This window comes from Paramisgurnus dabryanus, chromosome 17, assembly GCF_030506205.2.
Source record: "Paramisgurnus dabryanus chromosome 17, PD_genome_1.1, whole genome shotgun sequence".
NCBI classification, from domain to species: domain Eukaryota; kingdom Metazoa; phylum Chordata; class Actinopteri; order Cypriniformes; family Cobitidae; genus Paramisgurnus; species Paramisgurnus dabryanus.
The window spans coordinates 21901006-22045184 of NC_133353.1; the positions used below are offsets into that span (position 1 = coordinate 21901006).

General features: G+C 37.2%; 3 protein-coding genes and 2 long non-coding RNA genes across 6 annotated transcripts in view; 2 read left to right on the forward strand and 3 right to left on the reverse strand.

Moving 5' to 3' along the window:
• The window catches only part of tmem179ab (transmembrane protein 179a, genome duplicate B), a 4538-nt gene extending 2342 nt beyond the window's left edge, over positions 1-2196 (forward strand). The window contains exons 3-4 of the mRNA XM_065288674.2: positions 735-813; positions 952-2196. Of these exons, the coding sequence (XP_065144746.1) occupies positions 735-813; positions 952-1134 (262 nt within the window). The 3' untranslated portion in view covers positions 1135-2196. The remainder of the gene's footprint in view (positions 1-734; positions 814-951) is intronic.
• Positions 2197-6726: 4530 nt separating this feature from the next.
• On the reverse strand, positions 6727-49473 carry c17h14orf180 (chromosome 17 C14orf180 homolog). 2 transcript variants are annotated; one of them, XM_065288672.2, is made up of 10 exons: positions 49024-49473; positions 45399-45429; positions 38332-38418; positions 22342-22462; positions 12952-12982; positions 12738-12846; positions 12002-12162; positions 11360-11489; positions 10173-10199; positions 6727-9497 (listed from the first exon to the last, which is right to left on the reverse strand). In XM_065288672.2, the coding sequence occupies exons 1-10, from the start codon at positions 49174-49176 to the stop codon at positions 9292-9294; spliced, it is 1056 nt and encodes a 351-aa protein (XP_065144744.1). In that variant the 5' UTR covers positions 49177-49473; the 3' UTR covers positions 6727-9291. The 2 variants fall into 2 exon arrangements, with proteins under 2 accessions (XP_065144744.1, XP_065144745.1); XM_065288673.2 differs by lacking the exon at positions 10173-10199 and having other exon boundaries at positions 49024-49471.
• On the reverse strand, positions 23601-28122 carry LOC135778200 (uncharacterized). The gene is made up of 4 exons (XM_073812339.1): positions 27101-28122; positions 26394-26561; positions 25268-25863; positions 23601-24534 (listed from the first exon to the last, which is right to left on the reverse strand). The coding sequence occupies exons 1-4, from the start codon at positions 27268-27270 to the stop codon at positions 24500-24502; spliced, it is 969 nt and encodes a 322-aa protein (XP_073668440.1). The 5' UTR covers positions 27271-28122; the 3' UTR covers positions 23601-24499.
• Positions 30612-33326, reverse strand: LOC135778370 (uncharacterized). The gene is made up of 4 exons (XR_010544551.2): positions 33187-33326; positions 32435-32524; positions 32257-32336; positions 30612-32078 (listed from the first exon to the last, which is right to left on the reverse strand). It is a non-coding gene; the product is annotated as an uncharacterized lncRNA (long non-coding RNA).
• A 22696-nt stretch (positions 49474-72169) lies between the features above and the next one.
• Positions 72170-73076, forward strand: LOC141280930 (uncharacterized). Its single transcript, XR_012335271.1, has 3 exons — positions 72170-72256; positions 72797-72895; positions 72993-73076. It is a non-coding gene; the product is annotated as an uncharacterized lncRNA (long non-coding RNA).
• Positions 73077-144179: the final 71103 nt, after the last annotated feature.

A 144179-nucleotide genomic window follows, 5' to 3' on the forward strand; every position in this document is an offset into this window, starting at 1 on the left:
ATTTAACTATTCAGGTAAAACAGTGTGCCAGCTGAAATACTCAATACTGACATATATGACAAAATCTTATATTCAAGTAATGCAAAAGTGTGTTGATACTCATAAAGAATATATATATATATATATATATATTATATATATATATATATATATATATATATATATATATATGGACCCATTCTCACCAAGATGCGTACAAATGACACTCAGGGTGATTATCGTGCAATAGATACAGCAAATTCCGCTTTTACGTGCATATGATACGCCTGTCCTTCCCATTCACTTATATGGCGAATCGTTTTGTGTCGTTTTATTTATTGGTTTCTTATTTGTTTTCTGTTTTTTAAACCATTTTCGCTTGGGTTTAGGGTTAAATTTCAGATTTGTTTAAGCAGGTTATTTAATATACAGGTTTCTCTATGTTTTTGTCTATTTTTAAGCCATGGTCGCTTTGAGTTGGGGTTAAAGTGGGGTTTGGGTTGTTATTTTTATATAACAAAAAGTTGTTCTAACCCTAAACCCAAGCGACAATGGTAAAAATATAATATAATATAAACACACACACACATACATATATATATATATTCTTTATGAGGATCAACACACTTTTGCATTACTGGAATATAACATTTTGTCATATATTGAGTATTTCAGCTGGCACACTGTTTTACCTGAATAGTTCTTTTGCTTGCATGAGTTTGTGAATCATCTAATGTTGACCATTGTTTTTTAAGCTGTGAGGATCTGCAGGACACTGATCTTGAACTAGGATTGGACAACTCTGCATTTTATGACCAGTTTGCTATAGCACAGGTTGGTCTTCAGCACACATATAATGCCCACAGTCCAATAAACTTGGCACAGTTCTTCGACCTGTTTCGGGATACTGTCAAAGCTTTGTCAAGCCAAAATTTACAGTTCGATGATAAACTTGATGTTGCTCTTTTTTAGTTTGGGTTGTGGGCAGCCTGGCTGACTTGGCTCAGTATCACCGTCATGGCATTTCTGAAGGTCTACCATAACTACCGTCAAGAGGATCTGGTTGACAGCTTGATCCATGAGAAAGAGTTTTTACTCGGACGTTCCTCGCGACGCTGCTCTGATGTGGTAGAAAGGAAAAGTGGCATGATATAAAAGACACAACATAGATTATGCTATTAATAACCTTGTAGTGTTACAGTGTGCTGCTCCTAGACAATTGAAGTGTTTCATTAGACATAAAAATCAGATCCACATGCACTGTAAAGTAAAATTCTTGACACATCAGATGAGCTCAACTCAAACCTGCTTCGAAATACATTTTTGAAATATCCTTTGTGACACACAATCAAAGTCAATTTTACTGTAATTTATTGCCAGCCATGTCTAACTAAATGACATGATACATTAGCTGAACAGTTAAGATTGTAGAGCTCAGGTACCACAGATACTAGTTTGAAACTATTTCAGTTACAGTTGAACTATAATGACATTCTGTCTGTATGTGATACATGTTTCTTTACATTTCCTTTCTGTTTTTGGGTTGAGTCTAATTCTTTCCATTTGATGTTTCTATTTATGAAATATAACCATGTATATGACTGTGATAGTATTTTTCTAAAGGAGCTGCTATTTTAAGCCATGCTTGCATGTACATTTGTGTTATATTAAAATTAACAAAATTAAAGTTCCTTTTCGCTTTACAGCTATTTCAGTGACATAAAGCTATCTTCATTATGACATCAAACTTCAATGAAACAGTATTATATAGAAAGTGCTGTATTGTATACGGACAGTGATCAAATATACCATAGTACTGAAATCCACCATAGCATTAATGAGGTACTATGGTAACTACCATGATACGTGTATAGAAAGCCATCAAATGTACCATGGTATATTTTTATAAGCGTTGTGAGACTTATAAGAGTTTTTAATGATAAAATTTTTTTTTTTTTTTTTTTTTGGGTTTACTTGCTTTTATGGATAGAAAGACCTCATGAACCTTAAAGGTGATTCTATTTAAAACGACTGTTGTGCATGCTGCAATAAAATATTATGTATGCCTTTTTGGTTTACGCATCTTCTGTTATGTAAAGTTTAATGCTTATGAAACAGTCATGAGTTAATGGTATAAGCACAAGTTATGAGAATATCTCTGTAACACTCAATCCCATATGTTTCTCACAATAAAACATTGTACATACAGTAATCAGGTTTTTTTGCATCTTTTTTGTGGTAGGAAAATAACAGAAACTTTCAGGTTTATATGGTATTTATTCATTTTTAATTTATTTCAAGCATTTTTACAGCAGCATAAACAGAACTAATAATGATAATAATACAAAACAAATGATAGAAAATGGTATTTTACTGAACATGTATTTAAGAAACGCCTAGAAATATGCATTGCTGAACAAAAAAGTGTAACATGTTTTCCCTTTTGCGTTGCTTTTATTGCTTTGACGATTTCAAATAAAACCATTGAGATTTTATATTATTACAATATAATATAAAACATATTACAATAATACAAAATATTTAGTTGATTTCTAAATTTTATCCGAATTCCCCTGAAGCAGTTCCAGTAAACATAAGTGTGCAATAAGATGAAGAATTATAATGAGATATAATCAACAAAAATAAAACAGTTAAATGGTGACTATAACAAGACATTTGTTATGTATCTCACATATTCCAATTTTACTGATTTTAATCACCAAGTATACTCACAGTATAATAATACTAATTATAATAATATAATATTATTTTATAACTCACAGTGATTTAATGCAAGTCACAGCATGTTTGTATAATAAATCTGCGCACTTATCCAAACATTAATGTTTAAAATTATGTTTTTAGGGTGAATGCCTTTTTATAGAGTCTGCCAGAATGAGAATACCGTATATTACTGGCTGAATTTTATATTAATATATGAATATTTGCTTTGATGTGAGCATCACACCAGTATGTGTTAACATTCAAGACCCCTGTCATGTCAGTTACTGAAACAAAAGGTATAGTTCTTCTTTATCACTCCCCTTTTAAATTGTATCTTTAAGTTGTATATATTTTTTTATAAATGATTGCAGGCATTCATGTGAGAGCTCCAATTAAAAGTATATGACAAACACAATACAGATTTAACTCATTCCCCGCCAGCCATTTTTTGAAAAGCTTGCCCACCAGCATTTTATGTGACTTTCACAAATGTTTCACAAAATGCCTTCCAGGAAAATGTTCTTCTAAATATATAAACATACAAAAATATCAAATGAAAGAACAGACCCTCTGCTTTCAAACAAACAATAAACAAACAAACAATAAACAAACAAACAAAACAGGGAAAAACTGTTTAATCCTATCTATATGTTTCTATATTCTCTGCTTATAAACTCTTAAATATGGATATGTTTCTTTAAAAATACGAATTCTTTAGCAAAAAGCTGAAATAAGTGCATTTTTGTGAAGGAATTTTGTTAGAGATCAGATTTAGAAAGATTATCAAAACATACATAGAGTTTAAAATTAGTAAATAACGTTCTGGCTTCAATTTTTTCTTAATTGACGAGATAACTTGTCAATGGCGAGGAAAGAGTTAAGAACTGGGGAAGTGTGACACAGAAAGTTTAGTGATTCTGGAAAATCATTGAAAACTTTAATGATAAGAATCAAAGCCTTTCTTGTTATTGTAAGTTAAATACATGCAACTATTGTATAGAATGAATGAAAGAATGCTATGTAAACAATAGTTCTGTGATCGACATAAAATATGGATGTAGTTTCATAGAAAATGCTTGCACAAAGACTAGAAAAATAGAGATAACAACTGCAGATATAAAGAAAGATTAAAAGTTTAAACGTGTGAAAGAGTAGTAAAAATAAAGATAGAAAAGAAAATTCTTATAAAACAATAAACGAAAAGAATGCACTGTTGGATTTCTGCAACAATGCTGTTAGTAACACGTAAAATTGAAACAAATATTGCGAGCATAATAAAGCAGTCAACAATTTTAAATGGCATTCTTTCTTTTGCCAGTTAATCTGGCAGTACATGACACAAAATATGGCCAACTCATCCTTTAAACAGTTTCTATCTCTTACAGAGATACTTTAAGATGGAAACATTTGTGCTTAAAGTAACAGCTTTGCCCTTAATTTAAACTTGTGTAGATAAATGTTAAAGGTGTAGTCATTGTGCCAGTTCCTCTCTTTTCACATACACATTTAAATATATTCATTAACAATGTTTAGCGTCCTTCTGTATATACTGTACAGTACATGTTTTATAAGTGCATTAAATGCATATTTGTACTCTAATACTATAGCTAATAATTTGTCAAATAAATATTATTGTCTTGCATTCCACTGAGACATTCAATATCAGTATATACAGCAAATGCATTAAATGCAAAATAGTAGAACAAACAAAATAATATAAAAACAAACAAACAAAAAAAGTGTACAGTGTGCACACTGATTTTACGGTCTAATAAAGTGCTGATATAACAAAAACACCTCACAGGTGTTTTTTTAAGTGAAGATAGGCATTATTTCTGCAAAATATTCGGCTGACTTGGCTCAGTATCACCGTCATGGCATTTCTGAAGGTCTACCATAACTACCGTCAAGAGGATCTGGTTGACAGCTTGATCCATGAGAAAGAGTTTTTACTCGGACGTTCCTCGCGACGCTGCTCTGATGTGGTAGAAAGGAAAAGTGGCATGATATAAAAGACACAACATAGATTATGCTATTAATAACCTTGTAGTGTTACAGTGTGCTGCTCCTAGACAATTGAAGTGTTTCATTAGACATAAAAATCAGATCCACATGCACTGTAAAGTAAAATTCTTGACACATCAGATGAGCTCAACTCAAACCTGCTTCGAAATACATTTTTGAAATATCCTTTGTGACACACAATCAAAGTCAATTTTACTGTAATTTATTGCCAGCCATGTCTAACTAAATGACATGATACATTAGCTGAACAGTTAAGATTGTAGAGCTCAGGTACCACAGATACTAGTTTGAAACTATTTCAGTTACAGTTGAACTATAATGACATTCTGTCTGTATGTGATACATGTTTCTTTACATTTCCTTTCTGTTTTTGGGTTGAGTCTAATTCTTTCCATTTGATGTTTCTATTTATGAAATATAACCATGTATATGACTGTGATAGTATTTTTCTAAAGGAGCTGCTATTTTAAGCCATGCTTGCATGTACATTTGTGTTATATTAAAATTAACAAAATTAAAGTTCCTTTTCGCTTTACAGCTATTTCAGTGACATAAAGCTATCTTCATTATGACATCAAACTTCAATGAAACAGTATTATATAGAAAGTGCTGTATTGTATACGGACAGTGATCAAATATACCATAGTACTGAAATCCACCATAGCATTAATGAGGTACTATGGTAACTACCATGATACGTGTATAGAAAGCCATCAAATGTACCATGGTATATTTTTATAAGCGTTGTGAGACTTATAAGAGTTTTTAATGATAAAATTTTTTTTTTTTTTTTTTTTTGGGTTTACTTGCTTTTATGGATAGAAAGACCTCATGAACCTTAAAGGTGATTCTATTTAAAACGACTGTTGTGCATGCTGCAATAAAATATTATGTATGCCTTTTTGGTTTACGCATCTTCTGTTATGTAAAGTTTAATGCTTATGAAACAGTCATGAGTTAATGGTATAAGCACAAGTTATGAGAATATCTCTGTAACACTCAATCCCATATGTTTCTCACAATAAAACATTGTACATACAGTAATCAGGTTTTTTTGCATCTTTTTTGTGGTAGGAAAATAACAGAAACTTTCAGGTTTATATGGTATTTATTCATTTTTAATTTATTTCAAGCATTTTTACAGCAGCATAAACAGAACTAATAATGATAATAATACAAAACAAATGATAGAAAATGGTATTTTACTGAACATGTATTTAAGAAACGCCTAGAAATATGCATTGCTGAACAAAAAAGTGTAACATGTTTTCCCTTTTGCGTTGCTTTTATTGCTTTGACGATTTCAAATAAAACCATTGAGATTTTATATTATTACAATATAATATAAAACATATTACAATAATACAAAATATTTAGTTGATTTCTAAATTTTATCCGAATTCCCCTGAAGCAGTTCCAGTAAACATAAGTGTGCAATAAGATGAAGAATTATAATGAGATATAATCAACAAAAATAAAACAGTTAAATGGTGACTATAACAAGACATTTGTTATGTATCTCACATATTCCAATTTTACTGATTTTAATCACCAAGTATACTCACAGTATAATAATACTAATTATAATAATATAATATTATTTTATAACTCACAGTGATTTAATGCAAGTCACAGCATGTTTGTATAATAAATCTGCGCACTTATCCAAACATTAATGTTTAAAATTATGTTTTTAGGGTGAATGCCTTTTTATAGAGTCTGCCAGAATGAGAATACCGTATATTACTGGCTGAATTTTATATTAATATATGAATATTTGCTTTGATGTGAGCATCACACCAGTATGTGTTAACATTCAAGACCCCTGTCATGTCAGTTACTGAAACAAAAGGTATAGTTCTTCTTTATCACTCCCCTTTTAAATTGTATCTTTAAGTTGTATATATTTTTTTATAAATGATTGCAGGCATTCATGTGAGAGCTCCAATTAAAAGTATATGACAAACACAATACAGATTTAACTCATTCCCCGCCAGCCATTTTTTGAAAAGCTTGCCCACCAGCATTTTATGTGACTTTCACAAATGTTTCACAAAATGCCTTCCAGGAAAATGTTCTTCTAAATATATAAACATACAAAAATATCAAATGAAAGAACAGACCCTCTGCTTTCAAACAAACAATAAACAAACAAACAATAAACAAACAAACAAAACAGGGAAAAACTGTTTAATCCTATCTATATGTTTCTATATTCTCTGCTTATAAACTCTTAAATATGGATATGTTTCTTTAAAAATACGAATTCTTTAGCAAAAAGCTGAAATAAGTGCATTTTTGTGAAGGAATTTTGTTAGAGATCAGATTTAGAAAGATTATCAAAACATACATAGAGTTTAAAATTAGTAAATAACGTTCTGGCTTCAATTTTTTCTTAATTGACGAGATAACTTGTCAATGGCGAGGAAAGAGTTAAGAACTGGGGAAGTGTGACACAGAAAGTTTAGTGATTCTGGAAAATCATTGAAAACTTTAATGATAAGAATCAAAGCCTTTCTTGTTATTGTAAGTTAAATACATGCAACTATTGTATAGAATGAATGAAAGAATGCTATGTAAACAATAGTTCTGTGATCGACATAAAATATGGATGTAGTTTCATAGAAAATGCTTGCACAAAGACTAGAAAAATAGAGATAACAACTGCAGATATAAAGAAAGATTAAAAGTTTAAACGTGTGAAAGAGTAGTAAAAATAAAGATAGAAAAGAAAATTCTTATAAAACAATAAACGAAAAGAATGCACTGTTGGATTTCTGCAACAATGCTGTTAGTAACACGTAAAATTGAAACAAATATTGCGAGCATAATAAAGCAGTCAACAATTTTAAATGGCATTCTTTCTTTTGCCAGTTAATCTGGCAGTACATGACACAAAATATGGCCAACTCATCCTTTAAACAGTTTCTATCTCTTACAGAGATACTTTAAGATGGAAACATTTGTGCTTAAAGTAACAGCTTTGCCCTTAATTTAAACTTGTGTAGATAAATGTTAAAGGTGTAGTCATTGTGCCAGTTCCTCTCTTTTCACATACACATTTAAATATATTCATTAACAATGTTTAGCGTCCTTCTGTATATACTGTACAGTACATGTTTTATAAGTGCATTAAATGCATATTTGTACTCTAATACTATAGCTAATAATTTGTCAAATAAATATTATTGTCTTGCATTCCACTGAGACATTCAATATCAGTATATACAGCAAATGCATTAAATGCAAAATAGTAGAACAAACAAAATAATATAAAAACAAACAAACAAAAAAAGTGTACAGTGTGCACACTGATTTTACGGTCTAATAAAGTGCTGATATAACAAAAACACCTCACAGGTGTTTTTTTAAGTGAAGATAGGCATTATTTCTGCAAAATATTCGGGTAAACAAATGTGGCCATATATCCAAACTTGTGGTCTTAAATAAAACACGTGCCAGTGGTTCTCAAACTGGGAGTGAAAAGGAATTTTTTATGAAATATAAAAATATTAAAAAAAAATACATGAATTCCTCATAATTATAGACAATAAGGCTACTAACCAACAGCAGTACATCTTAATATGTTTTGTTTCATTCAAATTATAAGTTTAAATTGTTTAAAAGGTCATGAATTTTCTTTGGGGGGCATAATGATGGGATGCACCCTACAGAGGGGCTGAGGCGCATTTTAAAAAGTTTGAGAACCACTGCCATAAGCATTTAATTCCCTCTCTATTTCCTCAAACAGGTAACGCTATAGTAGCTCTAAAACAATGATTTTAAAGCTAGTGTGGAAATCATTTTCTTATTGAGTAAATGAATTATAACTTTTTCCTGAAATTATTACTTGGATCTTACATCAGTGCGTCTGTAAGGAACCCAAGAAAGCCCTTTTTGGGAGAGCTGTTTATATCAATACAAACACATGTCTGAATCCTGCATACTTTGTTTGGTACACAGAAAGTGTGCCGTTGAAATCATCCACTTTAAATACACCAGATTATTTTAGTGGGGCAAATTATGGCTGGCATTCATTCACATTGAATTATTCAAGGATGATTGAACTTTCAATGGCAGTCTACCAATGTATTAGTCGGGCTCCAATTCTGGTGTACAGAAATCATTTGTACTCTGTTTCTATGGTTCTACAAAAATTCTGAAAGTGATAAAAGTTTTCATTAATATTCCTGCAAAGGTATTTTGGATGGAGATAAAGAAATGCATTCCAACAGATTGCCTATAATTGCTACAATGGTAAAGCACTACATACAGAGGTCATTTATATATGTTTTGGTATAATGAGGATGTGACATTAGCTATGCCACCATAAAGGGCAAAAAATGCACACCAGGTTAATGGTGCTGAAAAGCTCATGGCCTTTAAACAACTAAAAACAACAGAATTGGATGTTAAACATCCACATAGATATTGACTGGTGCCCAGTCTAAATATAACCTTAAAAATAAAGCAGTTTCTTAGTAATAAAATTTCCGTTTCTCTGTCATCCTAACCTTTCATGTTTTCTCTTAGCCACAGACAGCCCCCTGTGGTTTGTTACAGTTATTGCATGGTCAGCCATATCCAGCAGGCCCAGACTATCTGCTTAAATTGGAGCAGGTAGACAGCCAGCACCGTCTGCAGCTCCTCGCAGGAGCGCTGAGGTCTTCGGCGGTCTGTGCAGTACAGAACGAGACCAAGCACAGACAGCAGCAGGAAAAGGCAGGTCAGCAGGGCCAGATGCAAATTGTTCTGAGGCGTGTCATACACTGTGAAACACAAAACCCCAAAATAACTTGAAATAAAATTTCATAGCTAAGAATAATAAATGGAAAGTCACAAATAAATAGATAGAAGTACAAATAATGGCACAATAAATGTACATAATAATAGCACAATTCATGCTATAATTCATTTAAATAATTTGAAGAAAAATGACAAAAAAGGCTTGTTTTACATCAGGCTGCATGCAAAAAAGTATATCCAACCATGTGACCCTTATAAGTGACCCAATATTGCATTTCACCGATAACACTGATGTCAGTGAAAGCAATGGATTGAAATTTAAATTTAAAAATTTAAAAAAGGTCCTCAAGGTCCTAAAATCCCTCCTGTATTCCTATTTTTTTATTTATTTTTTTGTTGATAAAAGCATCTGCCAAATGCATAAATGTAATATTTACCACTTAGGTACAGAGGTCTATGAACTCATTAGGACCAGTGCAAGTTGTAGTTTTTGACAGGGTTTTTACATTTTTGACAGTATAAGGTAGATTTAGAAACGTTGAAAACAAGTGGATAACAAGTGTAGTATTATCTAGAAAAACTCTTAAAACTACAGCACAATGACACTCATAAACTCTTCTGTCTCACATGCAAATACATTTTTATTTGTGCTTTTCATGCATTTTAGGGAAACACCACTCGCATTCAATTTCACTTACCTCCTAAACAGTCATAGTATGGAATGTCTGGAAACCCACATAAACAAGTAATAATGAGGTTTAAGTTTAAGTTGGTTTCATAGTATTTGTGAACTATAAACATTTCTTCTTTGATATTTCTTGCAATATCTTTAGTGACAGTAAATTATTAAGCTTCATAAATGCATAGCCAACACCAGTGACTTCTTTTTCGAGGGCGCACGATGCAAAGCTCTTCAAAACATGTATTTAGTCTGTCATGTCAAAAAGGGATTTGGCGCATCATATGAACTTTTGTGCATCATGCATCATGTCAAAATACGTTCCTGCTGCAGACGCTTCGGGTTTATGATAAATAAAAAGATGCTCGCGTTTGCCAGAGTTTAGTGTTAAGTTAGTGTCTTGTATTTTGTAAATGTGTGCATCTCTTTTTCATAAACCCTTTCAACACGTGTGCAGCAGGCATGTATTTTGACATGACGCATGATGCACACAGGTTCACATGAAGAACAAAACATATTTTGACATGACGACCCACACACAACACTCCGAAACACATTTTAAATTTGTGCTCCTCGGAAGAGAAGTCACCGGCCGCCACTGGTCAACAAAACAATTTGTGTAAAAATTGAGAAAATTGGAAAGTAGTTGCATTTCATGCTATATTAATTTAAGGTCATCTAACATCTCTAATAGTTCTCTCTCATTGTTTTTAAATAAAGCAATAGGACACCAGTTTGCTCCCTATTGTTGGGAAAAAGCCAAAAAGATTCATCAAGCAATAGCATGAACTTTTATTTATATTAGGTTTTGTAAACCCATTGAATGCAAGACAACAGCTCTTCAGGGAAAGACAAAGTGTACTGATGCATATAAACAGAACTGAACAGACACTCTAAATTACCTTCCTTAAATTCATTAAATTTGTTGTTTTATTAACATAACAGTTTTGTTGGCACAGATTGCACACTGCCTTATTTGCATGTATAATTAATCTGGCAAGTAAATCACTTGGGCATGTTTGTGCATCCATGTTATGTTTTCCTTGTTTGCTTTATTGGGGATTCATTAAGCATAGCCCTTAATGGGAAATCTTTTACAAGCCATTACAGCATGTTTAAATTTACTTGACTTTTAAGGTCCCTGCTCTTAATAATGCAAAAATTCCCTTTAACAGTTAAAGGCACCCCAAATGACGCTTAACTCACCGTGAACTGTTATCTCCGGCTCTTTGAAGCGAACTCGCCTCTCGGTTTTTCGTCTGCGCAGTGATGCTGACTCTACATTGCTCACACTGGACCTTTTCAGGATGGAGGTGGGCAGCTTTTCACTTGTGATCTGAAAGAAAGAACATAATTAAAGATTTTGACTTTAAGAATGTGATAGATCCAGCTATGACTATGCCAAAAATGTGGAATCGATTAATTAAATCTCATTGGTTCTATCGGGTCTCATGACTACACTCTGAAAAACGCTGGGTTATTTTCAACTCAGTGTTTGGTCAAAAAGGGATGAACTCAGCCAATAATTTATCCTGTAGGTTGTTTCAACCCAAAATGCTTGGTTATTTAAGCAAACTATTTGGTAAAATATATACATGTTCTGGGTTAATTTAATCCAACAATTAACCCAATGCTGGGTTGAAAGTAACTGCTCACTTCTGCTCACTTAAATGCATCAGTCTGTGATAACATGAATTTTCTGCCTGATATCTAAATATGCAATCATCAGATTCAGAGGACAGAAAGGATGCTCATTCTGCATAGGCATTTACTTGGTGGGCTTCAGAAACAACAAAAGATTGTAAAAGATTTTACGCTAAGAACAAGAATTAAGCTCAAAGCTATTACCTTATTTGTAGGAGATTCATGTTGTGTGTATGTTTCTTTTCTGTGCCTCAGCTCAGAGTGTTTGTCCTTATGGCTTTGAGAAATGCCACTTAAAGCATCGCTAAATGATTCAGTGGCAGTGAACCTCTTCGAAAGAGTCGACACACACTCACCTAATGAATCTGTAAAACAAACATCACTTAACAAACTCCTAAACAACACAGCTTAACAGCAACAGACATTTCTGTGTTGAATTGTCTATAAAATAGCTCTGAAAGAATTTCTTTTAGAAAGTTAACTTAGCAGCTGCAGTTCGACATTCATGACACATTGTTGCCCCATACGCAATATCTTTCATCGTCCTCTATTATAAAAGAGATGATGTTGAGCAGCCTCGCCTTCAAAAAAACTAGCAAAGCAAGCTGTGCTCACTTAAATGCATCAGACTGTGATGACATGAATTTTCTGGCTGATATCTAAATATGCAATCATCAGAGGACAGAAAGGACGCTCATTCTGCAGTTTACCGCGAGTAGGCATTTTACTTATTGGGCAATAGTCTGCAAGCATTTTTTACAGATCTACATACAGTACAGTTATGCTTAGATGTGAAGCAATTAAAGTGATTTACTGTTGAGAGAGGGAAAAGGCTGTGTATGCCGGGAAGCCACTATGAATATTATGCTGTATACTCTATATACTGAGATTTCACTGTAAGTTCATTTGAAATAAAGTATCTGTCAAACATGTGTCTTACTAGTATATTCTGTTTTGCCAATCTCAGCATAGACGGTGGCAAGCAGCTCCAGACTCCGGGCCGTGATGGGGTGATCATTACCAAAAGCCCGCTGGTTGATTTTAGTGGCCTTAACAAAAGTTATTGGGAGAAAGTAATTAGAAACATATTTTCTCATGGTTTATTATTAACAATCATGTTAGTTAAATACTAAAAAGAAATTCACATACTGTACCTTGCCACTGTACTCCAATGCAAGATGGGGTCTGAAAGCAATGAGTGATTAAAAATCATTAGAACTCATAACAATTTTCTATTTACTTTCCACTGTTTGCTATCTTCCAGCTGTTTTTTTCTCTATACTAGCATTTTAAATACAAAATTACATGTTAAATCAATGGGTTGGATCCGGTTATTAATGCAAACAGTTCTTGTATTTTGCGCAAAAAAAACGTCTTTTGACTGTCTGACCAAATAAGATGTAAAAATCACTTGGTTGTGGCCCTGTTTTCACAATGGAAATGTCTAAATGTGGTACTGTAGAGTAATCCACATTCTGGAAAATTTTATTATAGTATATCACACATACAGAAAATAATTACACTGTGCATATTGCTTACATACGTCATACTGGAAAGATTTCATAGCTAGTATGCTATTGTTCTGTTGTGGATAGCCACTATCTCTCCAGCTGATTATTTACTGTACACGTGACATAAAAATAAATGTGTGTGTTGTACAGTATATTATTGATCTGCAAATCCATATCATTGATTGTGCCTTGGAGACTCAGTTGACCCATTCCCATACTCTAGAGCAGTGGTTCCCAAACTTTTTCAGCGTGTGGCCCCCCTTGTGTACGGTGCATTCCTTCATGGTCCGACAAAGAAAATTTGAGACAAAAAACTGTTCTAAAACTCAACATTTTAATAAAAAAAAACATTACATTATACAAAAAAGTAGTGCTTTTGGTTAGTAGACTTATTGTTTTACTTTAATTACACAGAATTCATGATAAATTAATGTATTTCATAAAATGTCATAAAACTGGGGCCCCCCTGGCACCATCTTGCGGCCCCCAGTTTGAAAACCACTGCTCTAGAGTAATGCAACTTTACCAGAGCACATCATGTTTAAGTTATCCTGGACCACTCACTCTGGTTCTTTTCATTCGGTACTTGGAGTGTAAATAAAAAGAGCAATTTTTTCAGTTCTGCAGGTGTTGTAATTATTTTGGCCACCACTATATACAGTCTTGTTCAAAATAATAGCGGTACAATGTGACTAACCAGAATAATCAAGGTTTTTAGTATATTTTGTATTGCTACGTGGCAAACAAGTTACCAGTAGGTTCAGTAGATTCTCAGAAAACAAATGAGACCCAGCATTCATGATATGCACGCTCTTAAGGCTGTGCAATTGGGCAAGTAGTTTAATTAGTTGAAAGGGGTGTGTTCAAAAAAATTGCAGTGTGGCATTCAATCACTGAGGTCATCAATTTTGTGAAGAAACAGGTGTGAATCAGGTGGCCCCTATTTAAGGATGAAGCCAACACTTGTTGAACATGCATTTGAAAGCTGAGGAAAATGGGTTGTTCAAGACATTGTTCAGAAGAACAGCGTACTTTGATTAAAAAGTTGATTGGAGAGGGGAAAACCTATAAAGAGGTGCAAAAAATGATAGGCTGTTCAGCTAAAATGATCTCCAATGCCTTAAAATGGAGAGCAAAACCAGAGAGACGTGGAAGAAAACGGAGGACAACCATCAAAATGGATAGAAGAATAACCAGAATGGCAAAGGCTCAGCCAATGATCACCTCCAGGATGATCAAAGACAGTCTGGAGTTACCTGTAAGTACTGTGACAGTTAGAAGACGTTTGTGTGAAGCTAATCTATTTTCAAGAATCCCCCGCAAAGTCCCTCTGTTAAAAAAAGGCATGTGCAGAAGAGGTTACAATTTGCCAAAGAACACATCAACTGGCCTAAAGAGAAATGGAGGAACATTTTGTGGACTGATGAGAGTAAAATTGTTCTTTTTGGGTCCAAGGGCCACAGGCAGTTTGTGAGACGACCCCCAAACTCTGAATTCAAGCCACAGTACACAGTGAAGCATGGAGGTGCAAGCATCATGATATGGGCATGTTTCTCCTACTATGGTGTTGGGCCTATTTATCGCATACCATGGATCATGGATCAGTTTGCATATGTTAAAATACTGGAACTTACCTATGCTGAATAGGACATGCCCTTGAAATGGTTGTTTCAACAAGACAATGACCCAAAACACACTAGTAAACGGGCAAAGTCTTGGTTCCAAACCAACAAAATTAATGTTATGGAGTGGCCAGCCCAATCTCCAGACCTTAATCCAATTGAGAACTTGTGGGGTGATATCAAAAATGCTGTTTCTGAAGCAAAACCAAGAAATGTGAATAAATTGTGGAATGTTGTTAAAGAATCATGGAGTGGAATAACAGCTGAGAGGTGCCACAAGTTGGTTGACTCCATGCCACACAGATGTCAAGCAGTTTTAAAAAACTGTGGTCATACAACTAAATATTAGTTTAGTGATTCACAGGATTGCTAAATCCCAGAAAAAAAAATGTTTGTACAAAATAGTTTTGAGTTTGTACAGTCAAAGGTAGACACTGCTATTTTTTTGAACACACCCCTTTCAACTAATTGCCCAATTGCACAGCCTTAAGAGCGTGCATATCATGAATGCTGGGTCTTGTTTGTTTTCTGAGAATCTACTGAACTGGTAACTTGTTTGCCACGTAGCAATAAAAAATATAATAAAAACCTTGATTATTCTGGTTAGTCACATTGTACTCAGTGCCGGTCCTAGATGCTGGGGGGCCCTAAGCAAAGCTTTGTTAGGGGCCCTCTGTCAGTGCATTCAGACCCTTATAGCATAGCACACATACATATCGGAGACGTCTATTTGATGTCTGCGTTTACATCTGCAAGATGTCTTATTTAAATTGTTTTCTCATCTGCAATACGTCTGTGAGACGTCTCCTAAAAGATGTCATATAGACATATTGAAGATGTCTGCAAGACGTTTTTGATTTAGAATGTATGTAAAGCAGCTCTTTTCCTTTATAAGATGTTTTTACACACCAGATGTATTCCAGATCTCCAGATCTTTACCAGACATCTCACAGACGTACCTGTGCTATCTGGGTAAAACCCAGTCAATGTTGCTGTTAGTTAGTTGTTAACTAACCACATAGTGTATTATCTTATAGCTGTATAATATTCCCATATGCACATTACTTTGAAACCCTGACTGATAAACTTGCTGATTATAACATGAAACATGTATTTGCTGATAAGTTGTTTTGATTTAAAATGTGTTGTGAGAAGCACTAAAAAATTTACCTGATCTAAATGAATGTAATGAATCAAATTAAATTACATATAAATACATACTGTTAATACACAGGGGTTAAATTGGGATTTGTTATGTGGGGGGGGGGGGCTCTGTGGGGAGGGGTACTTCGAGGGGTAACATGTTTAATACTGATGACAGCAAAGCCACTGGTGTGTTTCAATGACATTCTGGACCTCTGATAGGATTTGATAAGTTTCAGCTTTAAAAGAGCATTTCACCCGTAGAAACATTAATCTTTATTGAAAGTGTTATATTTGTAGTCGAAATGTAACATACATTTAGAATTTGGTGCCTATTTGACAGAGAAAAGGGGTGTTTGTAGTCTCATTCCCTCAACAAAGACATTGCACTTCCTTCTTTCAATGATGCAAAATGATGATTTTTACATCATTGAAAGAAGGAAGTGCAACACTGAAATCTGTATTTCTCCAGTCTCAGCGGCAACTGAGAAAATGATGCATGACCATTCAAAAACATGACTGGAGTTCTAACTATACAAAGCTTAATGCAAATGGGTGAAGTGTCCCTTTAAAGCTGTCACAGAGGTTGACCCCAAATATTTTAAAAATAGTGTCTGATTTTAAATATTGCAAATCTATGAGTTTGACACCCTATATCCATTTGTTGCACATGTCATTATGCACAACTGATCAAACTTTAAAGGAAGTTAAAAGAATCAATCTCCTTGAATAATTCTAGGCATAAGATGCCCAAAAAGACTCAATTAACAAGATAAGGTACAACACACAGTACTGTATCAGCAACATGTCTTAGAAATTAGCCATAGAGATTCCCTATGCTGGTCAGCAGCTACAATCACTATAGTTAGGTTTGATTTGTGTAATCAAAATACATTATTTTATTATCTATACAATGAGTTATATCCAGTGTTATCCAGTTAACATACTGTAATTAAACGAGTGACAAATACTTTAATCCTTTACAAATTTCAAGTCTTCTATTAAGTTTTCTCGACGTGGGCACCATTCTTATCTCTCTCTCTCTCTCTCTCTCTCTCTCTCTCTCTCTCTCTCTCTCTCTCTCTCGTCAAATTATCCTGCACGAGAGCGCGTTCTTGAAGTTCAAAGGAAAAAGCGCGTGTTTTCGCGGCAATTGTGTCACCCAATTCGCGTCATTTGAATCGCCCCATGCTAAGACGCGTGTCTTTACATTGACTTAATCTGCTCGCGCAAATCCTTTATCTTGTTCCCTTGCTTCACGTTTTTTTTCCCTTTATTCTGCTCCAGACGGATAGCTTTGTCTTTGTTTAAAATCAATGGTGGGCATATAATATGCGCATCGTTACCAAATCACTCTTCTGCGTCATGCACGCGGCCGTTTCTAAATTTGAAGGCTGCAACCTCCGGATCATGTCGCATATTCGCGCTGCATACGTCATCAAGCCTGATTTATTTAAGTTAAATAAGCATTTCATTTGCAAGTCATAAGCATAATATAACAATTAACCATTAACTAACAATAATAGTCAACATTATAATTGTTAATATTCTAAAATACGTTTTTATGACGCATATGCAGCCTACAAATGTGACCTCTGAAGGCTGCAGCCTTCGGATTGAGAAACTGCCTGCATGTTGTCCGAGTACATATCAGTGATTTAAGAAATCATTAAGTATTTTTAAAAACCCGCACAAATTCGGAAGTTTGCAAATTATTTAAATTATAGCGTCTTGTTTTCATTAAACATAATAATAATTTTTCTTTGATATAATGGTTTTAAATAATTCTGAGATCAAGGGGGCCCTCTAGTGGTGCGGGGCCCTATGCAAATTGCCTACTTTGCGTATAGGAAAGACCGGCACTGATTGTACTGCTATTATTTTGAACAAGACTGTATATATATATATATATATATATATATATATATATATATATATATATATATATATATATATATATATATATATATATATATATATATATATATATATATATATATATACACACAAGTATCTAGTATTGTATCTGGAGAGTATTAAAAAGTAAATTCTTAATTTTAGGCGAAATCTGATATCTGCCGTGTTATTGTCATCTTTTCTCCCTTTTTCCCAAAAACGCGATAAACGCCAGTCCTCCTTATATGCAGAATGCAATAAATCCGCTTAAAACAAGTCACAGCGCACCATTCCACGCATTGTAAACAACAATGGCGGCCCGCTGAATACACACGGAATCCTAGTTTTCCTCATCTACTTTGTATTTCGTGACCACAAACAAACAAAAACAAAATAATACTTTTATGGCATTGATAAACCTGTGGTGGTTTTCTGTGCATGGTGGGGAAGAAACGTAAGCCATCAAAATCGGGAGACAGAAAAATGCCGGCTGTTGCTTGTTCTCACACAACAGCATCAAGCTTCTGTTGTGTTAACACATTGACCTCAGAGGATCTAAAGCTTTCCATTATTTTACTTGAAGTAAACAAAAATTAAGAAGGACCAACACATTTTAAAGCTGATTGTTGTCAAAAAAGTTCAGCGACGACATCCCAAGATGACAGCAGCAATGACAGTGTTCTTAATATGACAAATTAAGTGTTTTGATTAATACCATTAATGTTTTGATTTTTAATCAATGTATATCACTAGTCAACTAAATGAATATAACATGGCAAAGATGAATGCACATTTATATATTAATTCAACAGATTTATAGCATTTCGAAAAAAATAAAAATAAATTTACTGTATAATCTTCATAAGAATCATAATCTTCATGTAACACACCCCCATTCCATCTTCTGGTGGTGGCGACACTGTTTGAATAGTATAATATAAGAACTGAGTATAATATAAGATTGGACTGGGCCTTATACCTGGAGGGTTGAATCTAGATGTATGAGATATGGGGTCAATTTAATAAAAAAACCTTATTTGTGTAAAAACAAATAATGTAAAAACGTCACCCTGATTTGCATAATTTATAATTAGTTAGTTAGATGTTCTATTCAGATCCATATGTTGTACGCATCAATAAAACATTTGGCACACAGTATACTGGTACATACTGCATAACATGTGTAATATGACAGTGTGCTAATTTGAACAAATCCGTCTCCCCCTAAGTCCTGGCACGTCCTGCCAACTTCCACAAAAGCCACAGGCCACCCATAAAAGCAAATCCTTATTTGAACAAGACTAAAGCAAGTGTGAGTAATCATGAGTCCAAAAATAATACATTCTATACCTAAATCCTGCGATTTAAAGTAAAGTAGATATCATAGTTTATCTAGTAAACTTTAATTTGATCTGCTGTAAAGATTATTTTTTTGCTTTGAGGCAGTTGTACAATGTAGAGCACTTGGCATAAAGTTACATTTGATGCCACAGGCCTGGCACCTTCACTTAATTTGAACAAAGAAATAGTTTGTGGAATGTCCCACAAATAGCCCAACTCTGCCTAGAGCAGTTAGGCATGCAGATTCATTACAGCACCCATCACAACAAATCCAGGCACACGTGTGTTGTAATTCCAACTGAGGTGCCTAATGAAGGTAATGGAAATGCATCACCCATGCCAAAGATATGGCTTTGTGATCTACTCTCTACTGTTTACTGTTTGGCTGAAGCTCCTGGCATGTGGGTAAAAATATTTGGCAGTGCTGTTTGTTTAATAAGAATTGTCATAGTCGTTTCAGATATAATTATAACGGTATTTATAAATAAACATAACGTTTTAAATATGGATATTTTCCCTCAGAAGGCCTTTATTAACCCCCTGCAGCTGTGTGGGTTACTTCTGTGAAGGATGGATGGACTTTTTTGGGCTTGAAAGTCATGGACCTTGTTTTCTACTGTTATAAAGATTGAAAGAGCCAAGACATTTTCTAAAATAATGAAAGATGATTGACATTTCGAATGGCTTGAGTAAATCATGGGATAATTTTCATTTTTTTGCTGAACTATCCCTTTAATGTGCACTTTCCTATTCTCTCTTATTAAATGCAGCACTTGTTGTTTTAGTCAAAACATATGTTGGTTTAGTTATAATGGTTATGTTTTAATTTATAATGACTAAGTGTTGGTTTGCAATGTTTAGGACTGTCCTCAGGAGACATCTGATCGGACACAACATGGCAAAGCTCTCGGCTACAAGCGCACTTCCTGTTTTAACACTGAAAGATTCAAGAGGCAAAACCACGTCTTACAGTGTTTTATTCCCTGAATTTCAGACATCCCAAACTAAATTTATTGCTGAATTCCATCTCTAGGATTTAAATCTAAATGGAATTTTAGTAAAATAACTATATTTAGTCCAATGTAAAAAAATTATTTAAGCAGAAATCTAAAACGTTTTTGGTTAAAACAAGAACAAAATCGAGCAAGCACATAACAATTAGAGAAGGATTTTTTTAGTTTTCATGTTACCGTAGTTCGACTTTATTAAGTAACTCACAGTGTTAGTATCAAAAAGAGATGCAAGTTATTAATTGCAGCTTTAAGTTAAAGTTTCAAATTTTGTGATGTTCATCAAACATCTCTACAAAGATAAAAAATATATTAATATTGGCCTCAAAAATGATCAAGGTGTTTTTGTGGTTCTGTGAGAGCAATGATATTGCTAAAAAAGCTGACCTCAATAAGATTAGCATGGCCATTGTCCTACTTGGCTGACTGTATCTTGAAGACCATTCCTCTTCAGGTTTCCAGAGTTACCTTACCCAAAGACTTTAAAGGATTACATGCAAATGGTGTGGCTACCATCAAAGTTCATTGTTCTCTGAAACAATATCTTATTGAGGCAGCAATAAAACAATCTCGTTCTCATTCAAGTTTAATGTCATACTCATTCCCGTTGCACTAACAAGCTGTCCCCTTCCCTAGGAAAATTAGGTTAAATGTGTTTAAGTTTCCAAACAGTGCCAATAGTGGAACATAAATGTCCTGGAGTGTATGCGGTAGTGGCCTAACAAAAGACTGCTTCATCATGTTAAGCCCCTAGAGGAAAGAGGACACCTGAGTCAGTGTGTCCCAGTAACATTTGAAACCTTGAAACTCACATACTGTAACAAAAGTCACCTTTCCCTTCCTCGTTCTCTCTATGAGTGTTGGATTGGCTCAGTATGAGGATTCAGATATCTGAAGTGAAGACATGCAAATAACTATTTCTAATTTAGCATGTTGTAATTGACTTGATTCATTACATAAGATAAAATAATATTATGATATAATTTTATTTTACAGTGCTTTTAGATGAAGGTTTCATTCCTGTCAGGTTTGTAGAAAAGCTAACCTCAGGCTGAAACAACACTTTTCGTTTAGTAAGTAAAAATTACTAAAATGTGTTTATTGGTGTAAATGATTTTGAAACATACTCAAATTTTAATTCATAATACTGAAATTAATGTTTTCAAATGCTAAAATGTATTAATGTATTACCACTAGACTTTTTATTTTGAATACATTTTTTTACTTTTATTGCATCACTGTGAATAATCTTTCAATTATGTATCAATATTCAATATATTAAGATATCAAGATTATATGTGTACAGAATTGCATTTTGCAGGATCATTTTATGTATAAAACAGTAAATCACACAAAAGCTGTCAGCAAAAATAAACAGACTCTGCTGTGTTCTGTGCCAAATAACATAACACTGATTGTATGCCAGACGCTGACACTCTTAAATAAATATCATTTTATTATCTTAACTGTATTAAGATGATAAATCATATATGACAGGAATCATTAAACACTCTTGATCAGTATACATGTTTGACTGGGGCTAGTTAAAACCACCAATCTATTTCTCAGGGTTGGTTTAGTTTTGAAAGTGAGTTTCTGTGAAGGCACATACCCTTAATGCAGATTACATACAGTATAGTAGATACTGTACAGAAACATCAAAACATTGTTTTGCTAGCTAAAATTGTGGAATGTCGACTGGATAAATAACACATGACAAATGGCCCAAATAAAAATCTGACATGTTGATCCTATCAAACATTTATGTAAAATAGCCTTGCCCTGAACGCAGAGTTCAATATGTGATTATTATAGTGATAATGAAAAAAGTAATTTTCCATAAAAAATGATGACAATTTAGAAATATGTTACTGTGCAATTTCTATACATTTTGACTCAATCCAGATATAGTACTTGTAACTTTTTTAACCCTTGTTAATTTTTTATGTCAAACTGTTACTTTACTGAAATAAAGCTGGTGAGAAACAACTGCACGTGTTTACAGTCATCATGACTCCTACCTTTTGCTCATGATGCAGAGCTGGGCCAGCCGCTCAAGATCCTGGGCCTGTGAAGTCTGTTCTGATAACTCCTCCTGGGACAAACATCCTGATGTTCCCAGAGATCCGTCTTCCTGAGACCCTGATTCAAGCAAAATCTGTCAGAAACCTCGCAGATGATGCAAACACAGCCAGAGACTCACATACAGAATGTCAACAAGACTATTACAAGACAATAACAAAAAGAGCGCACGGTTGGAAGAGAGACGACGGTAAAGAGAGAGAGAGAGAGAGAGAAAGTGAGAGAGGTAGGTTCTGTGAGGACAACGGACAGGTGATCATTGTGGCCACACCCATACATTCAAATACTCAAGATAATGCAAACGTATGAAAAACAAAAGCTAAATCCTTAACCACAACTAATAATTAACAAACCTTTAACTAGCAATTTACATTACAAGCAAAACCATTAACAATGACATTCAAATTACATTTCTGACGTGTTCCAAATAAAAAAGAGCTAAATGTTAACCTCTTAGACGTCGAGCCAGCCTCCCCCCCCCACTCTGGCAAATGGCATACCCAAAATAAAAAGGCTGTTGCTCATGCAACATACTATCTACAAACATAACCAATGTGTCTTTTGAAAGCTAACACTTCAAATTTTACTATTAGAAATGCAGAACTGTTCTAGCAATAACTATTTCATAGATATGGCAGCAGAAATACAGCTTTCAAGATATTTTCTCTTTTGAAAAATTTCCATTTTTACATTTCTATGGCAAAATAATTAACAAGCCAGTGGTAAATGAGCCTGAAAATATAATTGATCTACAACCACAGGTCTTGACAGTCTATTTTGAAAATTTGAAGTTGATACAAGCAAAAATGGGATTTTTACAAGCTTTTTTGTTAGTGTATGTCTGGGTGTCTTTCCAAAAAAAGCCACTTGGAGACTCCAAAGGGACACTTGGTACCACCTTCTACATTGCGGTATAACATGCTTATCTGACCATTTCCACACATTTTATTCCTGATTTAGTGTGTGACAGAACAATATACACTGTTTTTCTGGAAAATACTAACTTTCTGGATGTATTTTAAAAGGCATTTATGTGCATTTTCTCTGTGTGCTACTTGAAGCCTCCAAAAGGACACCCGATTACTTACTCATATAAAATGAAACAATGTCTTTATTCACTTACATGATTTTGCATGGTTTAGGAAAATGTACAACATTATAGCACAAATGAAATTGTATTTATAGGTTTTTATATGTTTACAATATAGTAGTCATCAACAACCTGTGATAAAAAATTATTGCACGTAGCTTGGCAGTGCTTTGAGATGACTCAAAAATACAAACTATTTACAATGTATTGCACGTAGCTTGGCAGTGCTGTGACATGAGTCAAAAATACAAATTTCACAAAGTATTGCACGTAGCTTGGCAGTGCTGTGACATGAGTCAAAAATACAATATATTTACAAAGTAGTGCACGTAGCTTGGCAGTGCTGTGACATGAGTCAAAAATACTAACTATTTACAAAGTATTGCACGTAGCTTGGCAGTGCAGTGACATGAGTCAAAAATACTAACTATTTACCAATTATTGCACATAGCTTGGCAGTGCTGTGACATGAGTCAAAAATACAATATATTTACAAAGTAGTGCACGTAGCTTGGCAGTGCTGTGACATGAGTCAAAAAATAGAACTATTTACAAAACAAACTATTTACAACATGTTGCACATGGCTAGGCAGTGTTGATACTTAGGTCCAACGGGAAAAGCTGATTATGAAACTCATAAAAGCAGTTTCTGTTAGGCTGGAAGCAAAAACCTACATCACAAACATGGCACTGTACGGGAGTGTTCCGCTGGCACACCTTGCACTTCCGCCTCCCTACAGTGCTGTCTGTGGTGATGTACACCGGCAAATGGCACACACCACAAGAAGGACGTGGTGGAGTTTCAACAGCCAAGCTTTTGGTGGGCAGTCCTGCAAGTTCCAAAATGAGTGTCTCTCGGAACGCTTTCTGGGATAATGGCTTCTGATTTGTAGTCTTGGCCAATTCCTTGTGTAAAATGAAAGCATTTACCACAGCGATGTCAACAAAGTGGTAAAAAAAGGTCCGGTACCACTTTCTCGTCTTGTGCAGGACATTGTAGTACCCAATTAGTGCATCCGAAAGATCCACTCCTCCCATGTTCCTAAAAAAATATATAATTGCAGAAAACAAAACATATATATGAATATGTGTGTATATATATGAATATTATTCTATACAAAACAATGTTATGTACTGTAATACAATGAAATAGGAAAAAAATACAAACCTATTGTAGTCTTTCACAGCAGCTGGAACAGGGACATCCATAAGTGACCAAGATCCATCCTTTCCTTTCACCCTTCTTTGCACAGTGTCACCATCAAAGGCTTTATGAAAAGTGGAGGCGACCAGAACCTCCCTAGTGTCTTTCCACTCCACAAACAAGAGCTTGTTGTCTCTTATCCAATGGATAGTGCCACGGGAAGCTTTCTTGGGCATCTTGTTCAGAGATGTTTTTGGAAAGCCTTTTCTGTTTGGTCGAATGGTGCCACATGCATATATCTTTTTGGAAAGGAGGTCTCGGAAGAGGGTTGGGCTGGTATAAAAGTTATCAACATAAAGCTTATAACCACTTCCCAATACCTTCTCATTTACAAGCTGCATAACTGCATTGTAGCTCAGTCCGTTTTCTGTGCACTGGTCAGTAGCAGACTTGCCCTCGTAAACAAAGAAGTCCCAGGTGTATCCAGTAATGGAATCAGCCAGAACAAACAGTTTGAAACCCCACTTGGTTGGTTTATTTTTCATATACTGTTTGAGTCCACTTCTGGCTTTTGATGAGACCATTCTTTCATCCACAGATATATTCTGAAAGGGATGGAAAAATGCCTTACTGTTTTCTCTGATCATGTCATAGAGAGGTTGTATCTTTTGGAGACGGTCAAAGGCTGGTGTTCCTTTTTTCTTCTCATTCTCTTCATCAGCCCTAGGGTCACTCAAATGTAGAGAGCTGGTAATTCGAAGGAACTTCCTAGACGACATAATTCTCGTAGGCAGAGGCAGACTGTAGAGAGTGGACTTCCTCCAGTAGTCTGAAAGTGAACACAGTTTCACAATTCCCATGTAAATCACCATCCCCAGGTAAGACATCATGTCAGGCACAGTAATGTCTTTCCATGGCTTGCCCTTTGCTACATGTTGCATGGATCCATATGAGTTGGAGTTTGCCACTAGTGTCTGCAGTACAGTTGATGAAAAAAACAACTGAAACAGCTGCAGGGGACTGTAGGAAGCTGTTGTGATGAGCTGTGCTCCAGTACTGCGTAGAGGCCTGAAGATGATTTCAGGAAGGTCACTGCAGTCTACAACATCACTGCACCATGTATTCGTGGATGTGGTTGGTGAGTCAGCAGGTGTCCGTCTCCCTTTTTTTCTTCCCTTGCCATTAGACTGATGTCCAGTTTCATGATGATCAACAGAGGTACCCTCACTATAGAGAGAACACATACAGGATTAGAAATATACTTACAATCATGTATACAATATATTGCTCATCATGCCTGCTCTATTCATACATGAAATTCACACTTTAGGATTATGGCTATCAGAGTAATGTACCATCAGGCCAGCTCTATTCATACACAAAATTCACACTTTAGGACTATGGCTATCAGAGTAATGGACCAGCAGGCCTGCTCTATTCATACACAAAATTCACCCTTTAGGATTATGGCTATCACAGTAATGGACCAGCAGGCCTGCTCTATTCATACACAAAATTCACACTTTGGGATTATGGCTATCACAGTAATGGACCATCAGGCCAGCTCTATTCAAACACAAAATTCACCCTTTAGGATTATGGCTATCACAGTAATGTACCAGCAGGCCTGTTTTAGTGATGCCATTTGCACAAATTCACAATACTACCTTACAATAATCTGTCAACAGTCTGCCTCGAAGTACAGTTTTTTTTTTTCTAAAAAAAACATGCACAAAACAGCATTATATTTCACCTACCATAAAGTACTGGGTGAGTCAGATGGAGTAGATTCTATCCGTGTCCTTTTCTTTCCTCTTCCCTTGGCACCGGTGAAGGCAGGTGAAGATGTTTTAGACGGGCAGGAATGCTTTGTCTGTGGTCCAGAGGCCTCTGGTAACCACTCTTCATCAGAAGTGTCAGCATCCCTATTGACATTTACAAATAGGTTTAGAAATGCGTCTTCTAATGCAACTGATAATATCACACAGTAAAACTATCACATATTCACTGCATTTTCCTCCCATTGATGCATAAGATATTTTTACTTGTACATAGAGTAAAACATGTGTCATATGCTTTATATAATAGTGTTTCTAAGTGATGACGCAATAAGATCTTTTTACTTTTACATACAGTAAAACATGTGTCATATGCTTTACATAATAGCGTTTCTAAATGATGCTAATGGCTACAACAAACTGTATTAGAAACTCACTTTGTACTATAAAAACAACTTAGAAAGAGCTTGTTACATATTGCGCATTTGCGCATATAAGTTACCAGTCTTCAAATACGTCATATCATTATATCGCTATATCAGCAATTGAATAACACCGTGATTACACGACGCATCAATGCACTCATAATGTATAATAGTCAAGGTAATAAAACGTCTTTCACTAAACAAATGTAATACGAAGTAAGAATAATACAGTACAGATCGCTGAAATAAATAAAAACTTACCGATCTAAAAAAGGATCAAGACCGTCTAAAAACATTTCCTCTTGTTCCGAGTCGATACTGGAAACACTTTCTTCTTCGGAATCCTCAACATTTTCTTCATCACTGCTTCGCATAAGTTCTTCCAACGCAGCAGTAGGAGAAAAAAACTTCTGTCCACGTCGCTGGTCCATTGTCAGTATAGTGCTAACAAGCAGGTGAATCTCAAAGCCGTATGTGTCACAAGCACGAGTGCGCAACTCTCTGGAGAGCTAATGTTTACGCACATATAACAACACTGTAATATGAAAGCCATTATGCAAATCTGCACATGGGCGTATCCGTCATATCATTAGCTACACGTCACAAGACACTACATGATTTCAATTGGTCATTTGTCCATTTTTTTTATAAAAAACTGTTGCATACGCACAAGCAAACGCTACCTGGAGCACACGCCCCCTTTCACTATTTTACAAGTTTGCGAGGGTAGTTTTTATCAGAAATGACTTGAACTACTCTAATTTTGTTTAGAACACTCTACTAGATGCGCTGACGAGTTTGGATTTATCGGAAAATGTGTTAGAAAGACATAATCGTCGAGTGAACGGGAGTATGACGTCATGTTTACTGGATATCAGGGATGTAAACAATGGACATATAAACCCTTTTTTTTACCGGTCAGTGTGTTTTGTGCAAATATTTACTATGGATATTGGATACTGGACTACTTTTCTTAGAAGAGCAATACATGTTACCATTATTTGACCAGACATCTCGATGCTATAACACAAAAGGTAAGGATTCGTCCGCTTTGTTATAGCTTTGCATTGTTTGACTATTCATACAGAATAACCAAAAACTCCTTCTAAGTTATTTATATTGTTGAATGCATAAACGCATATGAATCGGTGTACTTTTATCTTTCAAACGGTGTATTGGTTGACCACATTGTTGACTAAGTATTGTTTAAATGAGCAAGGAATGTAAACAGTTAGCGTTCGGCTGTAATGGCGAGGCCGCCCATGATCTTTGTCTGTTAACTTGTTAAGCCTGAAATCTGTATATGCATTGCTGTTTATTACTGACAGGATGATGGATTTTGATTTAAAAAGTTATCTTACAATTACAGTAGGATGCTATTAATTGTCATAGCATTAGATGGAAAAATATAAAACCACTTAAAGTAGATAATCATTTAATTTAATACTATATATATATATATATATATATATATATATATATATATATAGATAGATAGATAGATAGATAGATAGATAGATAGATAGATAGATAGATAGATAGATAGATAGATAGATAGATAGATAGAGATATATATTGGCATTTGTAGTTGTCACATGTAGGATGAATATATTAATGGGTGAGACATTGATTTCATGCACAATGCTCATAATAAATTAGGCCTGTGGTTATTCTTTATACAAAATTGCAAAAAAAGTCCCCAGCTGTCACTGGGACAGCACCCTTTAGGTCCTAATATGTACCATTTAGGTACAGATATGTATATAATATGTATACACTGTATACCTTTGAGGTATTAATATGCAATCTTTAGGAACAAAGTTGTACTTGTTGAAAGGGTACCATCCAACTAGGGACCTGCATAACTTCATTTATCCACTGAAAAGGCCATTTGGTTAAAAGTAATTTCATTTAAGAAGCCTACATTTCAGAGAAAGAGGTTCAGCATCATTTCTTTGCTGAGCCAAAGAAAAACTACTAAATTATAAAAAGGCTATACTGTAAATTCTTAGCTTGGTGTATATATAAGCCTTTAGGCTAGAGGGAAGAAATCATGCCAGGACTCAACCAAAGCGCTGAATCAGGCAGCGTTTCCATGGTACTCAAGAGCTCTTTATGAGGTAATGTATAGCTTGGTCATTTATCTCCCTGAGTTCTCTCTGGCCATGCAGAGCTCTGCGCTGCCTCAGCAGCATGCAGGCAGTCAGAGGAACGGCAGACTACTGCCAGGCAGCAGATTGATGTTTCTTATTCATCCATGAATACTGGTGCATCTCAGCGCAAATAAAGATGAAGTTCAGTTACTGTACAGTAAATAGATTCCTACTCTCTGACTTTATAGCATAGGGCAGATTCTGCCATTGGATCAATAACGTTTCTGTGTGTTGTCTACTGTATGTTCAAGAAATTTTTGTCAAATCAATATGAATATTTACGATTAAAAGATCTTTGTACATTGGGTCAAACATACTTTTTGCACGTTTAAAAAATAAATATGACCTCATGTTACATACCCCAATTACACTTACACAACTTCTGTCCATCATAAAATCAGATCAGGTTCGATTTTCTGTTAGTTCGTTTTTTTTTTTTTTTAAATCAGAGCCTCCCTACAAGCGAATGCCAAAATCAAGAATATCGTCTGATGAGTTGATCCAGATCATCTTGCAATACAAAATATGACAAACAAATTGAGGAATACAAGTAAAAAGGAATATAAAGACTGATAGAAAGGGCCATGATTGTCAAGTATGATAGCCCACACTCGAAAAATGACATCTGCATTTAACTCAACCCAGTGTAGTAGGGCTGAAACGATTCATCGAGTTACTCGATTAACTCGATTCAAAAAATTCCTCGAGGCAAAAATTCTGCCTCGAAGCCTCGTTAAATTCCTATGACGCGCCCTCACGCACCGAGATCTGATTCACACGGACCGCTGTTCAATGTTCAGGAAGTACATCATAGCGCGTGATACATTTTGAATTTAGTTGGCGCGATGGCGAGAATGTCTAAAGTTTGAGATCATTACATTCTTATCATTACTTACATTCAGTATCTGAACCGAAAACATCCACTGCTGTTTCACCAAGCGTCGATGAAACAAGGTAACGTAGCCGCTGATTTTAATCCCATACTGTATTTGTAGCGATGTATGTTATGCGTTTGACTAGATATGATGTTTAGCTTTGATGTTTTTAAGTAGTAAACATATTCACGTTCACTTGCAAGAGAGTATAGCTTAAAAAAGAACCCCTTCACACACACACACGCATGCATGCACCCTCGTCTCTCACGCGAGTCAGACCAATCACATATGCTTAAACTTTTATGTAGCCACGCAACAATAATTTCAGCATGCATTCACTGTATACACTGCATGAAAAGAGGTGTATCCGTACTAGGAAACTCCTGTAAACACCACTGATTTTCGGAAGTATCTACTAGTTCCACTGAGGGTAAACTTCTAATTCCACCAAGTTAGGAAACTCCCGTAATGATACCAATTCGGATGTATCTTGCTGAGGGGATATTCCTGTGGTACATGCAGCCATTTGTTGCCATGGCAAATAATCCCATTGAAGATTTTGTCAGGGGACATTTTCACACCTACAGAGGAACTGGGATTTCACACCTTTGCACAATTCTAGTGTCCCCATTGGTGTTTAATCCCAACACTGATTGGTTGCTTTTAAAACTCCCTCCCAAAACTCTGACAACTATTGGGACACAACTTTGAAACTTTCCAGTTGAGATGATTTGATTGGTTACACTTTGTATTTAGCCCAACCCAAGCCCTCATAGTTTAGTGACTTGATTGGTTATTTGCCTGCTATGCAGATGGACTACAATCCCCCCCCCACTATATCCTACTATACACCCCCAAAAACCTTAAAAAAATAAAAACTTGAATTGAGTTTGAAATGTTTATTTAATAAAAAAACTGAACAATCCACAATTGTCACAATCACAAAATAATATTACACATAAATATTAGAAGTTGCATACATAAACAATACTATTTAAACTTATAAATATACAGACAGAGAAAGCAATATTAGAGTAAAATAAAACAAAATAAAAGCAACAATGAAAACTAAATTCAAAAAAGTACAATGTAATGTAGCAGTGGCGGTTGCAAATTCAAAATAAGTGTTCGGAGTGTCATGTGTGTTGCTTGTGTTTTTAAAATGTGTTTGTTGCTTCATGTAAACCATGTGCATCACGTGTTTAGTCAAAACACGTGATGCACATACACGCACTCGACACGCAGAACACATATTTTGAAATTGGGAACCACACAAATGACGGGCTATATACATGTTGTGACAAACTTCGCATCGAGTGCTCACAAAAAACAAGTCACCAGCTGCCACTGTAATGTAGTAAATATCTAAATAAAATAAACAACAACTATATTGATCTTGCTTTAAGAAATCAGTCCTACACTGCAAAAAAATTACTCTCTTACATAGTATTATTTTCTTGTTTTTAGTAGAAATATTATTTAAATTAAAATGCTTTTTCTTGATGAACAAAATGACCTAAGAAAATAAGTCTAGTTTTAGACAAAATAAATAAACACACACACACATTAAGTGAATTTGTGCTTAAAACAAGCAAAAATATCTGCCAATGGTGTGAGAAAAAAATCTTACGTTTTCTTTTTTCATAAAAACTTAATTTAAGCACAATTTTCTCAATCCATTGTTAAGATATTTTTGCTTGTTTAGGCACAAATTTACTTAAATTGTATATTTTTGTCTAAAAACTACACATATTTTCTTAGGTAATTTTGCTCATCAAAAAAATACATCTTGATTTAAGAATTTTTAGTTTTTCTACTGAAAACAAGATAAAAATCCTAAGTTAGAAAGTGATTTTTTGCAGTGTAGATTCAATAGCAGAGCTCTGTCTTGGAATTATTCAAACATTTCTCACTGTAACACTGTAATTTCTCACATTTAAAACCATTCAAGTTTTAAAACACATAGATTTGAGTACTGTGAACTTAAAAAAATTGAGTCACATGCAGTTATGCACTTATATTTAAGTTCACACTACCTAAATATAAGTGCATAATTGCACAAGACTTAAGTTCACAGTACTCAAATGTATGTTTTTTAAAACTTAATGGTTTAAGGCAACCGATTTCCTTAAATGGTTTGAGTTAAGTTAACTGTTGTCAGCAAAGGTAAAGTTGATGCACCCTCATCTGGACAGACATCTCTTTGGAGCCCTTTGAAAATATAAAAGTACATATAAGTATTTGGCATAATACTAATACACATATACAGATACACACGACAAATCAAATGACATATAATTAAAGTTGTACATTTTAGAAAGTTTACATTAAACTGTACAAAGATACAACAATATATGATCAAAGAACTTCATAATATACATCTTCTTACTTCATTTTCTGTGTTGATGTCCTCAGAGTCTCTGTGTTGTTCTGCAGCTTCATTACAGTAGGCTACTTCAATATAGTTGTCTATCAAACACAGAATAAAAAAATAGAATCACATACATCATAACACATCTATTAACCATTTAACCTCTTTAATTTAATAATTTCATTATTAAACTTACATCATTTTGGCCAGATTGCAGTGACATCAATTTATTCAGTGTCTGGATCAGTCTGATGTTTTGCCCCCACTGTTACTTCATTATATTTCTCTGGCAAACACAGAATTAAAAATCAAAAATCACATACATCATAACATATCTGTTTACTATTTAACCTGTTTGATTTTTAAAATTGAACCACAAAGTTGACCACAGTGTACATGACCTCTGTAAACACAAACATGAATAGACTTCAAATTTAAAAAGATGAAGAACAGCAAACATATAACGTTAAAATATATTATGACTCCAAGCTTCGTTACAATTAGCATCTAGGTTCTCTCAAAGTCTTGAAAAATAAGCAGCATCTACCAGAACTAAAGCAATGAGCTTTTAACAACAAAAGATCATGTGCATCATTTAAAATAGCAGAGAGACACTTGCTAGCTGCTAACATTTCCAACACACAAGTTACTGTTGCTTTGTTTGTTTTAAGCAAAGAACGTCTCATCTTGGCTTCTTTAAAGTTTTGTTTTTAAAAATTTAAACATCAAATTGATTCTTCTAACAGCCCGGTTTGAATGTTACTTCGCGTATTTTTAACCTCATGTTTACCGCTGTGTACCACGTATACCCTTAAAGTTTTACTGTTTGTGCTTTAAATTCAAACAGTTGTAGTATAAAGACAAAAACGAATCATAGTAAATAACATAATATGAACAAATAGGCAACCGATCAGCGTGATGCAGGCAAATGAATTAAATCAAACTTACCGTAATGTCGATGAGCAAACAAAGAGACCAACTCCATGCAGTAACGGTTCGCGATTTTGAATCTTCCCGTCAAGCCCATAGGTAAAGCGGTCGCACCTGAAGGCAGATGAGTGGGTGCAGGTGCATCCTGGGAAATGAAGTCCTTTGGCGTTGTTTCTTCTTGATCCTCTGCTCGCACTTTATATACTTTTTATGATCCGCATTTTCACACTATGCATTGTTCTTTATACTTGATAATTAATAAAAAAATAAAAATAAATGTTTTTATAAAGTTTATTACGTTGATAAAGCATGTTTAGTTGAAAAACATGTTAACAGTTATTTTGAATGATGCTCAGATTTTCTTAAATATAAAATCTTTGTGAATCAGCACTTTCTTGATGAAATACAAAACTCTGTATAAACATGCCTCAGGAATTATGTCTGGGTTTAGTGGATTAGCTGCCATACTAATCATTGGAAACATTTAACGTATACCTAAATGAATTTTTACTTAAATATAAGTAAATATAAACTAATACTGAGTTAAGACATGTAGCCTAATTAATTTATTGTAAATGATTGCATTAACTAACAATGAAAAACATGTCATGTTGTAGTTAATGATGACTCTTCAATAGTTTATGATTAGTACATGCCTTAACTCAGCATAAGTTCATGTTAAAGTAAAAATGCATGTATGTCTTTTTTCACTGTGATATATTGACCCTTATTATATTATAAAGTCTACATCTCTTTTATTAAATTGATTGATTGAAGACAAACATTATAATATGTGGACTAACTTTGTACAAGAATGCATTATCATATGCTAAAAGTTACCTCCTCAGATAGACTAGAACATTGATTGGTGCCCAAACATTTTCCTTACAAGGGCCAAACCTGACTGAGGGCCGTGGGCCAAAAGTAAATGTTGTTGTGTTATATTAAAATTAAAGTTGCCCTGATAACCCCTAATTTATAATTTTAAAAATAAATAAGCAAACATTACTCTGTTTATGCATAACTTATGCAGTTTTATTTTCCAAGGCTTTTTGTAGAAAAAAGAAATCGTTTTGCCAATCATTTTAAATATCCTTTTCTCTGTGTGCCACTGCCGCAACCTCTTCATTTTTAGCCTATAGTACCCGAGTCCATTAATTTCCGTGATGCATTTTATACACCTTCAAGAATGCATGAAACATAAAAAAATTTACCTTAATCCCTTGCATTTAATTTTAATTTACATTTTGTAATGTAAAAATACAACAAAAAATGATACATTTTAGAAAATGTTTAATAAAAAATACGAACATCTGCGTCAATGACTTTTGTTTTCTTTTTCCTTATCTCACGTGGCATGATGGACCAAATTAAAGGTCTATTGTGGGCCAACTTTGGGCACCTCTGGATTAAAAGTACAGTAGCTGACAGGTATCTGCAGATATGTTTACCCGAGTTTGTCAGTCTGTATCACCCAACATGTTTTGCATTCATATGTGAAAGACTGTCTTTTAGATTATGGACCTGTCTATTGATATTTTTGTTTCCAATTTATCAACATCCTAGCTAGCAAAAATGAGTTACATGATGTCATTTGAACGGCTTCTTTTAAACGATGTATGCAGCATTGAGAGATACGTGCACAATATTCTGACCTAGGGCAGTTGGAGACATGTTTTCAAAGTGTTGTAAATATATATTCTGAAATAACATTTGTTGCATTTCTCTTGAGTCAGAGACATAATTTTCACACATTAAAATGGTAATTGTGTTCATTGAATTTTAGTTATTTTGAATTATGCTTAGTTTCTTAAATAGACTAATTAAATTATATTAATGGTAAACGTATTTAGAAAACACAGTTTTTATGTACCACAATACTGTATGTGCGGTCTTAAAGAGACATGGTTAACCCCCCACCCCACTCAGCTCTGAAAACAAAGAAGACACCTCTACCTGTGGGTCATTAACATATAAAAAGCCCTTCACACCTCACACCCACCCCTCCTCACAACCAGCTGTAAGGATTCCTGGAAACTTCCACCAGTTCCTACATACATCCACAAACGTAAGGTTTCTGGATGTTTAACGAGTTTACTATGGTGTATTACCTTTCCAAGCACTCTGCCTCGAAAATCTGGCAAACCTAAAGTTTAGCAGAGATTTCCCATCCCGTATTTGTCCGTATACAGCTCTTTTCATGCAGTGATACAGCGGGACGTGATGTTGTGAGTTTTCGAACGGATTCTTAACCTAAAATGCATCGCAAGTGATTCAAACCAAATGCAGCGTTCTATTGAATATGAAAATGAATGTATGTATTTCTGCCGAAACCAAATTGCAATGAAGCAACTGAACGTCTGACTGGGGTGTCACTCTTCCTCACGCACAGACACACAAACACAGGTGCACGTGTGCGCGCGCTCGCACACACACAGGTTGTTACCATAGCAAATAGGCTCACCCCAGAAATTATATATTATTTGTTAGTAGCCTAATGGTAAATGCTGCAGGTGTAGAAATGTACATAAGCCAGATATTTACTTTGATGTCAGGGCTAGATTACAGCATGAAACCTGTTGTGCATATTAATAAATTAAAGTGCACTGCTTAATTGTTGGCACTTATAAACACTAAATGGGTAAAAATTGAAATAATTAGGCTTATTTTTTGGAGCCGAATGTCAATACCTCTGTTTTTTAAAAATAAAAGCCAAATGCTTGAACATTTTTACAGCCACGTCATTTTCGTTATGCATTATTTGTTTTGGTTGTTTAAAAACACACACAAAATTTTATCCGATTACTCAATTAATCGATCGATTCAGTGCTAGATTACTCGATTACAAAATCAATAGCTGCAGCCCTACAGTGTAGTGAATGCGCGCACATGCTCCCTAAGCAGTGGACAGTAGCCCCTACCAGAAATAGTGCTAACGTTACGAAGACTTCTTTTTGTGTTGTATTTTCTAATTGTTTTGCAACGGATGAATTAATACACATTGGATACAGTTGCAAGGTTTTTGTGTGTGACGAATTTGTAAGATAACAAATAGGAAAGAAACGCATATGAAAATTACAGACTACAGCAGGGGTTCTCAAAGTTTACATTCAAAGGTCCAAATCTGAATTCTCATCATTTTCATAGGTCCGGAAAAACTGGTTATTACAAAAATTGTCAAGCATGGTAATAAGTTTACGTATGTAAATCATTTGTTTATATAACAAATCAACACCAACAGTTTGGGAAAAACATAACAAGTGTATTTTGCATTTAAAGTAAAAACATTTTTTAAACATAAACACAAGAAATATGCCAAAAGTAATCAGGTGCAAAATACAGAGCAACCTAATGAGAGAAATGGCAGAGTTTGTTTTCCATCAGATGCATAAACCATGGCAAAAAAAGTGTGGTTGGTAGGCAGAGACACTGACCAAAATTAGGGGTGCACCTATAAACGCACCTATGCTTCTCAATGAATTACGGTGAAATGCCGGTACATCCAAAAGCCAGGGGGCGCTCTCGTGCAGAAACTCAATATGCGCTGCAGTCGAAGAACCAGACACACGCAGCTCCGGGAAATGTCTTAAGGATATATTTATATTGCTGTTCTTCAAACCTTTTTAGGTATTTTCATGATAATAAAGAATATGTATAAAGATTATGTTTGACGAGTTCTTTTTCAAATGCATGTTTTAAACGACTCAAACCAACAGTGATTTCAGATTGATAAGGACTTACTGATCAAAAGCCGTAGTACATGAAGTAGCTGTGCATAATATCTGGGTGTGATGGCTACAGCGTGACACAGGAAATTTTTTAATAACTCGTTTTATTTTCGGACCAGGAATATTCTTAAATCTAAAAAGAAGAGAAAACTAAACGAATGGTTTACAAGTTTAATATGCATTTGTAAAGTAGCAAATGCACACATTTTACACAGAAATTAATGCACTTGTACTATGAAGTGGACACGTCGGGTCCGGATCAAGTTCCCGTCGGGTCCGGATCCGGACCGGAGTCCGGACTTTGAGAACCCCTGGACTACAGTGTACAAAGATCTTAAGTGGGGCAAGGCCAATTGGGTGTTCCAAGTGATTTTGCTACAGTATGTGCTTGCTGTACTCAGAGCCCAATCCCCCCTATAACCAGGCTACGCGAGCTGCTTAGGGCCCTGCACCATTAGGGGCCCAAGTACTAATGTAACAGATTAAGGGCTTTTTTAGAAAACACGTGTCAATGTCATAATTAAGAAGTATTCTGATGAGTGTCACAGTAATGTACATGTGGCAAAAATGGACAGCTATAAGATAATACGTGTTTTAGTTAACATTTAGTTTATAGCTTTATTTAAGCAGAGACAGTGAATGTTTTTTTAAGAACACATGACAGGTCCCCCTCACAAAGTTGCTTAAGGTCCCCAGAAGGCCAGGATCGGCTCTGGCTGCACTATTCTTGATTATTAACACAATGTTTACGCAGTAACTGCATACCTAAGATTGTAGTAAACAAATAAATGAGATTGTACAAAGTTATATGAATTAACCACTTCCATGCAGTAACTGTATAGCTAAGATTGAAGTTCAACAAATAAATCAGATTGTACAAAGATATATGAATTAGCCACAATTCAAGTCTGAATTTTAACAAACACAATTATTACCATGATACAATTTTTTTTACAACGCCTTAACATAAACTGCTTAGCATAAGCAAAAGCTTTAGCTAGCACTAAAGTCTCGCTTTATGTACATAAAATGTACATTCTGTAAAATATATCCTTGGTATTTTTAAAATTGAATGAGTAAGGGTATGTCAAATGTAATGTCAAATATTAAAATCAATGTGAAATCAATAATTAAAATCAAGCTTTAATGTTCCCAATTTTTATATTTAGATTATGAGACTTTAGTCTGGATTTCATAGACAGTGTCACAAATACGATCTATATATGTATATATTTAGCATATGTCTGAAGTATTTAAAAAAAGACCTTTGTGTGAGTCGAAAGTCAACTAACTTTGCTACCCAAGAGTTCAGTACAACTTATATATCCACAGACAGCTTTTAAATCTCTAGTACACTTTGATCAAAGAAACATGTATCCACCGAATAGCACCATAAAAAGAAGCGTTTAGGTAAAGCTATAAAATGTGGACCTGCCTGTGCTTCCCTGCAGCGAGGTGAGCTCGATCAATGCCACTTCGTAGAACATCTTCTCCGCCTGAATGAACTGCAGAGCTTTCCCATCTGATTTTATATGGGTGAAGGATTAGACATGCTTGTCACCAGAAATAGCCTTTTGTTATGATCACACACGGCACCAATAACTCAGAAATTCTATGAAATTCTGATTTGTTCTGCCGCTAATCATCACCAGATATAACAGAAAATAAGTTATTGAAAGTGTTTACTGGACACTTAAGGTTTTGCCTGAACAAAAAACAAGAGAAATGTTCAAATTTATATTCTAGCTGGAGGCCTGTGTGCTATTTTGATTCCTCTGTGTTTGTGTCACCCACTATTTATCTCTATAGAAAGACACACAGCTTGTGGTGATGCTATAAATAGACAGTGAAGAGTATTTCCAAAGGCCTGGAAGAGGGGGGGAATGTTTTGTAAGATAATATTTGCTCATAACATGTGTCATTACAAAGCCTTGGCCAGGAAGGAAATGTTCTTAAAATAGACATGAATAGCTTTTTATTTTTATGTGTAGGGACTCTATTTTTGTATCACAAAGTTCACCTGAAACCCTTCTTAGAATCTTAAAAGTTGTGATAAATTTACTTATTTATTTAAAAGGGATATTTCGTGTTTTTGGTAAAACATCTTCTTAAATAAATTTTCTTTAAAGGATTTAAACCTTTACAAAGGCCCAAATATGTACCATTTAGGTATAGATATGTACATCTGGTACCAATAATACTAATATGAACTCCTTAGGCGCAATATGAAAGTTACGTTGCTTTTAAACATAAGCAAAACAAAAAAAATGTTAACAGGAGCAAGATATTTCCAGGTGTCCCAGGCATATTTTTAGATCCCAGCTGGGTGATGAACATGTGAATTTGCTGACTAACATGATTATTTTCAAAGTGATTCATCTATTTGTGGTGCATGTGATGAGAACGGCTGAATAAATGGTGGCACAAATGTATTCCGCATTGATTTTGTAATAAATTTTGCTTTTTAATTCAGCATTTCCTTCCTCTCTGTACTCAGCTTGATTAAAAGTCTGTGTCCTTGTGCGTCATATTTTTGAAATATTTGTAAATGTATTCATGACACAAGCAATGCTCCCACTGTTTATCCAGATTAGCATTTTTAGAGCTTGAAACCGCTATTTTACATGTGTGAATGAGGCGTGGGCATAAAAAGCTTTCTGTATTGACAATGCATTTTATATTAGTTTACAGTATAAAATATGACCAAAGAGCTGGCAAGAACCCTGACTAACTACACTCTGGAATGCTGATGACTAAATAATCCTGTAATGTAGAACATTATTGTGTAATATGTGCCTGGTTATTTATCTGTAATATTTTTGTGATATGATTTGTTTTGCTTGATTTTCATCACAACAGTTGTCATGATAAGTTTTGTGACAACATCAACACTATCTCTGAGATTTCAGAAGACATTATAAAATTAGATTTTCAAACGTGTTAGAAGGGTTGGAATGGTTTAAATTAACATTTGAGACATACAAAAACGTGAAATGCATGTGACCTGTCAAAAATACATGTTAAATCTTCTATCCCTTAAAATAATTTTTCAGGCATAAATAAAAAATAAACAGGATTTAGAATTGAATCTTAAGCATTTTTCACTTAGCTTGCTTAATCCACTGCCTCTGTGATTAAGCTGTTACTGACCGCTGGTCTAGGATCAGTTTCACCAACCCAAATTCAAATCTCAAATCTAATCTGCCTACTTCATAAAAAGGCTCTCTATAATACAAAAAAAATCCATAAACTTTTTCATAAAGTTTATAATTTTCCATTCACATTGTTAGAATATAGAAGGTGTATTTGCATTTGGTTATTTGCATTTGGTTAAGAAAGTTTCTGTAAACTAAAACAAGACTTTCTTCACTTTCTTATGATAACCATGTTTTATTTCTTGTGTATTAGAACCAATGAGATAAATGATCGAATGAAAGACTTTACTGTGCTCAAATAAATAAAAGATTTTATCCACTTCTGGGATTGCATGAGGGTGCACATATAAAGATAATTTTAATTTATTCCTATAAAGAGTGAAATGCAATCCTAATGATCTACTGTGTTATTTAGGTAACTTAAGTAACATCACTTTTTAGTATTCTTTCATATTATAAGATTATATGGACAATATAGAAATAGGATCCTATGGACAGACAGTAGTCTGAGATGCAGCAAAGTGAATCTGACTTTTAATTTATGCATTACCAACCCCCATTTGGGGGGCATCCTTTCGGGGGTACTGTACAGCAGCTACATTGGTATCTAATTTTAATAAATTAAGCCCCGCACTTGGTAAGTTGGTTAGTTTTTTTATTGCACCAGTATTGAATCGTTCACATCAGAATCATGGTGCATCATAAAAATCTCTCAGAAAACATGGAAATATAGATAATTCTAGATAATTAATTTAACTCTTTGGAACACTGGGATCAATAGACAAGAGCTTAAAGGGGACATTTCACAAGACTTTTTTTTAAGATGTCAAATAAATTATTGGTGTCCCCGTAGTGCGTATGTAAATTTTTAGCTCAAATACAATATAGAAAATGTATTATAGCGTGTTAAAATTGCCACTTTGTATGTGTGAGCAAAAATTTGCCGTTTTGGGGTGTGTCCTTTAAAATGCAAATAAGCTGATCTCTACACTAAATTGCAGTGCTGTGGTCGGATAATGCAGACTAAATAGCGATTTATAGTCGTGCGTAGGTCCTACGGCGTAGCAGCGACGGTGTAGGTTCCGCGTCGGTTTTCCTTTAACACACGCGAAACCGCTGGTTGGCAGTAATCATGCGTGTAACCACAGTAGCAGCAGAAGTCGTCACAGAAGAAGAAGCTAAGCAAGTTAACCCACAAACGAAGAAGCAATAGCAACTTCTTGTGTATAATTTGAGAAGACCAGCAATGATGGAAGTAAATAAACAGCGACTTATGTTTCAGTTTGAGTTAAATCACTCCTCAACTTGGCTCATCTTTGTTTTCACCGTCTCAAACAGAAATACCTATGACGCAGTTTTTTTTACCTGACGGGAGGGGTTCTGGTGGACCAATCACAGCGCTTACGGTCCACGTAGAGCCGACGCGCTGTTAGAAATTTTGTGAGGTGCGCGTCAGGCTACGCAGAGCTACGCACAGGCTACGGATAGCCTACGCCGACCTACGCACGACTATAAATCGCCCTTAAGGCTTTGTCCACACGAAGCCGGTGCATTCCCTATCCCATCATTTTTTCCCTCATTCTAAAAAAATTATCCGTAAACACGGCGTCGTCTCAAGAAATATCTGCGCACACACAAAACCACTGAAACCGACTGAAAGCGGTGTAGTATATATGCCAGACCAGTATGGGGCGCTGTTATTCTGTTATTTACACTATACATGGAGAAGAAGACTTTGTGCATGCCGACACGTGATGTGATGACGTTTTTGCTTCACAAAATATACGGATTGGCTGTACACACGAAACCGCAAGGGTGTCGATTTCAGATTTATCCACTTTAGGACCCGGTTTCAAAAAATAGCGGTTTTAGTCTCCCAAAACGCCGGATCCGTGTGGACGAAACTCCAATACGCTAAAAAATTTATACGTATACAGTGATTCGAGTCTCCGTGTGGACAGCCTCTAAAGGGCTTCCCTTAGGGAGGGTATTATCCCATATAACAAGGGAAGCCAAATTTCAATTACCTACTTTTCACATGCTTGCAGAGAGTGGTTTACCAAAACTAAGTTAATGGGTTGATCTTTTCACATTTTCTTTTTCAAAAGAAAAAGCCATGCATGTTTTATACTAAAAAACAACAATATAGATTTAAAGGATTTATTTTCACTCATGTTTTAACAGGGAGACTGTGACAGCCGATGGGTTAATGTGACTAACCTTTGTTGGTGTCTTCTCAGGTGTTTAATAAAGTTCGAAGTTATTTTCCAATTATCCTTTATTGTTTTTCCACATTCTTTGCATGAGATTTCTTCCAGAAATACCCTCTGATATGTTTAAAAACGCAAACGATAAAATATATGTTATCTTTCGTGAGACTCTTATCACATGTCAGATTTTACGTGCCGCATACGGCCAATATACGTAATTGAATTCTATAACAAGGGTCCGGTCCGATCCTATTTACTGCGGTACAGCATACAGAAAAAACACACCTAATCCTTCTCAAAGGCGAAGTGCACGATATCGGAAAAACGTTATGGAAAAGAGAGTCGGGCCGACTACCAAAACACACTTGTCACCAGTCAGCAGTAATGTGCGTGTCTTCTAACTAAACAACATCTCTGCCTGGGTTGCGTATGTGTGGGGCAGGTCTATTAACAGAAGGTCCAAATTCTATTCGGGTAAGGGCGTTTTTGTTTAGGTGATTTCAAATATCAACATTGGCTTTCAGAGATCATGGACCCTAGCTTTAATGAAATTGGTAGTTAAGGATAAAAGACTTGGGTTGATTTTAAAACATTCAAGTCATTTCAGTTCGAGTCCGAAGTCGAGTCTGAAGTCCATAAAAATGCAACTCAAGTCCAAATCACTAACTCGAGTGCCCATCTCTGTATTGTAGTTTTTAACTATGGGATTAGTTATCACAAAGGCACTCATTGTTTATATTACGTTGCCTATGAAGTCTTCTCGGTGCTGCCTTTATGCCTCCAAAGTCATTGCCTCATGAGGCAGTGATGCAAAAAGTCAGCTGCCTAAGCTTTTAGACACACCCATAGTCTAGACCAGGACTCGTCAACTGTCAGCCCGCTGGCCAAATGCGGCCCTTCAATCATCTTTATCTGGCCTGCAGGTCATCTTTGTCTGAATTCAAATAAGCATGGTTACTTTTAACTATCAACTGTACATGACAAATGATGGACGATAAACCGGAAAGAGAGTCAAAAAGAGGCTGCGTAGGATGCCAACCATCTGCGGGTGCGTAGTTATTGGATCCAATTTGAGCTTTGGATGCAAAAAGAATAAAGTTGTGCGACTACACCGCATGTGACACGTCAACTGAAAGTGATGTATTTTAGTGTGTTCCAATCAAAACACTGTGCATTAAATTTTTTATCTTTTTGTGTTTAATTATATTATCAGTAACACGTGAATCCTTAAAAAAATTAGTGATTACTGATAAGTAAATTAATAAGAGATTAATATAAATACATAGATGAGAGATTAACGGCTCTTGCCTTGACACGAATTTACAAATTAAAAGAAATTTCATTACGACTGCCACTAGGGGGCGAACTCCGACCATCGTGGATGTATGGACAATTGAAAGGCGGTTTAACCTATATATCTTTAAAATATAACAAAGAAAACATGAAGTGCAATTTACTCATTAGATGAAGACTAAAAATGTAAAAACTTATAAAATCTAAACAGTAATAAACAAAAGAAGTTTAAAGCAACACTATGTAGTTTTTTTACCTTTAAATAATGTCTCTAAAATTATTTCAGATAGAACAACTTTTAACTGGACAAATTGTACTGTTGCTGCAATCTGAGCAGTCTCCTAGCTGCTACAAGCACACTCTGAAAGTGGTGGTGGAGGGTAGAGCACACATCCCCGCCCCTCCCCCTACCTGCAGAAGAGTGTCTGTTACCAGGCACTGTTGCGCTATTCAACCACCTGGGGGAGCTGTAAGTCATTTTTAAATGGAAACTACATAGTGTTGCTTTAAGAGCTCTACATGTGTTGATTATGTACAGTTCATCACTGAACTATTAAAATTTGGAATGTGCAATGTTAAACTGCAGTTGTTTTTAAAATGATAAATAAGATAATATGAGTTTTCAGTAAATAAAATGCAAAAAAATAAATAAATCTGGAAGCAAGAATGTGTATCTTTTTTGAAAGTGCATGGGCCTGCATCATGTTTACAATATTAAAATCTGCCCCTTGAAGAAGAGTAGTTGAAGACCCCTGGTCTAGACTTCAATTTCGAACCAAACTGCCAGGTTGGCCGCATACGTTCTTTTATATGCAACTGATAGGCTGGAAACCGAGAAAATTTAGATCATGACTTTGAATGTCAATGGATCAGTCAATGACCCCTCTGGCAGCTCTGGGCCATTGCTGCGGAATCAGAATGAACTAAAAAAGATGCAAAAAAATAAATGTGGACTAACAGGCGGGGCAAAGCCGGCTGTCATTTTCATATGAGATTTATAGAAGACTAAAGCAATCACAAATTTGTGTACAGATTGTGGAATAAATTAAAATTTTTAGGGGGGCCGGGAACCTTAAAAAGGGCCTAGTAATGCCAATGCTTGGCTGGAAAGGCAGACAAAGCCCTCAAGCCACTCCCCTTTATGCAGGGCATGTGCATCACCCACATTCAAATAGCCTTTATTTTAACCCACCATGCATTTATAATCCAGACTGTTTTGTATGCACTTAAATTACTTATTCAATTAAATGATAAAATCTACACCCATTATTTCTCTTTAATGCAATTACACAGTAATCACATTTTTCACCACTATTTACTAGCACATTGTCAGAGCACATATCAGAGCAAATATGTTAAAACCCTATTCACATGTAATTGGCTTTTAATTGAAAAAGAGATCAACAATGTTCTTTGTTAATGACTTAGGTCAAGCAAATGACCCATTTAACGCAAAACTAAAACCCTCTTGAACCCGAACTCTATGCCTTTGTAATTGAGAGGCTTGTGCTTTATGGTAGAATGTATGTCATGTAACACTTGCAGTTAATTGCAGTCTATAGATGAATAATGACAGTGGGGCATGTGCTGGGTTAATTAGATGTGATGCTCTTTCAGTCGACATGATAAATGCCTACAAATCCTCTTAGCAGAAAGACCACACTTGTAAAGCTGTAAGTCCCTGCAAACCTGCACAATTGTTTGCATGCAAAGTATCAAACCTAGCAAGTGTTTCACTACATGCATGCAGATAAATAAAAGTATATTACTTTATGTTCATTGCATTATGGGGTATGGCGGTGTTGGGGGTCTGGCAAGAGTTCACTCTTCATTGAAAAGGATACAATTTTTCTCATCAATGTACAGTTCAGCAATCTGTATGGAGAAAATCAAACAAAAACAAAAAAGATCAGACCAAACCAAACTTGAACTGCTAGAAAAGTGAACACAGTTGTATTTGCACAAAAGCATATATGCCAAATTCATATAAAATAAGCTGCCACTTTTGTCTTTATGTATATTGCACAGATATACAACCTACACAGCCTTATTTGAATTACGAACCTCTGCCTTCATTTCTGCATAATTTGAAATACGTTACTCTTGATATATATAACTGCATCTTTAGATTGGAGTGTCCACTAGAAGCACTGGGGGCGCTTGTTTTCTCCGTTTTAGATGCGGGTTCATTCAAGGTTACAAAGCAGACAAAACTGAACATTATTCTTTAGTTCATGCTTGTATGACTGCTGTGGATAAACTTATGATGTCATCACTGTCAGGATTGATCGTGTTCGGCCAAGGATCCGTATGTGAAGAATTTGTTGTTTACACAAATCATAGTGGCAACTTACAAAAGAGACAGTAATGAATGATCAAAATACATCTGATAAATTTGTGTGTCTGCTTCATAATTTTTATTAAATCTTGCATTAAAACTGAGAAAAACATCTCTATTGCACAATCCATCAAAAGATGGAGTGATATGTACCTGGAGCAAAAAAGTAGGCAGATATATTCCTACACACAGTATGGTGAGTAAGCCTGGTCTGCATACAACATATTGTTCATTGTAAAAGAGAAAACAATCGGAATTAATCTGAAGAACTTTGCAAGGACACATCGGTTGTCATAGTATAGTATCTTATGAACCCAGTCTCATGGAGATGCGTATAAATAGCACGAAGTGTGAAAACTTGTGCAATACATACGTCAAACTCCAATTTGGCATGCCTATGATACGCCAGACCTTCCTGTTCACTTAATACGGTGCAAACCTTTTTTTGTCATTTTATGTATTGGTTTCTAAAAAAAAGTGGGACATTTTTACGATTGTCGCTTGGGGTTAGAACAACTTTTTGTTACATAAAATGATATCCAAACCCCAATTCTAACCCCAACTCCAAGTGCCCATGGCGTAAAATTTGACAAAAACATGGAGAAACCTATATATCAAGTAACACCCTAAAGCAAATCTCAAATCTAACCCCAAACCAAAGCAAAAATGGTTAAAAAAAATCTTAAATTGACAAAAAATGCGCCGTATTAAAGGGACATTCCACTTTTTTTAAAATATGCTAATTTTCTAGCTCCCCTAGAGTTAAACATTTGATTCTTATGGTTTTGGAATCCATTCAGCTGATCTCCGGGTCTGGCTCTACCACTTTTAGCATAGCTTAGCACAATTCATTGAATCTGATTAGACCATTAGCATCATGCTAAAAATAACCAGAGAGTTTAGATATTTTTCCTATTTAAAACTTGACCCTTCTGTAGTTACATCATGTACTAAAATGGAAAATTAAAAGAAGTGATTTTCTGGGCAGATATGGCTAGGAACTACTCTCAAGCTGGCGTAATAATCTTGCCGCCATTTTACATTATCAAAGTCCTTGATTATTACGCCAGCTTGAAAGAATAGTTCCTAGCCATATCTGCCTAAAAATCCCAACTTTTAATTTTCTCTAGGTCTTAGTACACGATCTAACTACAGAAGAGTCAAGTTTTAAATAAGAAAAATATCTAAACTCTTTGGTTATTTATAAATTAGCATATTTTTAAAAAATGTGGAATCTCCCTTTAAATAATTGGGAACGACTGGCGTATCAGATTGGGGTTTTTTTTGTTTTTCACAGTTACCTAGGAGTCATGTTAACAATGTTATTGCTGTTTAACCATATGTTTTCTGTGCAACTGTTGTGGACTGTATGAATTAGTTTATGCTAGTTTGTTATTGTGCCATAAAATATATGGGCAGAGTATTGACTTCCTGGGTAAAACTACTATTGGTTCTTGTTCCTTTTAACACAGCAAAACATTTTTTATATTGTTGTAAAATAAGACACAGACATTCTATGGGGACATTCATTTTTCAAACTCATAATTTCAAGTTGCTTGTGATAATATTAGCTTATTCCAAATACAATTTTTTGCTACAAATTTCAAGAATCATTGCTGTCTGGTTAATATCATACCACACATTCCAGTAGTCTTGTGTAAGAGCCACTGTTTATGTTCTGGACGTTTCCTGGGACACTCGTAAGATTCTCAAGAGGGTCTAACAGACAAACCAGAATGTGTGATCAGGGATGAGGGTTTTTATCTGACTGACTTTCAACAAGTTGACCCCATGACTAGAAATGAAGAGACAACCATTTATAGAACCACTCAAGGATAAATTGACTCATCTGTTTTATGGAAACTTACATTGGAAACCAACACAGTCTCACACCCATGGCGTCAATATTTGACGACACTTGACCATGCGTCAATATGTTGACGCGGAGGGTATACCTTTCGCGTCACTTTTTGACGAACTGGGGACTTCAATACTATTAGGTACGCGAAATTAAACAGTTGTCAACTGACATTGGGGTTAGGGATAGGTTTGGGTAGGGATGTCATTATGTAAATCTAACCCTAAACCGACGCGAAAATGGTAGAAAATGGTAAGAAAATAGGAAAGAGAATTTCGCGTACCTGATAGTATTGAAGTCCCCAGTTCGTCAAAAAGTGACGCGAAAGGTATACCCTCCGCGTCAACATATTGACGCATGGTCAAGTGTCGTCAAATATTGACGCCATGGGGTGAGACTGGGTTGTGGAAACAGGTTTGTACAGACATTTATATAGCAACACAATGCGAAACAAAAGTTTTTAATCCACATTAACTTAAACACATCTTGTGCTGTGCCCTGGCAAACAAATGTGCTAATCTGTGTCAACACACTTTTTGCATACAGGTGAATGTGTGTTTGCTCAGCTCAAGAACCTGCATGCATGTACTGTACACTATAAATGATTGAGAATGCATTTACCAGTGTAAAATATGCATCGACTGATTCAAGCTGGTTTTAGGTTAGTGTGTCAACGCATCATTAAAAATGCACATGCATGTTACAGTAGGTAGCTAGGTATCTTTATTAGTACTACCGAAGGGTAAATATAGTTGAGCTGACAGGAAATTCAGTCATCATACACACATAAAACAATGCATGTACAAATCTAAATAAAAACAACACAAAACAACTATTTAAAAAGTCATGACAATGTTCCTCAGAACCTATGCTCATCCACCCCAAATAGGAACTGTGCCAAGTGTAGCCAAAGGTTTCATCTCTTACTATTTTAATTAATTAACTCTATTGCTGCTGGAACAAAAGTATTCCTCCACCTAGGGGCCACAAACCGGCAGGCAGAGCAAAGTAGCTGAAATTCAGCATGTAAAGGATGGGAACAATCTCCAATTATCAAGTGATGGATCTCTGTTTTTGCATGACCGAGAGATGCATGCAAATTTTTCAGATTTGAACTCTACATTACATATTTCTACCGGAATGTACTGTAATACACACCAACATAGAGCACATGCAGATACATGTTTTAGATGGGTTAAATTTAAAGCCCATTTAATAATTTCTATCCCATAATGCATCAATATGAGTACCATCCTACAGACTCAGGGCTCACCTGATGCAGGCAGTTGGGTAGTGATTGGAAGCTCTGCACATGTGTCAGCCCCAGCAAGGAGCTCAGGAAGCAATGCAGAGCAGCTTGGGAGTCTCCTTTTTGCTGAAGCTGCCTGCCCAGTTCAAACAAACCCTCACGGCTCCCGTTCAGCATCCCGTGCCTGGGATGGCCCGCCAGAGAGACCTACTGTGCTTGTTCAGGTGCCAGACTACACTTACGTCTCCCATCTGAGCTGCAGCATAGGCATTGAGAAGCAGTCAGTCCAGAGGCATGGAGCACCACAGAGAATGCAAAAAAAAGACACCGTGAGCGTGGGGAGAAAGCAAAAATAATAGCGATCCGTCGCTGCACAATCGAAACCGGAAAAGATTGCAGCTTCTCATCTCCCTCCTCTCACGCTCTGAGGGTGAAGGGCAGGAGGCGTGGGTGCGTGGGAGGGAGGAGAGAGGGATTGTGGAGGGGAGGAGACGCCAATGCTAAGTGCCCGCCTACACAACATCACAAAGAGCAGAGGAGGAAATCAGGATGTGGAGATTTGCCATTTGAGTGACACTGATCACAGCCAATTGTATAATTATATAAGTAAGAACTTACTGTATGAGCTCAGTTTTACAGGAAATTGAATTAGTAGAAGGTAACACTTATGGGATGCGTTATTTATTTGGTGCTTGCTGTTTATATTGTAGATTAAGATCATTTAGACAGAGCTTATTGATACTAAAAATGGCCTTTGGGTTAAGGTACAGTGATAGCAAGAAAAACTACAGAAACTAAATTTAGTTCTTAACTAATGGCAGCTTGCACTGACAGTATGAATCTTGAAATATATCAGTGTCATTGTTCTGTCTCAAGACACACATCATTAAGGTTTGTTTGCAACATTTACATGAATGTGTTTGGCAGACACTTTTATTCGAAGCAACTTACAGTGTATTACAAAGTAAATATTTTTATCCATATGTGTGTTTCATGGGTTCAAAACCCATGACCTTTTGCGGTGCTAACGCAATGATTTACCACTGAGCTATACATGAGCACAACTACTTTAATGTAAAAACTACTTAAAGGAACAGTATGTAGGATTGTGGCCAAAACTGGTATTGCAATCACAAAACTTGTGGCTAAAACTGGTACTGCAATCACACAACTGGTGGCCAATACACAAAATGACAAGATAAACATCAGTTGAGGGCTGCAACTACACTTTTTAAATGACAATATCCTGGCCAGAACACTCTTGTCAGTGATATAAGTATTTGAAATGAAAATGATTTCTTAATGTCTAGTGACATATCAGGGCCATTTTATGATTAATTGATATACATTTCTTACATACTGTTCCTTTAAATTTTGTAATATAACTAACTGTCCTTAAATGTGCCCACAAAGTAAATGCTTTTTGGCTTTGGCTCTATCATTTAAAAAATTTGATAATTTTTTTTTTACACAATCAATCACACATTTTTTTGCTACAAAGGAACATTTTAAGTTTGTTTGTGGGGCCTACCGTTATCATACAATTACAATGACAGGAGTGCAAACGTTACAAACAGAGGGTTTTTGGTAACACCTTCTAGAAAATTTAGTTTAGACACAAATAACTTAATAAAATTCTGTCTATATAATAAAGATGGATTTTTTTTATATACCTGCCTATATTAGACAGGTATCCACACATTCATTTTTTAATGATCCTTGCACTGCATTAATGCATAAACATAGTTTTTTTTTAAAGGGCTGCACAATTAAAGTTAATTAAAGTTCTGCATTTAGAAATATTTCATCACAAAAATGTCGAGCTCTGGCCTGCCATCTTAATTTCTGACTCAAACTGTTCCCACACAGGCGTGTACGCATAGAGTGCATAATGTGACTACGTTTAGTTTAATTCAGTACATTATTGTTTTTAATCGAATTAATTAAACAAAAAAGTAACTTGCATTACTTTTTTTAAAAAGTAACTCAAATATTAATGTGTACATTTAAAAAGTAATGCGTTACTTTACTTGTTACTTCAGAAAAGTAATATTATTACGTAATGCACGTTACTTGTAATGCGTTACCCCCAACACTGATGTTAAGATATGTCAGTGCAAGATGTTTTTAAATTAAGGCAGCTCAAACATGCATTAGTGTGGGACAAGGATGAGCCCTGTCTGGAAAACAGCCTCTTTTTGTTCAATATCTAAATGAAAACACATCAAAACTTTTTACAAATTTACAGGAAATCATCTTTTGACAGAGAAAAACAACAAAAGCACAGATTGCTCGGCCCTGTATAAATATGTAAAGAAGCCGTGTTACAATTAACCCTGCATTAGATTGTGCCCCGCTCACCCCAACTAATATAACTAACGTCGAGTTCACTCTGCATGATTTTCAAAGTATACATGTCACAGATCTTTACACATGCATGATCGATTGGCAACAGGGGTTTTCACACTGCATGACTTTACCATAGGAAGAATCGCCTACAACTTTATCCCGGTCTGCAAACTACGTCTCACAACCAAACGCCCACGAGAAGTGAAAAGGGAACAACACGAGGTCACGCGTGCAAGACTGGAGTTTACAAATGAGACTGGGATCATAACTCCTCCCCGAACTTCCAGCTGCCTTATGTTGCTCTCTCATTGGCTGTATTTCAGTCAGAAAACGACACTTGACCATGCGTCAATATGTTGACGCGGAGGGTATACCTTTCGCGTCACTTTTTGACGAACTGGGGACTTCAATACTATCAGGTACGCGAAATTCTCTTTCCTATTTTCTTACCATTTTCTACCATTTTCGCGTCGGTTTAGGGTTAGATTTACATAATGACATCCCTACCCAAACCTATCCCTAACCCCAATGTCAGTTGACAACTGTTTAATTTCGCGTACCTAATAGTATTGAAGTCCCCAGTTCGTCAAAAAGTGACGCGAAAGGTATACCCTCCGCGTCAACATATTGACGCATGGTCAAGTGTCGTCAAATATTGACGCCATGGGTGTGAGACTGTGTTGCTCTAGCATGCCAGTGTCAGTGATTCTCTCAGATCTCCAGTGATTTTGAGGATTTGTTGGTGATTTCTCAAAACCTGCCATGAGTCAGAATTAGGGCTAAAATTGTGCAGTCTGATCGCGGCATAAAGCCTAGTCCTGGCTTAATCTAAATGGACCTCTTAAGGTATAGGCATATTTTGTGCACATCAAAATATATCATCTACCCTTGCACGTATGTTTATAGCATCATACCAGGTGTAAATGTAGATTCACAAAGTATATTTTGTACAGTTATCGGGTTCTTAGTTCTGCTACTGACTCTGTGTACACATATATTTAATTTTTTTAGATGCTTATTAGAAAATCAATTCAAAATTGTAATGAATAAGAAACAAATAGTACCGTATATCTATTAAAATGAACAATTATTACAAAGAGGCAGTATTCTGTAGCCTATAGTAGCATACATGGGCAACAACCCTGCTGAAAAACCCAGCATAGACCAGCATAATTCCCATGCTGGTTTGGTGCTGGTTTAGCTTGTGGTCACCAGCATATCAGCATCAAAACACAACATATGCTGGTCTTGCTGGTATGTTGTTTTTTCAGCAGCGAAGGCTCTTTAAAGTCTAAACAAAGCCATCAAATATTTATTTGCAGGGTGCGGTGACTTCACATGTTTACTCTTCTCTCATACTCTAAATATAAATGTTATCCTCGAGGCATTATGTCCCTCAAACTAAAGCAGCTTGGAAGTACAAAAACTTGAATTATGTTCTTTGTATCCATTAGAAAAAAAACAGTGTGACCTCATGACCTCGTGCCGCACACATAACTTTTAACGCACAACCGTTTAAATGTGTCTTTTTTAAAAAGAAATGTAGCGACTTACCCGTCATGCCAGTCTTTAACTTTTATGTTAAATGCCTCGACCACAGTTAATTTGAAAAGAGTTGCTATTTTCCTGAACTCTGGCACCCTCTGGTGGATTGTTTTAAAATATCTTTTAAATGAGCATGAACTGATCAAATCCTTTGGTTAGGATGCTACTTTCACTTTAAATGCGGTTAAAAGGTACTTGTCGTAATCAAATTGAAATCTTTCTTAGATCTTAAGAAAAAAATTATTTTTCAAAATACAATTTTTTAAAATATTTTTTAGACAAATCTTCTTTCTGATGTAATGTAATCACAAGTCAAATGGACATTTACCAAAAAATGTATCACATTAATTCTCCAGTTTGTGTTTGTTTTAAATTCATTTGAAGTCACCATTATGGTGATTAATGTTTCCTTTAGTTAGGCATTTGTCCCTTGACCTTCACTGAACTAACACTGAACTATTTGCAACAGTGTTTTATGAAGCGCACTTGTTCATTGCTTGATGCAGAGGGAAAACCTTTCATAGCATCTGAGGTTGGTTGTTTATAAGATATACTACCAATTATTAAAACATGAGATCATAAATAAATGATAAAGAAAAAAAGCATATAAAATAAATGCGCTATGAAATGTTCTGAATAAGACTGCTGTAATGCTTTAGGTTTTTTTTTTTTTTGCTCAAGAGATAACACAAATTTCAACAATGGTGACAGTAAATGGTAAGAAAGTCGCATATTTTTTTAAAGCAAGGCATGATGGAAGTTATGAATGAGTTTTATACAATTCTGGTACCCAGCATGCATTGCGGCATGAAGCTTTGTTGTTGATTGTCACCATGGTTGTGTTTTACACGCTGATTGTTGATGTCTCAGTGTGTCTGTTTAATACCGTAAATCAGATTTGTGTTCTTAATTTTACTCCTAAGGCTATATTGATTTATACAGTTGGGTTTCAAAGCAGTATCACAGTGATGACAAACATAAAATGATACAGGTTTATTCAGTGATTCTTTTTTCTATGAGATCATTGAATCACAGTACTTATGCTTTCATAACAATTAGCATAACAAAAGTTTAAGACTTTATCTGCCTCTGCTCCCTTTTATAAACACACTTTCATGATAAACAGAAGAAAACTAACACAAAACCTCAAGACCCAAGTGCCCAGCTAAAGGAAACACTAATCAGCACAATTGATGACTTACTTTATTAACTCTGGGGATTTCATGTATTGCATTTAATATTTTGGCTTTCTTCATTGTTTTTTATAAGGCAGTGGCTGGAACTTTACTTTTTGTTTTGCAAATATAGTGCTTTGGGGTGAAAAGGGTTCTTCTGTATATGAAAAGGTAAAGAAATGGTTCTTCTTGGAACCTTTGACTAAATGGTTCTTCAAGTAAACCAAACATTGTTATTTTATGGCATCACTGTTATTATGAACCTTTTAAGCACCTTTATTTTTTGAAATAATAAACTGAGATTTTAGACTAATAGACTATATTAATAGATACAATAATCAGGCATGCAAAACGTTGAAGTAAACTTATAAGAAATCTTGAATAAATACGCCTAAAAATCTGATGATATGGCTTTGAGAATACTTTCATGTAGATTATGACAGAAATCTGGGATTCGTTCTCATCATTGTTCAGTTGAGCACATTGTCCCATGCACAGCTCAAAAGAGTGCCCATCCAATAACTCATGCCGCCATCAACCAAATGGCAGTGGAAACAAATGTACTTCTCATTTGACTACTTCAGATGTGGAATCATTGGAATTTGACACCTGGTCCTTTTGTTAAAGCTGTCCTTTTCACAGGCAGCCCAAAGTGTATGAAATCATTAGGCTAATTATGTAAACTACACGCATGGATTGCTATGGAAAGTAATCCGATTAACACAATGTTAAGCTGTTAAAAGGTGAAAAATAGAATCTGGACCATCTTTTGATAGACCCGCCCCACACATATGCAACCCAGGCAACGATGTTGTTTAGTAGACACGCACCTTACTGCTGATTGGCTACAAGTGTGTTTTGGTAGTTGGCTCGACTCCCTTTTCCAAAGCATTTTTCAAAAATCATGCCTCGAATGTCTCGAATAACAAACTTTAAGTGTTAAAAAGACATAAATCCGACAGGACTCACAAATCATGTTCATTTTGATGATTTTAGTGTGAAGCCACACTTCATATATGTTTTGCTTTGACAGATTAGATCATTAAAGGTCAACTAATGTATTTTGGAGAACTATTACCCCTCATCTAATGTGACCTTAATTATCAGTCATTTCATGAGCTTTAACAAAGAAACACCTGCATTTTTATTCATGTTCTTTTTTTAAATGATCCCTACCGCCCTCATTTAGTTGCATCATTTTGCAGATGGCCTAACCCAGTGTTTCAGATTCTGTCTTGTAAAACTGACCAAGTGGAAAAATAATGATGTTGGATATAAAAGGCTGGATTTGTACAGCAATTTGTGAAACTACAGAAAGGGCCTCTGTAATGAATCTAAAGAGAAAGAGTATGCCAGGATATACAGGTGCATGAGAGCTATAACATGCAACAAAATCCAAACTCTTTCATTTCATAACAGAGAAATGAATTGTTCTCATTTTAATGCCTTGATTACATTTTCTCATGCACTGTAACAGCAAAGAGTGAATGGATTCATGTGAGTGATACAAATTGATGCATCTCTTAAAAAAATAGATGAAGTTGTTCATCCTGATATTGGTACTGACAGGGTTTTGATACAAAATGTAAACATAAGAAACACACATCATTATTTATATGAATTGTGTCTCAAATGACAAACTAATCTATGTACAGTACAGTGCTTATTTCATGTTCTCAGCAATAGTGGATAAATTTAATAAAGGTATGGGCAGTGATTAATAGATCAAAAGCCACTTATGAATACCTTTCATGCTATCCACCTTATTTTTAATGTTTTTTGAAGTAAATGTGGGCGCCTTTGTGTAAGACCTCACGTCATGCCTAATACCGCCCTTCAGCCGTTACGATAAAGCACAGGCTCTCGTTGTACAGCACAGTCTCTCCTCACATTGCTTTTATAAAACAGTTTATTAAAAAAATTATTAGTGCAACTTTCATGAATTTAAATAAATAAAAGCATTCCTCCCGCTACAAAAAATTGTCCCTGACCGTAAATAACAACGTTCCAATGTGTAATATGCAGGAAAGCTCAAACTGATACTTAAACTGATACGTGTGGTTGCTAAGGGTGTTGCTAAGGGTGCAGTGATAAATAGAACTGTTGGGTGAAACAGTCATAGCCGTGTTATATCATGAATAAAGCACAGTTATTGACCAATCAGAATCAAGGATTAAAACTAACCGTTTTATAACGTTTGTATTATAAGACAGAGCGCAGTGCGTCATAACCTGAAAACCACGCCCACCAGGGGGAAAACAATCCATCCTTCTCTATTTACTTTGCATTGCGAGAGGCTGCCTCCTTGTCATTTCTGGCTTATAACAAAAAACAGAATAATGCCTAAAAGCTGCTGTGTGACAGGATGTACAGCTAACAAGCCAAAAAACCCAGAAATAAGTTTTTATAAGCTGTCGAGCCCAAAAAAAACGTTTAAAGACAGAAAAGTTGAAATAGGGAACTTTTCATAGTATTACTATTAATAGAACTGCGCCCATAGGGGGAAACGTAGTCAGCTTTCCACTTTTTTCTACTTAAAGACTGGGTTACAGCTAGACAGCTTATAAAAACTTTTTTTTATAAAAATTTTTTGGGATTGTTACCCGTACATCTTGTCACACAGCAGCTTTTAGGCATTATACTGTAGGCTCTGTGCACAATATGGCGACTGCTGACGTTCGAACTTGACTGTGCGGCCCAGTACTTCCGGTGAAAACTTCCGGTGCAGTGATCTGACAGCAAGAGCGGTAGACAGAGAGATAACAGCGACCAAGTTCAACAAACAGCGACAAAGAGATATGTTTAGAGAAAGGCGACTGGCCTTCCAACGGGTAAAAAAGTCAGCATTAGATTGTTTTGTTCCCATTCGTCAAGTTATAATAACGCAGAGATACATTTTCAGTCCTGTAGATACTGCGGTAAGTCAAGATCCAAAGTGACAGATTCAACCCTACCTGTATGTGTGTGTAGCAGGCATCTTTTGTACACGTTACAACTAAGGAAAGTTTAGCATTGCTTTATACACCTGACCTGATAGCATTAAGAGGAAGCCACACATAGGAGCACATTAAAGTAATATATTTATTAAAGAGGAAAAATGTAGTGCATATTAATCAACTGACATGCCATAAGTGATTCAAACATCCATGCAAAAATAAAAAGAATCTCCCTTGTGGTTATAGCCACCTCACAGTCTCTCTGTAGATGTGTTGTATGAAAAAATCCTCCTCTGCAAAAACACCAAAATCAGATCACTGCATCGCTGTAAGCTAGAGTACCTGCCAGTAGTAGCTGTGAGTCTGCTTAATTTCATCATTACACATGGCATTTTCAAGGAGTCCACATAGCTTTTTGTGTTGGGACATTTATTTTCCATCAGTCGGAAGGGTGGGCTCTTAGTCGGATGCTCTTCCAGCAACACAGGAACAGTCTGCCAATGAAATGTCAACTGGTGAGCAGTCGTCAAAAACAATCTACACATTAAAACAAAATATATGTCATTTTCACATTCAGAATCAGGACACATTTCAATACTTCACAGAAAATGAGTATACTGATCAGGTAAGTAGTGGGCCAGTATGGAAATAGTCTAAATCTTGTCAGGTTATCAATTGCATAACACTGTAAACAATACTGTAATCTAAGGACACCCAAATAAGTCACCTGACGTCAGTAAAACGTCGTTGACTAAACTCCGCCGACATGAATACGTCAGTCACCAGCTTTGGCTCAAACGGCTCTGCTAAGCTAAGCTGCTATTGAATCACAGCACACTAAACAAACTACACAATCAGAACTTATTACGTATTTCTGAAGGAGGGACTACACATAACAAGGAAGACATCAGCCTGTTTTGAGGTCAGTGAAAACAGCGCTATACAGATAAGTAAATTGTGTGAAAAATACCGCGTTTTTTTACACGTGAAACATGAACACGTTTTATTGCCCACTATAAACACAATCAAAGCTTCAAAATCACAGACAGAATGGGACCTTTAACATTCGATTGGCAAATGTTACAATACATGCAACCTGTTGCAAAACACCAGCCAGATAGGCTTATTTGAATCCTACGTTACAGGTTATAGTTGTCGATGTAACTTAATATATACATCTTATAATTCTTTCCCTTTTGCTCCCTTTCAAAGAAACTGCCAGTAAACAATAAACATAAATAATTGTTCAAAAACAACTATTTTTTTGGTCTACATCCATAGAAATTCTTAAAAATTAAGGTGTAAAAGCGTTCTTAGCAGCAATACCATATATTGGGTTCCCTAGGGAACCATTTAGTCAAATGTTCTTAAAATAATAATTTATATTTATACCTTTTTCTTTACTTAAGAACCTTTTTCCGCTAAAAGGACCTTTTGAGCAAAAGGTTATGTGAATAGCAGAGTCATAAAAGTACATTTTAGGAACATTTATTGAGAATTTTTGTGCCTGACAGTTGGGTCTTCAATTGGGGTTGCAAGTGGTGTCACTCTACTTTACAACAGTTAAAATAAACTTTAAATACAATAAATTTGTATTATGTAGGATAAACACAATTTGTGCCCTATTAACAATTTATCTTTTTGTTTGAGAGATTGCATTTGTAACAAAAAACAAGATGCATGTCACCACCATACGTAAAAGAGGTATCATGGATTGTTATTGCAACATGACATTTTTAACACAAATTACGTTTTTATATTGTGAATATGGATTTTACTTAACATGTACATTTTATTTAACTGTTTTAAACAATATGCATTTTGTAATATTTAAGAAAAAAGTAGTGTACCCCAAATTCATGTATGTGGTGTTACAACAATGGATTTCGCCCCTTTCAGAATAGGAGGGAATCTATATGGACTGCTTCCTTTGTGTAAAGGTCATTGCAGGTGCTGGTTGATCTGAGGGGTGCGTGGTGAGTGCATTCTTCCTATTAATTAGTAAGCTAAGTTTCTAACAATTTCATGTCTCACACTAGTGTCTGTGGTGTTATGTTTATAACTGTCAGATTGTACATATTTTTCAATCAAAATTTTAATAAATACATGCGTATTAAAATTTCCTAAATGTCCTCTGATCTTGAAATTATCATGATGGCAGCCCCTATTTTAGACTGGATTTAGGCTGATTTGTCTGTGATACTGTCTGTGGTGTAACTGTCATAATAACAAAACAGACATAAGTGGATGTTTCACCAATTCTTTTTATTTTAATGTAATTAAACATGTTATTAACCTTAAATTTGAATGCATATAGCATATTAAACTAATTTTGAATGTATAACAATACAATTTATTAAAAGAAAACAATCAAGCATTTTTACAATTTCTACCTTGCATTTGCCACGCCAATTTAAGAATGACCCGGTTATGATTCTTAATTCTGGTATATTTTTTATAACTTTAGTAAAATTGAGTACAATCACACCAGTCCTGAGTGGAGCGGGATAAACTTCAAAGCTGTGTGATACACACTGTACAGTGTCGTGGAATTTTAGCCGCATCAAATAATACTCACTAAGAGTCAAAGTCAAGGATCACACAGACACACTGTCGACAGAATTTTCTTTGTCTGAATTTTATATATTCTGCAGAATAGGCTCTCACCCCCATGGTGCAAGAAGTTTAAAAACCTAAGAGCCCCGATCACAAGGCTGAACACACATTTATAGTAGATGCTGAAACACGTATAATCATCAGTTACAACGTCATTTAGAGAAACAACCTTCAATTCGTCACTGATTAAGAAACAAACAGTTAAACATAAATCTAATGACATCATAAAACATATGTCTTGTTCTCAGTAAACTCTACCGTTTACTGGGTTTCTAGCTAAATGATTCATTCGTTATCTTATCATATAGGACTGCACATGATGTTTAAGTCCTTGGACATTTGTACTTGCTGAAAAGACAGAAAGAGCATAATTCTGTACGTTAGCAGAAAAACATGATTCTCATGTGAAACACACTCAATGAACTTTGTAATTAAAAAATGAAAAATAGGATGAAAAATAAAGTATAATAATATGAAAAGAAAGCATAATAAAATCCTCCACTACACTCCTCCCTTTTTATGATTTATTCATAACTCCATTTACTGTCATCGTTACGTAGCTCTGGTTATTACCCTTAACCATAGTGTACATATAGTTCTGTGCAGTTGCAAAAGTAAAAATGCACACACACATAGTATGATCATGAATCTCATTTTTGAAAGAAGAAAAATAGTTTGTTTTCTTGAAGAAATTGAGCACAGTTAGAGTTGGGGTCGTGAGCCCTGAGCACAGTTAGAGTTGGGGTCGTGAGCCCTGAGCACAGTTAGAGTTGGGGTCGTGAGCCCTGAGCACAGTTAGAGTTGGGGTCGTGAGCCCTTGTTGATTAATTTCCTTTGTAGGTTCGGGTTTGGTAGGACCACACGGTGCAGTCGTGCCAAGCTATCCTGCTTTCTTGTTCGAATGAAATTATCTAAGTGTCTAAATTAATGTGGGGTCTCAAAGCTGGTCTTGTAATTACAGTTATTAAGCTGCAAGCGTCGTGTCGATTACCCACATTAAAGATGTCGTGTGCGTGTGTCCAAACCAAACCCAGAATACTGGAGTCGTCCTCAAATACTTTGTGAGCTGTTGCAGTTCTCTCGTGTCGTTCTTCGTATAAACTTGCAGTATACAGGTATCTGTGGTTCCCACCAATACGAAAAAGTGGTCCGTAGCAGTCGACTAGCCGTCCTCCCTTTGGTTTACACCTTGCAGTCCAGGACCAACCCTCCGGCAATGGGCAACGTGCACCCAGGTGGCACGCTCCGCGACTTTCACGGCAGTGTGAGTTGTCAGCAGAACCTGAAATGGCCCCTCCCACCGTCTGGCTTTTCAGGATTTCCTCCTCAGGTTTTTCACCAACACGAGATCTCCTGGTTTGATGTTGTGCAAAGGTCCCTCTGCGGGGCGTGGTAGTGCTGCTTTAACCTGTTTTGAGATGTTTTGAAGGATAGAAGACATAGAAATACAATACTGCAACATGTAATTTTCATTTTGAAGGGTATCACCTGTCGCCCTGTGTGGTTCCCACCCCATATGTGCGGGTCTTCCAAAAAGTATTTCAAAAGGGGACAATTTTGTTTGGTCTCTGACCCTCATTCTCATGTACATGAGTACCAGTGGTAAGCACTGAACCCAATTCAATTTTGTTTCTTCACACATTTTTCTTAGTTTTGCCTTGATCGTGGCATTCTTTTTTTCCACTGCAGCTCCACTATGTGGGTGGTAGGCACAGTGATTGGTCAAATTGATTTGCAAAAATTTACCCACATCTTTCACCACCTGAGCAGTGAAGTGTGCTCCATTATCACTGGAAATTTTGTTTGGGATTCCCCATCTGGGAATAATATCTTTCAATAACATTTTTGTCACCCCAGCACTGTCTGCATGTTTGGTGGGCGTGGCTTCAGTTCCACTTCGAAAACATGTTTGTCATCACCAAAAAATAACGTTTACCTTCTGCTGGTGTCAATTCAATGTAATCCATCATTAAATGTGTGAATGGTCCCTCAGGAAATGGGATGCCCCACAGGTGCAGTTTTTACCCCTCTTGCAACATTATTACCCAGACATATATGACAGTTTTCACAATGTCTCTGCGCTACAGGAGAAAAACCCTTTGTGAAACAATTTTGTGCCATGGCTGTCAGCATTCCTCCTTTGGACACGTGGTCTAAGCCATGTGTCAACCTAGCAAAATGGGAATAAAAGTGTTTAGGGAAGCAGGGTTTTTGATTTGGACCCATTCAAATTTCTTCAGGAGTTTTGGTAGCTCCACACGATTTCCATAGAGCTATTTCTGTGGGAAGAGAAAATGTTTGCATGCTTATTAGTAACTCCTGTGGTGTTTCGGCTTCCTTTTCCTGGGAAATCTGTGTAAGAGAAACGTTTTTGTTAGTAGTCATGAGAGATGCTTCCGCATCCGTGCGTGCATTTCCTCTGGAGATCACGTCCTGTTCCTTGGTGTGTGCTTTGCATTTGCACACAGCTATTTGAGAAAGGAGTAAACTTTCCTCTAAAAGAGAAACAAGCAGTCACTGTAAATGGTTATAGATTGATTAGTAGCAATTTTACAAGCTTGTGTTAGTGCATGCAATTAAGCCACCTGTGCAGATTTGTGAGGTGGTAAGCATCCGGATTTCACTACTTCAAAGTCAGACACAACTGCCCACCCCATCCTATTTATGCCTCTGTCATCTCTGGAAGAGGACCCATCCACATAATATGTCAGGGTGCAATTAGGTATGGGTGTGTCAGTAAGGTCTGGTCTTGGTGTACATACTTCCCGTAGGGCAGACAAACAGCAATGTGGTGTACCTTCATCAGGTGTAGGTAACAATGTCGCCAGGTTAAGAACTGTACATCTTTCAACTGTGACATTAGACATTTGTAACAATGCACAGGAATAACGCAGCCATCTTGCTGCAGACAAGTGAGATGTGCGCTGTTGGAGCAGTATGTGAGACCAACAGTCGTAGCTGTGCATACCCCACAAACTCACTGCTCGCTTGCACAGCTTTCTCTGCAGCTGCCACTGCCCTGAGACATCCTGGTAGGCCCCTGGCCACCGCATCAAGGCGTCCTGAAAAATACGCAACTGGTCTCAACTTGTCACCATGCTCTTGTAACAAAACAGAGGTCATACAGCCATTTCTTTCATCCACAGTTTGAATAAAACGCTTTTTTGGGTCTGGCAACCCTAAAGTGGGTGCCTGCTGTAATGTCTGTTTTAGTTCCACAAATGCCCTTTCAGCCTTCTCTGTCCATTCTACCTTCTCTGATGGTGCCAAAGGTTTCTCATAAATCATGTCATGCAATGGTTGTTGCATCTCAGAATAATTAGCAATAAAAGTCCTGCAATATGATGTCATACCCAAGAATGACATCACCTGTTTCTTTGTAATGGGTTTTGGTATGTCAGCTATTGCCTCTATTCTCTTTGGAGAGAGAGACTTACCCATAGGTGTAATTTCGTGTCCTAGAAAGGTTACTTTCTGGACAGAGCACTGTACCTTTTTGGGGTTGACCTTGTGGCCCTCCTCAGATAGATGAGTGAGCAGCCGTATGGTGTTGTCTGTGCACGACTGCTGAGTCGGTGACGCCACCAAGAGGTCATCCACGTACTGCAATAAAGCAACATCATCATCCAACACAAGTGTCTGTAATGAACAATGCAATGCAGAGTTTGTAAATAGTGCGTCTCTCGCTATACCCCTTAAATGTAAAATCAAACCAAAACTGGCTATCAGAATGGACAGAGAACTCTGAAGAATGCACTTGAAATATCCACTACACTGAAAACCACTGGCCATCAGCTGGTATCTGTGAGAGAATTGTGTAAGGGTTTGGCACGTGAGGTGCTCTTGCTTGTACCACAGCATTTCCTGCTTGGAGATCTTGAACAAACCTCCACTCTGTGGGCTGACCTGCATCTCTGACCTTTGGAAAAATGGGTGCTCTCACAGGTGAGTTTGGGCAGGGAACAATTATCCCTTTCTCCAATAAGGCCTCAAATACTGGCCTTATTCCCTCAAGCGCCTCCCTTTTCAGAGGGTATTGAGGTTTGCATGGTCTGTAATCACTCTTTGGGGTGATAACTACTGGTTCACACCCTTTAATCAAACCCCTCATATTTTTCTTTAGCCCACAGGTAGTCAGGTACTTTGTCAAGAACCTCTTGCGGTAAATCAATACTAGCACACGTCATGTGTACTGACAAACTGTTTTGTAAATTTGAATCTGCAGAAACAGCTTTCTGTATTACAACTCTCTCTCTCTCAGCCATGAAAAAGCAGCATAATCTCTTCTGTGTGCTGATAACTGCTCTGAGAACTGTATGCTATCTGCCAATGGTTCCCAATCAACAGCCTCGCTGCAGGCCTTTGCAAATTCACCTGCATTTCTAACGGCTGACTAGTATTTTTTGCAATGGAGATGTGGGGTACTGAATTGTCAAAATCAAAAATTTGTTCCTGCTTTCCTGTCAACTGAACGAGTGCCACACACCATGAGTCATTCCAGCATATATGGGTTAAAGTCAAAACCCTCTGTCTTTACAGAAAACCATCTCTCTTGCCACTCTCTTTCTGTTATGTCAACAACATGAGCTTGTGCAATGCATGTTTTCAGCTGGAATGACCTCGCTGGCTTGTGGCAATCTTATCTTCCCTTCAGCATGCAACTCTTCATTCAGAAAGGCCCATTCATACACATATAAACAGAGACATACATATAGATGACATTCTGGGATCCCAACAAGAAATATTCAGGCCTTGGTTGTTACATAAGATGCTAGCATTAATTTTACACATCAAATCCCTCCCCATGAGGTTTACCGGACACGCGTCAGATAAAAGGAACATATGCATAAACTTGTTACCGTCATGCATACAACAGAGTGGAGCAGTAAATTCTTCCCTCACTATATGCCCCGTAGCACTCATAGATGAGTTAAACTGCCCACTCAAGGTGACAAATGGGAATTCATCTTTGCGTATGACAGAGTTGATTGCACAAGAGTCTACCATAAACAACAATGCCTGTCCCTCAAACATTATTTCTTCGAGAGGCAGTTTAGAGATGTTGCCTCTCGTTCAGCATCAAGCAAAGCAAGTTCTTCATTGCATAGAGCGTTTCTTTCCCTTTCACACACATCAGAAAAACAGAATTAGCAAGCAGATAATATGGCATTTGAACCGCAGAAAAAACAAGATTGGACTTACCCCCTTCCGTCCGATTCTCTCTTTCCCCCTCCTGGCTTCAGTCCCCTTTTTCTTTACACCCCGCAAAGTTTCCCGCGTCCGCCTGGGATTCTGGTTGCTCTGGAGAATTTAGGAAATGAAAACATTGGTTTTTCAAGTGTTCTTTCTGTCCGCAATACCAGCAAATCTTCTCTCTCTGATTTTCTTGCCACTGCTTTCGCTCTTTTTCTCTCTTTCTCTTTGTTGCCAGTTCTCCTGGAAACGTTGTCCTTGTGAAGGGAAACTGTGCTGATTATGTCGTTGCTGGCCCCATTCGCTTATCTTGACAAAAGCTGAAGATAGTTGTTGATTTGCCTTTCTCTGCTGCTTTCGTTTTTCTTCATGCAGGCGTTCAGCATGTAGAGAATGTGTAATGACCTCACTCAGCTTTCCTGATTCCCATCCGATGCAGGTTTGCTTCACCTTTGTTGAAATTACAGGTTGAAGTTCCCCGAGGAACATTTGCTTTAGGTAGGATTCCCAGGATGTTACCTCTCCTGTGTTGATGTTTTTATCTGGACTTCCTCCTCTTCCTCTTCCAAGATGCTGTTGAGGAGGATTGGTGGGTTTAGCCCAGGTGATAGTTCTTGTGCTGGCGGTGGCGGGGGTGCAGTTGGTATTTTTGGTAATGCTTCTTGTGCGGGTGGTTGTGGGAGTCTTCTTGGAGGGGGTTGGAGATCACCGTCTAGAAGAGGTACCTTTGTATAAGAGAAATGTACCCCAGGTGGGGTACGTGCAGGTGCATATGGAGGAGGAAAAAAAAGAAAGTTAGGTTCATCATGTAATGAATCTGATGTAGGAAAAACATTTGCTTAATGTTTAGCTCTGACTTAGTCTGAGTCAGTTCGTCCTTGGTTCTTATCTTACTCTGTGCTCTCATTTCTCTGCCATCCGCAATGATCTTTTCCCTTAATAAAATGAGTGCTTTTACACTCAGTGTTCCTTTAGGAGGAAAATCATACCTTTTCTCCCAGATTTTACGCTTTCCAACGCCCCCGTGCCCTTTGATTTGATCACTCGAGCATACACGCCATTTTCCAGATCCATTGACTTTGTACTCCCTTTCGAATTACCCTGACCCATGGTCACGAACGAAATAACGCTTACCGTATTATCTATTCAGATGCCACCACAACGGTTCTTTTCCAGATTCCGTCAGCTTTGACTTCAGAAATGGTTGAGACTCTCCCTTCCCTTAGGCCTGGGGTATGGAGCCCGAGACCTCTTGTCTCAGGGGTGATCAGTCAGTCTCTCCCAAACCTGGAGTCTACAGCTGTGGAATCCGCATCCTCGTCGCCATTATTGTCGTGGAATTTTAGCCGCATCAAATAATACTCACTAAGAGTCAAAGTCAAGGATCACACAGACACACTGTCGACAGAATTTTCTTTGTCTGAATTTTATATATTCTGCAGAATAGGCTCTCACCCCCATGGTGCAAGAAGTTTAAAAACCTAAGAGCCCCGATCACAAGGCTGAACACACATTTATAGTAGATGCTGAAACACGTATAATCATCAGTTACAACGTCATTTAGAGAAACAACCTTCAATTCGTCACTGATTAAGAAACAAACAGTTAAACATAAATCTAATGACATCATAAAACATATGTCTTGTTCTCAGTAAACTCTACCGTTTACTGGGTTTCTAGCTAAATGATTCATTCGTTATCTTATCATATAGGACTGCACATGATGTTTAAGTCCTTGGACATTTGTACTTGCTGAAAAGACAGAAAGAGCATAATTCTGTACGTTAGCAGAAAAACATGATTCTCATGTGAAACACACTCAATGAACTTTGTAATTAAAAAATGAAAAATAGGATGAAAAATAAAGTATAATAATATGAAAAGAAAGCATAATAAAATCCTCCACTACAACAGTATAGTATTGCTCCATTAGTAAAAAAACCTTTTTAAAGTGCTAAATCAAATAAACTAAAATTACTCTAGCCCTTATATACTAGTTTTACTTTGATCAGTAAATCCTAAATGGAGAACAAATTAGATGAATCTCAAACAACTTATTTTCTCTAAAGAGTCTCATCCAAAAGCCTTTCAATTGCTGCGGGATTTAACTCTCAATGCAATTGGGTTGTAATCATAGTTCTTTAGCTTCAGGGAAATTTCCTAATCATTTTGGATGACATTCAAGAGCAATCTGAGTTTAATCAAAACGAACCACCTGCCTACTCTATTACGTTAATTCGAATCAATAAAATTATATTTCTGAATATCGCTCCGTGTTACGTTCCACGGAAGAAAGTCCTGTGATCATCGGAGTTTAATAGGTAAAGACTGTAGCATTTGAGCTGAAATATCATACTGTAAATTTTCATCTTTTGCTGCTCTTTTTGTCTTTTTTACCAAGTCCCAACCTTTTTTCAATCGTGTGAGAATGGATGGATGTTAAATTTAATTAAGCAGAAAATTTGGTCAGTGCTTTCTCTATCAGAAATGGTGCTTCTGTATTTAACAACCTAGAAAAAGTCTTGATCATTATACATGTGAGCAGTTCAGCACTGTGGCCAACTTCACAGGACAGCTCTCCACAGTTGAGTGAACAGTGTCAAGCAATGTGTTTATTGATCCTGCAGGGTTTGCCATTTAATTTCCTTCAATATTTTATGGTTTAGAACACAAGAGATGGGAACTTTATAGATTCGCTTTATAAAAAGTCATCAGGTCAATAAATTGAGCTGATAAAGCAATATACAGTGTGCATAATGTTTTACATTACTTGAGGTAAAAGAAATTGAGCTTGATATTTTGTTGGTGTAGATCATTTTGAGTGTTTTCATCTTTTATCTTTATTTCAGAATTCCTATTCAAATCGTAAAACTGTTTTACTTAAATTGTAAAATTGTTTTCTGTTCTTATGCTCTTTACTGACCTTTCTAAAGCAGCATACAATTATCAATAAAACAAGTCATTTGGAAAGAAAGGGTAGCATGACCTCACTATGATACATTTCATCTTTTATGTTCATTCTGTTATTAAGTTTAATATGAAAAAGCTGCCAGAGCTCCTAACAGCTGCCCGACTTCCTTCTGTTTTCTTGTTTAGACCTAATACAGTATCTAATGGGCAGCTTATGTGGCAGGTCTGTTAATTGTAGCTTGTGATAAGGTCCACTGATCAGGGCTAATTTAATTAGAAAATGTTTAGGGAAAACCCTTGGGGAAATGGTTATTTTGAATTAATATACAATACATGCACTTTTAAAAAATTACTGGCAACTAGCTGCCAGTAACTTACTGTAGATTTTACATTTATTGTAAAAATACATGTTATTTGCTGACAACAGTTTATTTATGAAGTTAAATGAATGTCTTTATCTTCTACAGTAAGTTACTGGCAACCAGCTGCATAATTACAGCAAATGTTTTACAGTGTGGTTTTTTAATATTGCACAGTATACAACTAGTGTGCACTAAACTGTATTATACAAAGATAATAGCTAAATACAGGTTACCAATAAGTAAACTTAAATACACAGTGGACTGTGGGGAAAACTAACAATAAGACAAAATGTCAAATGCAAGGAATTCATTCATCTCTTGTTCATGATGTTATCTAAAACTCTTACTGCTCCTTATCCAGATGACATAGTTATCTTCATGGAAGCTAATGAACCTGTCGCTGCAAATCGTAAACTGACCTAATTTATTATGTAGTTGTTCGGCAAAATTATTCTAACCAGTTTGTCAATCTCCCCCCAGTATTTTCTCAGAAACGTTGCCTTTTATGGTAATGCTGTACAGGTCCCTCTGGGAAATGTAATGCTCTGGGTGGTGAGGGAACAGCATCTTAATTCAGAGGGGGAGATGTAATTCCGAGGACATATTTCCTATTGGATAAGCTACGACTTTATGATTATTATCTGACATTATTAATAATAGATACATTTTGAACAGTTTGTGTTTCTGCTAAAACCTATAAAACATATTTTCTCACAGATAACCACTACCTCACCACAAGAATCTAAACAATATCATACATGATTTCCACAATATCAAACTTCAACCCTTTATCTGTTAACTTTAGCATTTTTAAGCAACCATTGATCTTTTTAAGGCAATTGCCTGGCAACTGTCAAACTACTACCTAGCAACTAGAACTAGAACACCTAACCAACACCCTAGGTAACCACTCAAAACACCTTTGCAACTGCCTAGCAACTACTTGACTTGGCAAATTCATAAGATAGCAATGGCCTCGTAACCACTCAGAATATTGTATCAGGACATTAGCAATTTAGTTATTATTATATTCCCAGCCACCCTTAGAGCACCCTAGCATAGTAGATATAATATAAAAGCTAATATCTTTCTTCAGAGCACATAAGAATTAAAATTATATAAAGCTTTTAAAGATCAATGTTTAAATTGTTAGGTTTCAAGCGAGGCTTGTCCGGTCAAAACTTCAAAAGCTTGTATTGGCAATCTCTTCTTGTTAAGAAACAAACAATCAGTTGTTTTAGATATGTGATGGTGTTTGTGCCCAGATATGCCATTCCTTAACAAACCTAACAATCTCTATTCTTTTTAATCATGCTTGTTTTGTTGTGTCCCTTAGCAAAATGTTTCTAAACAAAACTGATAAGACTAATGTGATAGACAATGCTGTAAAAAAGCCGTAATTAGAGATCATGCCATTGCAGAAACAATTGGCAAAAGAATTATGCTCTTTGCCGCATCTATCGTCCTTGCACATCTGGTGCCATAAATCTGTTATTCAAATTGAATTTGCAGTGCATGTGATCTGAGAAATGAATTGGACCATCTTTTGCCATTTACCAAATGCCATCTGTATGACTCAAAATTGGCAACCTTAAGAGTTGTAAATTTTCTTCCAGAGCCAAGGTAAATAATTTTTCTGTCATTCTGCAACAAAGGATTTTTTTAACACTGAAAATACATAAAACATTTTCAAGAAAATAACAGTTCATTTTATCTATGAATTCTGTATCTTCTTTCCTGTCCATCTCTGAATCTCTGCTCATGCATTCATTTTTAAATGACCTATTTCTCCGACTATAAAACTGGATGATTGTTTTAATCTTCCTGTTGTAAAGGGCAATTTTACTGAGAGCTAATAAAATACAAATTCCATCTGCAGAAATGCTGACAGATTCCCCTTTAGGACAAATGTGCTCAGCATGCTGTAAAAATTCATGATAATTATCCTGCAATATTAGTTTTAGCACTGGAGGACACTCCAGGAAGCTCATACTTTTTGGTGTTCCAATTTCAGGGCCACACATCTCTGTGGTCTTCAGGGAGCAAATACATATGGCAACAGGAAAGCAAGCACACAAAATAGCAAAGTAGACTTTTCTCTTGATGGCCTTAAACAGTTAACCAAAACCAATTTAAATAAAATGAACTGTTTCCTCCAAGCAAGCCTTCTTTTGTATTCCATCAATAAAATTCTCACTTACATTGATGTAAATCACTTCTCTTTTCTCACTTCTGATACACAGTTAAGAGGACTTGTGGAAGCTGAACCTACATTCATTTCTCCAGCATCATACTCATTCAAACAAATATCATAATGTTTCCCTGTACATCTCAAATAATTCATTAGGAGATTATAGTGAGCCAGGAAGCAGTAGGTATTTCTGAGGACAGTAGTAAATCCAGATGGTCTTAAAATCAACTGCCTGTGTTGTATTCATGTACAGGTATGGAAGACAGGTCATATTTTCAGTTCTTTAAAATGCTATTTTAAATGTTATCTTGTTTGGGTGGTGGCTGGTGTGACCCCCCTCTTGAAAGGTGCACATCGAGTTTGTCACTACCTCTGTCTCACATTACAGTTTCTGTACAAACACCTGTGGCGTCAGTCAACGCGCTCCGCTGAGCCTTTAATATGTTGCATTTAAGCATATATGCGAACGTGAATGTCGCAAATGCACCGCCACAAACTGCAAGTCTGGAAAAAAATTGCTATGGTGTTCCTGATTCTCAACCTGTGGATGTTTTTCATTGCTAAAAGGGAGTTTGGGAACTTATAGCAGAGCACAGATGACAACATGTTTGCTCGAGACAGCGCAAGCTAGCACTAAGGTAAAGCTAACCTTTACATTATAGTGATGACGCTGGTAGTGATGATTCTCTTAGACCAATCAGTGATCTACAGTGTTTTCGCATCACATCTTAGTATCAGCTCAGGTTGCTTGGAACCCCGACCGAGGTGTTACTAAAAAAGTATTGGGTGTAGTACTGCACCTAGTGTAAAAGCACATAAAAGTAAGCTGACCCAAACCAAACCATGGGCTACTATGCAATGGAAAAGCGCCATAAGAGTGCCAAAGCATGAACAGAGTACCTCGGGTACAGGATTGCGTTTGGGTACAGGAAGCCTCCAGGATGGTGTGTTCTCCAATTGGAGCCAGGGTGTTGCAGCGTGCGCCGGGCTCCATGGTGGTGCAGGCCGCACTAGGAGCCACAGAGGTGAAGCCCAGACCAGGAGCCAGGGAGGATAGATGGCCACCGTGGACGTGATGCAGGAGACACTGCCCACCATAATTGCCATGACAGGATGAAAAGGTGGATGAAAAGGATCCTGAGCTGCAGAACAGTGCACAGGTGGGTAAACTGGGGGAGTCCATCATGCAGGTAAGTGATGATGATGTAAGACTGAAGGGTGCTGGTAATGGTGATGAGGGCGAGCAAGTGATGGTGATTAAGACTTGTGTGAGAGAGATTGGGTCGATTGGGTGGTGGCTTATGTGACTGACTCTATAGGTGGGTTGCACCAACAAGGATTAAATTAAGCAGAGTTTAAAGCTAATCTAGGGTTTTTTGATCACAGTTTAATTCAAGTTGTGTTGCACTTATTAAAGAGCACCTATTATGAGATACACGTTTTTAAACATCCTTTTGTGTGTAAGTTTGTATTAGTACATGCTAACGATATTCAAAAAGTACATACCTCAAAGAAAACGATGACGCGAGTTATCGTCTCTAACGTTCGAGGACTACAAAAAACACTCGGATTGTAGGCAACAGTTTACTTCCTGGGATTGGTGACGTAGATAAGACCAACATTATCATAGTTCAGCCCTCTCTGCTTTGCTTGGGTACGCCCTCAAAGACGAGGGTGGGGAGCGCCGAGTCAGAAGAGAGCTAAAATGGCGGAGGTTGTGAGTCCCTGCTTTGACTCTGTTTGCAAACTCTTGTTTCATTGTTTAAGCGATTAAATCTCTCGAGTAGACGCTGTCTCTTTAGATGCAAGGGCAAAATAGCACTTTATGGACTTACACAGAGGACATCTTTAATACGGTTCCGGAAAAATCCAGTCAGAAGTTCTTCACGGAGTTTTCACAATAACTGCTTCTCATGAACGGAAGCTGCGCGACGTCTCCTCCTGAAAGTTGGATTACCGTGCACTTCTGGATCACAGGCTGTAAGTATTCATGTTTATTATTTGCCTTTACTGTAAGTTACGTTACCGGTAACCGGAGCTTAACATTATGTGTAGAGCTCAGATATATATCTATGTGTAGAGCTAAGCTTGCAAGCTAATTGTGTTGTAGTGTAATAATGTATTTCATAAACAACGTACCATATTTACACACGTGTATGTTGAATTATGCAGACTATCGTTTTTATCGATGTTTATTTAGACGTGTTTACAAACTTGCTAAGCTGTTCCAGCTAAACTGTTACCGGTAAAGTTTGTTCTCATGATCAAACTCAAGTCAAGAAACTCTAACGTTAAGTACAGATGATTTGTTTAACGTTATATGTATTTTACTGTTGTATTTACTTGAAGCTTTCTTAGATTTTGAAACGAAGTAAACACGTAATGTGTGTTGCTAATGTTGGGCCATGTAATACATTAACGTTTTAATGAATAGTCTAACGATTTATAATCGTTGTACTCTATTGTTATAATATGTCTTTTTGACTGAATACATGTTTGTTTTATTTGTCTATATCCTAGATTCGCAGCTGGACACATCCTTCTAACTAACACTGTATGCAAACATGCAACATCATAACACACAGTACAAGGAGTTAGACTGGCATATGAGGAGCAAAGGTATGTAACACATATGATGTATTTAGCTAGTGAAACCACTACCAGTCTTAAATGTATAACTGATGATGACAAAGTTTTTTTCTCTGCATAATCATAGGAACCCACGCAGTAGCATCGTTTCACAATGTTTCCATCACCATCATCAGTGGATGCCTTTGCCGTCCGTAGCCTGAGATTTCAGATTTGCAGCAAAAAATGTGACTTTCCCATTTATTGGAATGCTGTGCAGGTATTTAAATATTTTAGTAACTGTGTTAAATAAAGTACGGTAGTATTTACTTTTAAAATAAATGTATTGCTTATTTATATTGCAGCCATCCATTACAATGTCACCAAGCCGTAACAAAAGCATGAGAGGGAAAGTACAAGGCTATGTTCCCAAAACACAAAAGTGACATACTGTAAGCAGTAATGTTTTATTTCAAATACATTCATAATTAAAAACTTAATGTATGAAGCAGGGAAATAAATTATCAAAACAAAAGATTTATTGACTGCAATATTTGTACAGTTATGTGGATGATGTGATCAGGCTTGTGTTTGCTGAGGTATTTGAAGATAAGCTGAAGGAAACCCCGATTCCAATGGACCTGGCATCACAGTTTGAGAGACCTTCAAAGGAGGACGTGATTGCATGCCATCTTCAGTGCAGGGGTCGTCGGAAGCCAACATTCCGATCGGGAAGCTCCAAGCGTATCTGGAGAACAACACACGACAGGATGATAACCATATAGTGTCGTCTTAAATAGCATCAGCTGACAAAGCTTTGATATGCCATTTATCTGAATAGATAGCTGTAAGAAGTGAATTGAACAATTTTTGAAAGAAGAGCACAATATGGTTACTAAAGTATGTTTATTTGTATATTGTTTAACATTTAAATATATATTTGTAATAAATAAAAAACTTTTGACTGACTACTATATTTTCTTTAAAGTTACATCTTTTGTTCTTTTGGGTACTTTGTTACTATAATAATACTTTAGTGTTATTGGTTTAAAAATGTAATAAAACTTACTCTAGTCCTGCGCCTCAAAGGCTTATAGTCGGTACAATAAATGTTCTGTGTGTAGGGATTTAGACAATTTGTGCAAAACCTGGATGATGAATCACGCAGGTAAGAGGCCCTGGAACCTGTTGCAATCTCCTTAAAACCTAGTAAGTAAAAACATAGCATCTTTCATAATAAAGTTTACCATAGTAAAATAATGTAGAACTAACATTCATTTCAATTAATACTTTCTTTGTGCTACATTTGGTGTTTCCATATAGTTTACACAGTAAAATAGTATGTAAGCAGTATTTTATAATTAAGTTTACTATAGTAAAATAATGTAGAAATTACCAAGTGAAATCGTTTTATAATCATTTCAACAAATACTTTCTATGTGCTACATTTGGTGTTTCCATATAGTTATGTAGTACGTTATAATTACCTTTTGGATGTCTTTGCAACACATTTTCGTCTTCGTTTAGCATTCTGGCAGAGCTAAGGACACCTAAAAAAGTTAAATCCAATCGCATTCATTGACGGAGATCGTTTATATCGTAACGGCCTTCTGAACTCTCTGGATCGAGCTCGAAGTGGTAAGGCAGTACAGACACCATCGTTTATAGAGAAATATAACGCTTGTTTACGTTGCCTCTGAGGCTGTGACTCTCAGTCAGAATCTGTGTCAACCCACGCGTAGTCAGGGGCGTAACCTTTCAAACACACGCCGAACCCAGCTGACCAATAACAGTTGAGTAGTCATCTGACCAATCCGATTACACTAGACATTTTTGGAGGCGGAGACAGGAACTAAACCGAGCGTTTTCCAGACAGTGGGAAATCGGTGAGGTATGTAAGCAATTTATAAGACTCACAATGCATTAGTTCAAGTTTTAATAACATGTATGTACTATGGGATATTGCAATAACGTGCTAACGTGCCAATTTATTAGCATAATTGGTGCTCTTTAAATTAAACACAGATTGAAAAATCTTAAATTAAAACTTTAACCTGTATTAAAACCTTTATCTATTATTTATTTTGTCTCCCATTATGAATTTGCCGGTGTAATAAAATTGCAACAATGTTGATTCTGTCATTTAAAAAGGAAATAAACAATTTATGCAGACAAAGGAAATGTCATTTTTTGTATTATAAATCACTACCTAAATTCATCGGCAATCTAACAGTCTGATTCAAAATAAAAACATTTGACGATTTGTTAAAACAATCTATTGTGTTGATTAATGGAGCAGTGTGGCAGGATATATTACAAAGCTCAGATACTGTGATACAATAAACTTTGATGTGTCGACGCATTTGTCATAAAGCGTTGATGTGTCTGTTCATTCACTACCCTATAGTTCCTGACAGGGACTAGCACATGACAGAGAAGAAGCACAGTTTATGAGCAAAGGTAGCTGTCACTGGTGCTGTTAATATTCTTTTGGAGCAATCGGTCTTTAAAAAAATATGTCTTTGTATGTACTGTATAAGGAGGGTATACTGGACTTCATGCTTCAAACCTGACAATTCTACTCAGCCAACAAACTCACTTTGTTGAGATGTTATAATAAACACATCTTTAAATCGTGCCAACATGCTTACAGTGTCATCATTTAGCCACACATTTAAGATTTAAAGTTGGTGCAACAGAATTATTAAATAAGCCTTGATTTGAACCATATCTAAGTTTAGATTAATTAATTAATTAAATACAATTATTTGTGATGTTCTTTTCTGATTTTTAATATATTTACAATAAACAAGCGTCACTATTTTTATTGCTTATTCTTAAAATATGGAAATTTGGGTCACACTTTATTTTACGGCATCACTGTTACAGTGTAATTATATATTTAAGTACTAAGTAATAATCATTAACTACATGTAGCTACTATAGGGTTGGGGTTAGGATTAGGGTTTGGTTTAGGGTTAGTTGCATGTAACTATGCATAATTAACTGTTATTACTGTAATAATTACATGTAACATGTGTAACAAAGACACCGCAAAAATAAAGTGTTACCGAAATTTGTTTTTGAAAACATGCCACGCACAGTTTGTGCTATAGACACTTTAAAATTAACTGTGCTATTACTTTTCTTAGTGATTTGATAAACAAAATCTTAGACTTCGAAGGGGTGTGCTATTTGGACTTGTGATTTCATTTTTCATTACTCTTATACTCTACAAACTGTATATTCTATACCCTAACCCAGTCCTTGCCCTCTTTTTTTTTGCATTAAAAATCATTTCGTATCATTTATAAGCTGTCATTTCATATAAGCTTACAAAAACTATCCCCACACGGTCAAAAATTACTAGAATTACTATCTTTGTCAGGATATTTGGTCCACACACTGTAAGGATTACCAGGACCACACACACAGGGTTTTAGCACAACTGAATACTTCCTCCTCCATATAATTGCATTCCTTATATAAGGTCAACGAGGCCTATCATCTGCTGCCTGAAATGTGCATTATAGCCAAAACCTATACAACATTAATGTTGTTTTCTTAGATACACATAGAGAAAATGAACTTTCAACTCAGATTCATGATAGAAACCATATAATTTGTGGTGTTTTGTAGGTGGTGAAAAGCTTTTTCAGCCAAGTGCAACTGTAATGGCATGGTTGAAAACATGTCATTTGCAACATGTCCCTTGTGAACCCAACACCTCTGTGGTTGAAATAACAGGAGTGGTACCATTCTTGTGAGAGCGAATGCAGAGAATGACAGGAACTCAGTCTAGTGTCTTTAACAGAGCGGTAATGACCTGGTGTCTGAGTGACAGAATGCCATTTGGGATAAAGGTAATAAATAAAAACCATCTAATTGCTAATATGTGCCAGGGGAGATGGAAATTGAAACTTGGTGAAAATGTAGCAAAGTTTCAGATAAATCAAGCTCTGAAATGTTTCTGGCGATGTACTCCTCTCATTTCCAGCTTAATGGAATGTAACAGCCTGGCACCTTTACCTGAAATTGATTTCCTTTGAGCTGCTCTAATATAGCCATCAGTCCTGAAGAGGGCAGAAGAGTCTTCATTTGAAGGCATGAACTTTTCAGTGCGTTGATGCAGTCTGAACCTTGAGTTATACAGTATTATAAAATGTGAACCGTTTCAAATTATTTATCAAGGGCAGCATTCTGAAAATGGTCGAAAGTTTAAAGCCCTCAAAGGGAACATTAAGCAGAACAACTTTGAACTACACCTATGCATTATATGATAATATAGTCTATCTATTTTGAAAGAAGCTTAAGTGAAAGTGTGACATTTTGTCAAGTATCCCAGGCACAGCAGGGGTTAAGGTGCCTTGCTCAGTCGCAACCTGCAGGCCATGGTACTTGAAATGGCGACACTCTTTACCCTCTTACCATTAGGCTACGACTGCCCAATGCCCTTAACATCTGAAGCATGTCACACATTATGGAGCAGTTGTAGCCTAGTGGTTAGAGAGTGGGCTTGTAACCCGAGATTTGCCGGTTTGAGTCTCACGGCTGGGGGGTTGCAACTGTGGTGCCCTTGAGCAAGGCACCTTAACCCCAGCTGTTTCTAATTCAGCTTTAACAAGCAAGACATTTTATGTTCATGCTACATATTTACTACATATACCATTTGTCATTTGCATGCCTGAGAGCCATTGAGAGCCACTATAGTCTAAAAAGCATTCCCAGCAGGCAGCAATAATGAATCGGAATAGGACTGTATGTCAAAATGACATGGGGTATAAAAGTGCTCCAATCATTCATGTTTAGTTTGAACTGAATGTAATCAAGCAAAAGCTCATTTTGAATAGAGAGCTGTGCAGTATAATAGCGAACCTGACTTATCTTTATGATGGAGGCCCAGTTAGGCAGCCACATACAGACAATGTTTTTTTTTAGAGCTGTCAATCGATTAAACTATTTAATCTAGTTAACTCGTGATGAATCACATCTTAATTGCAAATTTTTATCTGTTCTATATGTACCTTATTTTAACACTTTTCAAGTTTTTAATACTCTAATCAACATGCTTTATGCAAATGTATGTTTATTGTTAGTGATAGAGTCAGCAAAAATAAAAACAATCCAGTTAAGGATTTTTAAAGGTTGAAAAACAAAATCACAGCATCCACACCTTAAAATCACTGGTAAAACTAATAGATCTGTTACTTGCAAAGCCATAGTGGGCTGAAAACATTATAGAATAGCTACTATTACGATATACTGCGAAATACACTTTGATTATTATCACAATGATGCTGTTTATCCTCAAAATCTGTCCACGAAGGACATTTTCTTGGAAACTGCTCACATACTGTATGTAGGCTTTACACACAAATAAAAAATACACACAGTACCGCTGACATAGTACTAACCTTGAACTGTGCAGGAGGAGAGATTTGTCGCAATTTTTGAAACATTTATGTACGTGCACTCCTTTTTCTTTTCGAAGCACTTTCATACCCTCACATTTTTCTTGAGAAATAAATATGATGACTCCTTACATGGGCTTCCATCTTTTGATTAATTTTCTTTCTCTCAACCAGCATGAACATAACAGTAAAGAGCCAACACCGATATCAGTGCTATCACAGTTATACTCATTGTTGGCCAAGAATCCATTACATAAAAAACGTTTTATGTTCCTAAAGCCAACTTTAAGGTTAACTGCTTAAATTCGGACCACCAACAAATAGGATTGAATAAAATGAGAAACATTAAAGGACGGCAGGACTATTTTAGATTATGGGTCTCTCTGAGCTAAAGTGGCTGGTAAGACTGCCCCGTAAATGTGCAAAATAACCATTTACCAACATAGCACAACATTCCCGTTTTTGCACACAAGGACATCTTGCTGCTTTTCGTGATGTCCTGCTGTGTGTAATGCTATAGTTGTAGTAGGGGATTTTGTTATGTTTGAGATAAGCAGATGACATTTCATCACAGGGATGAGAAAATTGACAGTCAGTTGTTGTGGAAGTCAACCGATTATAGGCCTGTCCCATAAACTACTAAACTGTCAATGACTTTTTACACCAACACTGTTAAAAAGTTTAAACAACTTAATTATGCCAATTAAGTCAATTCAACCTACTTTTTTACATTTGACTTGTATATAGTAAGTTGACATAACTTAGAAAAACAAGTTGAATTTTTTAAACTTATATTTCATGCTACTTTAATTTAACAAATTATGTTGATATTATATAGTTTTTACAGTGACTAAAACTGCATAAAATTTATTTATACAGTTTCATGTGAGACTCGCACATGTGCGTGTGTGTGTAGTTGGATGATGGGCAGCAGTGTGATAAAAACTGACTTTTATTTCATTATGGCACCATGACCTGGGCTGTTTCTCAATTGTAAGAACGCAAAGAATGAACTTGCATTCTCGTGGAGACTGGTCTTGCCAGGCGACCTTGGAAGAACGAACTCAGAAGGTCGCGAGAACACAGAACGCACCTGTGAGAATTGAGATGTGTGCGATCTTCCTGCTGGTCACGTGACCTCCCCACATTTCAACGCGCAAGTCTGCACTCGATGCATCCTCGAAATCAAGAACACATCCGGGTATTTTCATGCGTCCTCTGTACTTGCGTTCTTGAGAATTGGAATTGAACTTCGACTGTTAATGCTGAGGTAAAGCGAGGACACAAGGACGCAAGATCGCTGAAGAACACATATTGAGAAAAAGCCCTGGAGTCAGGCTGATCAGATTAGTAAACTTTAGAAAGTGTATGAGTTCATCTCTCTGTGGAAAAGAGATCTTTACTTACTAAGGGTGGGTAAAGTTACATAACACATCCCGTACTTTATCCTTTCACTTATTTGCTGTTTTTATTTAAGGTTAACTTTAAACATCTCTTTACTAGTAAAACATCCTCATAAAGTTCACAAATACTGTATACAAAGCAAGTTAAGTTTCCATTGTCCATTAGGTCTAGTATATAAACTACAGTACATTCCATCTACACTACAAAAGGATGTATTCATTTTTAACACATTGTTTTGTGTTATTCTATTTAACATTGTGTTATTTTAAATGTGTTGATGTGTTTAGATGTGTTAGATGTGTTGTCCTTAAATAGACACAAGGTACAAATCTTTTCTTGCATATTTGCAAACTATTTAATGACATTACAATGATTATGTAGGATATCAATACATTTACATCAATAAAAAGCCTGGTACCTTTACTTTCTTCCATGACTGAAAGAAAACGGCTTTTAAAGGTTTTAATGAAAATAATAATCTTAATACAAATAAAAACAACACAATTTGTTAACATTAATTTTAAACTGGTAGTCCTCTTCCTCCTCTTAGTTTTTCAGTTTGCAAATTCCGCTTTCTAAATAGGGATTAGGCATGGCCCCAGGCGCAACTTGCTTTTAAAGGGGATGAGAGCTGAGACTCTCATTGGTTTATTGCACGTTAAGCCCAAAAATCTCCCATTACTCATTACGGAAATAGGAACAACCCTTTTAGGCCTTCCCAGTAAACAATTACGGTCTTTCAACGTTGAAATATGGTTGAAAATAAGTTGGTCCGCCTTGGACTGGTTTACGACGTGATTTCAACTAAGTAGTTTTGGCTGGACTGTTTGACTACGTGTTTTCAACTGACCATGTTTTCAACTCAAAATCTAAGACAGCTAGATAATCTGTTATACATGCTAAAACAACGGAGAAAACAAATTACCAAACCATGTTTATTATTATTATTGTAGATCATTCTTGTTAATGATTGCGCTTGCATACTCTATGGACACTGAGAGACACCGTACTAGTGGAAGTGCGCATGAGTCCTGTTGGCGCTGTTTTATATTCCCCTGCCGGGTTGAAGTTTTTAGTTTCGGTTTGTTGCCTGTGGCTGTGTAAGCTGTAAATTGAATATACACTACAGATGTTTATGTAATAAATACGGCTGGTTTGGATTGATCATGGACTCTTCACTCATTTCTACAATTATCTTAAGTAAATGTAAAGAGTTTTACATATTACATCAAAGTTATAAAAAATATGAAACTGCGATTGATGTGCAATGAGGATTCATGCTATAATAACCCCACCCCATAAAACTGAAAGAAGAAGAAGCGAAGAGGCGTGTGAATGTGGCGCGAATCTTCCATCCATCATCACAAGGAGAAACCCAATCAACCGCCAGATTACAGAAAGCTCTGGACTGCTCTCATAGCAGGGATTTTCAAAGCTGTCATGGAGGACCACTAGTACTGCACATTTTGCATGTTTCCCTTTTGTGACACACCTCATTCAGTTACCTTACACACCCAGTTCAAGTCTTGCAGTCTCTACTAATGACCAGGTGTGTCTAATGAGGGAGACATGCAAATTGTGCAGTACTAGTGGTCTTCCAGGACAGCTTTGAAAACCCCTGGCTCATTGGACTGACCTATGTTTACTGCACTCTGAAATCTGTGTTGGTATATGTTTATTGCACTCTCTGTTGGTTACTGGACCGACCTGTTTATTGCAGTCTGTGAAATCTGTTGGTTACTTGACTGTTTGCACTATTTACAATGTGCTGTTTTATTAAAGTTATTATAACCCTTTAAAGCTTTGTTTCATTTTATAAAATGTTATTTGGTATGTTAATGTGGTCCTGTTTTCAACGCTGAAAAGTTGGACAAATTTGACGTCTTTTCAATTTTCATTTTCAACCTTCACTTGACCATAATTAGACGTTGAAGATCGACCTGTTTTCAACATTGAAAAGTTGAACAAATTTGACATCTTTTCAATTTTCATTTTAAACCTTCAGTGGACCGTAATTAGACGTTGAAGATCGACCTGTTTTCAACGTTGAAAAGTTGGACACATTTGACGTCTTTTCAATTTTCATTTTCAACCTTCAGTGGACCAAAATTAGACGTTGAAGGTTTACGTCTACTCAACGTCCAATAGAAGACTTTTTGCTAGCTGGGTTGTGCTTGGCGCATAAACTATTTTTCCCGTAGTTAAATTAGCAAAAGTGGATACAGACACGCCCGTTTAGACCGTGTGGCATGCTCTTTAGACAATGCACTTAGATTGTTAAAATAGAGCCCAATATGTATTATTTTAACACATTCATTTTAAGAGTGTACAACAGATTTAAGCATTTGGTGAACTTTTTTTAAGCAACCTACCTCACTGGAAGTAAAAAAAACAGCAAAGGGTCTCATGTCAAATGTATGATGATAATAATAAAATGAAAAAGTTAAGTTCTGAGATACAAATATTCAACAATTGTTAACTGTAGTATGTACGCACACTTATCTCATAATGCTATTCTTGATATTCTTCTAGGTTTGTCAGGAAACACTGGTCAAACAATTGTACTGTATGTGTGAGCATGTTTGTTTCAATTGCTTGCAGGATCCCTAGTGGACATTATGTAAAACACCTACACAGATACTCACTGCATAGGACAGATTTTCCCTTCACATTACAGATTTAGATTATTTAGCAGCAATAGTCTGATTTGGGAAAAACTCTCTCACCTTTTATCTTTTATACCTCCAAGGACACTTTCAGGCGAGTTTTATCAAAATGATTTCATATTAAATGGAATTGCTCAAGTCAGACCGCTTTTACTGATAGTTTCAGACATTGTTACACACGGGTTTTCATGGCTCTTGTATTTTTTATTGCTTTTGTATTCAGGAGAAAATATGATAGAAAATGTATCAGCATCGAGGCGAGACAGTGTACTTGTGTCTTGAAGATTCCTCTGCAATTTGAAATGGTACCAAAAGATATCTGTAATTGGTCGATATAGAGGATAAGGCTTTTGATACGGCGCCTGGCCTGGAATAATAACATTTTCACCCTTGTGACCATTGTCTCTACATCTCCGTCTCTTGTCTCACCATCAGTCCTTCTCTCTCTCCCTCCATGTCCTAGTCCATTAATGCCAAGTCACTCTCCCCTAATCTAGCGTTTGCCTGGCCAGCAGAAAGAGCTGATTACAGAACAGAGGAAAGGTTAATTGAAAGACATTGTTGTAATGGCATTGTGTCCAAGCAAAGCAGTGAGAATGTTGATATGGCTCTCCCCCACAGGGATTCTGTAATGAGTGACATTAAAAATAATTATATATGACACAAGCAATCCCTTCTGTAAATTAGTAGTTAGCTTGTCCCTTTCTCTCAGGGCTTCTGGGCTTCTTTTGTTTAGGACCATTAGAAAACAAGTTAGTGGTCCACTTACAAGACTGAATTAAAGCGATGCATGATACAATAACATAATAGCTGAGTAGTTGGATAATTAATGATGAGTTTTTGTGAATCACAAAAATGTAAGTATAAAATAAAAACGGTATAACAAATTATATTTCTTTTTATAATATAATCATATATATATATATATATATATATATATATATATATATATATATATATATATATATATATATATATATATATATTTTAAATATTTTGTTTTTACCCAGCATAATTTTTAACCTTAGGTTAGAATAATCCTGGGTTATTCTGTTTTGAGATCTCGCATTGCATATTTGTGAATAGGTCAATGTTCTTATTTACATATTTACAAGGTTGATAACAGTAAATGGACAAATAGTGCACACATAACAGGCATGCAACCGGTTTTCAACACCACTTATACACAAGCGCATGCTCTACTAAACTAAACATGTTCCTGCAATTACACAAAACTAATGAATATTTATGAGCTAAACAACTCATGGTGATGTTCTATTATCACAATGTTTCAGACTATAAGGCATTGCTGTTCCAATTAATTCAAGATCCAAAAATAACATTATAAGCTACATAAAATAGCTCAAATGACTAATGTGCTATATTTCATTGGTAGGTAAATAATGAGAATTTTTATTTCTGGTTGATCTAACCCTATTGTGTCCTACATGAATACTGTATGCAACAGCTGTGCTCTCTAATAGGCTATACAGATCATTTGCCTCTAATTTACCACATTAATCAACGATAACAATGGCATAATTGTTTTTAAGGCATTCATTTACATTGGTCATTTCATTCTGTCCATGCTCCTTATTACTCCTTGCATTGAGATTCCAATTATGAGAGAAAAAGTATGTGACGTGGGGAATTAAGGCCTGATATTGATTTAAAAAGCAAGGCAGGAGAAAGAACATGAAAACCATCTGCCTTGGATTGGCTCTGCTGTGAGATCACCCCCAGAATTCATTACTGAAATTACATTAATGAAGGCACGCTGATCATTCTGGCCAGAAATGACAGGACTCAGGTCATGGAACATAAACTGTCATGCAGTATTCCCATAAAGCAGAACACAAATGATATAAAGGAAACCGAAATGGACATCAGACTAAATGAAAATTAAAACATAGTACCAGCAGGAAACAGGAAAGTAGTGCTGAGCGAGACAAATTATGGTTTTATCTGCCTAATTCCAGATGCAGATACATAGTAACTGCTGGTGTAATGGCTCCTTAATCTTTACTCTGTACTGTTTTGACTTTGAAGATGGTCTTATAATTACAAGGATATTTGATCGGGAGTGACAGAAGGAAGAGACAGGCTTTATTTTACATCTTTCTCTAGAACAGCCATCATGATTTCGATCCTCCTCATTTTATAATGCAAATCTCATTATCGAGATTTAATGGCCTTGACGGGCCTCAGTGGCCATAAACTAGCCCCTAAATGCAAATTGCATTTCAATTGCACGATAAATCATTACTTTAATTTAAAAGTTCATAAACCTTGCCACTTGTTGAAATGGGATTCCCTCCTCATTAGGCCTTAAATCTCAGTGGCACAAAAATGAAATTTGAAACTGTAATTTATAAACACGTTTGAACTTGAGGAACAGACATTTATTTCATCAAATACAATACCCACTTATATTGTCTTTAAAAGTAGAAAAATTTTGATCAGCCTCATTCAATAGCTGTCAATAGATATCAATAGCTAAAATCACATTGAATTCTATAATAATATAAGTTCTTAAGTGGCCTCGAAACTGTTAACAGATTTAATGTATTACTTGACTGAAGATTTTTTTATGATTATTATTATCTTTAATAAACTTCTTTATTATTTAATCCCTGCTGCATAATGTGCCAATCTCTGAACAGTGGTAAATTACTGTAACATTAGTGGCGGCTGGTCAATAGGGGGTGCTGGGGCGTCGCCCCCTTAAAGTTAGCTGGAGAAGAAAGCTACTTTTAACATGTTAGCAAAAAGTTAAATATCATACTATTTCACTGTCATATTATCTTTTAATAAAAAAATCAACAATTAAAACTGTATTTTGTTCATATGTGTGTCTGGGGCGCCGGCCAAACAAGTGCCTTTGTAGGTAAGTAAACTTTTTAAAAGCATGTGACTTCAGGCTGAGCTCTTATTTGATTGTTTCAGATTGACTTTTCTGCACCCCAAATTCTTCCACTTTTGTTGTTAGCGAATCATTTTAGTTTTTTATGTTTTTGACCTCATGTGATTGGAATGAGTCTCATATCACTCTGCAGATTATCATTTAACTGAAAGGTATAGTATCAGTGGAAGCAAGTAAAATATATCGAGATGAAAGAAAATAAAATGTTATTCTAACAGAACTGCCCTTTTACAAGGCACTCAGTTGAAGAATAAATAAAGGATTAAGGAGCTTGGACCAGATCGACCCAATTTGCAGATTCAGCAGGAGACAAGTGATCGTGGTCGAGCATGGGTACTTTCTTAGCACTTCTTATGGCAAATGGTGTTGGCTAGCTGGATGTGATGTAAGTGGTTCCTTTTATTGCTTTCTCTGTTTGCTGTTTCAAAGAGCTGGCACCAAAATGTTTTGGACAACAATAGGGCTTCAGCTCAAATCGCACACCAGGCGAGATCGCGCCGCGTCGCATGTAAGACAACGCGCAGGTATCGCACACTAGATGTGTACATTTAATAGTGCAAGCAGGGGCGTAGCACAAGATCCCGGGCCCTATGCATAGGCAGTCCTGATGGGCCCTCCCATTTTATTTTTCTAATCACTACATGAACAAACTGTATGATAACCAAACAAGACGTGTTTAATAATCAAACAGGACTATTATTGCTTATTTGATATATTATAGCCTATTAATTTAAAATTAAACATGATCCAAATTAGGCTATTAAAACGGTGTTTTGTATGCAAACAGCATTGTGGGGCTAATCACACCAAACACATTTTAAACGCTTGGAAACGCAAGACGCGACGCACTGCCTTTAAAAAAGCATTGCGACACGGCTTTTTATATTGCTAGGCAACCACAGAGTCAGCTGTCTTGTCAATCAAATACTGAAGTGTGAGCGCTCTTTTGCTGTCATATTAGCAGAAACTTTAAAAAGAGGGTGCTTACTCTGACCTCGTCTGAGGGTAAGAGATGCACAAACACGCAGGAGAGATTGAGTGAGTGGAGTCCGGTTCTTCAAAGCAACTATAAACTTCCCTCACCATGACGTAAGGCCCGCCTCTCCCCTCAGTCGATTGGACAATGGAAAGATGCGAATGACGTTGGGTGCTTTTCCGCTCTTAGCGCTCCTTCAAAAACGCATACGCTCGCTGCCTATAGAATATCATTTAAAAAAGACGCCTGCTACTGCCATAAATGCGTTTGGTGTGATTGGCGCCCCTCAGTATAAAGTTTATTTATTTAGCCTTACACCTCAAATTGCATGTAGTCTATAACTAAATTATCACCTTATGCGGCTTTCACATAGGACGCGGTGTGCGGTGCACTGCACTATGAAACCCATTCATTTCAATAGCTTGTGCCACACGAGGGCGGTTTGTTGTTGCGTCGAGCAAAGTGATAGTTTAACTTTTGCGCTGCGCTCTGTGACGATTACCCGCGCGGCCAATAGAAACGGGGCATCCAAACAAAATGGACAAAAAGCTTATACTCGGAATTCCCGGAGCTCCTAGAGACATCGGAAGGAAATCTGTGCCATGGAAACACGTAGCAATTCAAGTTGGCATGTCAGGTGTGTTTTAAGTCAAGTAGTTCATTGTAGGAAGGCAGCTTAAAGTTATGTGAAATGGAGACGGGCAATATCAGTCTCTGTATTCCTCATCCACTATTTAACCAAAATATTAACACTGTAGTAATTTATTGAAAACCCAGCCTACTTTGGTCTGGCCAGATCGCTTGGCTGCGCTGAATCTGGAAGGCATTAAAATTTTATAAATATAATAAAAAATGTTCTCTGGCATTACAAAAAAAAAAAAAAAAAACGCTGGCAGGGAAGATGGCTTTGTGTGGACATGTTGAGAGTGAGAGCTCAGGTAATCCTTGTATATTCCGTGGCTTGGTCAATTTCCCAGTTTCCCTTGACAGAGTTTTAAAAGAGCACCCTGAAAATGCCACTGTGTTTAAGGGAACTTTGAGAACCGTGCAGAATGAGCTGTTAGACTGTATGTTGTCTATGTAAGGAAACACATAATCCAAGCAGCACAGAGCTAGCCTGGTTAGCCAGACCTACATCAAGATGTAAGGTCTGGCAACTCTTCACACAAACGGCTCAATGCAAGGGGCGGGATATAAGGTTGTCCCTCAAAATGCCTCTGCACGCAATAGGATAGCGCTATGACGGATCAGAGCAACGAAGAAGGTGACGTAGTTACCGTAACCAGTCGGCAAAACTCCAAACACATCTTTCTTGCTTAAAAAGGACTTCAGTAGGGTTTATTTGCTCTTCTCTCAAAGAAAAACATAAGTCTAAGTCCTCCAGAGTCGCGGCCAAAGCCGCTTCAAAAGATAGCTGTTCGCCAGCAGCAGCCGCCATTCTCTGTTTTCAAGTAGGAACCGTTGCAGCTCTGTCGTCATCATGTTAAGCCCGCCCCACAGACGCTACACACGATGTGATTGGCCTGACCAAATTTTGGTTTTTGGACCGGTTAAGTGTATTGTGAGTGCCTAGACTAAACCCTGGCAGCAAATATATTTTGCGGCCGCTAGGGTGCGTCTAGATTTCTAGGCTAGCACAGAGCAGCGTGTTTATCTCAATCCTGGCTGACAAGATCACTGATGTTGACACACAGTCCCAACTTGTACTGCTCTATATTGATGAAATATAATGTGTGTGTGTGTGTGTGTGTGTGTGTGTGTGTGTGTGTGTGTGTGTGTGTGTGTGTGTGTGTGTGTGTGTGTGTGTGTGTGTGTGTTTGAATGATTACCTTGATTAGTTTATTACTGATTATAAACCCACTCTAAGGGTGTACTCACACTATCCAAATTAAACAGCGCTCGGCAGTTTGACCCTCAAAGCCTGGTTCATTTGACTAGTGTGATAGTGTGATTGGTTAATCGCACCCTGGCCGGGTTGCAGAGGTGGGCTGGAGTGAAGTTTACTTCCGACTCAGGCGCGGAAGGTGCAGTGTGATCGCTAATTGCGCCAGAGTGCGTTTCAAAAGGAGAGACGTCAATTGTGCGACCACTCACCTTCATCTGCCTTTGTTAAAACCTTATGATGCACGCAGCATGGTTGCGCGAATGTCTATGCTGTACACGCGACAGGTCAACTTTAAGAGGCCTGTCTGTCATCTCGCACCAAACGACTATAAATAAAAAACACAGACTTAACATTATGATGGGTTCCAGTGTTAAGAGAGCACTTTACTTTCTGCTTTGTTCAAAACAATCGCATCCTAATGACGAAAGTGCGCCCGGGCTCGGATTGATAGTACAGTGTGAGTCCGTGCATCTGGGGGAGTAGGGAGGGGGGACAATCGCGGTGGGGCACGGTTTTGTCTGGATAATATGAGTGCGCCCTAATTCAAAGATTCATAGTACATTTATTGCATGCTAACAGTTGACCTAAACTGCCCCCCCCCCATTTTTTAGCACCAGCCACCACTGTGTAACAGCATAGTTTATCAACAGAAAAGGGCTCCAAAAAATACAATTTGATCTCAAAATCTCCATATACAGAAGGGCTGAAAATGATCCATGTTAGTTTAGCGAAACATCCACTATAATAAATGTCTCCCATGACACAAGTTAAAGTTTCATATTCACTTGAAACCAACCTCATTTATTTTTTGGGAGGGCCATCTCAGGTCTACACAGACATATGAATTACAAATACATCAGTCAAGCTTGGCTTTATGGGCACCAGAACAGCTTCTGCCCAGTTGTAATCATCCCAAGGGGAAGCTCAAGGGAGGCTGTGTAACCAGATATCATTTCAACCCTTTTTAATACTCCCAACAGCTGGCCAACACCCGGGTGCCCTGTAACATAATTAAGAAAACTCAGAATGTAACCAATGATCAAACGGGATCAGTTTCTTCAATGTTTCTGAATGGTCATAAATCTACCTGTGTGTTGAGTGTGAGGATAACAAAAGCAAACCCACCCGAGATGAAGCCAGACAGTAATATGAGCTTCAGTGTCTCAAAACTCATGAATACTAAATCAGTATTTCTCAACTGGTTTTATGTCATGTGTCAGATTGTACACAGAAGAGTAATAGGCCACCCAACACATAATCCAAACTGGTTATTGTAAACAAGTAGGCCTATGTAAACGTATTTAAAATGAAACAATGAAATTTGAAATTATTAACTGTTTTTAATTACTGGCAGTTGGCGGAAATAATAAAATACCATCTTAAATCTTTAAGAAGTAAATCAAGTTTATTTGTGTTTCAAATATTTAATAATATATTTTGAACTTAAATATGTTTTGTGGCTATTAAATAGTATGTGTAAAATATGCTCTAGATCGTGTTTTAGACATAAAGTTACTGTATGTTTTAGAAGACTGACTTGAATTACTTTTCTAAAAATGTACCTATTTGGTAATCATTCTTAGAGAGAAAATAATCGTATAGGTTAATAACACTAATACTGTAATCAGTAGTATATACAGGATTAATATTACAGTACACTTTCTAAACCAGAAAGCTGCGATGTAAATAGACTTAGAGGCGATGATGCAGTCTGTTGGGAATATATATCGATTTAGGAGAAAAATATCATTCATGAAAGGTGGCAGACTCATGAATAGTCTTTATTGATCCACTTAGAAAACAGTGTGCACAGAGCAACAAACTAAAAGAGGAGAGAAAAACAGAGATGTAAATCTAAGGAGGGCATTATTTTGTTCATGTCCACATATGTATACAGTACAATTCTTTACAACCCTCATACAATTTTTTTTTCACCCACCTTCAATACCTTCTTTAAACAATCCAGCTAAACCCTTGCACGACTTAGCAGCCATTTCTTACTGCAAAATTACATCCTGTGTGTCAATATCACAGAAACAGACTATAAATCTGGTTTTATTCACTCCAGGGTTTGTAGTGTACACTGTACTGTGAGCTTCTCCTGACCCATCAGTTCTAGAATAAAGCCACAGAGTCAAGGACAATAACCTAAGGTCAAGCTCCGTGGTCACCCCAAGCAGCCATGCTAGGCTATAAAACATATACCCATAAGCCTTTGGGATTTAGAGGGAGTTTACAATTTTTAACTGAAGTGTTATGGAGAAGACCCAATGACAGTTAGGTAACAACTATAGAGGTGCCTTGCAATAAACCGATTTATTCCAGCAAATTGTCCAGCATCTGGAGATATGAAGTGGTGGAAGGATTACCCATGTGTCAAAATGAATGGTGTTTCCACAGGCTGGATATCAAGCATATTTTACACACTGGATCAAAGCAAGACCTGTTTTTGACAGTTTTATAGCTATTAAAGAGCTTTACATTTAGGTGAAAATTGAATGGTTGTGTCAATGTGCAATTCAGGAAGAAGTTGTTTTCTTTGTGTTTCTGTTGGTCTGCTCCGATAGCTTTAAATTGCAAACATAATACAGCAGTCAGGACACTTTAAGTTGGTCATTAAGGAATAGTCCATCCAAAAATCAATTGTTTGACTTTCATGACACACTGTGAGAAAATGGTCACTAGCTTTCACTGGGCATACCCTTTCAAAAAATATACCTTTGTACCTAAAGAGTTCATAATAGTACCACAGAGGTACATATTCATACCGAATGTATACATATCTGAAACTTAATGGTAAATACCAACCCAGTCTCACCCCATGTCGTCAATATTTGACGACACTTGACCATTCGTCATATGTTGACGCGAAGGGTATACCTTTCGCGTCATTTTTTGACGAACTGGGGACTTCAATACTATTACGTCCGTTGCATTCTCTTTCCTATTTTCTTACCATTTCCGCGTCGGTTTAGGGTTAGATTTACATAATGACATCCCTACCCAAACCTAACTCTTACCCCAACGCCAGGTGACAACTGTTTTATTTCGCGTACCTAACTCTCTAACCCCAACGCCAGGTGACAACTGTTTAATTTCGCGTAATCTAACCCTAAACCGATGCGAAAATGGTAAGAAAATAGGAAAGAGAATGCAACGGACGTAATAGTATTGAAGTCCCCAGTTCATCAAAAAATGACGCGAAAGGTATACCCTTCGCGTCAACATATGACGAATGGTCAAGTGTCGTCAAATATTGACGACATGGGGTAAGACTGTGTTACAAATACATATACTGGATCTTTTTAAAGGGTACAGTCCAGTGACAGCTAGGGACCATTTTAGGAAACATTTTTCCAGTCCACCAACTAAACAGGAAACTCAGAGCTATGATGAAGTAAGATTTAATTGATTACTTTTTTAAATATAAATATGTCTTTTTTAAATATGCATTGTGTAACTTTTAGAAGGATCTCTTGACAGAAATGAAATTTTTAATTCCTACATTGTCATAAGCTTAGTTTATTTATGTATATCATTTAGACCATTTAGACAAATATTCTGTATGTTTATGTCACAGGCGGGAGCAGACCACCCCTGTCGCGGGTCACTCTCCTCCTTCTGTTCCCACTCCGAGGAGGTCCCAAAACACCCCAGTGACCAGACAGAACGAGATAAATTAAATTTTAACAGTTTTTATTAAATATATATAAAAAAGAGGGATTTAAATGTTTAAAAGAGCATCAAGTCCTTTGGCCTTCATCTCTTGGACGCTCACAAGGGCATTCAAGTGAGTACACAGGGTCTTTAACTTCAGACAACCAGGTTAGAACAGGGGGCCTTTAGCTTGGGGCAACCGGGTGGGTACACGGGACCTTTAACTGTGGACAGCCAGGTGAGTACACGGGGCCTTCATCTCTTGGACAGGCGGGTACGTATACGGGGCCTTTAACTTTGAGCAGGCAAGGAGGCTTTACAGGTGAGTACTTGGTAAGCTTAACTTACAGCAGGCGGTGAATACACTGGGCTTTAGCTTTACGAAGCACACCAGATGGAAGAGACGAGTAGGGATTTATCCTGATTGTGGAGTTCTGCTTGCAGGGGGACTTCCGGGGAACTCCCTGACACTTTCGCTGTTCAATAGTCGATGGAAACAGTCCCACGTCGATACGAGCCCTTGGCTCAGGACCTGTAGGTGGGTAGCAGAAAACACACACTTCACTCACATTTATCAACTCCTCTAGATATGCAGCGGGCATACGATACCTTTTTACACAGGCATGGAAGGATGAAACCAGTCCTTGGATCATGTGTAGGTATGAAAACGGCTGTCCAATCCCACATCATTGAGGACAGCACAGCACCAGGGACGTGTCTAGAGGGGGGGCATGGGGTGGCACCGGCTGCCCCTGGAATATGATTGGCCCCCCCAGGTGCCCCCCTCCAATCTCATTGGGCCAGCTAGATTTACTGTCAACCTGAAAATGCCCACCGCATCATTGGACCAGAGAGCTGTCAATCACTTTTTGATTTGAGACTCCTGCGAACGCGAAGACGATGCGAGCACAGTAGTTGCGCGTTTTTAAAACAGGAGGAAAGAGACACCAAGACACCCACCGCACCTTTGGACCAGTTGTCAATGACTGTTTGAATTGAGACTCGTGCGAACGCGAAGAAGGAGCTTTTCACGTAAAAGTTAACAGTCAACAGATGTTACTGACAGAGAAGACTGTTGATCGAGTATCATGACTTAAAGGTTAGTAGTGTTTTCCCACACAGACACACATTAGTTCTCTGTGCACGAGCTCTCTCCCTCCCTATGGTGCGGTTTGCGCGCGCACGCGTAACAGTATTCTCTGATATTTTTGAATTTGCGCTGAATTGTCTGCGCTATACGCGATCTACAATTAAACTAAAAAGCAATTTTAATTTAAAATTAAAAGCGCTCATAAACACAATCAGATGAGAAGAGCAACCCTGCATGAGAAACACAGGTAATCCGAAATCACCTCGTATCAGCTCTTCAATGTAAATTGTATCAGACAATGTCGCATTTAAATCAGGATTTTAGCAGTATAAAGTAACAGCTGGTTGGATTAAACACGAGGTGTTATTGGGTCATGTTTTGTCGCTATTTTAAACTCTTTCTTTATGTCTGACAACAGAACAGATAATATCTAAAAATAGCATTCAGTTGTGTTAAAATACAATATAATAAACAATGAAAGTCAGATCAGACAGAGTAGAAAAACACATTTTTAAGTAGGGCTAATATTTTCCCAAAATCCTGATATGTCAAAACGTTAACTAATACCATCTACACGCAACTCTGTGTAATTTAGATAGCCTAAACACCTAAACTTGTTTCAAACCTGTATGAGTTTCTTTCTTCTGCTGAACACAAAAAAGAAAAGAGTTAAGAATGTCGGTAACCAAAATCAGTTGATGGATCCCTTTGACTTCATATGTAGGAAAAAAATAACATGGCAGTCAATGGGGTTCATCAACTTTCTGCTACTAAGATTCTTCAAAATATTTTAATTTGTGTTCAGCAGAAGAAAAACTCATACATGTTTGAAATAACTTTAGGACGAGTAAATTATGACAATTTATTTAAAGTGAACTATTCTGGAACAGAACTGTGTTGTCTAATCCATTCAAAATACAAAAAATTAATACCATCTATTAGAGCTGAAGATCTTTGCCCGAACCCGACGGGACCCGTCGGGACCCGACGGGCTCGGGCGGGTTCGGGCTTCATTTCTAACATTTTACACGGGCTCGGGGCGGGCTCGGGCTTCCGCTCCGGCTTTGTGAGGTAAATGAGCGGTCAAGTTCAAATCAGTAGCGCAGGATCGCGCTGAATTCATTTACAGTGGATTTAATGATTTTCCTCATCAAAAACATGTAGCCTAATCTTGGTGAGTAGGTTTTTCAATGTTTAACTAAATATGAATCGAGTCTTACATAATTTAGACAGAGGATAGACTAATGTTGGCAGTAATGGAGAGAAGTGCCGACGCAAATCCCGCGGAGCCTGCCTCTTAATTTCGTTATTGCCAAATACCCATCTTAATTCAGAATGTATTATCTTAATTTAATTCGTTAAGAAATAATAATTTTATTGGCATATTTATAGTGTATTGCATAAGCCTATTTAGAATGAGATGTTACAATGTTACAGATTACTTATTTCTTTTCAACTTCCAAGTGGCGTGTAGATTATTAGTCATGAATAAATAATGTTAAAACCTGTGTAAATGTCTCATTCTTGACAAAAGCTGTGTGTGTGCGGCTGCGCACATTTAAATAATGTCGGGCTGTAAACGGGTTCGGGCTTCTAAAAAGCTGTCAATCTAAATGTACGTTCGGGTTCGGGCTGCATTCTGTCGGGCTCCGGACATTTCGGGCCTAACTTCAAGGCCCGATTACAGCTCTACCATCTATATTAGAGCACGTGGCATTGCACAAGATTTTGGGAACCTTGCTTAATATTTTCTAAACCAGTATTTCATTTGAATTTTCTGATTGGCCCCCCTGACTGGTTGTTGGTCCCCCCTGTGCCCCCCCCCCCCATTTATAAAATCCTGGAATCGCCCCTGCACAGCACGACAATTTTCCACGTGTACTCACTTCAATAAAAACACCCACAGCAATCTTCACACTCAGGTGAACTAAGGTCAGTATCACAGCTTCGGCCCGGTTTCGGAGACCTGGATGAACAGGCGACAGGGGCAGGAGAACAACGCGGGAAGGCGTAGATGTCACGATCTTAAAACTCCTCCTCCTCTTCCACTACTCCCACGCTTCGCAGCGACTCAAACAAACTCACAACAGATGTGTTATTCCTCCTTCTCCACGTCCTCTCTTTAGATTTCCTTGTTACATCCGTTCGGCATCTCCAGCTCCTTCAATCCACATAATATTATCACAACAACACTGCAGCATGTATGATCTATCACTTATCTCTGTCTTGAGTTCAGCACAATGTCCGTTAATCCTTCGCCCAGCCTGTAATCCACATCAAACATCTCCTTCACACCAGCTCCACTGAACTCCCAGCACACACCGGAACAACTTCGCCCGGAACAAACATTGCCGACGCGTCTCCTCAGCCACTGCAGTCTTTCCGCTTCGCTGCCCGCGAATGCCGGAACAGTCGTGGCTTTTTCACTCCTTCCTTGAAGGCGAATCATATTCTGCCAATGGCTTTCTTTTCCAGGCGCTCGTCGTTGTTCTCGGCTTCAGTATTTTGGGCTTCCCTCACCCACCCCCCTTTCGTAACAAACCCCGAGGCTCCCAGAGCGAACTCACGGAACAACTGCCTGCTTTTCAGTTTCTTCAACACCCTTTTTATGGGCCTCCTCTCCAAAGCCCAATCCTCGATTGCCACGCTCGCTAAGCACACCTGATCTTCATAGCGCTTGATTTGTTTTACCTAGAGTTGGCCGGAACCGGCAGGGTGTTACAGTGAAAAGGTTCGGGGCGGAACTATTTTCGCCATTTTGGGTTCCCCTGCATAAAGTCACTCTGTGACATTTACATTGAAAATATATAATTTGTTAAAATTGTGTACTGTCTCTTTAAGAATTTGGAGACAATTGTGTCAACGTGTCATATTTTCTAAAATAAATAAATAAATAAATAAATAATAATTTTTCCTGATTCCATATTTATTTTAATAAGCCAGAAACGTCTCCGCTGTGTCCTGCTGACAAGCACGGTGCGCGTGCAGCAGCTGATGCAAATTATGGGTCCTCCAAAGGTTAGACCATCTCATTTGAGGCTTCCACCTTGAAAGACAGAGTCAGTGCTCACCTTTTAAGGTTGCATGCTTAGCAGGTCGCAGCCCTTGAATTGGGACACAGCTTGTAAAGCTTGCGGCGGGTAGTGCGCTGTTTGTATATTTTTTATGTTTTATTTATATGATACACAAGATTAAAGGAAGATATTTAATCAGAAAACGGAGTACGTGGATTGTTTTGTCGGACGGACACAGAGCGAGTGGATTGTTTTGTCAGATACGGAGCGAGTGAAACCAATACTGAAACTTAATGCACTCCTGTGCACTCGCACATGCTATGGAGTTTTTACACGTTTTAACAGTTGTACAGCGCAGTGTGAATATTTTACTTTGTAACGCGTTACTCCCATCACTGTTTATAACAAAATGTTATATGTTAACAAATGATTAAACCAAATAGCATAGACGCTGATCGCTGTCAAAAAAGTTCAGCGGCATCGTCCCAAGGATGACAGCAGCAATGACAGTGTTCTTAAAATGAAAAAGTAAGTGTTTTGATTGATACCATTAATATATATATATATATATATAAAATTAATCAGTTTATATCATTAGTCAACTAAATATAACATGGCAAAGATGGATGCACAGTTATGTCAGGAATTGTATGGAACGAACCCAAATGCAGACACTAGCAGAAAAACACTAAAGACTTTATTGACAAAACAGAAAACAAAACTTTTTAAAAAATCTTTGAAAATCTAATCATGGATTTGAATTTTTTATGTTATTATAACCTAGAGATGCTATGTTAAGTTTGTAACAGAAAATTGTGGTTTTCATTTGTCACTTTCTTGGTATAGAAAACACATTTTTACCTAAATTTGTCAAAATGGATTTATTGCGTTTTGGAACCAAACTCTTCATATGTTCCTTACCTTACTTATGAGATAAATAGCCATGTAATAAGCGTACATAACAACTTTGTCATGCTCCTCACTTAAAGCTATCACATGACTTCATGTGGTACTTTTACTTCTATAGTCATTTTATATTACTATATTTTACTATTTAGTTTTTTTCGTATGGTCCAATTTCACTGTACCCTTTTTTCGGCGAAAGACTTTTATCAAATCTGTTTCTTTATTTGTGTTTTACAGAAAAAAAGAAAGTGATATGGGTAGAATAAGATAATGGAAAAAATGAAAGAACTTTTATGTTTGGGTGAACTATTTATAAATCCTTGGTAATGATAGCCTTAGGGACTGATCACACCAAAAGCGTTTATGACAGTTGCAGGCGCCTTTTTTGAATGATATTCTATGGGCAGGGAGCGTTTGCGTGCTGTTTATGCACGCCGGACGCCTTGCGTTTTTTGCCGTCAGCCGCAGCACACGCTTTTGAAGGAGCGTCATTCGCGTCTTTCCATTGTCCAGTCGAATGAGGGGATAGGCGGCCTTACGTTGTGGTGAGGGAAGTTTACAGTTGCTTTGAAGAACTGTACTCACTCGCTCACTCTCCTGCGTGTTTGTACACCTCTCACCCTCAAACAAGGTCAGAGCAAGCGCCCTCTTTTTAAAGTTTCTGCTAATATGAAAGTTAACAGCAAAAGAGCGCTCACGCTTCAATATTTGATTGACAAGACAGCTGGCTCAGTCGTTGATAAGCAATATAAAAAGCTGCATCGCACTGCTCTTTTTAAAAAAAGACAATGCGTCGCACCTTGCATTTCCAAGCATTTAAAGCACTTTTGGTGTGATTAGCCTCTTACTGTATAAGTTAATGAAATAACACTCTGCAAAAGCCCATCTCCATCCACCAATGCAAGCTTTCACCTTTAGATGTGCTCCTTAAAGTAGCATTCTATACTTTACTACCCACACATCGTTTTACAAAAGTGCTGTCATAGCCTCGAAAAGGAAAACAATGTATATCTGCAATAAAGGACCATATCTTTTCCTCCATTGCGCAGGGGTTTGACATGCAAGTATGAGTCTGTATTTCTTTGAAGGCCAAAATCCCTCGTAAGATCAATGGAGTTCAGAGCCGCCCATTTAAATCATCTGAGCTTGTGTTCTTGAGTAAACATGTGTGCTGAGAGACAAAGGCTAAGAGATTTTATAGCCAGTGTTTTTCTGGATGAGGCCCCCATTCTAAACAATAATGACTTTTTAATGCAGAGCTGTGATTACGTTGTCATGGTGAAATATGTGGCCCTTGGGTCGCTTGGCGACGAGGGGGCCACACGTGAAATACTACAACGCATAGATTACACCACCGACCTAGGTGAAGCAATCTTCATAAATTCAAATCTAATCTTTGCGAACCCTGGCCATGTCAAACTATAGGATTCAGTTGTTCTAGAGGGGGAGGGTGGTCAACAGATGATACGCTGAGCCGAGCCGAGTTTTGGAACAGTGATGTGCAGTGAAATATATGGCATAATGTGTAGACAGAGAAAGTGACTGAACTGTTGCTAACATACAGTGAAAGATCATATTTAAGAGTAATAGCATAAGGTTCTGAGGAGGACCTAACTAGACTGATATAGAAGTGAAAAAGAGACCCACTTTATGTGTGAAGAAATATAAAAATGAGTGAGTCCGAAAGAAATTGTCAGTGTGTGTGAATATCATCATAATATATTTTTGGGTTATTGTATGGTTACTTACAAAAACAACAAGCAATTAACACAAAGTTGTGCAAAGTACATTCCAAAAATGTACCCATAATACACTAGTCATTTTGATGTTTGCACAAGAAAGCACCACTAATAAAAGGAGTCGAAAAGCTATTCTACACCTAGATATTTTTTATATTTATTTATTATTTGTATTTATCTTTTTTATTTAATTGATGGAATATTATGCTTTGTGTCATCACCCTCATGACAGAGTGTTCTCAGTGGAGAAACAAGATGCAGTCTGGTTGGGGGCTAAAGATGTCAATTGCTCAGTGAGGTGCTGACACCTGCTTACAATCTACCCTCTGTCCATAAATAGGAGTGATTGCCATTTGATGGGTGAAAACGGCAAGCCAGCCATGTCTTATTCATGTCACCCGCTTGTCACGAAGGGTCCTCCATCTTTGCAAACTCTACGGGAGGAACAGATCGCTGGCAGGCTGACAGAAGAAATATATGGTGACGCCATAGCCGTAAAATATACTTCTGCTATGGTGATAGTTCATATAGTGTTGATATATAAAAAACAGTGATGTACTCACTGAAAATATTTATGTAAACACGTTAAATACACTGTTGCATGACATGAACATTTGATTTTTGGATATGAGAAAATCCGACGTACATCTTTATGGTAAATAATGACATGCAATTTGTTGCAGTCAACATCTTGGCCCTAAAAAAAACAAAAACAAAAAAACAAATTTCAGATCATACATTAACCTTTTCACCAACAAATGCATCACATTAACCTTTAAAAGTCAAAATGTCAATATGCCAATTCATTAAGAAGCACAATACAAAAGCACAACAGCATCATGGCGCATGCTTACAACTGTAGATTTCATGCTAGAGTCAAAGTTACTAATGATTACAAATGTTTACATCAAAATGATAAAAGCAATTTAGTACTGAAAGCCCTATGAGGACTACAAGCTGCTTTACATATTAAATCATAATACAAAATAGTACATAATAATACTAAATGGACATTTACTGTATGTAAATGAGAGAAAGCTATAAGACTTTAAAAATTTTAACTTTGGATTTCAACATTGTTTGCATTGTTTACAGTTATCAGTGTGTTTACCTCAGTTTTGTTGTACAGAATTTTCATACTGCATCTTTAATGTCAAGAAAGACACACACCACACACATGTACACACCCCATACACGCACATCCAGACTTAACAGATTTTCTGTCCAATGCAAACATCATGAATTAAATAAACGTATAGTCAGCCCACTGGAAACTAGTGAGAGGAAAATACAGAAGCGCACAGCATCATGTTATATTGCACCAGCTCATAAAACATTACTATCTCAAACATGTCAGCTTAGTCGTAATTGAAACATAACTGAAATTGATTTTACTCACAGCCACGTAATGCTGGTTAACATTTACTCTAAAACTGAATGAACCACCAAGAAATGTCTCACTGAAATCAAAAAGAATTCCCAGTTTATTACATTCATAAAAATTAACAGCACTGTGTTAATTTCTAAGCGAGCATCTTTAATAAACAAACTGCAATAAAATGACTTGTTCTCCAATCATTTAACCTTTTGCCATGGCCATTAGATCTCCCCAGAGTGATACACAGATGCTGAGTGGGTTTCAAAGCCTGAATAAAGTAGTCACCTCATTAAAAAATCATAGCAGCTTTATCTTTAATAAAATAGCAAATCACCTCAGAGACACTGTAAGAGTATTACAATCTTCAAGCAGATTATGAAAAGGTATTTTGTTTTCATTTGTCTGTTGTAGGTACTGTTTAATTTAGGGCTCACAAAGGTACTGTACAGAAGTATACCTGAGAAAATGAAACGTTATATTTTATTGAAGACTTAAACAACACAATTTTATTACAAATACTTGATTGTATGGCTGGGGAATGAAAAGAAAATGATTTTATAAAAATACAGGCTTTGGATAATTTAATGAAAAACCTATTAAGTGTATTTGAATCATACAGAAAAATTACAAACTGTAGAATTAGCATAAAAACATTACTGATTCAACTTATTTGGAGATTTCTGAGTGAAACAGGCTATTTTCTGAGACAAAATCTAAAATTGGAAAGAATTTAGTTAATTTATTAAGAATTGATTGACTCGTGTCAAAGCAGGTGTTACTTCCAAGACTAAGACTAAACGTAAGACAGTTTGGTGTTGTCAAATCAAACACATTTTTAGGTCTAACATATTGCTTCATTTTGAAAAGCAACCAAAGTTACAGTTTTTCAACCCCAGATTCGGTAAATGTCACTCATCAGCTTTGGCTGATCAACCCATTAATAAATTGTTATTATATAATAAATGTTCGTAAATGATTTGTTAAGCTTTAACAAAATGATTTACAGGAGACTCTTAGGTGGCGTGCACACCACAGCTGAAAACGCCTGGAGGACGCAGAATGCCAGCTGTTTCTTCAGCTGAGGGCTTTGGTAGCTGTGATACTTCTGCTATGTTTATCAGTCGTTGTACAATTTGCCGTCTGGTTGCTGTGGTAATGTCCCGCCCCTCCTTCACTTTGATTGGACGGCCGTGTAAGAACTGACATTGACGATTTAATCTTTTTCAACTCTCTGCGAAAAAGTTAAGCGCTGAGCGCGGAAAAAACGATGAGGGCCGGTTTTCAGCATGGAAGAAAACCACTTGCTGCTGGCTTTTTTGAAAAACGCTGAGCTTCCATTGGAAACAATTGAAATCCTATGCTGGCCACGGGCATAAAAGCTTTGGTGTGCCTAGGAATCTTGCAGAAACAAGCCAGAAACACCTTAAAAAGTTCCCCAGGTTTAAACACATGTATGGTTTAATAGATTAATACTGGGATTGGCAATATGAATGTGAAAATAAAAACAGTACAAATGTCATTGTTTCAGTAAACAAAAATGTTTTAATCGGAGGCTGCCATTGTGTTTTCCATCACTATATGAAGTCAAATGCAGTGTTAGGGGGTAACGCATTACAAGTAACGTGCATTACGTAATAATTTTACTTTTTTGAAATAACGAGTAAAGTAACGCATTACTTTTTACATGTACACATTAATATTTGAGTTACTTTTTCAAAAAAGTAATGCAAGTTCCTTTTTTTGTTTATTACTTAGATATGTATTGAAAAATATGTACTGAATTAAACTGAACGTAATCACATTATGCACTCTCTGCGTACACACCTGTGTGGGAACAGTTTGAGTTAGAAACTGAGATGGCAGGCCACAGCTCGACATTTTTGTGATGAAATATGTAATTTCTATATGCAAAACTTTTCAGTCATAAAAAACCCCTGCAAGGCCTGAAAGAGACAAAGCCTTAGCCAAGAAAAAGTAACACAAAAAGTAACTAAAAAGTAACATAAGCATTACTTTCCATGATAAGTAACTAAATAACGCAATTAGTTACTTTTTTTTGGAGTAACTTAATATTGTAATGCATTACTTTTAAAAGGTATTTTTCCCAACACTGGTCAAATGGTTGCAATAAAACTTATTCTGTTAACGCTACAGCAAGGTAAATGTGATAAACAAACAAGTCTTCAATCAGTAGATTATAAAATGATGTTAAACAGAAGATGAGAGTTATAAATGCACACATGCAGTAGGTGGCGGTCCATCAGGTCTTCTGTTCAGCCCTTTCACAGAGAGTGACATAAATAAAGAATAATAAAGAAAACATACTAATGAAAGAAGATAATAATAAAGGTTATCTGAAAGGTAAGAATGTGTGAGTGGGAAATAAAAAATTCTCACATGAAAAACTATAGAAGATAGTATTTAAAATAGTAAACTGTAATAATATTTCACAACAACCAATTCACGTCATCAATTTTTAAAACGCGAAACATAATGGCGGCCTCTATAGGTTAAAATGAGTATTACATGTTGTTGTTTTTTGAAGTAATAAACATATTTAATGTGTTTCTATAAATTAATTTTAGAAGTTAAAGACAAATATAAAGTATCAAAGCAGACAAGTCTTCATTGTCGGGGTACCTTTTAACATTTAACGCTCAGCTGAACAAAGATGTTGAGGGTCCTGTCGGAGTTAGTCATGTGCAACAGAAGGAAAGAGAGAGAGAGAGAGAAATCCCAAAATGGGGCAATCTAGAGAAGACAGGGGACCCCTGAGCTATTACTAGTCAAGTGAAAATAATCAGGACAGACATGGTAACCTCAAAAACCGACAGGGGAATTACATGTTAAAGTGGCTTTCCTTTGAACTACTTTCAAATGACCACGGCCTCTTCCAATGTCAGTGACCAACAGATAATTTCAAGTAAAGCACTTTGGGTGTAACAGTAATGGTCAAAAAAGCTGTTTCCCAGTAATGGAGTTTCAATCAATCAGAGTAGCAAATGAGATCCTCAATTCCTTTTGGTATCTGTTCTCATCACCTACTGAAACGTTCTCAAGAAACAAAACCTGTGGGTTGTGCTGAATGCTTTTGATAGACCAAAACAAAGCATGTCTTCATGGACAGATGTACAATATGTTGTCTGTGGGCATCTATTATTGTTTCTTTATCCAAGCTAATGTAAATAGGGAGGATGTCATCTCAACCCAGTGTCCCAGAACATGTGCCAGAATGGCCCTGAGAAGTCATTCCATTTGTCTCTCAGCAGACCTAAAGGTAAACTTGCCTGAATATTTAAGTTACCAAGTGTTGCACTGTCAGCTTGCATCAGGTCAAGAATATTGATAAATGTTTACTTACTGATCCTCTGTGATATAGAGGTGTGCAAAATAAGTGCATTGGTGTGTATTGTTTAAAGGGTTTGAACCATAGTACCAGGGGATTACAGTGTTAAGGGTAAAGCATGTCTGATACAAAAGTGTGGGATACTAAGGTAAAAGAAGAGGATATTAAAAATGTTTGATTAGGCACTTCAGGTGCCACTCATAAATTCTAAACACTCTTGAACTTGTGGCACAAGGTGAGACGCAAGTGTTTTTTGCTAGTTTCAGCCCGACGCAGTTATCACTTTCACATCCTGCGCCACATTTTTTAACAGAGTTAAAGAGTAATTTAGAGAAAACACTTCCCTGCCAATTACGAGTTTTTACGGCAATGCATATTTCTGCTATTATCCACCAGGTGGCGCTCTAACAAAACGTATAAAATCCTATGAGAGGTAATAAAATAAAAAAATAGAGGTAGGATGAAATTGTTTTTTTTTTTTTTGAAACCAGAGGGTCTCTTCTTTCATTTGATATGTTTATATATTTAAAAAATAACATTTTCTGGAAGGCATTAAACTTTTGTGAAAATCATAAAAATATGCTGGCTTCAAAAAAAAAAAAAGTTTTAAATAGCAAATGTGTTTGCGTCCATTTCATGCTGGTCTGAAAACGAGGTGTGTTTAGACGCAATGTTGCTATTTTAAGGCAGATAAAACCAAGAATACCAACTTAAATGTTGTCTGAAGTATAAAGTCAATGGTTCCATTTTTTTGTTTTGTAAATAGGGGGCATTAATAATTTGCGCCTGTAAATGGCATGGCAACGTGCGTTTGCTTATTACACAGATGCGCAGCAGCACACAAACATTTAAATGCTTCCATGTGGATTTATTGTATATGATGACTTTGTATCTCTGCGTATGGTGAGATGCAAACCATTTTTAAGTAATATTTTTCAAAACACTCAGAGCGCTGTTCCAGTGCTGAAACGGCTCTCCACATGTTTGTAAATTCTTTATCTCCTTTTTGTTACAAATAAAGTATTTTTCCTTTATACATTTTTTCTTCTTCATATTTATAAATTATTTTTATAAAAACGTTTTGAGATTATATTGATATTGCCTTATACTTTATCAGCTTATTTTACTTATTACTTATGACTGAAATAACTTAAAGAGAACTAAAGGGTCAATTACAAAAATAACCATTTCAATTAATAAATCACAATGCAATGTTTTAACATCAATCTTAAACTGGTGATCTTATTCCTCTGCTTGCAGTTTTTCGGTTTACAAACTCCACCATGTAAATAGGAAATTCGCCATGGTGCGAGCGCAACTGGCTTTTAAAGGGGATTGGAGATAAGACCCGCATTGGTTCATTGCATGTTACAAAACAAACCCATTACTTGTTATGAAAACAGAAACAACCATTTTAGACCATGCGCCAGGCGCACAGACCATTTTCCCGTCATTAAACTAGCAAACGTGTATTTGGACATGCCCTAAGTGCACTTGTGCTGTGCACTTTAGACCACCCTCCATGGTGAACAAAATGAAAAGCAGATGACGATTTTATCAATCGTGTTTAGGTGGTGCAACACAACAACAACTCTAAATCAGTTTTAAACTCCACTTAATTTAATCCCTCAAAGTAACCCACCCATAGAGTTACATAATGTTACATGCTAACTGCAACACCATCTCATGGCATTGTTTACTTACTTTTATTTTGTTTGAATTATATTCATACAATTAGCTTTTACCCCAGTGACATTGGGTTTAATTGTGGGGTTAAGGGTTGGGGTTTCATTTATGCTCATAATGATAATACATTTTTTAATTCATATGATTTATTGTTAAATCAGAAGATAATTTAAATTTAAATCATTAGTCATTTATATATTTTTATATTTTTTGTTTTCATATAATGGCAACCATTGAACTCAGTGATGTATAAGGTTAGTTTTTGACTTAAAGGAGACATATCATGCTAAATCCACTTTCTTGGCTCTTAAATGCATTTTGTTGTATATTTGTAGTGTTTATAAGTACATAAAAGTTGAAATTAGTCTCTTCAGGTGCTTTGTTGATATCTTTATATTCTGTTTTGGTCATATTTTCCAACCGGTTCTGATTTTTCTATTATCTATTACGTTTTTTGAACAATTACGTCACAGTATTTGCAGCGGAACTGCTAAATAAGGACATGGACTTCCAGCCCAACACTACGAGCAATCCGCCATTTTATATTTCTCGCTGCGATATTGTAGTCCAAGCTCAAGGATGCAGAAGTTACGAGAGCGTAAGAAATGTACTCACATCTGTGGGTAAAGTCATTTTTGTGTGCCCGAGGCACTTTAAGGATAACTACTTCACCAATCTCCGCCAGTATAAAGAAGGATTTGCCGATAGACTTCGTCTGATTGAGGGGTCAATTACTTCTTTCTTTGGAGACGACGAGCAGAGCACTTCGGTAAGCAGTTTATAACTTAAAGTAAAAAAGTGGTCATGGTTTAGCAGTGCTGTTTCTCACTCCGAAGGCTGCAGCCTGCGGAGATCGCTTTTGGGCATCAAGCCTGGTTTAAGTTAACTGAGCATCACATTTGCAAGTCATGAGCATATTACAACAACTTACGATTAACTAAGAATAATAGTAAACTTTATAATTGTTAATATTCTGAAATAAGACCGTCTTGATGACGTATGCAGCCTAGATATGCGACCTCCGGAGGCTGCAGCCTCACACCATTGCGATACCTCCATATGAAGACGTTGTTCTGCAGGTTCGTCGTCTTCATTTTCCTCTCAGTCCGTTTCCGACTCTGGCGCGAACATATAAGGCTGGATGTACAAGTCTTCCGTTGTTGACATTTTGTGAATAACGAGTAAATAAAAAGTTTCTGTGAGCTAGATAATCGTATCTCTGCTATAAAACTACAAAAATGGCCGAACGGGGTGGAGTTTAACCGAGTGTCACCTCTGCAACCTGGAGTGGGGGCAGGGTATGACGTGCATTTAAAAAGACAGTACCAAAACGAGTTGCTCTCAGATGCGCATCAGAAAAGGGGTAGAAAGGGGGCCTGTGGGGCTATAATAATGAGGAATTCAGACCCAAGCATTGCAGTTTCGCTTTACATAGACCACAAATAGATGATTTATATGTAAAAAGGACAGATTTAAAAGCATGATATGTCTGCTTTAACTGCTTTGAGCCTCTTTTTAAAATCAAATGAGTGTGCCAAAACCTGATACCCCATGTCAAATACTGTACAAAAGAGGTTTACAGTCTATTGTCCTTATCGTGCTAATGCTATCACTATTCTTCACCAGTGGCCAATGCCCTCTGAGCATCCATGACAAGTACAAAGTGAGTGAAATGGCACAGTGCCACCCATCTGCCTGCCTTTGATAAAGAAAAGACATTATTAGAAGCAGTCATTTATCTAATGTGGCAAACTCCATCTCAGAGTGTCCCAGTGGCATTACCTCTCACCCTGAGCATATTCAGTCATCTCTGCTACACAATGCATTGTCATACTTAATTTCAGATAACATTGTATAGTGTAACTTTTAATTCAGTATTTTACCTCCTATAAGTATTTCCATTCCTAAGTCAGTGTAAAGCTTATGATAGTGATAATGTTGCTATGCTCATGTGCTTAAGAATGGCTGTGTGTGTGTGTGAGGTCGCATACTGTGCAACAACATTGTGTAGCAGGTTAAAGGGGATGACATCATCTATTTCGGCCTATGCTCGGCATCCACTGTGTATTTGTGTATGAAAACATTTCTGTTAAATTATTTAACGTGACTTTGCCCAGTGGTACTGACTTCCATAATGGTTTTATTTAAATGGTTAAAGTTGCAATGGCTTTTTGCAGTGTTTTGCAGTGGCAAAAACCTTTATTGTAGGACTTAAATGTACTTATAATTGGATGTCTAAGACATGAATAAACCCACAATGGGTCTTATTGACTAAAGCCGTGGTCACACTAGACCAGTGTTTCCCAATCCTGGTCCTCGAGGATCCCCTTCCAAAAAGTTTTAGATGTCTCCTTATTTGCCACAAATTATTTAACTGATCAGCTTGTTAGGGAGACATGTTTACCATTTTGGAAGGAGGCTGATTAGTTGAATCAGTTTTTTTTTTTTAATAAGGTAACATCTAAAACTTTTTGGAAGGGGATCCTTGAGGACCAGGATTGGGAAGCACTGCACTAGACTTTGAGCATACAAGTGTTTGTTGGATGTTGCTGCGGGGGGTGGGCGGGGAGCAGCTCATCAATATGATCTTTGGCTTCGTCCATTGGTGCTTTTCAGTAGAGAGAAAGGTCACACAGTGACATACCGGTTTTGTACTGGTCACAACACTCCACATGATAAATATAGTCGCATAAGCTTGCGTTTCCTCTCTGATGAATTCTCATGCGTATGAATGGAAGTCAATGGGACGAAAAGTCTAGTGTGACCATGGTTTAAGTATGTGTATGCAAGAATTAGTGTGTGAAAAGTATGAACGTTTCCACAAACAAATGATTCACCAAAGACTTTTGTCTTTGCATCTTCTTGACCTGTGCCGGTGGACACGGTTTTTAAAAATACACCATTCTGGCTTCCCCCAAAAGCAAAATCTCCCAAACCAAAAAAGCAGAACATTTCATTTTAGCCCTTTGGCTTTGGCACGAAGATGCTTCAGCCAATCTATTTCAATGAGACGTTTTTTTAAATCAGGTTGTCATAAACAAGTACTGTCCACTCCAGTAACTGATGAGAAAAGTATGGCGTAAACTCCATTTCTTTGCTCTCATTGGTAGTTGCTCGAAAATCGCTCATCATTTGCATTTAACTTTCCCCCATCGCTGGACATGCCCATCCAGTCGCCAATATTAATTTTTGCTCATATCACCAGAAGTTGCCCAGCTTCCATTGAAATGAATGTGATTGCGTCGCTATGCTACTGCTAGTCGATGGCGGTCTGAATAGAGCGTTAGGCAGAAACATTTTGTTAAAGGTTCAAATATGTGTAAAAAAAAAAACAAATAATATACACAGTTATTAATAAATGAGACCCAATTTGGTTATAAAGAATATTTGAATAGCTGTAATGTGCAAGTGAGAGTCACTCATCCAGCACATCTCTCTATCAGCAGCAGCATGTACAGTACAGTAGGTTGTCAATTAATCCTTTTACACAAAGTTTCAATAGAATACACAGATAATGTATTTAGGAATTTATATAGTTCATTCATACTTGCCAGTGATTTTTACATACATCCTGTAAAGATGCGTGACATAAGAGTGTGACGAGTAATGTTACTTATTAATAATCTGTTCACTTATTATCTGTGATTTTTCTCTTAAAAATCCACACTTTTTTATCATGAACTAGCACATCCTGTATTGTTCCAAGCTGGCAAATGATCTCAGCTTTAGCGTGGATAGTGAGTAGCTGGTCTTTGTTTTATTCCAATTTTACATTTTTGGTTTTAAACATCGATCTGCTTTTAACCTCAGATACCCCTCATCCCCCCACAACTCAGTTCACGGTTCACACAGGGCACACTCTAGGACTCATCCAGAGATTGATTCTGTGATCACTTCTGGGATGTGCTTGCATTCACACAGAAGGCACTCCATCAATTTTCTGACTAAGATAACATAAAAATAAAGAACCCATGTCATGAACCTTTTAACTCTGGGACAGGAGTGAGTAAATCACAAGAGATTGTTCATTTTTGGGTGAACTATTCCTTTAAAAATAAGGAAAAATGAGAAAGAAAACTATTTCCACTGATATACTGATGTTTTTTTCATCGTTGATTTCATACCAAGTACAAGACACTCAAAAAGCTGGGCATGTGACATGAATGTGCATCACTGGATGAACCACATACCAGGCAAGAATAACTGCAATATATATTTTATAAAACACAGCCAGAAATTATGAGTGTGATAATGCTTTTCATCAATAGTAATGACCCCAGCAAATCCAGACATGATCCTGCATCTTGCTCACAGATAAGCCCCCTTTACTAAAGTCTCTTTCTGTTCACATTCATATTACATGTTAGGTGCTCTGAAACAATCATTCTAAAGCCATTGAATGATCTCACCCCATATCAAAACAAGATCCTTCACAAGGTACAGCAATGTTATGTGCAATTGAACTCTCATTTGCAAATGTCCTTATTTGGCAAAAGCAATGGTAGAACATTGGTAAAAATAAAAAGCTTCTAACACTATGGTGAGAGGTGAATGATAGTCTATTTCTGTGCATGCTGAGAGCCCCTTGCTGTTTGACAGACAGACTTAAATCTCCACCTATTCTTTGCCTGCAAAGAAACCATTTATTGAAGAATGTCAAGGGAATAGTGTAAAGGGAGCGTGAGCTATATAAGATTTAAATCCCAACAACCTATCATGTAAAACTATTGCAAATATTCACTCCATTTAAAAACCTTAAGAATGAAAAAGACTTCAGCAAAAAAGTGTAAGTTAAACAAAAAGTGGGCAGAAACAGCAGAGCCTTAGGTAAGAGAAGGCTTGACATGGTACAGCATGTAAAGACATAAAATGTCTAAACCATTAATCAAATAGCCAGGAAACCTTGTGGGTTATGGGTAATTTATGAACCAACGATGACCTCCTGGTGAATCTCTGAGTTTAGTTATGGTCCCATAAGTTTTATTGCTCAGAAGTTGCTTTTCACAGTTCAGGATACTTCAATGAGTTCTGTAATGATTGATTTAAGTATACATTTTTATCGGATGTTTCAAATGATGAAATGTATATGCTGTAACTCTGTTTAACACAGTATCAACAGAGTATACAGTATGACCCAGCTATCTGGTTTTTGTTTGAGTTACATTATAAAATCTCTTTAATTAAACATTTTGGGTTTTGAGCATATCAGTATCACCATGAAAAAGATAAGCAGAGGATATATTTGCAACACAACTTTGAACAATAACCAGGGCCCGGTTCCCCAAAACGTTCTTATCGCTTAAGTAGTTCTTAACCTATTCCTTAACCTCTCTCCCCTTATGCAACAAACATATATTTCTCAATATATTACATGACAATATATTCAATGTGTCTCCATATATTGTGAAATTTACAAAGTAATATATATCATGATATATTATATAAAGATATATTATATATATGTAAGTGATATATTGCAATATATTATACAATACTGCAATTATTGCCGTTTTCATATATTGATTAAATACATCTCATTATACTATTTAATATATCCCATAATATATTGGAAATATATGAAGTAATATATTGATGCATATATTCTAAATGTATGTATTAGATTGCAGTATATATTGGCAATATATGGAGTAATATGTTGATACATATATTTTAAATGTTTGTAATATATTGATACATATATTCTATATGTATGTAATATATTGCAGTATATATTGGCAATATATGGAGTAATATGTTGATACATATATTCTATATGTATGTAATATATTGCAGTATATATTGACAATATATGTAGTAATATGTTGATAAATATATTCTAAATGTATGTAATATATTGCAGTATATATTGGCAATATATGTAGTAATATGTTGATAAATATATTCTATATGTATGTAAAATATTGCAGTATATATTGGCAATATATGGAGTAATATGTTGATAAATATACTCTTAATGTATGTAATATATTGCAGTATATATTGGCAATATATGGAGTAATATGTTGATAAATATACTCTTAATGTATGTAATATATTGCAGTATATATTGGCAATATATGGAGTAATATGTTGATAAATATACTCTTAATGTATGTAATATATTGCAGTATATATTGACAATATATGTAGTAATATGTTGATACATATATTCTTTATGTATGTAATATATTGCAGTATATATTGGCAATATATGGAGTAATATGTTGATAAATATACTCTTAATGTATGTAATATATTGCAGTATATATTGGCAATATATGGAGTAATATGTTGATAAATATACTCTTAATGTATGTAATATATTGCAGTATATATTGGCAATATATGGAGTAATATGTTGATACATATATTCTTTATGTATGTAATATATTGCAGTATATATTGGCAATATATGGAGTAATATGTTGATAAATATAATCTTAATGTATGTAATATATTGCAGTATATATTGGCAATATATGGAGTAATATGTTGATAAATATAATCTTAATGTATGTAATATATTGCAGTATATATTGGCAATGTATGGAGTAATATGTTGATGCATATATTCTTTATGTATGCAATATATTGCAGTATATTGTAAAATACATGAGTAATATGTTGATACATATATTCTATATATATGTAATTTATTGCAGTATATTGATAAATATAAATAATTGTCGCTTTTAATATATTGCACGTGAATATAATATATGTGTTTATATATCTCAAAATATGCAATATTATATTTACAAATATCCACCATATTGTATTCCGATTGATATGCAAAAATGTATTAACAATATATGTACAGATATAGTGTCACATGTATGTTTACTATATTGTAGAATATATTTTAAATAATATGTAAAATTATATAGAAATATATACATAAAAATATGTACACACATTTATACCACATATTAACACAGACTAATGGATAATCTATCAAAAGCCACCTTTATTTTCTTTTAATCAGGCACACATACTAAAACTAATTTGAGGTAGAGAGCTAAACAGACCTATTACAACCACAAGAGATTTTGCACATGGTCAGACAATGTGGTTTGCTTTACATTACATAAATGTCTTGCATTACATTAACATAAATTACATTTTAAAAGAGTGACATAAAACAGAAAATATACAAAATATAAATGAAAGCAATTTAAATTACAAAGGTCTATTTATTTCAAACTTTCAGCAGTGCCGTTATACAGTTAAAAATACAATATAAACAAAATGCACAGACAATAATAGATAAATAAATAATAAACAAACTTTCAAGGAGCTTTGGCAATGTGAAAAAGCAAAGAAATAAATTACCAAAAGAACAGGCCTTTATCCTGGCTAGGAGTCCATCTTGGCTCTTCACTGGTTTAAATTACTTATATACCCATGCTTTTGCACTTCACCTGGTGTCTTAGCTCGCATATTCTACTGTTGATGGATTTTCTAACATCAGCTTCGGCCGTGGAAACTGGTTTAAAACAGCATCTGTGGAACAAAACAACAACGGTTACTCTCTCCCTTCTCACTCCTTCCCCTCTGGTTCACAAAAATCTCTCCTGGAAGAGATGCAATCAAAACTGGAAAGCACCACCTCTGAAAACTATGTACCTTGTAAAGCTTGAAGTTTTTCCTGGGTTGAGAGCATGCCAACGATCAGTCTCCTTCTCAAGTTTTACTGGTGGTTAGCAAACAACTTTTAGGTGCATTACCGCCACCTACTGATTAGGAGTATGAGTTAGGACTATAGGTCAGGACCAGAGATGTATAAAGTACTAGGGACCCAGACTTGAGTAAAAGTACAAGTGCTCTATCAAAAAAGTGACTTGAGTAGAAGTTGAAGTGCTCTTTAAGCACAGCACTTAAGTGGAAGTACTAAAGTATTAAACATGTTTTGTACTTAAGTATTGCAAGTAGTTTATTTTAAAATATACTACTCAAGTACTGAAAGTAAAAGTACAAGTATTGTGTAATGTAGTTATTAAAGAAAACAGTCAAAAGTTTGAATATAATATTGTTTATATTATTTCAAATGTTTTAGCTAAAGGACACTCACAATTCCTTTGGCTGTAGCAGGAGTACAAAGACAGGACTGTTCAGATAATTTAGATTAATTTAACCAAATAATTAAATATTAGTCGATATAATGGTAATAGGTACAGTAAAGGTGCAAGGTGTTTCAATGAACTTAAGTTTCCTTCTTTCACGCACACTCGCCCTTTCTCACGCATTCTCTCTCTCTCTGTCTTTCTCGCGCACTTTGGTTCTCTATTTGCTTCACTTTGTCCACAACCCCGGCTCATATTTGGGAGCAGTGGCGGCGTTTCACGAAAACCTAGGGTATGGCAAAAAATCTTCGTACAAGAAGGCCATTCTCAAATAATGAATCTATGAAACCACATAATATGTGTACCAGAGGTGGGTAGAGTACCCAAAATCTGTACTCAAGTAAAAGTACAAGTACTTATACAAAAATGTACTCAAGTAAAAGTAAAAGTATCAATCTAATTATTTACTTGAGTAAGAGTAAAAAAGTATTAGATGAAAAAACTACTCAAGTAGTTAGTTACTCGTTACTTCCGATCTGATAAAGAAGTAGCGCAAAAGCACTGAATTTCAGACTACTTGGAGGGTTTTCACAAACCTCTCCTTAAAAGTCTCATTGTTCTGCTTATATACAAGTAAAGCAGCCTTTCTCAGTCCTGCAATGGGACATTAACATCACATAACGTGTCATTTGAGAAAAAATCTCAAACACACACACAGATGTTTTCTGACGGTTAACTCTGTATTTATTTTCATGTTCACAACAAAAACTTGTCAGCATCTGCCTTTAAACATGCAAACAGTAAACAAAAAAGGACGTGTGTGTCTGTTTGTTATCATGTTTTTATATGAATAGGTTATTTTCATTGCCATTAAAGTGCAATTACTGAACATAAACACGAGCAAATCAACTCTACATTTATTATACTATATCAAACTTTATTCTTTTATTTTTATTCATTCGTGCTTTTAGAAGGATTTAAATAAAATACAATCCCGTTTATTTGAATGTATTTTCTACACATTAGTTAGGTGTCAGGATTTGTGCACAAATGCAAGACGTTCTTACATTTTGGTGTTCAGTGGGGAAATTACACGGAAATGTGCAGATGAACGTGCTGTTTGTATGATTTAACTTACACTAGGTTTTGTCATCGCTTGCACAAGAGTGCATATGGCAAAAAAACTCGGACAGTGTGTGAAATGACCATTAATAGTGTTCAAATAGACATTACTGTGACACTTACTTCAGGTTGGATCTTGAATTCCTGTACGCTGAGATGCATGCTTTTTTCAATAAACAAGCTGACATCGTATTATGAAACTATTCTTTTTGACCTCTTGGAGTGAAAACATAGACCGAACTTGAAGCCGCCATGAATGATCTGCCTCCGATATCTCGCAGAATGCACACGCGCCCTCATCTGCTTCTCCTGTCATCTACGCGCGGTCGCGCGCGCTACAGGGTGACGCAGCCTGTCTCGCGAAACTTTCGAGCACGCCCTATAAACTTTTATACAAATATATATTCATTAATTATTACCATTTGAAAGTAGCGCAGTAACGCCGCCGAATGTAGCGAAGTAAAAGTACAGTTTTTTCACTAGAAATGTACTTGAGTAAGAGTAAAAAGTACCCATCATTAAATGTACTCTAAAAGTACTAGTTACCCAAAAAATTTACTCAAGTACATGTAACGAAGTAAATGTAATTCGTTACTACCCACCTCTGATGTGTACTACATACTCCACCAACCTGTACAAAATCATACTACGATTGCTCTAATGTAACTATACACTTACTGAAAACAATACGGAAGCAATACAAATGAAAAACAAAAATAGAAATCATGGTTGTTTAAAATGCTTTTCAAATGTTGTAATTCTTTACTAAGTGCAACTCAGCAACAGATACACTAAAACAAGATAATATCAAAATATACTGTAACATCCCTTCACAAATCTTGTCATGACAACCACCAATAAACACTTAATAAACACACAATAAAGACTTTTAAATGATGTAACAGAGCACACGTAGTTAACCGACTAAAACACTAAATAAAACTCTCAGTAAAACAAGGCTAAATGTAAAAACAAGTCTTACCTTTGTTGTCGTGCAGTTTTTATTCCATAAGTGACCATATTCAAAAATGTGCGCAAATAATTAATACAATTCACTTCGACTGCGCTACACTTTCCCAGTGGAACAGAACATGTTTATTTATTCATAGAGAACAAATCATATTACTTCTGAAATAATGTGTGCAATAGGCATAGCGCGAGTGTGGGGATGACCCGTGAGTCTGTTTGATTGTTAAAACAAAAAGATTTTACTCCCGAAAATAAAGATTATAACAGCAGTGGTTATCATGAGACGTCCTGCAGAGACTTCAAGCTTCGCTGCAAGAACGAGAGGCTGATGACATCAAAGTACCGCAAGTGAGGCGAGGAATCATCGGAAGAGTTTGCTTTCAAACCGCTCTCGCGGCATGTTAATGTCATCCGCATGTCGGTTCCTGTATTATAGCATGAAGTCGAGCAAACGTGTAAATTGTCCATTTTAGTGATGTACCAATGTTCAGAAATGTTTTTAAAATAATCTTTAATGAGCATCATTATTGCCTGTTGATTTCTGGTGTTTTGTCTGAATGCTAGGGTATGGCAACTGCCATACCCTGCCATACGCAAACGCCGCCCCTGGTTCACATTACGATGGCCAAACAGTACCTTTACCATGATTAGGCTACTGTGGTTTTTAAAAGGTAACTTGTGTGTGTGTGTGTGTGTGTGTGTGTGTGTGTGTGTGTGTATTTACATTATATATATATATATATATATATGTGTAGCCGGGTTAAGAGTAGCTTTGTTTAAAATAAAGGAAACCAAAACAGTGGCTTAACATTAAACTGGGGTTCTTTTATTCCTGACCACACTCAAAAGGAGTGCAGCATTAAATATTTTCTTGCTTTCTTTTAGTGTTGGTTTTGACAATTTTTAAAGTGGACAAAAATAACATAACACTGAAATAACAAAAGTTACTTCAATTGGCATAACAGAAATAAAAGAAAAAAAAAAAAAAAAATGACATTGTTTCTTTGGCTGTAATACTCTGTAATGCAAACAAGCCCCTTAGTTACACAAGAAAACACTATTTTTCACCTAAGCAAACAACGGTAGTGGCCCAACTGTGCTCTGAAAGATAATAAAAATACAAAAAGATACAAATAGGGCCAATTAGAATTCACTCATCACTTACATTACATACAGTAATAACATAAGCAACATTTAGTATTTTAACCCCAATCATAACAAAAACACACTTATCACATGAATAGCAATTATAAACACATTCAACACGCATCCATTACATTTTATGAAATCAAAGACACATCAGTAAAGAAATTAATAAACAAAACTTACTTTGCAACAGTCTCCTTTAGCTCACATGACATACAGCTTTGCGTGTGAACTCACATTTAACCTCTCCCCTCTAATACAACAAAGAGAGAGAGTTTCCAAACCCTTATTACAACACTTTTTGAACATTAGCTGCGTTACAGTCATAATTTATCACTCAGTATCATAATACAGCACTTACGCTCAATATGAGAAATCTCCAACCAGCACAAACAACGTGACGAAAACCGCTCGCTCGAGGAGATCAAAACACAGCACAAACCAACAACACGAAGCCACCCACTGACCAATCTTATAAAAGATGCAATCATTACACGCTCACAAGTTGATATTTTAGGTTTTGTCCTTAGTTTATAAACTTTATCAACGCTTTCTCACCGCATGGAGCTCTGTTTACTTGCGCTCAAGCTCACATGCTCATCGTATACTCGTGCACTCTTAAAGGGGCCACAACACTTTTTTTATTAACACTCTGGGGTCGGCTGCGGCGCGGGCGCCGCAAACTCTTTATTTTTCGATCACTCCCCAAAGAGACTTAGATAACTCTGCTGATTTTTGACATACAGATATGATTTATACATCATTTAAAACGTTAAATTGTCTAGTTTTTTTCTGTCCACTCCCAATAAAAACAGCATGTTGTGCTTTTCGCAAAATTAAGAAAATAATCATGATGCGCGTTTTGTTCTCTCTCCCTCAGTGAAGTCCTTTCAGAAACACGTCAGAAAAATTAACTCTAACTTAACGAATATTTGTCATATAAACAAAAGATAAATGTCTACATAATGCTTGGAATGTCTGCTTTTGGAAGATGTAAGTGAAATCGAAAACAAATATTGTAATTCGTTGTTAACTGTATTAGAAGAGAGAGATGTACCGTCTTTCTTCTGTTGCTTCATTATCTATAATGAGCCACGCCCCGCTCCATTGAAGAAAAGAGCAGAGATCATCCATATTCATTAGGCAACCCCACAGTCAATGGACATTCCATTCCGTCTCTGCAGCCATTCACTGCTGTGAATGAGTTTTAATCCGAGTGCTGGAAACATGACATATACTTGTTTACTCGTGACTGTAACTAAAGTTATCTCCAGACGCGAGTGTGACTCGATCGACGTCCAAACGCACACACAAACACACAATGCCTCATATTTGAAGCGCTTTGTGGTATCATTATAAAAGATGCGATTACACACATCACATACTTGTTTACTCGCGCCTAAATCTCCAGACAGACGCGAGTGTGTGTGCTTCGTCAGTGTGACGGGATCGATGTCCGACATATAAATCCTTATTTACTTGCGGATGTGTGTCAGTATCTCCAGACGCGAGTGTTTTCTTTGTCTTCCGTCAAACAGCTGAGGCGACGGGAACGCACATACACAAACACGCGAGTCAGGAAACTCGACGCGCTTTTTGGTATTCTTATAAAATACGCGATTGCAAACAGTACAGTCCTTATTTAGTTGCGTCTAAGCGCATATCTCCGCACAGCAAGTTTATTAAACACAGGATCACTCGCATGTGCACACATTCACTGCTTTCATGATCAACACGTGAGGTAATGGCGGCGGCTGTAAACAAACATTGATAAGTTTATCACGCGTGTCCCTGGTTGTGTTTCTACTATAATGATTACAAAAACACAAATAGGAGTCCAGACAACGATAGGCAGTTGTTCTTTTGAGCTTTTTACTGCACAAAAGTAAACCTCTCGCTGGCCAACCAAACACAAACCCTGTGTTCACTTTATGATGGCCAAACAGTACCTTTACCATGATTAGGCTACTATGGTTTTTAAAAGGTAACTTATAATTGTGATATTAATAGAAAATATTTCAATAGAAATATATATATATATATATATATATATTGTGTGTGTGTGTGTGTGTGTGTGTTTACATTGTATTGAAAAGTAAACCTTATCATGGTTTTACTGAGGGTTACATTCCTGTTGAACATCCCCACAAGGCTCATTATTCAACTCTTTTGTCTCTCAGCTGTCAATCACTGATTATTCAGGAGCTTTCCCGCCTCCACGCATACAGCCTTTACCAAGCAAAAGTGTCTTAGAAATTGTAAATCAATGCATTGCTTTATGTGATTGAGTAGGCCATATGATTTTCACATCATTTTGAAGAATAAACTCTAGACTACTAGATCCTGTTTGGAAAGTCTTGGGAAAACATGTTTAGAATGAGTTTTGTGGAGTTATATCAGTGACTTAAAAATTTTGCTTTTTCAAAAACCACGCATAAACATTTTTCTCTCAAAAATACAAACATGTACATACATGTTGATTATATGATATTGTAGCCCAGTTTGTGATGAACACAGTGTTATGAGACTTTTGCCATTAATATGTTTTCAAGCAACTGAAAAAAGCACAAATGTCAGTGCAGGTCAAAACTTCCCCAGGACCCTAAAAACCCCTTAGACCCCAGAGGGTTAAAGCACATTACTGCTCATTATTTATTCACACAAGCAAGAACGCTGTTTTAAGTGCATTAAATTAATGGTTTATCACATGCTTTGTTTTATTAAAGTGCAATTAAATTATTTTACCCGGTCATATATATATATATATATATATATATATATATATATATATATATATATATATATATATATATATATATATATATATATATATATATATATACACATGTGTGCAGGGCCGGATTAATGCATGGGCTTACCTGGGCTTAAGCCCAGGGCCTCGGGCTGGAAAGGGCCCCGAGATGCCGGAAAAAAAATAACAACCGCATTTTATTTAAAAAGTTGATACTCCCTTTAAAATTATGCTTAATCGCTTTGCTTTGAATGTCCGTGCGTGAATGCAGTTCCTGCGCAAGAAAATCCCTCACTTACTGTAGGCTACCCTGCAATCATTAGTGAGCTTTTTAAAATTTCTGTCTGAAATATCCATTATTGCATTTCTGATGAACAAAGACGAAACTGAGGATGCGTTTTTATCTTAATATGAAAGACAACGTGTAAACATTCATTAAATGATTCCTCGTAACATTTTAAAGCCAAGATGTACAGAACAGCACACAAAGATATTACACAAAACATTTTTGATAACTAAATCTAATAAATAACAAATTAGATTCTGCCTCGGAAGCCAGTTCAGCGATCTTATTTCATTTTGAGATTTTGCGTGGCAATTATAAAAGACGAGAAATTACATTTAATTTGTTTCTGTAAATTATAAAAAAAACAAGCTTTATATACAATTCCTTAAACGGTTCATTTATAACAAGAAAACACTGAAATTAATCATTTCATAGACACTATATATGCTTTATTTTTTTGTACAGAAATATCTGATTGCTTACTTTCACTTTGATCATCTCTGTATTCACTTGAAACATCTGATGTTTCTTATAACATTTGTTTCAGGAATCTCTTTTCTATCATTTGAAAGTTAACACGACCATATTATTAAATCACAAGAGAGACAATTGTGTCAGATTCGGTAGAGATATTTATATTCGGTGTCATCACGGAAAAAAGAACGGCTTACCTGTTTTGTAGCTCAACTTTTGACAAGTTAAGCAACCTTTTTAAATACATTTTAAAACTTATACTTATTGAAAAAATCTGTTTTTTGATGTTTAGTTTAACGAACGCCTAAATATGATCACGCAGAACACCTAGCGCGTTCGGCTAAATTGAATGTGACAGCATGCAACAGCGTAACATCGACACAACGGAAAGCAATCCAAAACTTACAGAACTTAAATTAGATCAGAATTTACCTTTATAATTAATAAAAAATAAAAACAATATGAAGTCAGAATCAATAAGGTGCAGAACATGGGTGCAAAATGCCTAAATGCGCAGGGGAATAAAAAACAAGCCACAAATAGTTTAATCAGATAACACTAAATAATCTATAAATTAAATAAAAACAAAGAAATATTAAAATAAATTTTAAAATAACGAAAGTATAGAATTTTCTGTTTTGTCTTTTAAATTGCAGAAACAAAGAGACTTTGCAATGGTTTCTGGATATGGACGTGTAGCCCTGTCACGGGATTTAGGCTATTAACAGACTTTAAAAAATATTTATTGAAAGCTACTTTTTCACATATTATTTACTTAGTATTATCATAATAGGCTGTATATTTTTTATATTGGGAGAAAGCTGTTATATGTGAAATCAGATAATGTGCACTCTTATACAGCCAAAATTAAATGATCCTCATTTTATAACACATCTGCGACGATTCGACTGTGCAGTAGTCGAATCATGCTTCTCATGTCAAAGCATCGAATCTTAGACTATTCGGGTCACCCCTAGCTAGGACTATGTGCATATGTTATGCAGTGATATGTGTGTATATTGTGGGCATTCTGATATGGTTTTAATATTTTGTTATTGCATTTATTCCAGCAAAATAAAAGCCTGACAACTTGCACTTAGTGCCCTGCTGTTCTGCTAAAAAAACAGCATACCAGCAAGACCAGCATATGTTGTGTTTTGGAGCTGGTTTGCTAGTGAACACCAGCTAAACAAGCATCAGCACCAGTATTAGCACCAGCTAAACAAGGACCAAACCAGCATTAGCACCAGCTATACCAGCACCAAACCAGCATTAGCACCAGCATCCCATGCTGGTCATACCAGCAAGACCGGCATATGTTGTGTTTTGGTGCTGGTATGCTGGTGACCACCAACTAAACCAGCATAGACCAGCATAATTCCCATGCTGGTCCATGCTGGTTTGATGCTGTTTTTTTCAGCAGGGTTATTATAAAGATTGTGTGAATGTAGGCTGTAATTCTGGTGGATGAAGGGCCCCACAAAAGGGTAAAGCCCAGGGGCCCCTTACAGTGTTAATGCGGCCCTGCATGTGTGTGTATTTGTATTGAAAGACAAATTTGAAAGCTGTATAGCGCTTTCTGCATTAAGTCAAACACTGGGCTCTCCATCTTATCAACAGTTATGAAGTTAACTTCCTGCCTGTGCTTGTTTATTGGTCTGGTTAGTGACTAAATTCCTCTGGAACAAATACCTTGTGGAAAATAAAAAAAATTTGGCTTCTAAAAGATGAGAATATTGAGCATGGATCAATAATTTAGCTGCCAGGCAAGTATTTAAGGATCTAAAGCTAAAACTCTATACATTAATTTTTGTTTATTTATTTATATTGTTAAACAGGAAAGGATTAAGAACAATCGGGCCTGACTCAGTATAAAACTGGTTTTCAGCAGGTTCCATTTTCAAATAGCTGCAATGTGAAACCCACTTACAAATGTTTTCAGGCCCACAAAGTGCATTTATCATTTAAATAAACAGCCAAAACAAATAAGGTTTTTTAGTCTTTACTTTGAAATAATATTATGTAAACAGCCTACAGATTGTAACAATTTAAGGCTAATTAGAATGATTGATATATAATTTCAACTCAAGTGAGATTAAAACTGTAGGCTGTTTCTTACAAACATTTATTCCCCTATCTCATATCACTGTTTAAGAGCAACAACTGAGATATTATACAGTAGTAATCTTCTTGTAATTTTCCTTATAGGGAGTTATAGGAAATATTCTGGAAGACAAACAACAAAACTCTATTTTCAGTTGTATTACTATAAATCAGGATGATAAAAAAGTTTTTTTGTGTGCGTAAAGATGATTCTAGTTCCTGTGGACTTTTTTAGCTACTGTACTCTACCACAGGGAAAAAGCTTGGTCTGGCTGGATAAACCACAGTTGCTAAGGTAGTTAATCTCCAGCTTTATGTGGACCATTGTGGGTCATACATCAAAGAACACAAGCTAGTATCAACGAAACGTTGGGAAACTTGGATTAACCTGGAGAGTTGTAAGTCATAACAAGCACTGCTGAGCTAAGTAAAGACATTTACTGTACAATATCTTACTTCAATCCACTGCTGTCATACCAAATGTTCACATCCCAACCTGTATAATAAGCATAACTGTATATAAATCAGGTTTGTATGCTTATAATTAAAATGAAATACCAAATTTGAACTGATTATTAAATGAAAATAAAATTAAAAGATAAACTTTGGATGATAGCTTGACAGAGAGAGTTTATTGGGTCAGGATTATGGTTTTACATTTTAACCACCAGGATGAAAGATTATGTTGCAATTAACTGTAGAATTTTTGTTGAATTTTAACTGATTTTATTCTACTTTCTCTCATTCCAATTTAAAATCCATCTCAACCTCATGTGGGCAACACTACTAAATTTTTTTTTCTTAAATGCTTGTTTGTCAAACTGTATGGTTCCTCAATAAACCTTTAATAATTAAAGGAATATTTTATATCAGGGTCCCAGAGTTTAAGGGCGCACTCACATTATCCAAACCAAACCAAACCATGCCCCAGCGCGATTGTCACCCATCCCTACTCCCCCAGGTGCACGCACTCACACTGTACTTTTTATCGATCCGAGTCCGGGCGCGCTTCCGTCATTAAGATGCGATTGTTTTGAAAAAAGCAGAAAGTAAAGCTCTCTCTTAACACTAGAACCCACCGTAATGATAAGTCTGTGTTTTTTATTTGGAGTCGTTTGGTGCGCGATTACAGACAGCCCTCTCACTTGTCATCATATTGCTTAGTTGATCTGTCACATGCGCAGCTCGGACATTCACGTAACCCCGCTGCGCGCATCAAAAGGTTTTTACGGAGGCAGATGAAGGTGAGTGGTCGCGCAACTGACGTCTTCACCTTTTGAATCGCGCCCAGGCGCGATTGCGCTCACACCACAGCCTTCCACGCCTGAGCCCAAGTGAACCGCGCTTCGGCCCACCTCTGCAACCTGGCCGCGGCGCAATTAAACAATCCGCGCTCGGGCGCAGAACGGAGCGATCACACTAGTCGAACAAACCAGGCTTTGGGGGTCAAACGCGCCCGAGCGCGGTTTGGTTTGGATAGTGTGAGTGCGCCCTAAGAGGTTAAAATGCATTGAACATTTCTCTTGCACACAAGGTTCTACAGACTATAAAAAGGTAAGACAGAAATCTTTTAGAAATCTTTGACAAAAATTCTGAATTTTGACAAACCTTGGATTGAACAGTGAAACATATTAGTAAAACAGTTCTCTATTTGAATATATATATTTGTTATTTAACTTGTTATATTTATGTAGAGAAGATTACTCTGAGCAAACATGAAAATTAATCAATTTAATCGATATTTGCCTTATTTAATATGCAAACCCACGAAAGGTTTTCATGTTGCTCATTGCAATCAGAGAGGCGATCACTGGGTTGTATAGATCTGAAAAAAAAAGGCAGAAGATTGCTTGTGGGCCAGACCCTGATGCAACATGGGTAGTTAAAGTGCTTTCCTATGCCTCAGGTAAAAAAACCACTCAGGTGCGAAATTAAAGATGAAACTGACATATGCAGAAAAGAAAGAATTTTGAACAGAATGTTCTCTGTTTAAAACAAATATATAGAAAAAAATGCATGTTTAAGCAAGTGTGCGATCAATTGGGGGTGGGATACTAAAAAATTATGAATTATTAAAAAGAATTTCCTCAGACCGAAGGTCAGAAACTGGGAAAAGAAACTCCTCTTGATTAAAAATGTATGTCTGTGGAATTGTCTTAAGATCTTTGTGCTGGGATGGCAAAGATGTGTTTGTTTTGAGTAAGGTCTTTTTAACCAATGGTAAAAGAGGAATGAGGCAACAATTGCAATGTACTGCAGCTATTGCTGGTGATAGACCATATCATGGTCTATTCACAACCCATTGTGTTGTTTTTCTCCTATCCTATTTTAATATGTATTCATTTATCTCAGGGTTATTTCCCCAGTAAAATGTAAACATGGAGATTCTGTGGAACTATCAGGGCTGTTTCTTTGATAAAGCTGACTTGTCCCATGCACAGCAGAAGCATTGGCTTCAGCGATTCTTTTTGGGGCATGCTATCCATTTGTTTGACTGAAAAGAATGAAGTGTTTTGGCAATCCTTGTAAAAACAGCCATTATTGCATTAATCTTTATAAGTTAAGCAATTATATTAGGGGACACTTTTGGCCCAGATATAATAAACATCTTCTTAAAAATTAGGTAAAAAAATGACTCTGAAGCACAAATACACAGATTTTCTTTCTTTCTGCCTCTCTATCCATAAGTCATATTCTATGCAGTAGCACATGGCTTTATCAGTGTTATATTAGTCATGCATGACTCATTAGAGCAGGAGAGATGACCAGAACAGGTTCAAATGACGGTTTAAATGAGTCAACACATTCTCTTTAAGATGTAATGAATTCTGTTCGGTTTTATGTCATGACAACTGCCATTAAGCGCATATCTGATTTGATCCAGAAACATTTTTACTATAGTTATGCTGGTTGAAAGTCTCCTCACATCCTGATAGCAATCACTATGTTAAGTTGTCTAAATATATTTTTTTATAAATATATGTCATCTGTGAAAGGCATAGGACCAAAAAATTTCAACAAATCATTAAACTCGGACCGAAAGAAATAATTGGACACATGCAGTTTTTGCTCTCTTCTGTGAACGTGTTTGCATGCCCTGTTCACACAGACATCATACGTCATCAGCGCATTCACGTGTGCTCACCTCCAGTATGTAAACAGAGGCAAACAAACTTTCCTGCTGAATTGACAACCTGCACAGGAGCCACATTAAAGACATATTTTTAAACCACAATGGCAAAAACAGTCAAAAGCAAAGAGCAAAAATTCAAATTAGCAGCGGTGACTTTACTGCTTTCTTGGAGGCAAAGAGTCTAAAATGGTTGTTGCAGTGTTTCTTTTGTTAAGGTAGCCCTTACGAAAATTAACCATGGTTTTACTACAGTTAAAACAAAAAAAAACATGGTTACTGTAGTAAAACCATAGTAACTACAAAATAACCATGGTTTTGACAATCATGGTTTTCAAAAACCATAGTTAAACCATAGTTAGTGTAGTAAAACCATGGTTTTGCTGATGGTAATCAATACACCAAAAAACCATGGTTACTACACTTTTACCACAATATAACCATGGTTAATTTTCGTAAGGGAGGTATGCGGTATGATTTTATTTAGATAGATTTAGAAGTCTATTTTGATAAAACATTGTATTGCTTATGTAGTTTGAGTAACCTTACGAATTAAGGCCGGGCAGCTTTCCAAGTATACTCCCTGCGGCTACATGTGAATGGCCGCGTTGGACACGTATACGCAATACAAATCATTTCTAATTAAAATATTACTCTATCAGGCTATCAGGGCAGCACTGATTTACAATATTTACAGTACATAAGATAAAAGGATAGATGAAGAAAAGTAACAGATCCACCACTGCAAACAAAGTTTAGAACAAACAACAACAAAGAACAGAAATCAAACATTATTGTGACAAAAATGCTACACAGCTTTCTGTTCTTGGAAGAAGTGAAAAATAAATGAAGAAAAGATGATGGTGTGTGTACAAATGCTGTCTATTGCCTTTGGGTTATTGTTTATAGTGTAGTGTCCTGTCTCAACGCATGCGCTGCGATATTTGTGTTTTCAAAATTACAAGCAAACTACTACGTCTAACGTTACACAACCGAAAAAGTTGCTGTATCTAATTCCAATTTAAAACAGTTGTTTATGTTTGTTATTTTGGTAATGTTATTCACTGTTGAACGAGACATAAATGGGCTTCTGGTCTGTGCGAGTTCATTTTGAACTGAGGGTGGGATCGTGATTTCAGTGCTAGTAGGCTAAAGATAGCATTTTTCAGATACCCTGCCGTTTATATGTTTTCATGTCTACCCTTATAAACACATGGTAGAAGCTAGAGAAGTGAAATATGGGAAGGAGCTCATGGTTGCACCACAACAATTCAATTATTGATGTTATTGAGGGACCCCGATCAATATTCAGCTAGAGGGCCAAAAACTCTGAAGTAGCACCCTGCAGAGCACAGACACTTTAATTTCCTGTGTACATTTTAGGATCTCAATTTAAAATGGTATTTTCTCTTCATGAAACAATGTTTTAATATATAACTATATATATAACTATATATATAACTATATATAACTATATATAACTATATATATATATATATATATATATATATATATATATATATATATATATATATATATATATATTTTTTTTTTTTATAAAAAAAAAAAAAAACGTTTTTGCTACATCCATAACACATACATTTTCCTCATCTAAAACAGAAAGCACGTGTATAGACTGGTGTGTATATATATATATATATATATATATATATATATATATATATATATATATATATATTGATGTATAGACTCTATCATTAGGGGTTTATGAAAACATAAATAGATGGTTCAATTTATTGGTAATAGCAACATTATCTGATAAATTGTATTTTAATATTTGACTGAAAATTTAATATCCATAACATTGGAATTGCTCAGTCAACAATAAAGATTTTATATTGAACATACCATTGACGATTCAAAGTGTTTTTGTAAAATGAATGCATGGGCGAGTTGGTTTGGATTAAGTAGTAAGTTGTCTCTCTCCCACTCATTCTGTCAGGATGTAATTCACTTAGTGGAAGAGATATGCAGTGGTGGTGTGAATTAATATCAAACCATTGTGACTTTGATGAATGTTATTCATTATGCACACATCATCAGCTTTAAAGAAAATGGACAAACTTGAAGGTAGAGAATCTAAATAGAAAATGATTAAATTAATGAAGAACTTGTGCTATAGAACAAAAGAAGTATAATTAATAAAGTTTTACATTTAATGTAAAATTAAGAATATCCTTCAAATGATTCCTTTTCATAGTTAATTAACAAATGAAACTCCTAAATTTTATATAGTCCACCACAAGGGGGAGACAGCCATCTAAAATCGATGGGCTTTGGAGTCTTAAACCTTAAGGTTAGGGTTAGAGATGGAAGAAAAAAAAACTAATTAGAGCCTTTCACTTTCTCAAGTATGACCATGGGCGGAAATCCCGGGGGGGTCGGGGGGGACAGGACCCCCCCTATCTGAGGGTTGTCCCCCCTAAATTATCATTAGAATATGTGTATTGAAAATAATTTAATGATTTATAATACTTAAACTAGTTGTGTAAGAAGTGAAACAATACAAATGCAAACGGAGCAACAACAAAAAAACGTTTTAAATATTTGGATTCCCCCTCCCTTGCCTCACAGTGGTTTGGTCCACTGCCCACGCCCCTTTTACCTCACCACCACACATTCCGGTGGTAGAGAAGTGTACGGAGCCGACGCGTTAATAAGCTATATACAATACAACGTTTCCCATCACTTATCAGTTTATCCTCATATGTTTTAAAACTGGACTATTTTGACATATAAACATGAACATATTTCGTTTTCTGAGAACAGAAGCAGATAAACGATCAAGAAAACATTTTTATGCATTCATGCAGAGGTGAGGCAGAGCTGAAAGTAACAAATTACATTTACTCACCTTGCTGTAACTGAGTTTTTTGTGTACTTTTACTTTGAGTAGTTTTTAAAATCTGTACTTTACTTTTACTTAAGTATGTTTAAAGTATTGTTGGTTACTTCGCTACATGTTAAATCATATCCGTTACTGAGTAAAAATAAATAAAAAAGTAAGGTGATAAAGACGCGCCACGGTCGGATGATTGATTGATGGGCGGGGGAACTCGCAAAAAGAACCATGGAGAGGGACGAGACAGGCGCAGGCTAATGCAGACCCTCAATTCAATTCTTACGAAAGAAACCCCTGGCCATTGACGCAAAGCGATTGTTTCATTCAGGTAGGGTTCATGCTCTTGAGTACGGAGTTTGAGAATTGCCGACCGTGTTTAACCGCTAATTTGCACGATGCATTTTTAATACATGCGCATTATCTTCCGAGGTCTAGCAGCTTCGCGTCAAGTCAAACAACTTGAGAACGTCCTCGAGAATGCGCAGATCATTAGACATTGCAGAGAGAGAGAGAGCGCGAGAGAGATAGATTGAAAGACATCAGGTACACAGGTCTGGGAGCTAATAAACGTGTAAAGGATGTATAGTGTATAGCCATGGCACTCATCTCATTATATGTTCATTTATGTATATAGTTTAATAACAATGTATGTTACCAGCAATACATCAATTACAACCTTCATATAATGATTGTATTTACTAGCTGCTGACCTCATATTATTTTTGCTTCAAAAGTGCATAACTCACCTGTAAAAATCATTAAATAATTCCATAAATGTTTCTTAGTTATAAAAAGCTTTTTATTTTATTAACATTTGTTATTGCACTTTAATTGTAGAGATGTTTACAATTAAAAACATAGTTTGAGATGTATATATCCTTCCTTTGTGAACTATACTAGAAACCTCTCCCCGCTGTAAAAAAGTAACTCTTAAAATTAAAATGACCTTTTACTTGAGTAGATTTTTAGACCAGTAACTTTACTTTTACTTAAGTAAAATATTATTAAAGTAACTTTACTTTTACTTAAGTAACATATTATTAAAGTAACTTTACTATTACTTAAGTAGAAAATTGTATTACTCTTTTCACCTCTGCATTCATATGTATTAAAATTAAATTTGCGTCCGTTCATAGAGAAAGAGAAACGTTTTCTATCTGTACCCATTTCCTTGCAAGTACAATTTTGCCTGTATTATTGGTGTCCCCTTCAAAAATTGTTCTTGAAAAATTTTATGTTTATTGTCCCCCCCAACATTTAGATGAGATTTTCGCCCCTGAGTATGACATGTATTTATTGGTCTTTTTAGAGACAGACTGCATTCATAAGGACCATGTTGAACTTTTTGTTTGGTTTAATGACATAACATTTTTGAAATGTAAGCAAGTTTTTACTTACAGTAAGACAGGATCCTCAATGTATCCTCAGGCAAAACACTGTCTTGCTTTGTTTGCAGAGGTATGTCTAATAATTGATGTGTCATATGACTGTGTGAATGAAAATTTTCATCACCAAGTCTCAAAATTATTACAGGGTTTAAGGCAACATAAAATTGATGTCCTACTGATTCCTACCATAAAGAAATATTGATAATTGGTCAGATAGGAATGCTTATTAAATAATTAGATTATTGATAGTAAATGTTTCCAATTAGGAAACAATAAATATGAGAGAGAGGAGAGTAGGATAAAAAAAATAAAAAAATGGAAATAAAGATTGTTATAAAGTGAATAAAATCTCTGGAAATCTGAATAGCTCTGAAAGGAAACAGCTTTTCATACTTCACCGAAAAATCACAATGACTTTTGATTACCTCTGTTATCCTTTTCATGTAAAATGGTTTTTAATCCATCTTATATCTCACTAGGGTCTTGTCCCCTAGGCAGAAAATGTGGCAGTTCAATCAAAGGTACAATGTGTTTAAGAGCAGGGTTAACAGTTTGAAGCGGTTTGAATGGCATTCTGAGATGGTTACAAGGTTCTGGCTTTGTTAAAATCTTAGAACAATCACAGAAAGGTAGTGGTCCATATCAAAGAAGCCAACTTGAATTTTACTGAGTTTATTGTGTTAAGATGGGGGGTGCAGTTCACGTCAACTGGGTATACACAAGAACTGTTTATGAATTGGTGAACTACAGGAACAAAAATGCTTATCAATTACATGACCCAAGAAATACACACAGCTTTATACATGTATACACATTTTAACCAAAATTCATATCTTAAACCATTTAAAAGTCAGGTGTCATTTGGCACTACATGTCATTAACAGAATAATTATAAGGTACTGTACATATTGTCAGTTTTAAAAAACAAAACTCTGTCTACGGGCAATATATACTGTAGAAATCCAGTTTGAGCATCTAAACTAAATCGCACTGATGTTTCCTACACGTGCATTGGAAAGCAAATCATTATTCATTTTCAACCTGTCTGGATTTGCCAGTGGAACTTACTCCTGGGCTGGGGGAATTCCCTGAAGTCACGGCTCAAGGTAATTTTTCTTCTGAATAAGGACACAGCGGTCCAACATCCCAGCTCTCATCTCCTCGGCCTGGCAAGCGACTTGTTTTCAGGGGATAAGATGCCGCATATTCACATTTCATTGGTGTTACAACTGGAATACGGCCAATCACCCTGCCAAAAACACTCTGGCAAACAGTGCACACACACACTGGAGATGGGGCATGAATAAACAGATTTAACCAACATGGTTTACACAAGGAAGCCACTATTTACCATCAGTAGGATTGTTGATGGATAGATGGATGATCAGAGGGGATGATTAATTAGAAAATTCATGGAAGAATGGATGGATGTATATGGATGGGTGGATGGATTGATAGATTCTGTGGGTGCATGAATAATTAGAAAATTATTTGAATGATAGATAGACAGATACAGTGGCAAAAATTATGTGAACCTTTTGAAATTTCATAGTTTTTGGAATAAATTTGTCATAAAATGTGATCTGATCTAAGTCAAGGGTATTGACAAAAATAATGTATCAAAACATAATAACCTAAATTCTGATCTTTCATGTCTTTATTGAGAATAAAAAAAAAAAAAACTCATAGTGCTTGTGAAAAAGTATGTGAACCCTTCAGTTAATGACCTAAAAAAAAAAAAAAATCTAATTGGAGTCCGGTTTAAGCACACACGGAGTCTTGATAAGATAATACGTTTGGAGGTGTGAACTAAAGCTACTTTGACTGATAAAAACCCCTCAAACTTTTGTAGTTTGCTCTGCACAAAAAGAACACACTAATGTGAGCCATGCCTCACCAAAAAGAGCTTTCAGAGGAGCTACGATCAAGAATGGTTGCTTTACATAACACTGGAAAGTGTTACAAAGTTATTTCAAAGACTTTAGAAATTCATCAGTCTACAGTAAGGCAAAAAATCTACAAATGGAGATGCTTTGGGATTGTTGCTACTCTACCAAGAAGTGGGCACCCAATCAAAATGACACCAAGAGCACAATGAAGACTCATCAATGAGGTAAAGAGACAACCCTGAATGACAGCCAAAGATTTAAAGGCATCATTGCAACTTGCGAACATCTCTGTTCATGAGTCTACAATACATAAAACACTGAACAAACAGGGTATCCACGGCAGGACACGACGAAGGAAGCCACTGTTTCCTAAAAAGAACATTGCTGCAGGCCTAAAGTTTGCAAAAGAGCACATTGACACTCCCTGGCAGTATTGGCAAAAGATTTTTTTGGCCTGATAAAACTAAAATTGAACTATTTGGGGAAAAAACACACAGCACTACATCTGGCGTAGAAAGGGCACAGCATATCATAAAGAAAACATCATCCCAACTCTGAAGTATGGTGAATGAAACATCAAGATTTGGGCCTGCTTTGCTGCATTAGGGCCTGGCCAGCTTGCACTTATTGAGGGGAAGATTAATTTCCAAATATATCAGACAATTATTAAGGATAATGTGGAAATGTCTGCAACAGTGACAACTCTTCTACCTTCATGTACCTTTTCTTTGAGAGTGTATGCCATAGTTAGCTAACTTTTAAATTAACATCATTAGCATATTTTTTTGTATCTTAATTCCTCACTGTCTAATCAGTACACCAACATTTTTTCACATTGAACATTTATAGAACATTTATCTGCGCTAGCAAAACCAGTGCAATGCAAAAAACACCCCCACTTCTTAGAACAAAACCTAGTGTTCAGAAACATTGCATGTTTGTCCCCAAGCTACACCTGCCCACCTTTCTCATTCTTTATCTTCCTTTACCAGCTTCCAGCACCTCCAAACAACCTGTAATCCTCTTTATTTTATAAACTAAACTAACTTTGTCTGGGGCTGCTAGGGTTTAAATAAAAATCTAATATTCTCATGAGTTTCCTCTGGTTGTTTTATGGAAAGCATTAGCTGTCACTGTTCGATTTTGCAAAGATTGTGTTTTATCTTCTCAGACTGTCTACTACTTCCTTATTGTGTGACTGTGCTGGATCAAAGACTTCCTGTCTGGTGCTTTTGGGAGTGGCTGACTGACTGCTTCGGACATTTTACACACTCGGTTGTACTTGGCGGAGATAATTTGATTTAATTTCTCTGCTCTGGCTGGATTATGTTGTGTCTGTGAAGGAAATTGATGATGTCCTAGGTATTAATATGCAATTACACAGATATATAAACCTAAGCACACTTGCCTAAATATACAGATCTGTTTTATCCTGACCTTGAATGTCCTGAGCTGTAAGAAAAGTGACTAAGCCAATGCACTGGTTTACTATTGAAAATGTATGTTTCAGACTGAGCCTTTAGTGTGCCATCAGCTGTGCTTTTGTATTCATTTATTGAGACTTCATATCCTTTTTACTTCTATCCCTATACAAATTCCTTAAAATCCACAGCTTTTGACTCTCTTTACTTTTAACACCTTCTCACTGTACGTTCACACCGCCCTGCCAACGACGCTATAGAAAAACAGCAGTGAATGCTCTGATGCTCGAATGCATTCTCTGGAATCCTTTTCTGCCTTACGATTGGTTGCCGCCGAACGTTTCCCCCTTCCCATTAGTTGGTGCTGAATCACGTCATAGCTCATTACCATAAAGTTGAGTTGATTTCAACTTTCCTCAATGCTCACACAGTCCAAGTTGTGTCGGGCCGCTGCTTGCCGAGGTTTCTAACACTTTGACATTGTGGCCGATGGCGGTGTGAACGCACCGTCATTCCCAAGACATCATAAACCAAAGCATGTTCAAACACTTTCCGCAACACTAAATGTACCTCCTACGTGTCACTTTTTAATGCACAGGGTATTCCTCTTTAAGCCGCTTTTCCACTGCAAACAACATAACGACACGATTATTGGACTTCTCCCCCTAGTGTCGTAATGAAGTTTCAGTTTAATTGTAATAGGAGAGAAGCTCATTACAGCCCAAGAGCCTTCATTCCAATATTTACCATAGTGGAATAAATAAATGAATGCAAATGAATGAAACCATAAACAGCTCTGCATATGTGAACAAAGACTACCAATATTTTTTATATGGAGACAAGATTAAAATAACGTATACATATTAAATTAATAATATATTACTTATCAGTAATCAATAATCAAAAATAAAGTTAAACAAAAAGGATCAATAATTTTCATCTCACACACACTTTGATTAGAATACACTGAAATACATTACTTCTGGTCGGCATATCACATGCGGTGTAGTTGCAAAAGTTAAAAATGTTTAACGGATCCAACGCTCAAAACAGATCCGAAAATTACACATCCGCAGATGGTCGGCACCTCACGCAGCCCATTTACGACTCTCCATAGGAAATGAATGACTTCCGGTTAGAGGTCTACACGGAAGACCCGAGACCCGAAGACCCGGGACCCGACCCGGGACCCGTACGGGTTCGGGTCTATATTTTAAATGATCAGCCGGGTCCGGGTCGGGTCTCAATCTATTACTTCGGGTCCGGGTCTGTTTAACATTATGGGTAATACCCGAGGTCGATCGGACTCGGAGAACACACACTCACATTTAAATAAAATATTTCTCCAGCAACAAAAACTTAGATGAACTGTCGCATACATTTTTTCTATGACGCTAAAGTTGCGTTAAAAAGTTTATATTTGGTTGCTCCAACCAGGCAGCTAACACGCATGCGCTCTTGTAATGTTTCTCTGGCTACCAGTCAGGAGCTTCTGCAGTGAGACGCAATGACTTTACCTTTGACAATTGGCTCTTTTATTTAGAAGGCGGGACCTATTCCGCCGTACCGCGCATTTTGCACTGACGTGACTTCTATAATTTTTATAATAATATTATAAATTGACCGTCTTGCTGTTATATCTAAAGTTTTCGCGACTCTGCTCAAAGAGCACAGAAATGATAGCAAAGAAGCAAAGCTAATGAAAGCAGCCATGGCACTGAACGAGCAATCGTTATTATAATCCAAATGGGCAAACATTATTAAGCAAGTTGACCCGATACACAACAAAGTGGACTTTTAAAGCTGGAATAAGCATTAAACATTTCAATCGTCAAGAGAGGAATAACATGGATGGAACTGTCTTGGAAATAAGGATTGTGCATCACACACAGTCAGGTACAAGGAGGGAGAAGACTAACTTCTAACGTTATGGGTAAGACAAAAAGTTAAATTTTCGCTAACGTTACTTGTTTATTGACTTATTAATAACATTTAGCTAAAGAATATTTGCCGGTCGGGTCTGTGTCTTCCCGGACGGGTTCGGGTCCAGCTTTTAAATAATAGACGGGTCCGCGTCGGATCCGGGTCCAGCTTTTAAATAATAGACGGGTCCGGGTCGGTTCCGGGTCCAGCTTTCAAAACAACAGATGGGTCCGGGTCGGTTCAGTGTAGCACATTTACGGGTCTGATCGGGTTCGGGTAGGAATTTTTGGACCCGTGTAGACCTCTACTTCCGGTATATCGGCCGTCGTTTGTCGTGTGCAGTGGAAAGGCAGCTTTAGAGTCACTTTTTGTTAAAACTAGTTATATTTCCTAATTAAACTAAAGTCTAGTCTTGGCTTAAGCTAATCCCTGTCTGGGAAGCCACCCCCCCAAAAAGTAAGTTTCAGAATGTGGAGCTTTATAATGGTTCTGGTGGAAAGATCTAGCTCTGTGAACTTGCCATCCAATGAAGTCAGCGGTTTCCTGTTGAAATCAATAAAATTCCTAGTTTGTCTAAAGTGGGATCTCAAGAGGTACATTTAACATCTTTATAGGTGTTAGACCATCGCATTAGACCATGCTTAATTTTTAAGCACCTAAAGGGCTCGTTATAGTTGTACGTAGGTCCTACGGCTTAGGTTCCGCATTGGTTTTCACTTATACTTTTGCGTCATTGTTCGCTAGATGTGCAAACACACACGCAGACCGCTGGTAGGCGGTATCCACGCATGTAACCACAGTAGTAGTGTGACCTTCAAAAAAGAAGAAGCTTGCAAGTTAACCCACAAACGAAGAAGAAACAGCAACTTGTGTGTATGATTTGAGAAGACCAGCAATGATGGAAGTAAATAAACAGCGACTTTTGTTGAGTTAAATCACTCCTCAACTTGGCTCATCTTTGTTTTCACCATCGCAAAAGTTAATACAGATGATTTTTTTACCTGAAGGGAGGGGTTCTGGTGGACCAATAACAGCACTTGCAGTCCTCGTAGAACCTTTTTAAATACGTGCACAACCCAGGCAACGACTATGGCTGGAATTTGCTGAGCCAGCCGTCTGAGTGTATGATGTCGTAAATTAATGAAAACAATGTGTGAATGTAAATGATTTTGCTCGGCTTCATGCGGAAGGTGACGTTCAACACCCAGCACAAGAGGAAGAGGGCGGAATGTTGTTGCGGACAAATGCCTTAAAACTGGAGACCTAGAGCACATACACATGTTGCAGGCTCAAAGACTTGCAGTAGTGCAAGTAGTGTCCTTGATTTACTGATTTTTTTAGTACTGAAAACTGAGTGCTTTATCCTCCCCATCATAGGCACGCCACTTACTACTTATTTGCTACAAGTGTGTTTTGGTACTCTGTCCGACACAATTTTCCAAAGCATATTATTTATGCTTAACCCCACCACACACACGCACGCGCACGCACGCACGCACGCACGCACGCACACACACACACACACACACTTTAAGGTATATGCCCTATCAAATTAATATCAAGAAAGGTAATGTGACATAATAACTTGATGCCTAAAGAAATCATGACAAGTTTTCTGTTTAGTTTAGTGCTTGTTTGTAAAGTCACATGTTTTTTTCAGGACTTATAACTGAGTTATTTGCATCCCAACTACAGCAGTATACTATGTGAGCTACTGAGCAATTTTGGTCAAAAACATAACTGTACAGTATATAGAGTTGGTTAAATCTTAAGTTGTTGACATTTGTTCATTTCTTTTTGTATGTGGCAGTGAGTGTATGCAAAAATATAAAAAAAAGTATAGAGACTGCGTTGCTTGTTGAGACTTGCTCATATTGTCCAGTCCAAAACAAGTGTTGTTTTCAAGCATCATTTGAAATTTTTCCAGGAAAATGATAAGCTTGTCTTTTGACACAAACCCAATGGACCTCTACCCAGAAACTGGCACCGACCACCTGCCTCCCCTCCACTACTTGTGTCCATTGCCATCTGCACCTCCTTGATCCATGTGGGCAGCTGTTTGTTTCAACCCTTCTCACCGCAGCTGAGCTCAGAAGAGTCAGTCCAGCTCTTTTCACTACAGTCAGGGGTTCCAGCATTGATGGGAAATCCAGAGCCCTTAATGTGCACCGCTGACACACGTGCTATTTTACTTAATACCCGAATTTAAAGACTTTTCCTTAAAGGAACAGTATGTAGGATTGTGGCCAAAACTGGTATTGCAATCACAAAACTTGTGGCTCAAACTGGTACTGCAGTCACTCAACTGGTGGCCAATACACAAAATGACAACATAAACATCAGTTGAGGGCTGCAACTCCACTTTTTAAATGACAATATCCTGGCCAGACCACTGTTGTGAGTGATATAAGTATTTGAAATGAAAATGATTTCTTAATGTCTAATGACATATCAGGGCCATTTTATGATTAATTGATAAAAATTTCTTACATACTGTTCCTTTAAGCATTTTATAGTCATCATAATGATCCTTCTGTAAAAATGTGTTTTTGTGTGTGCAATTTGATGAAGAAACAAACACTTAAATAAAGTGCATAATCTTTGTAATCATATCGCTTTCTTGTTGATGCTGAAACAAAAAAGACGAACACAGGGAAAAAAATAAGGGCTTTATAGATTTGGTAGTTAATCCTACACTGAAGAAAGACCAACATGACGGTTCATTTCCAAGACTTGTGAATTAGTCCTTTAACCAAAGACCTGTATTTTCCATATCACTGACGCACAGAAATGATAAAATAGACAGTGTGTGTTTGTGTGTGGTCAGATTTTGCTGTCCTTGTATGCATGTGAGCCAGCAGGGGTGCTCAGAGAGTGAGCACATTTTCATATTCAACAGATACACACAGGTGAAAGGCCAAGGGCGCATGACTGCATGAATAAACATCGCATCTTGTCCTGGCACAGTTGTGTCCAGCGAGCAAATGGCCTAAGTGATGCAGATACACAATGCAACGTGGGCAAGTGGATCAGAGAGAAATTTAAGATTGTCCTACACAGACGTGTTTTAATGGCAATGCTGAACCCTGTTAGTTGTCAGCAGAAAATACGATGTTAAGTCATTTTTGGATGGTTCATTGCTCAGCCCAAAATCGTGCAAGGGGCCAGTGCATAGGCTGTAGATACAATGAAAATGTAAAAGGTCACAAAGGATTTATGTTTTTAAGGTGCAGTGTGTAAATTTTGAAAGGATCTTTTGACAGCAATGCAATATAATAGATAACTATGGTTTAGTGGTATATAAAGACCTTACAAAATGAACTGCATTGTTTTTATTACCATTGAATAAGCCGTTTTTATCTACATACATCGTGGGTCCCCTTACATGGAAACTGCCATTTTGCGGCATGTTTCTACAGTAGCCCTAAACGGACAAAGTGCTCTACAGAGCACGTTTGTCACTACTTCACTATCTCAAATGATGACATGTTTGTCCTGTGACAGTACTGTAGCTTCTCTATGTGCTTCGAAAGGGAGTGGTGCAACTTGCATCCTAATAACTAGATGCCGCTAAAATCTACACACTGCACCTTTAATGCTACAGAGACATACACAAAATAATACACTTTTAATAGAGCCTAGCACTCTTTCCTCAACCAAGCTTTTACAGACAATTTCTTTAGATTTTCAAGCAAAGTGAATCAAGGCTGTCCAATAGCTAAGGAAAGACTCAAGTCTTGATCAGGGCATTCAGAAAGGTCTTATATGTGAAGTATAAGCAATGTAACACAGATGTTTACAGTCCAAGCATTTTCCAATTGTTAAACGTAAGTTCTTCATTTAAACTTGTTAAATATCTTGTTTCACTCAATGCTGTTTCATTATGACAGAAGTCAGAATTCAAGATTTTCCACTATTCTTGATTCAAAACCTGTGTCTCATGATAATACAGAAGAGAAATACAGAAGGTTAAATTACTTTTCTAAAACTATAAACTACTAACACAATATCATGTAATTTGTAGTTGTTTAACAACATTGCTAATTTGTATGAATTTGTAAATCTCATTTGTAAGTTTTTGTATATGCTTTAACTTAAGTGACATTACATTTATACGTGGGTTTAGGGGTATTTATTCTTGCTTTTTTTCTAATTTTTTTTTTTAGGTTTGTGTGATTAACATTGTTCAGGGCCCGGTTCCCCAAAACGTTCTTATCGCTAAGTAGTTCTTAAGCTATTCCTTAACCTCTCTCTTAACTCTATGGCACGATTCCCAAAACGTTCGTACGCTAAGTATATCTTCTGTAAGTCACACTTTCGTAAGGTTGGTCTGGACCATTTGTAAGCTCTCTCTTAGCGTTGTTTGAGCGCCTAACGCTATCGCCGCAGTCTTTAGAAATCGCTTAGGTTACTCACGTAACCCCGGTTCCCTGAAATAACGGGAACGAAGCATTGCGTCAGTTTGCTGACGCTATGGGGGGAAACTCCTGTTTACTCCGTGATTGAAGCCTATTGGTTAACGTCTGTAGAAAATACAGACCAATGACGTTTGAGCCCGCGCGGGGGCGTGGCACACGTCCCTATATAAGCCGGTGAAATACGTCAAGAGCTCATTATTATTCGACTGAAGCGCGCAGCCGAATAACACTCGCTGCGTAGACGTTTGTAGCACGGCCAGCGACGCAATGCTTCGTTCCCGTTATTTCAGGGAACCGGGGTTACGTGAGTAACCTAAGCGTTCCCTTTCAATACGGTTCACTTCGCATTGCGTCAGTTTGCTGACGCTATGGGGGAACGTAATCCCATCCCGCCGTGCATACACAACGGACTGAGGTGCCCTTACCGGAGAGACACTGCATGTGGCCCTAACCCAGTATATACATAGCTCTAGCGAGCGCAAGTGTAAGCACCATATATGAGACAGTAATACGCATACAGTGAAGTTTCTAAACGCACCATGATGCATATACAATAGAGCACGAGACGGCGGGTTCCCTGAGCGCGCCGCGAGCTGTGCATGATTTATTAATAGGTAGCCATGACGGTGAGCTAGCAACGCACCGTGAAGGCATACAGAAACGCAATCGCGTGAATCATTAAGCCGATAAGACCTGTGCTTGTAAGGCAGGGACATCCAGGCTATAAAATCTGACAAACGTAGACGGCGAGGACCAGCCGGCCGCGTTACAAATGTCAACGATAGAAATCCCCGTAGACCAAGCCCAAGATGAAGCCATACCCCTCGTGGAGTGAGCTTTTAAACCAACTGGACAATGTTCATTCAGGGAGGCGTAAGCCAAAGCAATGGCTTCGACGATCCATTTAGATAGCCTCTGTTTAGTGAGCGGCATACCTAAGGAATGTTGTGCGAAGCTTACGAACAGCTGATCTGACTTGCGGTATGAGGCAGAACGGTCCGTGTATATTCTTAACGCTCTGACGGGGCAGAGCGTGTTCGGGGTTTGTTCGCCGTCCGCCGTTGGAAGGGCGAGAAGTGAAACCACCTGAACTCTAAATGGCGTGGTCAGAACTTTAGGAATGTATCCCGCTCTCGGTCTAAGGATCACTTTGCTATCGTTAGGACCGAATTCCAGACACGACGGGTCAATTGAAAACGCGTGTAAATCGCCCACTCGTTTAACCGATGCCAACGCCAGGAGGAGAGCGGTTTTAAACGAGAGAGCGCGCAGGTCAGCCTGCTCGAGGGGCTCGAAAGGGGGACCGCGCAGCGCTTTCAGGACCGTGGACAGATCCCAAGACGGGACCGTGTTAGGTCGCGGTGGGTGTAGTCTGCGAGCGCCTCTGAGGAATTTAATGATTAGATCATGTTTTCCCACGGTGCGACCGGCGATAAGGGCGTGATTCGCCGTTATCGCCGCCACATACACTTTAAGCGTCGAGGGCGCGCGACCGCTGTCCAGCATTTCCTGCAGAAAGGAGAGAATATGCTCCACTTCACAGGTGTTTGGGTTTAAGTCTTTCGTCGTGCACCAATCAGAAAAAATAGACCACTTTTGAGCGTAAAGGCGCCTGGTAGATGGGGCCCTAGCTTCAGTTAGAGTATTTAACACTCGTCCTGAAAGGCGTGAAGGTTGCCGTTCAGAGACCAAACGTGTAGATTCCATAGCTCCGGCTGTGGATGCCATATCGTCCCTCTCGCCTGAGATAGGAGGTCTTTCCTCAGCGGTACTGGCCATGGTGCTGATGTTTTCAGCTGCCATAGGTCGGGGAGCCACGGTTGATTGTGCCAAAACGGAGCGACCAGAATTATCGCGCATTTCGTCTCTCTTATCCTCTGAAGGACCTGTGGTAACAGGGCCACCGGAGGAAAAGCATACAGAAGACACGCCGGCCATGCTTGCGACAGGGCATCGTGATGTCTCGAGAAGAAGATCGGGCAATGCGCGTTCTCGTCTGATGCAAACAGATCGATCTCCGCCCGGCCGAAGACGGTCCATATTCTCTCGACCGTCTGAGGATGCAGTCTCCATTCTCCCGGCGGCGGACCGTTGCGCGAGAGAATGTCTGCACCCGTATTGGCTACACCCGGTACGTGAGTCGCTTTTAACGAACGTACGTTCGCGTGAGCCCATAATAAAAGCCGTTTCGCCAGCCTGGATAGGGAGCGAGATCTCAGCCCTCCTTGGTGGTTTATGAACGAAACCACCGTCATACTGTCCGACCGCACTAGAACGTGTTGATGTTGGAGTTTCGGTCGAAAGTGTCGTAGCGCTAAGATAACCGCCCACATCTCGAGGTGGTTGATATGTAGCTGAGACAACTGGTTGTTCCACGCACCGAAGGCGAGCTCGCCGTCGCAGTGAGCGCCCCAACCCGTCGCAGACGCATCCGTAGTCACCACTTTCCTCCTGCTCACGGAGCCGAGCTCCGTGCCCGAGAGGAAAAGGTGAGGGGATGTCCATATCGAAAGCGCTTTCACGCAGCTGTACGTGATTTTGATTAATAAGCGGCCCGACAACCAAGCACGGGGCGGAACTTTCGCTTTCAACCAAAACTGGAGCGGCCTCATGAACAGCATTCCCAACGGTATTAGTGGGGATGCTGCTGCCATCAGACCCAGCATTTTCTGGAATCGTTTGAGAGGGAGATGTGAACCCGCTTTGAACGATGCCGCCTCGCGTCTGACCGTGAGCGCGCGTTCCTGTGTAAGCCATGCCCGCATCTTTAATGAGTCGAGCGTCGTGCCTAAGAACGTGATTCGCTGCGTGGGGGTGAGCAAACTCTTCTGGAGGTTGATTTTGAACCCCAAATTCTCCAAATGCTGGAGTACAACGGTCTTGTGCGCAGTAATTTCCCTCTCTGACTGTGCCAGAATAAGCCAATCGTCGAGGTAATTCAATATGCGGATGCCGCTCTGTCTGAGAGGGGCGAGAGCCGCATCCGCACATTTGGTAAATGTGCGTGGTGCCAGAGATAATCCGAAGGGCAGAACTTTGTACTGGTATGCTGTCCCGTCGAACGCGAATCTTAGGAACGGCCTGTGACGTGGCGCTATCGGAATGTGAAAGTAAGCGTCTTTCAGATCCACTGATATGAACCAATCGCCCGGTCGAATTAACGCCATGATTCGTCTGGCTGTGAGCATTTTGAACGGCCGTTTGGCAAGGGCGCGATTCAAAACGCGTAGATCCAATATCGGTCTGAGGCAGCCGTCTTTCTTTGGAACGAGAAAATAACGACTGTAAAAGCCTGATTCGCTTTGATCCGCCGGGACCGTCTCTATCGCGTCTTTTAGTAATAAAGAACGCACCTCTTCCCTGAGGATCTGTATACGATCGTCTGGGACAGTGGTGTAGAGAACGCCGCGAAACCGGGGTGGTCTCCGTGCGAATTGAAGTGAATAACCGTGTTGGATTACGTTTAGAATCCAGCCCGGCATACCGGGGGTGGATTGCCAAACGTGAAATTTGACGGCGAGCGTCGATATGCTTATGGACGTTAAGCCGTGTGTGTGTGTTTGTGTGTACAGAGGAGGAAATTTGCTCTTTTTGTGAAAAGGTAAAAATTTGTGTTTCGCTGTTACAGCGAGGGTGTGTCCAGCGCCCGAGGGGACTGAAACACGCAGAACTTTCGAGGGCGGGCCGGCCGAAGCGGGACCAGAGCCTCTTTTCCTCCTCAGACTCTCTTCAGGGAGGCGGTGCCGGCGTCGGGTCCAGCGTAATCCTAGGACGGGGACCGCGGCGTCGAGGCGGGCCAGCCGGTCGTGCAGGACGCTGGCGCTTGACCTCCGGTTCAGCTCTCGGCTGGGGCTGAGCTGGTGCTGGCTTAGGGCGTTGAGTTGGCGGCGGTTTTGGGCGGCCGGTCTCAGACGCTGAGGCAGATCGTTTCGGTAGAAAATGCCGCATAGCCTGCGACGATTTCTGTGCCTCAGTGAAGCGCTGGGTGAACCCCTCCACAGCGGAGCCGAAGAGCCCCGACGGTGACACGGGCGAGTCAAGAAGGGCAACCCGGTCCGTGTCCTTGATTTCCGTCAAGTTCAGCCACAGATGTCTCTCCAGAACAACCAGGCTGGCCATGGCTCTTCCTACAGCCTGAGTGGCGACTTTAGTGGCGCGAAGGGCCAGATCAGTCGCGCTGCGCAGGTTTTGAAAGGTCGACGGGTCCGGACCTGACTCGTCCATGTCGCGGAGGAGTTTTGCCTGGTATACCTGCAGTACCGCCATCGTATGGAGAGCGGATGCAGCGTGTCCGTCGGCGGCGTAGGATTTCGACGCCAGGGTCGATGTAAGGCGACAGGGCTTCGACGGATGGTTCAACTTAGCCCTCCATCCGCCGGCTGAAGACGGGCAGAGATGGGCGGCGACAGTTTCCTCGAGCGGCGGCATCTTAGAGTAGCCGTGTTCGTCGGCGCCGTCCACTACGGAGAGGACGTGGGAGACGGCGCTCTGAGCTCGGGTGGAGTGGGGAGCACGCCAGGATTTGGTGAGCTCCTGGTGAACCTCCGGGAAAAACGGCGCCTGCCGTTGGCGGGATGATTGACGGCGCCCGGGCTGCAGAAACCACTCGTCCAACCGGCTGAGTTGAGGCTCTGACGGCGGCGACCACTTGATATTGAGCTCCGCCGTAGCTTGCGTCAAGATGCGGATGAGCTCAGAGTCGTGAGGACGCGACTCGGTAGGTTCATCGGCGGCGGCTGCGTGGGCGTCATCATCCGAAGCCGCCCAATCCTCCAACTCCTCAGAGGATGACATCATCTCCAAGTTGTCACCGGACCCAAAGGAAACCATGCCGCTAGCACTCGGCAGGGGGCGTAAGTCCTCACGGGCGAAGGTGACAGGATGACGGCGGGGAGACAGAGCACGCGGGGGATGAGCCGGCGTGGACTCGGTCTCAGGGTGTCTTCCAGCTTCACGGCTCCGCTGCTGTTTAGGCGGGAGAGCACGGGAAGCCTTCCGTTTAAAGATCTCGAGGCGGGAGCGCAGCACCGCGATAGGAAGGAGCTCGCAGTGGGCGCAGCCCGCCTCAGTGAGTACGGCCTCGGCGTGGGCAGGACCCAGACAGATGACGCACTCTTTGTGGAAATCCTCCACGGGCAAAGGGGCTCGGCAGGAGCCGCAATGCCGAAGCGACATTATCTCAACGCGCTTCTGCTCTTTTAGATACTCTTGTAGGCTCACCGGAAAGCGGCAGGGGAACACGCTGGTGTGTTGTAGTCCGCTGCAGTGCTTGGATCGACGGCGAGTAAGGGCTTCTTCTTCGGAGCA

Bases quoted from the DNA above. Each gene is read 5' to 3' on its own strand.
- LOC135778200 (XM_073812339.1), bottom strand. From the start codon at position 27,270: ATGGACCAGCGACGTGGACAGAAGTTTTTTTCTCCTACTGCTGCGTTG. The intron at 25,864-26,393 runs GTAGGTGAAATA...TTCTCTCTATAG, and splicing joins GACTCACCCAGTACTTTATG to TGAGGGTACCTCTGTTGATC. The intron at 24,535-25,267 runs GTAAGGCATTTT...ATATTTTTTTAG, and splicing joins TGACATGATCAGAGAAAACA to GAACATGGGAGGAGTGGATC.
- c17h14orf180 (XM_065288672.2), bottom strand. From the start codon at position 49,176: ATGCTGAACGGGAGCCGTGAGGGTTTGTTTGAACTGGGCAGGCAGCTT. The intron at 12,847-12,951 runs GTACAGTATGTG...ACTTTTGTTAAG, and splicing joins CATTGGAGTACAGTGGCAAG to GCCACTAAAATCAACCAGCG. The intron at 12,163-12,737 runs GTAAGACACATG...TTTGTTTTACAG, and splicing joins TGGCAAAACAGAATATACTA to ATTCATTAGGTGAGTGTGTG.